The sequence below is a fragment of the Pyrus communis genome, chromosome 11, assembly GCF_963583255.1.
Source record: "Pyrus communis chromosome 11, drPyrComm1.1, whole genome shotgun sequence".
NCBI lineage: Eukaryota > Viridiplantae > Streptophyta > Magnoliopsida > Rosales > Rosaceae > Pyrus > Pyrus communis.
Window position 1 is genome coordinate 1,441,047 of NC_084813.1, and position 115,131 is coordinate 1,556,177.

Sequence of the window (115,131 nt, forward strand, 5' to 3'; positions counted from 1 at the left end):
GAGTTTGGGGGGTGTGGCGGAGAGAGCTGAGGAACAATTATTTGGGATTCTTCTGCAGTCGGGGAAGAAGAAGGGAGAGAGAAGGAGGGTGTTTGGGGGGTGCGGAGAGATCTGTGAACAAAAAAATGATTTCACTTTTTAAATTTTTTTTTTTTTTTTTTAAGTTTGATTCCTCCTATCTAGTATAATACCAAACACAGTATAAATAATACGGTCACTAGTCCGATACTGCACCAAACACCCGACTAATTTAGTCAATACTATCCGGTGGCTATTTATCATATCCGACAAAAATAGTCAGTACAGTCCGAGCTGCCAAACGAGGCCTTAGGGTTTCTCAAAGTGACAGGGACATAAGAATCATGTCACGTATCAATTATCAATCAAAAGCAGAAGTTTAGGACATGACGTAAAGATGGTCAAAACCTGCTCGAAGTGGCATCGTTGACTCATCAAGGCTGAGCATGTTGCTCGGCACATACTGATCTGAAAGGGCGTGCAATCCTAATGAGCAAATGTCACTTCGTCGCAGAATATCAAGTGATGATTTAAAAAGTTACCAGTACGCTAGTCAATGTAAGTGATGCATTAAATGCTAGAAAAGTAAGATTATATGAGTCCAAAGCTTTCTGGGTTCATGAAGGGCCTATAGGAAGGGGTAGGAACCTCTTATAATGGGTTCAGATGACTGAAGGGATATATAATTCTAGTCTTTAGCTGAGCGCTATTTGTAACTTTTGAAATCAGTATAATCTACACATTGAACTATGAATGTAACCAAGTTTGGAAGAGTGAATCACTTAAATTCTGAACCCATTTTATTTTGATTTCAATTCCAAGTACACCATAATTAATTATTCTGATTTATTAACCTGCGAATTGTGAGGTTCAAGACGGGCTAAAACACAAATCCTCTCATATATGACAATGGCACAGAATCATACGTTTGGATGACAAAGCTCATTGCAAAGTAGATATTTCATATTCTATATTCCAACAAAAAGAAATATTATTATTTTCACATGTCATAGTATCATACCATCAATAATTGATAAAGGCAAAGGACCACGTAAAGATTCAAAAGAGAAAATAATTTAAATCAACAAAATAGGGAAGAGGATGACCTCGGGACCTCCTTTCAACTTTTTCTCGGTTGTTCACACATTCTCAATCCCATCAACATCATAAATAATTGAACGAGTAAAATATCGTCTAGAGAAGAAATTATATGAAATGTGCTCATCGTACATTTGTTTTCAATAATGCCAAAACATAATGGGATACGTGAGATAGAATCTAATAGAAACAACGATACAATAAATAAACTATCTAATTTTAGCGGCCGAAGCGGACTCTTTCATACCGAATTCTTTATCAGAATGGACTAATCTTCAAATAGATTCGAACCTATAACCAATCAGTTAACAACTGATCTCTTTATCACTAATCGACTGAAGAATGACAAGATATTAGTTCTCATAGGGTATAATTCCCACTCCAAGTGTCAATTTTTTTATATAACGTTGTTGTTAGATCGGAGTGTTATGTTAAGGTGAACTTCTTTTGTACAAGTTGCTCTTGTTTATGTGAGTATTTATTTGAGTAGGTCCAGTCGTGTAAAGATGACTTTACTGTCTTTACTTTATTTGATATATTGGTTGTCGTCACATGATCCTAGGCCAAGTGACCCATAAACAAATCCAACAAATAAAAAGTAGACTACAATCTTTTATTCACTTTTATTAATTTACAAGTTTAAATTAACACTTAATAGTTTCTTATGAACTATTTTATGTTCAGATCAAAAGTCCTTCTAGAGTGTATTCACCATATGGTGCGATGAGTGATATGTTTATAACTTTATAATACAACATTTAAGGAAACGTAGAATTAAATTTAAGCCTTTGGTTGCATGAACGTATTTTCTTAATCATTTGACCATCAAGCTTAATAGAAAATAATTGATGGTCATTTTATCATAATTAATGTTCTAGAAGTCTTCGTCTAGTGCTGTCTACGTGCCGTTTATGCATTAAGCAGCTGACAACTGTTTCGATTAATTCTTAAGCATTTGAAAATTAAGAAATAACACCTAGACCTACTTAGGCATAGGCACATTCCTAGACCCGCCTAGGTCGCCTACCTTCACTTAGACATAAAATTAATAACTTTCATTGGCGTTTGTTTTTTCAAATAAATTGTAAAAGACTTGTTGAATCATTACATGAACACTCATTATATGCTTGTTTCTTATGTTTTCAATATGCTCTAATACATTATAATTTATATGTCATTTTATTTTGCAATTTACCTATCCTAACACAAAATTATGTAATTTTTTTTAAGTATAATTAGACATTTATTTATATGTTATATAATAAATTTAATTAAAATTAAAAATACAATGACACACCCCGATCGAAGTCGAGACGTGATGGTCATCACGTGAGAGTGACGTAGCCAAGTGCGCAACAGAAGTGTATACGATAATAAGAAAATGCGAATAAATAAAAACCAACTAAAATTTAGCTATACTAAAGATAATACTAAGTGTGTGGAAGTAACCCAGTCAAGCTACAAACGTTTCAGAGCAGAGGTATCACAAGTACTAATTATACAAACCAGGGAAAAGGTCCCTGCACTTATTTATGGGAATGTCAGAACTGCTAGGAAGTCCTCGTCAGCCACCAAAGATGATAAGCTACCTAGAACTTGGAGGGGCGCAAAATAGAAGGGTGAGTGGGCAACAACAAAACTTTCGAAAACACATTTATTCTTTTCTGAACATAATAACCCCTCACTGTAAAATCTGTATAGTTTCTAGAAAATAGTATTACATAGGTATAGAAACCAACGCACAAGACGAGTGAAATCCGAAGTATGCCATGTCATAATATCTCAGGAATATTAATTGTAAGCTAGGTGTGAAACCAATATAAAATAATATGCTAGTCGGAGTCACCTAATGTGACATGTACGACTGGATCTATAGCTCATCAATCTAGGCTAGCACATGAGTTAGAGTCACCTATGTGACCTGTAAGACAGGTTGGGTATAAATATGTACGCTTAAGTGTTACGATCACTTGAAGGCTGTGCTATAAATCGCAGGTCACCTATGAGTCGAAATCACGTATTGTGGTCTGTACGACAAGCTGGCACTAGACTTGGATCCAAGGTGAGCATGCGGTGCGGGAGGTGAACAATCATGTGAAGGATGACCCTAGCCCCGGGTGGAAACACTAATACCGGTGTGCATCCCTGATGAGCTATAAGTAAATATATGCATATCAATGCAATACAATTCATTCAATCACATCATACTCACCTGAAGCTCACATGAGTCTCCGCAGCATCACACAATATAATTCACAAGTATAACAGTGCAATATTCAAAATGCGACTCATTTACGACATGGCATTCAAAGTATAAATCATTTAAGAAAAACACTTTGGAAACCGTAACATATATATATGTGTATATATATATATATATATATATAGAAAGCAAATGTCCACTCATTGATAAGTAGCAAGATTGCATCCCCCTAGCCTCGCTTGTCCACGGTCGTCCTTAGGGTACGTCTCACCTATATGCGAAATAACTAATTTAACGTTAATTCGATAACACATGAACAAAACCTAGGATTCATTCCTCATACGTTGCTTAAATAGGGTGTTTGAGTATACCAACATGATCTACTCGACAACATGAACACCCTCATATTTTTGGAACAATTTTTGAACGTCATATGCGCCCTCACACACAGGCCAAAGCACGGCCACACACGTCGGCCATGTGCAGGCACATGCTTGACACACTGACGGAATCCCTAACAGCGTTAGGGAATATTTCGTTAAAAACTAATGGTGTTACCTGACACCGTCAGAATATTCCGTTAAAGTTAATTCTCATTCTTCTTTGGTGGACCTTGCCGGAGTCGCCGTCTGTGCTCGTCGATTTTTGGAAATTTTTTAAAACTTAATAATTACTTCAATCTCAACCAAAATCCATGAAATTTATATGAATTTGAAGGTCTTGAAGAGTATAACATGATCGTACCTATTAAGAGTCCAAAAACCAACGGAAAATGGTCGGAAAAACCCTTGGAAAAACTGGCCAAAACTGGAATCCTTTGAACTCGTGTATCCCGACATCTAACTACTCCAAAACTAGCCTAGGGTCCCTATAGAGTCGATTAGGAACCTCCTTGAGCCTTAAAATCTTGGAAAAAGGCCACAATCACACCGGAGCAAAAAGGCACCTCGCCGGAGGTTATGGTTCCTCAAGTTAAAACACGTTAACTCACCTAGCGGATGGTATCATGAGATTCTAGAGCTCGAAGGAGTGTGAAGGTGGAAATCTTGAGTTCGATCCGTGAAGTTTTGGTATAGTTTGAGTGTTGGTGTGCTCTCGGGTGTACGGACAAAGGAGAAGGATCAAGAAGATGTGAGATGGTAAGGGTATACGTACGTGTATATGTGTGTGGGATTGGCCAGAAGAAAATGATAATAAGCCCTGATTGGGCTGCCGTGAGAAAGAGGGAGATAGAGTTAGGTTTCAGTTGGCCCAAAGGAAAAAAAAAACAAACCCAAAGTCTGATTGGGGCCAATAAAGTAGGAATTAAGGTGATTGGTGGACAAGAATAGATATAATCCACCCTAAAATATATTTCTATCCATTCTCGTTCTTTAATTGCCGTAACTTTCCGTTAGAAAACCGATTCGACCCTAACTCGTGTCAACGCGCTAGTGACGTCGAGTACGATTTAATTACGACGACATAAATAATAATTTAAAACTACATATTCACATCCACGTCACTAAGTCAATGATGCATATTTGTCACTTTACACACTCGGGAAGAAAATATATAATAATTTGGGACGGGCCCCACCACAAATGAACTCTTTTTCTTGCTTTGCAATGCATATGTGTCACTTCCCGGCCCCCCGCCCCCACCACATCCCGAGCTCGACTCCATCGTAGCATGATATTGTCCTATTTGGGCCCCGACCACGCTCTCACGGTTTTGTTTATGGGAACTCACACGAGAACTTCCCGGTGGATCATCCATCTTAGGATTGCTCTCGCACGAACTTGCTTAACTTTGGAGTTCCTATGGAACCCGAAGCCAGTGAGCTCCCAAGGCCTCGTGTTAGGTAGAGATGGGAATATACAAATAAGGCTTACAAGATCCACTTCCCTGGGTGATGTGGGATGTTACAATCCACCCCCCTTAAGGGCCCAATGTCCTCATCGGCACACTTCCGCCCAGGGATTGGCTCTGATATCAAATTGTCACATCCCGGCCCGGGTCCCCACCACATCTTGAACTCAACTCCACCGTAGTACGATATTGTCCGCTTTGAGCCTCGACCACACCCTCATGATTTTGTTTATGGGAACTCACATGAGAACTTCCCAGTGGGTCACCCATCTTGGGATTGCTCTCGCGCGAACTCGCTTAACTTTAGAGTTTACGAAACCCGAAGCCAGTGAGCTCTCAAAAGGCCTCATGCTAGGTAAAGATGAGAATATACAAATAAGGCTTACATGATCCACTCCCCTGGACGATGTGGGATGTTACAAAATGTATATGTCATGTTCACATATATATCAATAATCACATGCTCAATAACATCTGCAACACTAATCAAACTGTTAGTAGCCAAAATTATATTATCAATAATATATATAGTATGAATAACACACAAAAATTTAATTGAAAACTATTACTTTACCATTTTACTCCATCTCTCTCTAGCTGATATTGATGCATAAATCCATTTGAGTTCCATAGAGCAATCTGTTGGGTGAGCTCTCATGCATTTTCTGGGATTTGTCCCTTATTTTACAACATTCTCAAGGGAAGTAAATGGATATTTTTGATAGTTTGGTGGGAGTCCTTCTTATGGCAATGATCTCCAAAATAGAAATGCATAAACAACACAAGATTTAAGTGGTTCGTCAAATCGATTACATCCACTGGGGTTTGCTTTCATTGTATTTCACTATATATGAGAAACTTACAAATACAATGAAAGATGGCTTAAAGCCTAAACAATATGTAGAAGAAAGATAAAGAGGTAATATGAAAGGGAAGATGAATTTATTTCTATAGCTAAGATATGACTCACTCCTTAACTCATGAGTGGTCTGTATTCGCTGGTCGGGGCGTGACACAGAATGACTCAATTGGTAAAAGTCAAGGACTAAATTTATCGGTTTTTTAAACTCAGGAACCAAAATGAGAAGTTTGGTGAATGTTAGGGACCATTTGCTATAAAAATCATTCTTTTGTGTAATCAACGTGTCACAATTTTATTGGATTTGTGGATCCCACATACAAACTAACCGAATAATTAACAGAATCAAAATGGAAGGACCAACTTGATGGGCGGTAGTGAATGTTAAGGAGGACATTAATTGATTTTGAAAATGAATGACCAAAATGATAAGTTTGATAAATTTCATATACCATTTGTGATAAAAACCCAAATATCATTATATTTTTCCAAAAAAAACAAACATTCGTTTTTGCCCAAAGAAGAAATCATTATTTTATTTATATATTTATCTCTGTGTTCAAATTTGGCATTTCATCGTCGGCGGGTAAGCTCTGCTCTGCAGCCAAGTATTAATAACACAAGCGTACAAACCAGTTTCTCTCTCCTCTCTCTCTCTCTCTCTCTCTCTCTCTTCCCCTTTATTCTATTCTTTCCCTACTCTATCTATTCTGTCTGTGACATTTCTCTTAATTCCTAGTACGATTAGGTATTGATTCTCATAAAATCTCTGTCTTCGACTCTCTCTTCCATTCCATGCCCTCTCTTTCTGTGACTTGTGGAGGAGGAATTCTCATTTGCTAGTCTTTCCAAGAACCACACCGACGACCTGGTTTCTCTCTCTCTCGCGTCCTCTCTCATCAGGGTCAGTGTTTCTCTAACTTTTCACTGCAATTTTGTTGCTCTTCTTCTTCTTTTTTTATTTTTTCAAATTTTTTTGAAAAAAAAAAATATTTATCCGAAAGATATCTGAGCGTGGATTTGATGGTTGACTTGTTCCTTGTTTCTGATCAAATGGGTTTTTAGTTTTGTTTAATTGCTTCAATAAAGATTCAAAATTTAGTATTTTTATTAATTAGCTTGGATTAAAGCGCAAGAATTTGTTTGAGGATTAAAGATTTTGATGTTGGTAATGAAGTGCTGCAAGGGATCAAGTGTTTGAATTTTGTACTGGGGTGCTGTAATTATTGTTGATTAATTAGAATATTAGGAATTTAATTTGCCCATTAAAGCACTTAGGTCTTTGGGTATTTACTATTTGACCAGAAAGAAAGAATAGGACCAGTCACTTTCACAAAGTGTACCTAACCTTCTGTTTGGCTGCTGAGAAAGAAGAAAAGGAAAGAAAATGATGAGAATGTTACCTTAATTACTCCAGAGTTTTGTTGGTTGATGCTACATTGACTTTATAAATCTTTGGTGGCCAGTAGTGAAAGTTCAAGTCCAATTGGTTTATTTGCTTTTGGGCTTTCGGGTGAGTGTAAAGCCACATCGAGGACTAGTATTTAGCTTGACGAAAATAGTGGATCTCAAACAATGTCTGATTTTAACTTCATTTTGTTAGATATTAAGTCGGTTAATTAGCACGTCGGCAGAGTTAAGGGAGTTTTAATTCAAAAACTTGGTAGCTTGGGAGGAAAAGCAATGCTCAATTTGGCAGTACATTGAAATAGATACTGTTTGTTTGGAAATCTTTGTTTGTCTAAATTCTTGTGATGCAACACATGCAAAATAATCATGTAAGTGTCATTTAGATGACAGTCGATTCATCTCGAATCGTTTGAAATTAAATAAGTCTGTTTTCCTGAAGTGTCGAAAGTGTTTACTGCTCGTTGACATTTTTGGTATCAAACCGAAAAAACTGTGGAAAGAGTGTCTGAAGTTTCCAAGTTAGTATGTTTTATTGAACTCAAATCAACTTTCAGTTGGTATTTACACTTTGTTTTCGCAAGGATTGCTCGGCTTATTTATCAGTTGTTGGTTCATAGACTTGTTTTAGTAGATTTAGTTTTCTTACTTGCCTTTATATTGGACCTTTAAATCCGACACTGCCACACACTAGATTAGTTTATATACATCTCCGATATGTAGCTACTCACGTTCCTTAGTTTCTTTTCTTCTTTGGAATGTAATTTGATGAGAACAGGGTGCTTTGCAGGAAAGAAAACTATAGTACACGATGCTAAAGAATATGATGGAAGAGAAGCAGTTAGATCTTAATCAGCCACTTCTGTCTGTGAGACGATTTTCACCTACAGCAGTCACCTTAGAAGCTGATGACAAAAGGAAGACTGATAAGTCAATACCCAAACTTCCTCCTCTTCCCTTTTACAAATCAGAACTGAAATCAGGTCCAGTGGGGCACCCAGGTACTGTTCCTTTTGTATGGGAGAAAGTCCCGGGAAGACCCAAGGATGAAAGAAATTCACAAACTCGGGGTCTTGAACTGCCTCCCAGTACGCCAAGGCTTCCGCCTGGAAGGGTTTTGAATGCTAAGAAGCAAGCATTGGATAAATGTTCTAAACGCACTACAACTGCTCAGTCCCCAACTGGAAATGTACATTCTGATTTTAACAATGTTTCAACCTTTGATACAAAAGAAGTTACCAAGTGTGACAGCCTTAAAGAGGGGATGGATGATAAGGATATTGCTGATTCAGAGGATGGTTATGAGACCTATTTAGATGCACCTGACACACTTTCGAGGAGTGAATCATTCTATTATAACTGTAGTATAAGTGGTTTGAGTGGACTGGACGGTCCAGATGCCAAACCATGTGGAACCTTCTCAACAGATCCACAGACTCGTGACTTCATGATGGGTCGGTTCTTGCCTGCAGCAAAAGCAATGGTTTCAGACACACCTCAATATGCTACCAGGAAGCAACCAGTTGCACGAGAGCAAGCAATTTCTCAAGAGCAACCAAGAGGGATGAAGAAGGTAGCGAGCGGGGTTAAGCAACATCCACTTAATCAATACAGGCCAAATGATTTGCCACATAATGTTCAAGATATAGCTGGGGACAAAAGTGAGAATGAAGGTGATTATATAAGGATCTGAAAATTTATTAGGTAAAGTTTGTGAGTCATTTCCTTGATTTAAAAAAAAAAATTTTTTTTTTGCCTTCTGAACCTTGTCCCAGGTATGAGAGGGCAACCACAATCACCCATTTCTTCAGTTAGTAGACTGCGAGCTAAATCTTCCTATGCCAGTGCTTACAGAGAAGCTAAAAACGAGGTACTTTGCCTTATTTACTTGCGTTTCCCCAGTTTTCCATGTGTTATTATCACGTCAAGAATCTTTATTGAACAATTTCTATATTTTCTCTAGCATTCTGGGGGTGATGGACATCAGGAAGCTGGGATGCCTGAAGATAGGAATGATTTGAAATGTGAATCCAACCAGATCAAAATAAGCGAATGTCAGAAATTAGATGGGTCACCTGTATATAGGCGTCAGCAGGGTAGTAACATATCACCCTATCGAAAGGAATGCTTTCATCATGAAGAAAAAGGTTTTCTTGGTCTTCCTGAAAAAGCGAAGAATTCCAGAGATACTATTAGCTCTGGAAAGTATCGAAAGGGCCACAACAATTTTAGGGAATTATTGGCTACTGAGAATGTTACTCAATGGGAAATGGGCCCAGGGAGTCCTGCATTTGAGAAGAATCTGTATATTGATTTTGTGCATACTGTAAAATCTCCGAAATCGAAGTCACATTCCTCAGATACAAAGGGCCATATTATTCAGTACAGAGGGAATGATATTGAAATTCCTGAGAAAAGTAATGAAGTGAAAGAAACCCCTTCGGCAGAGTTTTCATTCCAAGATATTGAGTGCTTGGGTGATGGAAATGAAAAGGCAATAGTGCCATTTCAAAGTTTGGAGTTTCCTGACTCCAGCTTTCTATCTTGGTCTGGCAGATCCAAGAAGGATGATCAAACAGACATGAGAAATGGTTTTTTATCGGGTCAGGATTCTAGCAAATTTGCAAGCTCAAAAGTGGCTGAACAAGAAAGGTGTAACTTGAAAAGCCAACATTTAGAGAAATCAGTTCATTGGGAAAATTTTAATGGGCTTACTCAGGATTGTATTACATCGACAAGGGCGAAACTGAATGATGAGAAAAAGAGTGATTTAAAAAGCCAACAGTCTAGAAAATCAGGAACAGAAGAAAGTTCCCGTAGCCATGTTCAGAAGTCTATTACATTGACCAGCTCAAAAGTGGCCAATGGAGGAAAGATTGATTTAGAAAGTCAACAACTTGTGAAATTTGGTAATCAAGAAAGTTCCAAGGGCCACAATTCACGACTGCCTCTTGGACCACCTTTACCGAAATCTCCATCAGAGTCTTGGCTAAAGCATACCTTACCTAGTATTTCCTCGAGGAGCTCATCTTCACAGTGTTCTTCTGGTTCACAGATTTATGCTAGCAGCCAGCCTTCGAAGACGTCCTCTCTTGGTCCCAAATGGGAGACAATTGTTAAAACTTCTAACAAGCACCATGGACATCTGCGGTTTTCAGAGGTAATTCCTTAACTCTTCACCTTAACTGCTTCAGTTTACCTGTTTGGGGATTGGATTTGTTAATGATACTCAATTTATATTTTGTCAGGAGCTTCTGACACCTATACCGGAAGCTTAGAAGTCGGATGTTTATCTGAAGCTCACCAGCTTACGTGAATATCCACTCTTTCTATGGGTGTAAAGGTGCTGAATATAGTTTTATTCCTTTCACTTTTCTAAAAGTTTCTCTCGAATGTGTTGCCCTTGTAAGCTTTATACTCGGAAGTTGGTACCTAATGAAAACTATATATCAATAAGCCCATCTCTTATCGTGTAATTTTCTTGTAAATCTCATCATATCATTTTTTGAACTTAACTTTCCTGTAGTAGGATTCTTGTGTAAAGGGAATCAAAAGATGTATTTGTTTCTTCATTTCCTTAATAAAAGAAAAGTGATGTACTTTGAGCCACTCGCTTTATCTTCCGTGCATATTAAGCTGATAAATCTTTTACCAATTCGATATTTTTGTTGAGTTGATGAGGTTTTAGAATTAACATATGGGTTTGGTTACATGAATTTGGAGGCTTAATATCTTCCGATCGATTATTGATCACATTTTTGTGTATATTATGGCTAGTTTGAGGGAGAAGTATTTGTATATGTTTTGCTTTAAAAGCCTAGGATTCTTTTGCAGTGTTCCTACGAAACTGTTGCAAAAGTGAACCATTTATCACATCAGTGGAGTTGCCGTTGCTATATGTGATGTCTCTGATATTCAACAGGGAATAGTGATGGTTTTGGGTCAGTCGGCCGTGCACGAATGGGCTGCTCATAAAGCACCAACGGCTGGAAGCCGTACACAGGCAACTGTACCAAGTCAACTCCTTACTGGAAAAAGATTGTGGCACATCTCATTAGTTATTGTTAAGTTGTGTGTGGCGTAACTGCTGTTAATATTAATTTGTGCTGCCAGGCGAATGGTACCATCTTTACCTCATATGGGTTTGTCATGCTTTTGCTGAATATTGACTTCCTGAACTGCTCAGAACTCCTTTGAACTCTCTTTGCTTGCAAATTAAAAGTTTGCAGGTTGCTATTATAGGGGAGGTCTTGTCAGCTGCCTTGCAGCCACCGGAACCACTAGCTGTACGTGTTGCTGCTCAATGAATTTTCTGTACTGTTTCATATTTATGTCCTATATATCTAATCTGCTATGTCCTATAAATCTGTAGTCATCAGTTGGATCTCAATAAGCAGCTCAGAACTTCACCCGTCCCAAATTTAAAAAAATTATATTTCTTTCAAACCTCCTTACATTACATGATTTCCATCGAGTTAAAGAAAAGTAGTTTTGTGACTGGCCTACTAGAGTTCTATTCTGACATGGTTATACGCATACTGGATGCTTTGTATGTAACTACATATAATACAGGAATTGTGCACTTTTTAAGAGAAAGTAAGGATTATACCGTTTTCTTATGTGATTCCACTGGTGTATCTGATTCGATCCTGATCCTTTTTGATGGTGCGTTGAACCATGGATTCCAGGTGATTATTCAATTGTATAACCCTGAGTTAGTACAAATGTATGGAATTGACTTACTGTGATCTTGTATTCTGTACTTTCCTCATTTTATTTTTCTCTCTTTTTTCCACCATTAGGTTGGGCATTTGAGAATGTTGGACAGTTGTATCGACTTCTTCCTGGATCCTAGTTTGGTGGACTGCTAAAGGAAGAAGTTAATGAGCTTATTCAAAAGAAGGTGAGCTATTAGGCATTAATTACTTATAAGGAGCCTATTCTGTTTGTTGTTTAATATTGTACTTTCTTGTTTTAGCCTTTAGTACTGGGGTCGAAATCCTGGTTTATTAGCAAGGAAAGGGGAGCTTATGACTTGGTTGCCTGTCTTGTATGAACGTTACGTTTGTTTCTTCCTAGCATCTCCAGATTCTTGTATTGGGGATTTTTACACCCTTGCAATGATGCACAGCTTGCAGATCCTAGTCTTGATATCGACAAGGAAGGGAAGTACCTTATGCTTGCTATTCAAGAGCTGGTATCCGGAGATCAATATGAAGGGAGATTTGTATTTGGTCGTGACGGAAACCAAAGGAGTCTGGTGATAACAGTAGATTCACTAAAGACGGGACCAATCCCATGAGTTTGCCTCAAACTCCGTTGATGAAAGCAGGACACTGCTCCAAAATACAAAACAAAGCACCTTGAGACGAACGAGTTGAGAGGACTGGTGGAGTGCAAGGGCATGTAATTTGTTGGGAAACCTAAGAAAAATAAGCAGCTTGCAGAAAGGGATGCTGCTATATAAGCACTGGCTTGGTTGACTCACATCAGACAACAATCGTGATGAAGAAGACAACTCCCCGCCTGATGGCACTGACAAGATGCTAAAACTCCTCGGGAAACGTAGAAGATCAAAATGGCAGTCTGGTTGAATGTGATTACTGATGTAGAAGATGAAGCTGCTTCCATCTGGTGGTTGAGGACGCTGTAAGCCATATCTCCCTAGGACACATGGGGCGCGTTGCATACATTCAGCTTGTTGGTACGTAGTTTTGGTAGAGTGGGCTAGTATATATACAAATCTTTTCCTTGTGTTTGCAGGGGTGTCATAGATGGTCGAAGCCGTCTGGATTGTATCTTGGCAGCCGGTGACACTAGTCACGAGTCTGCTAAGTTATGCAAAGGGGTGTGTGGATGGCACCATCCTAAAACTATTTACAACGATTGTTCTTGTAAACTTGTTAAATATCTCGGGTTGCATGATTTCTTGTAATTTGCAGCTAATTCTATTAAATCTATTATCAATGTCAATCCAATCATCTATGGCCAGACAAGGCCCGGCCGTAGATTGATTTTTCAGTTGTTGATTATATTTTGCAATTTTTCACGTCCAATTGTATTTCTTACTTTGTCAAACCATGGAGATTATGAAAATAGATGCATTCCCTACAAACCTCAACAACCAACAGAGATTATTTACATGGCCCCATTAAATTTCGGGTGGTTATATAAAAGTGATCAGATAAGCAATTTTGTACTATATACGTGCATCTTTAACTATCTAACGATCATTATGCTACCAAAAAGAGAGTATTACATTTGACCAGTCGTTAAATGGTGTTGCATGTGTTAAGTAAATGCATGGAGCGTCGTAGCCAAGTCTCATGTATGTATAAATCTCTACTACTAACCTTTTAATTCTTGTGCTCCTGAGCTTCAGCTTTGTCAACTATGTACTGTTCATGGTTTAATGGTTTACTGTTCTTCCTGGGCTGCTTAGAACTTTCTGATGGTCTGAAACTTGGGGGAATTAGCATTGAACTAGATTAATATGATTCAATAACAGCTTATGGATTAATCTCGTCCCATTTGTTTAAATATATAAACTGATTGGAGCCGCAATAGCAAATAAGATGAGAGAAAATTGGTTAAGATGGTTTGGACATGTTAACCAAAGACTTACAAATACTCCGGTTAGAAGATGCATATATGAAACATAGGTTGATGGCAAAAGAAGCAGAGGAAGATCTAAAAATACTTGGAAAGAGACTCTAAGAAAAGACATGGAGTCTCGCTCATTTATAAACTTACGTAAAACATTAGGACTCTGGGAAGGTCTGTTGATTTGTTTGCAGCCTCATCATCCAAATCAAGCCCAGTTCTGAATAATAAAACTTCAAAGAAGTATTCACGAAGTTTCTGCAAGTCAGAAATGTCAACCAAATACTTTGAACAGTATGATTTCAATTCAATACGGCACTAACATTATAGGTATAAACACACACACACACACAGATATATATATATATATATATATATATATATATATAGTGAAGCTGTATAATCTTGTTATTAGTTTGCAACACAGAAAAAATGGGTAGAACATACGTTGGCGTAGGTGGTGGCCATGCAGGCGAAGTAGGTATCGTGATGCAAGATCACAACTCGGGGGGCCTGCTTTTGCTCTGCATGATTCTTATGTCCCTCTCACTTATCTCAATGGTCATGTTTGCCTGTGGTGATCAGAAAGGATCAAACAAGAAAAGACGTGGAGGTGGCGCTGCATGTGGAGGTGGTGGTGGAGGTTGTGGTGGCGGCGCTGCATGCGGAGGTGGAGGTGGTGGCGCCGCATGTGGAGGTGGTGGCGCCGCATGTGGAGGTGGTGGCGCCGCATGTGGAGGTGGAGGAGGCGGAGTCTGTACTTAAAAAAAAAGAGGCGGCGGAGGTCGAATTTATGTTTTCATAAAAATGAAAAAGTAAGAATTTAAGCAAAACCTATTGTTCTTATAGTTGTTCTTGTTGATATTGATATTGATATTGATATTGATTTTGTACATGAATCTATGATGGTCAAATTTTGAGTATGTATTTTTTTTTAATGGATAAGATGTTTTATTCAATTTTCAAATTACTAAAATCATACAAATAGCAGTTTAAAATAAAAGTAATGCTATTTACATACTCTTTTTTATCTCTTGCACACTCCTGTTAATTTTTGTTCATTAATCTTCTTCAATTTATTTGATTGGATGTCTGAAAATTGAAAAATGTAAGTAAGAGGAAAAAAAGGTATATAAATAACACTACCCTAAAAAAAAAAAAAAGTAAATTATGATTAAATACTGAGTGGGACATAAGTTTTAAAGAAAATTATCAATTTGTGGGCCAAGAGAATTATAACGATATTACGTTTACATATTTGCCCCATTACACAATACTCAAGCCCAGCTAACTCATTCTCATGAAAAGATCACTAAAATTTCGCCAAAAAAAATTCTGACTACCAAAATATTCACCAGAATTTTTACCAACAATCTCCTTAAAAGAATCCATATGAAATCCAACACTAAAAATTAATAAACTTGTTGTAATTAATCTTAGCACATGTTTAATTGTGTAAAGTTTAAGCAGAGATTATATTAGATTCCTAAAGGATCTAGAAGTTCTATCCTTGTATTTGTATTACTTGAGGAATTATAAACAAAAATTGCTCGGTTTATTTTCTCTTTTTATCATCACTCTCTCTTTTCCTCTCTAAAATTTATGCCACAACACGCTCATTACGTTGGCTATGAATTTGGAGTGGTCCCTTCAAGATAAGAGGTTGGTCACATCAATCAAGTACTTCTAAATATAATTTCAATTTCGATAATTTTTAGTCTTGATCGCATGAAACATTCATCCTTATGCATCAACCCTAATTTATATTTTTCTAGTTACACACACACACACACACACACACACACACACACTGACAACTCGTTCCTAGTTCTACGATTTTATAAATTTTAAAAGAGTGAATTGACAAAAATGCCCCTAGAGGCGAGGGTGTCAACTTCCGTTGACCTGCGTATAGGGAAACCCACGAAACATTCTTTTAGCGTATCCTTGTAATGCTCATTACTTCAAACACGTATGATCAAGCAAAATTCAATTTGGAGCTAAAACAAAGATTTTACGAAACTCGGAAAGATGAGGCCTTTTGGTAATTTTAACATTGGAGGTATTTCTACATTTTGGACCACACTTGCGCTGACACGTGGCAAGTTCTCCCCCTCATCTCTCATTTCCACTCTCTCTCTTCTTTCCCTCTCTGTACGACAGCCAACAAAGCCCTCCGTTTTAAAGAAATCAACCCCATCTCATTGAAAGACCTACACAAATCTAGAATAAAGAATTCTAGAACATTCACTAAGGTTGGTTAGCTAGATTATCCAAGTTAGAGTAGTCCTTTGTAGAAATGACTAGAATGTTGTTTCTTAAGTTGGTAGAAGAGTCTAGAAGAATGGTAAGGTTTCTACCAACATGCAAGATTAGTGTAGATAATTCTAGCTTAGGAAGTTAGTGGAATTATCTAGATATCTCTAGCATGATGTTTCCATGCTTCTCCAAGGTTCCATCCATGCCTATAAAAGGAGAAGGCATCCATACCATTTGTATCAATTAAGAAGACTAAGTGAGAGTAAGAAGTAGGAGTAGTCTTGTGAGGAGTGTGAGTGGTCTAGAGTTTGTCTCTAGAAAGAGTGAGTGTCATAGCTTCAAAGAGTGTCCTTGAGAGTTTGTGTGTTGTAATATTTTGTGTGTGTAATACAAGTAATTTGTTTACTTGTGTTGTCTCTCCAACACTTGTGTACTCTAAATTTTTCATCAACACTCCGGCGATCCTTACCACACCAGACCCTCATGGCATGTCCCTCTCTGTCTGTGTTTTTTTTTTTTTTTTTTTTTTTTTTTTTTGCATCCCTCCCTCAAACTCTCTAAAAACTCTCTCTCTGTACTTTCCGTACATGGTAGCACCACATCACCACTACCTAACTACTCAGGCAAACCAGACCATCAAATCATCACTGCGCCTTGTCCTTCCTTATTTCTGTAAGCTCAGACTGTGAGCATCAAACCCAGACATGGAGTGTGCACTACACAATGGCCATTGCCATCATCTTCCCCGACGAGTTCCCGTCGATTTCGACAAAGGTAAGGTCCCAGAGCACTAGATTTAGCTTCTTTCATCAAGATTATGGATGTGTGACTTAGTTTAGGCATTTTGGTGAAGGGTTGACGTTGAAATAACTCGGAAGAAGAAAATTTCCCAGTTTTGGCAGAGGAACCCGTGACCATTTGGCCACATTCAGGCCATTTTTTCGACCAATACCGACGTTAACTTGGCTTCACCTTGGCATGGTTTTGTTCTCTACATTTCTAACTTCAAAAGGGATTTTGAATCATCAAGTTTGGTTAAGTATTGAACTAGAAATTAGCTATGAAAGTTGGGAAGAAATTTCCAGATTTCTGAAAAATTTGGCTGTGATCATCATGCTACTTTTAGGCCGTTTCCCCATTCAGCTTCGGCCACGATTGGACCCCGAACTAGTATAAACCTCTTCCCCACATTCCTAGCTTATAGTTGGCTTTTGAATCATCGAATTTGGTTGAGAATCGATCTCGAAATAAGCTCTGAAAGTCGAGGGAAAAATCTGGAAAATTGTGGTGATGGCGGGTGGGTTGCACGTGGCTGCCACCTTGTGGCGGCGCTGGGAGGAACCCGAGGTCCTTTCTTAGGTTCCTCGGCGTGCCGGACCGGAATCCGCCCTTCGTTTTTTTGAAATTCGATCATTTTGAAATAGTTTCTTTAATAATCGTACTTTGTATGAAAAATAAGTGTATATGTTAATATGTTATATATTTACGTTAAATGGTTTCGTTTCTAGGCGAAATGCATCACTAGGACTCTCGATACTATGAGACGAGTTCGACTCGACGATCTGATCTGTGAGTGGGTATTTGTTTATATATATATATATATATATATATATATATATATATATAAAGTTTTATAGTTTCCACAAATGCTTTTGAATTGATTCATGCCTATTATGCCATGTTTAAATAATGTTACAAGAAATGTTGTACTGTTGTGAAATGCTAAAATAATACTACGGGATGCGTGGGTAAGTTTATTATGTTGACTAGAATTATTGAATCGTTATGGCATGTTTATATTTATGTAGTCAGCTTATCACTGCTGCACCCGATGTTAGTGCTTGCCCAGGGCCAGGGCTAGTCTTTGACGTGTATGTTCACATTCACACCTCACACTCGCCTTAGATCCAAGTAGGTGCCAGTCATGTCGTACAGGATGCAATAGGCAACCCCCGACATCTTGTCGTACAAATTGTAATAGGCAACTCTGACTCGTATGTGACCACGAATATCGCCAATCTTCACGTGATTGTAGCACTAGAGCGTATATTATGATTACACCCTGTCTTATCGTACATGGTGCATTAGGCAACTCCAACTTGTGTGCTAGCATAAGTTGATGAGCATCAGTTCAATCGTACAGGTTGCATTAGGCGACTCCGACTTGTGTGCTATCATAGATCGATGAGCATCTGATATGATATGTTTGCTTATGCGAGATTATGTGATATTGGTTGTTATATGTTGATTTACGCAATATTGCAACGTATGGCAATTTGGTGATTTTGCAAGCTACGGTAAGTATTTTCTTACTACACGTAGTATGTATATTTTGGAAATTATACTTGTTTTACGGCGATGGGTTATAACATTTTCAAAAGGTTTTTATTAAAACTTTATTTTCAGGCTCACTCACCCTTGTTTTTCGCCCATTCAGGTTTTAGTAGCTGAGCCTTCGTATCGACGATGATTCTTGGCAAATCCCAATATAGGTGACTACCTATGATGATATAATCCTTATCCTACCTTACTGTACTTTACTTATGCTCTGTCATCACGTGTGAAATGGATTCATTCCTGTTCACCAGCGCACTCTTATATTTAGGCACTTATAAGTTTAAATTTATTCACATTTTTCACATCACTACACTTTATAGATTCGTCACCTTCCAGGTGTTAGCCATCACAGCTCGATTCGGAATCTAAGTGGACATTCCGGGTGAGGTTGTGTCATATATATATATATATATATATATATCATGTTTGATTGTATTGATCGATTATTGCTAGTGGTGAATTATGTGTGAGAAACAAGAAACAAAGACAAAAAAGGGAAATCGAATCTTAATCACGTATGCTCCCAGCACTAGGGACGAGAGAGGATCCTGGGGATCCTTTAATCACATCCGTTCATCATACATCGTGCGATCGGTTTTTGTCAGATATTGTTTATATTCAATTTTAAATAAAAAAATAGGAGACTTTGGATGCGGTCCCTAACTATGAATATTCTTTGACTGAAACCTTGTTGATTTTCAATTTTTGATCCAAGTCCCTGAAATTAATGTGATAATTTATTTATATGTACGTTACTATATTTTTTAAATTAAAAATTGAAATTTATAGTTGTTTATATTAATGAGATTTTAAATAAAAAACCATAATTTGTGGGATTAAAAATATTAAAATATAAATATACTATTGTGTGTGTGTCTATATATATATATACACATTGGTACATTCATCAAAATTAATAACAAAATTATTGTATCAAAATATGGGTACATTCTTCAAAATCACAAAAAAGAAAAAAAGAAAAAAAAAGATATTAGGCTTAATAAAATTAGTAAATTTCTTCGATAAACTTAACATGGATATATTCTCAAATCAAAGAAAAAAGAATGTACCCATATAAGTTTAAAAATGGATTCGAAAAAAAATTGAATAGATTATATATATATATATATATGTCACATCCCGGCCCGGGGCAGAACCACTTCCCAGGTCCGACTCCACCATAGCACGATATTGTCCGCTTTGGGCTTACCATTCCCTCATGGTTTTGTTTTTGGGAACTCACGAGCAACTTCCCAGTGGGTCACCCATCATGGGATTGCTCTAGCCCCCTTCTCGCTTAACTTCGGAGTTCCTACGGAACTCGAAGCCAGTGAGCTCCCAAAAAGCCTCGTGCTAAGTAGGGATGAGAATATACATTTAAGGATCACTCCCCTGGACGATGTGGGATGTCACAATCCACCCCCCTTAGGGGCCTGACGTCCTCGTCGGCACACACGCGGCCAGGGTTAGGCTCTGATACCAATTGTCACATCCCGGCCCGGGGCAGAACCACTTCCTGGGCCCGACTCTACCACAACACGATATTTTCCGCTTTGGGCTTACCATTCCCTCACGGTTTTGTTTTTGGGAACTCACGAGCAACTTCCCAGTGGGTCACCCATCATGGGATTGCTTTAGCCCCCTTCTCGCTTAACTTCGGAGTTCCTATGGAACCCGAAGCCAGTGAGCTCCCAAAAGGCCTCGTGCTAAGTAGGGATGAGAATATACATTTAAGGATCACTCCCCTGGGCGAAGTGGGATGTCACAATATAAGGGTACATTTTACATACAATAAATTGGTATATTTAAGAATGAGTACATTTTAAGATTAAAATTTTGAAAAAAAATTACATGAATGGTACATATAATTAGCATGGGTACATTTAGCAAAATTAAATATGGGTACAAATAAATAAAAAAATATGGGTACAAATACAAATAAAACTTTATAAAATATGGGCACAAAAAGAAATTAATATATGGGTACAAGTTAAAACCGAAAAGAAAATTGGTACAAATTAAAAAAGGGTTGCAAATTAAAAATGGGTACAAACTAAAACTAAAAATATATGATAAAAAATTTAACCATAAACATAAATATACTAATTGTAACATTTTTAACACTAAATGAATATATTTTGAAATAAAAAATATTTAATTGTTGAAATAATTAATGATGCTATTAATATCAAGGACCTTGATAAAAAAATGAAAATGAATAAGGTTTTAATCAAAAGAATAGCAAAAGGAAGGATGTGAACCTAATTTCTCCTAAAAAAATTTACAATGATTTTTGACCGCACGATATATGATGAACAAATGTGATTAGAGAATCCTCACAAAGAGGAACCGGCGAGAATCCTCCTAGACTAGGGACAACATACATTCTCATTTTTTACGTCTTCTTGTCCTCGATGACACATCTTTAAGAGGTGAGCCATAGTAGGCTACATTAAAAAAATTCAATAAAAATTAGATGTAAAGTTTTATTTTTTTACTAAAAATTACCTGCATTATAGCCCATGATAGCCCTTAATGTAGCTCTGCTAGTGCTCCCGCACCGCGTCGTGCCCAACACTAAGGATAACAGACATTCTCGTTTTTGACGTCTTGTCTTCTTAGATCACACATCCTAAAGAGGTGGGCCTCATTAGTTAAAGAGAGAATCTTGACTCTTAACCCAATTTTACATTTAACCCATTGAATTATAATTCACATTTACATCTTCGAAAAAAATAAAAAAGATGCAAAATATAAGTTTAAAATCTTAAATTTGCATCTATTCATTGAAGATGCACTAAGAAAAGGAAACCTTGGTATAGTAATACCATTGTCATTTGGTGTAAATCAAAATTACGTTAAGATAATTAAATCACCTTGGAGAAGAATCCTCGTTAAATTAATCTAAATTGCAGAAATTCGAAATTTAAATTTGTATGCATAAAAATGAGCACCTAACTTTAACCAACTTAATCAATTTCAAAATTGAGCCATGCATTATTGGTGCTGTTGCAAATTTAGTATTTTGGTGTAGATATATTGAGATGCATAGACAATTTAGAACCAAACAATGAAAAGTGCTGAGTAAAAAAGCACCAACTGTGTGATAGAAACTTTTTTAGTTGTGATTGAAACGTCACTCAGTAATGAGTACCTAAATATTATCCTATTTATAAAAATAAGCAATCAAGGAGTGTTGTGTCATTTTGCAGTTTAGTTCATTTAATACAAGTGATATTGGGAAAAAAAAAAAGAATCGAACTCGTGAATACACGTTCTATTTACTTAGTCGAATTAAATGGCTTGACATGCATTAAGCCAATGGTGATCACAATAAAGTGACTAAACGTTGTTTGTTTGACTAATTTTTAGTAAGGATGATCATCAAACAATAACCTAAATATTGAATGGTCTAAATCATGAGATAACATAGTGGAGTGAGGTCAAATGAGTAGTTAACGTTGTACTAAAAAACTAATTGGTTTCAAATGGTGAGCTGATTGTTGTCCATATATAAATATATAGTAGTTCTCACCAAATGGTAAATTAATACGACGCTAATTACTTGTTTGGAAACATTTCAAAATATTGCTCATAATTTGATTTGAAAGATCATCTTTGAAACAATTCATTCGCATAAAAAGCTTTTTAAAACAATACTACCACAAACAAATTAACAAAATATTGTAGTTAAATTAATTTTAGAATATTAGTAAACATCTGCGATCTCTGGTGGCATCGTCCAATTGTAGTGGTGTAGTCACTCCACGTGCAATTTCCACAAGATTTCTAGGGTGCTAATATTAAACTTCGTTGGGTGATCATTTGTTTTTTTGTTTTTTGTGTGTGTTTAAAGTGAAGAAAAAGACGATTAATATGGATCGTCGAATCTGAAAAGTCCAAGAGCCCATGTTTAAACAGAAAAAAAATTAAAACGTGGTTGATCCACTTAGGCGGGTAGGCAGGAGATAACGGCCCAATTCCTCGGCCCCGGGGGGGGGGGGGGTGGGGAATTGAATCACACAATTCTAATTCTAAGAGGGACTCAGGGTGGTGGAGTTGTTCTTATACATTTTCCATATCTCAATCAAACAAGTAACGAATGAAAAGCCTTCATAAAAATTATCATACAATCGAGAATGAAGTTTGCATTTTGTAAAGAAAATAAAATAAAATAAATTAATCAAACAGACCTTTAATTATTTTCTTTTTAACAAATTTATACACTTTTCATAAAGTAAAAATTCATTAGATCGTAATTCAAATATTTGAATCAAATCATGAACCGAGTGCATTGCCTAGTGGACCACTTTCACAAGCCATAGCCAAAAGCCAATTATGAGCATTGCCTAGTGGACCACTTTGACAAGAATTAGCCAAAAGCCAATTATGAACATAATTCCCCACATGCCTTGGCAACATACACACGTGATCCTCATGTGGTAATAAGCGACGAAGTCAGAGATTTGTATGGATGAGGCATCTTCAAACAATAAAGTCATAAATTTAAAAAAATTAAAGAATTTACTAAACAAAATACTTATATATTAATTCATCAGATTTTTCATACAACATATTAAAACATCTTTCAACGTTGCATGACAACTTCACTACCAGTATCATCAAGTATCTCTCTCTCTCTCAAAATAACACGTTATCATTCATTCATTAATCTTCCATCTGATTTCTCAATCGATTCTTTAGAAATTTCATGATTGAAAATGCTCTTTCAAAGTTGTCAGTAGCAACTAGAAGAGTTAATTGTAATATCACAAAAAAGTAAACTAGTGATATACCTTACTGATGTTGCAAACATATACATTTTTTACCAACAAAAAGAATTGAGTGGGGGGCATCCACCCCGTGGCCCCAAGGGGCTCCGTCCATGGTGGTAATGCAATGGTGGAGATAAAATCACTTATCTTAAAACAATTCTATTTATAGCAAAGCTGTAGCTAGCTATGAGCTGTACACAAATTCCTCTTCCTAAAGTTTGGATCACCAAATAAATAAATAAAATGGTTAGGAGCAGCAAGAACATTGTTTATGTGGCTGCTAGTTATGCAGATTTACTGCTTCCAAATGCTGGTCATATTTTCTGCATGATCTTAATGTCCTTCTTTATAATATCAGTTGTCATATTTTCTTGCGGTAAGTCGTCTAGCAAGAAGAAGAAGAATACTGATGCGTATTATAATTCTAGTGCTGCTGGAGATGGAACAGGCTGCGGAGGACATGGCCACCACGGTCATAGGGGCGGAGGAGATGGCCATGGGGGGCATGGAGGAGGCGACCATGGGGCTGACGGTGGAGGTTGTGGCTCTAGTGCTACATGAGTAATTACTGGTCATTAATGAAGACGCCTAGGGATATAGGGAGGGTGGTGTTGAGAGTTGTCCCACATCGGTGAGGGACAAAGTTTGCTATGTGCTTATATGATCTTGGGCTACTCCCCATATTGCCAATTGGTTTTTTGGTGGAACCTCAATTTCATCATGGTATCAGAGCGGGTTGTCCTCGTGTGAAGCCAAACAGCCACACGCGCTCCACGTCACCCAGTTGTTGTCCACGTGTAGGCTTGAAAATCCGCCACACGTGCGGGGGCGTGTTGAGAGTTGTCCCACATCGGTGAGGGACAAGGTTTGCTATGTGCTTATATGATCTTGGGCTACTCCCCATATTGTCAATTGGTTTTTTGGTGGAACCTCAATTTCATCAGGTGGGAGAGGAGAGCACAGTCGTGTACCTTATAATTTCCCTTTCTTTCTTTTTATCTATGGCTTTGCTGAATTTTTTCTCCTTTAGTATAAAAATATCGATGTATGACTAAAAAAATGTACAACATTTCTGTTAAGAGTGGGCATGGTTTGGTTCGGTATGGTGCGATTTTGAAGTCAAAAGCGAAATGAAACCAAACCATTTGGTTCCGTTCGGTGTGGTTTTAAACGGTTTCAGTTTGGTTTTTTAAAAAATAATTTACAATTGAAAATTTACACCTATTTATGCATAAAACAGTCTTCTTTTCTCATGATACATTAATTAATGAACCTGCAGCAAAACTACAGAATATTTGCACCAAACTGCAGTAAGTATATACGAAGAACAACATTTTTTTAAGATTATACGAAGCTGTTATAAGAAAAGAGAAGACCTTAAAAGTGGCAATGGCCTAACATTCATTTTTTAACAAGAATTCATGGCAGTTTGCCCTCTTCCCAACTTCAATGTGAGAGATTTCAAAGTTCTAAGAGGTTTTCATAGAGAAAAGTGAAGGTGATTGTTAACTCTCTCTCTCACTTTCTTAATAAACGAATCGGCAATGTATTGACACTAATATAATTAAGCATTTTGTACCAATACAAGTTGAGGTTCCCACTTCCTCTTATTGTATCAATACAAATCCTCTCTCTGTCTCTCCATAAAGCTGATGTATTGATAATAGTTAAGCATTTTGTTTCCTAGGGGTGGAAAGGGATGACATTTTAGTGTGGTTGAGTCCATACTAAATGTATGAACTCTAACAAACAACCAATTAAAACATGACATTTAATTTTAGGTGCGGTTTTAAAAAGCCAAAACCGAAACCAAACCGTTTCACTACATTGCAGTTCGGTTTCACAACCGCAACCGTTTCAAAACCGAACCGTTCAGTGCGGTCTGATTTGGTTTGTGTTTTGGTTTTGATTTTCGGTTCCAAGTGCCCAACCCTAATTTCTATAATTTGTTGTATGTAATTCAAAGGTATTAATAAAACAACAAGGTTTCAAGAAATTCAAGCATATTAGGGGGTATGATAATTAAATACGTATTAATTAATACAATGCGCTAATGACGTCGATTGATAGCTATCGTGTATTACTCTTCTCAATATTGGAGTTTATATCTTCTCTTTCACGTTCATAGAAAAGCAAAATAAAAAGATGATTCGCAATGTTTACACATCATTGCACCAAAAATAAAAGTAAGGCTTATTCTTTGCAATGCCAGTTGGAACTTCATATTAATCCCACTTTAACCCTGAAACAAAAATTTCACCTCTTTACACATGAAACTCAATATTCGCTCTACTTTACATCCTTGGAATTGTTCCTTTATAAATTAGAAATATATTACTTATAAAAGGGTAAGCAAAAATGTTTAACAAATAACTAAAAATTTGATGTTAGGCCTTCTTTGAGTTCTCACAAATAACTAAAAATTTGATGTGATTGCTGATGTAGTAAGCTGCTTCCGTCTGGTGGTTGAGGACGCTGTAAGCCATATCTCCTTAGGACACATGGGGCGCGTTGCATACATTAAGCATGTTGGTCTGTAGTTTTGATAGAGTGGGCTAGTGTATATACAAATCTTTTCCTTGTGTTTGCCGGAGGTGTCTGGAGTGTATCTTGGCAGCCGGGTGACACTAGTCACGAGTCTGTTAAGTTATGCAAATGGCTGTGTGGATAACACCATCCTAAAACTAATTACAATGATTGTTCTTGTAAACTTGGTAGATATCTCGAGTTACACGATTTCTTGTAATTTACAGCTAATTCTATTAAATTTATTATCAATTTCAATCCAATCATCTATGGCCAAACAAGGGCCAACCGTAGATTAATTTTTCAGTTGTTGATTATATTTTGCAATTTTTCAGTTGTTGATTACTTGTTTGGAAACATTTCAAAATATTGCTCATAATTTGATTTGAAAGATCATCATTGAAAGATCATCTTGAAACAATTCATTCGCATAAAAAGCTTTTTAAAACAATACTACCACAAACAAATTAACAAAATATTGTAGTTAAATTAATTTTAGAATATTAGTAAACATCTGCGATCTCTGGTGGCATCGTCCAATTGTAGTGGTGTAGTCACTCCACGTGCAATTTCCACAAGATTTCTAGGGTGCTAATATTAAACTTCGTTGGGTGATCATTTGTTTTTTTTGTGTGTTTAAAGTGAAGAAAAAGACGATTAATATGGATCGTCGAATCTGAAAAGTCTAAGAGCCCATGTTTAAACAGAAAAAAAATTAAAACGTGGTTGATCCACTTAGGCGGGTAGGCAGGAGATAACGGCCCAATTCCTCGGCCCCGGGGGGGGGGGGGGAATTGAATCACACAATTCTAAGAGGGACTCAGAGTGGTGGAGTTGTTCTTATACATTTTCCATATCTCAATCAAACAAGTAACCAATGAAAAGCCTTCATAAAAATTCTCATACAATCGAGAATGAAGTTTGCATTTTGTAAAGAAAATAAAATAAAATAAACTAATCAAACAGACCCTTAATTATTTTCTTTTTAACAAATTTATACACTTTTCATAAAGTAAAAATTCATTAGATCGTAATTCAAATATTTGAATCAAATCATGAACCGATTGCATTGCCTAGTGGACCACTTTCACAAGCCATAGCCAAAAGCCAATTATGAGCATTGCCTAGTGGACCACTTTGACAAGAATTAGCCAAAAGCCAATTATGAACATAATTCCCCACATGCCTTGGCAACATACACACGTGATCCTCGTGCGGTAATAAGCGACGAAATCAGAGATTTGTATGGATGAGGCATCTTCAAACAATAAAGTCATAAATTTAAAAAAATTAAAGAATTTACTAAACAAAATACTTATATATTAATTCATCAGATTTTTCATACAACATATTAAAACATCTTTCAACGTTGCATGACAACTTCACTACCAGTACCATCAAGTATCTCTCTCTCTCTCTCTCTCTCTCTCTCTCTCTCTCTCTCTCAAAATAACACGTTATCATTCATTCCTTAATCTCCCATCTGATTTCTCAATCGATTCTTTAGAAATTTCATGATCGAAAATGCTCTTTCAAAGTTGGCAGTAGCAACTAGAAGAGTTAATTGTAATGTCACAAAAAAGTAAACTAGTGATATACCTTACTGATGTTGCAAACATATACATTTTTTACCAACAAAAAGAATTGAGTGGGGGGCATCCACCCCGTGGCCCCAAGGGGCTCCGTCCATGGTGGTAATGCAATGGTGGAGATAAAATCACTTATCTTAAAAAAATTCTATTTATAGCAAAGCTGTAGCTAGCTATGAGCTGTATACAAATTCCTCTTCCTAAAGTTTGGATCACCAAATAAATAAATAAAATGGTTAGGAGCAGCAAGAACATTGTTTATGTGGCTGCTAGTTATGCAGATTTACTGCTTTCAAATGCTGGTGGTATTTTCCTTTTCTGCATGATCTTAATGTCCTTCTTTATAATATCATTTGTCATATTTTCTTGCGGTAAGTCGTCTAGCAAGAAGAAGAAGAATACTGATGCGTATTATAATTCTAGTGCTGCTGGAGATGGAACAGGCTGCGGAGGACATGGCCACCACGGTCATAGGGGCGGAGGAGATGGCCATGGGGGGCATGGAGGAGGCGACCATGGGGCTGACGGTGGAGGTTGTGGCGGGGGTGGAGGTTGTGGCTCTAGTGCTACATGAGTAATTACTGGTCATTAATGAAGACGCCAAGGGATATAGGGAGGGTGGGAGAGGAGAGCACAGTCGTGTACCTTATAATTTCCCTTTCTTTTTATCTATGGCTTTGCTGAATTTTTTCTCCTTTAGTATAAAAATATCGATGTATTACTAAAAAAATGTACAGCATTTCTGTTAAGAGTGGGCATGGTTTGGTTCGGTATGGTGCGATTTTGAAGTCAAAGGTATGGTGCGATTTTGAAGTCAAAAGCGAAATGAAACCAAACCATTTGGTTCGGTTTGGTGTGGTTTTAAACGGTTTCGGTTTGGTTTTTTAAAAAATAATTTACAATTGAAAATTTACACCTATTTATGCATAAAACAGTCTTATTTTCTCATGATACATTAATTAATTAACCTGCAGCAAAACTACAGAATACTTGCACCAAACTGCAGTAAGTATATACGAAGAACAACATTTTTTTAAGATTATACGAAGCTGTTATAAGAAAAGAGAAGACCTTAAAAGTGGCAATGGCCTAACATTCATTTTTTAACAAGAATTCATGGCAGTTTGCCCTCTTCCCAACTTCAATGTGAGAGATTTCAAAGTTCTAAGAGGTTTTCATAGAGAAAAGTGAAGGTGATTGTTAACTCTCTCTCTCACTTTCTTAATAAACGAATCAGCAATGTATTGACACTAATATAATTAAGCATTTTGTACCAATACAAGTTGAGGTTCCCACTTCCTCTTATTGTATCAATACAAACCCTCTCTGTCTCTCCATAAAGCTGATGTATTGATAATAGTTAAGCATTTTGTTTCCTAGGGGTGGAAAGGGATGACATTTTAGTGTGGTTGAGTCCATACTAAATGTATGAACTCTAACAAACAACCAATTAAAACATGACATCTAATTTTAGGTGCGGTTTTCAAAAGCCAAAACCGAAACCAAACCGTTTCACTACATTGCGGTTCGGTTTCACAACCGCAACCGTTTCAAAACCGAACCGTTCAGTGCGGTCTGATTTGGTTCGTGTTTTGGTTTCGATTTTCGGTTCCAAGTGCCCAACCCTAATTTCTATAATTTGTTGTTTGTAATTCAAAGGTATTAATAAAACAACAAGGTTTCAAGAAATTCAAGCATATTAGGGGGTATGATAATTAAATACGTATTAATTAATACAATGCGCTAATGACGTCGATTGATAGCTATCGTGTATTACTCTTCTTAATATTGGAGTTTATATCTCCTCTTTCACGTTCATAGAAAAGCAAAATAAAAAGATGATTCGCAATGTTTACACATCATTGCACCAAAAATAAAAGTAAGGCTTATTCTTTGCAATGCCAGTTGGAACTTCATATTAATCCCACTTTAACCCTGAAACAAAAATTTCACCTCTTTACACATGAAACTCAATATTCGCTCTACTTTACATCCTTGGAATTGTTCCTTTATAAATTAGAAATATATTACTTTTAAAAGGGTAAGCAAAAATGTTTAACAAATAACTAAAAATTTGATGTTAGGCCTTCTTTGAGTTCTCACAAATAACTAAAAATTTGATGTGATTGCTGATGTAGTAAGCTGCTTCCGTCTGGTGGTTGAGGACGCTGTAAGCCATATCTCCTTAGGACACATGGGGCGCGTTGCATACATTAAGCATGTTGGTCTGTAGTTTTGATAGAGTGGGCTAGTGTATATACAAATCTTTTCCTTGTGTTTGCCGGAGGTGTCTGGAGTGTATCTTGGCAGCCGGTGACACTAGTCACGAGTCTGTTAAGTTATGCAAATGGCTATGTGGATAGCACCATCCTAAAACTAATTACAATGATTGTTCTTGTAAACTTGGTAGATATCTCGAGTTACACGATTTCTTGTAATTTACAGCTAATTCTATTAAATTTATTATCAATTTCAATCCAATCATCTATGGCCAAACAAGGGCCGACTGTAGATTGATTTTTCAGTTGTTGATTATATTTTGCAATTTTTCACGTCTAATTGTACTTCTTACTTTGTCAAACCATGGCGATTATGAAAATAGATGCATTCCTACAAATCTCGACAACCAACGGAGATTATTTACATGGCCCCATTAGATTTGGGGTGGTTATATAAAAGTGATCAGATAAGCAATTTTGTACTATACACGTGCATCTTTAACTATTTAAGGTCAGATATGCTACCAAAAAGAGAGTATTACATTTGACTGGTAGTTAAATGGTGTTGCATGTGTTAAGTAAATGCATGTAGCATCGTAGCCAAGTCTCATGTATGTATAAATCTCTACTACTAACCTTTTAATTCTTGTGCTCCTGAGTTTCAGCTCTGGTCAACAATGTACTTTCATGGTTTAATGGTTTACTGTTCTGCCTGGGCTGCGTAGACCTTTCCGATAGTTTGAAACTTGGGGGATTAGCATTGAACTAGATTAATATGATTCAATCTTTATTCAAAACAGCTTATGGATTTATCTCATCCCATTTGTTTAAATATATAAACTGATTGGAGCCGCAATAGAAAATAAGATGAAAGAAAATTGGTTAAGGTGGTTTGGACATGTTAATCAAAGACCTACAAATACTCCGGTTAGAAGATGCGTTTATGAGATATATGTTGATGACAAAAGAAGTAGAGGAAGACCTAAGAATACTAGGAAAGAGACTCTAAGAAAAGACATGGAGTACTTGGAGCTAACTGAAGACTTGGCGCAAAACTGAGCTCAGTAATGTTCTAAGTTTGTACAACCAACCCCGCTTAATTAGTAGGATAAAGCTTTGTTGTTGTATAAATTGATCGGAGTCTCGCTCATTTATAAACTTACGTAAAACATTAGAATTCTGGGAAGGTCTGTTGATTTATTTGCAGCCTCATCATCCAAGTCAAGGCCAGTTCTGAATAATAAAACTTCAAAGAAGTATTCATGAAGTTTCTGCAGCCAGAATTGTCAACCAAATACTTTGAAGTATAAGATATACACACACAGATATATATAGTGAAGATATACGTAAGTGAACCACTTTCACAAGACGCAGCCAAAAGCCAATTATGAACATAATTCCCCACAAGCCTTGGCAACATACGCACGTGATCCTCGTGTAGTAACCAGGGATGAAGTCAAAGATCTGTATGGATGGGGGCATCTTCAAACAACAAAGTCACAAATTAAAAAATTAAAAAATTTATTAAACAAAATATTTATATATTAATTCGTCAGATTTTTCATACAACATATTAAAATATCTCTCGACATTGCATGACAACTTCACTACCAGTACCATCAAATCTCTCTCTATAAAAATAACATGTTATCATTCATCCATTGATCTCTTATCTGATTTCTCAATCGATTCTTCAAAAATTTCATGACCGAAAATGCTCTTTCAACTTTGGTAGTAGCAACCAGAAGAGTTAATGCTTATGTCACAAAAAAATAAACTAGTGATACACTTTGTTGACGTGACAAACATACATTTTTCCGCTGAAAAACAAATTTGAGTGGGGGTATCCGCTCCCATGGGCCCAAGGTGGCTCCATGTATGGTAATGCAATGGGGGAGATAAACTCACTTATCTTCAAAAGTTCTATTTATACCAAAGTTGTAGCTAGCTTAGCTAGGAGCTGTGCACAATTTCCTCTTCATAAAGTTTGGATCGCCAAATAAATAAATAAAATGGCTAGGAGCAGCAGGAACATTATTTCTGTATCTGCTGGTCATGTAGATTTACTGCTTCCAGATGCTTGTGGTCTTTTCCTTTTTTGCATGATCTTAATGTCCTTCTCTGTAGTATCAGTTGTCATATTTTCTTGCGGTAAGTCGTCTAGCAAGAAGAAGAAGAATAGACGTCATGGTGGAGGCGACCAAGGGGACGGAGGAGATGGCGATGGGGATGATGGTGGAGGCGACCATGGGGGTGGAGGCCACCATGGGGGGTACGGGGGGCATGGTGGAGGCCACCATGGCAGCCATGGTGGAGGCCAGCATGGGGGTGGAGGTGACCATGGGGGTGGAGGCCACCATGGGGGGCATGGTGGAGGCGACCATGGGGGCGGGGGCGGGGGTGGAGGTTGTGGCTCTAGTACTACATGGTAATTACTGGTCATCAATGAAGACGTCAAGGGATATAGGGAGGGATGGAGAGGGGAGTACAGTCGCGTGTGCCTTATAATTTCCCTTTATTTTTATATGTATAACACTTATGTAATTTGTTGTTTGTAATTCAAAGGTATTAATAAAACAAGGTTTCAAGAAATTCAAGCATATTAGGTGGTATGATAATTAAATATATATTAATTAGCACAGTGCGCTGATGGCGCCGAGCACTAGCTATCGTATATTTCTCTTCTCAATGTTAGAGTTTATATTTCCCCTTTCATGGTCATAGGAAAGAAAAATAAAAGAAAGTTCGCAATGTTTACACACCATTGTACCAAAAATAAAAACGGCTTGAAAACTTTGAGTTTTAACGATGAGGGCCAATGTTCTAAAACGCAGACTAGGCGGCCGCCTAGGCGTTGGACGGCGGGCCTCCTCCGCGATTATTATGAAATCGTTCAACAAATCGGAATGGCTATTAATCGGTATCTAGGCGGCCGCTGGGCGGGCTAGGCGGGCAACGAGGGCTAGGCGGCCTCAACGGTCTCTTGGTTTTGTAACAAAAAAAAAAAAAAAAGACTCTTTGTATTGACGACAAGAGAGTGATCTGTTGAGGAATGAGAGAAAGATCTGTAATTTTGTTGTTGAAAGAAGATAGAGAGCTGTCTGGAACTTGTTGAAACCATCGCTGTTGGGGATCACCACTACACTGACCTACATAATTTTGTTGATTTTTGGGTTGGGTTGGTTGGGATATGCGGTTTGATGAAGATGAAAGCTTGTTTGGTCAATGACAGGACGACACCGCAGGGAGAGGGTAGGGAGAAGTGAAGAGAAAGGATGGGACTTTGGAATTGACGGTATAAGGAAAAACAAGATGAGAGTAATTGGGTTGGGTGTCAGAATAAAAAATAATTCAATGAATAAAGAAAATTACTTTTTAATAAATAATGGATTGAGAATATATAATAGATTAAACAAAATATCTAGGAGTTGGTTGTCGAATTTTTTATCATCTTTAGGTTAGGGTTTTCTTTGTAAATAACTAAACATACAAGGTCTTTTTGGGTTTTATCTCTTTGGATGTATATACTTTGTGTATTTTTTTACTTTTATTTTTGAATTTTATCATTATTTTATTATCCTATCCATAGAAGTATAATTTTTTTTTTAGATGTAAATAGACATTTATTTACAAGATATATAATAAATTTACATAAATCCTCCTAGGCGCTAGGCTATTGTCCGCCGCCCGACTAGCGCCTTGAGTTTTTTAGAACCTTGATAAGGACAAAATAAAGGGTAAAGTGAATAACATAAGGATTGACTTTTTAGTGTAAAGATATGATTTTTCATGAAAATAAACAATACCGGGAGCTTTTCGTTAAAGTTCCCAAAATAAAAATAAGACTTATTCTTTGCAATGCCCTTTTGAACTCCACATCAATCTCATTTTTCTACTAACACTAAAATTTCGACACTTTACACCCTAAAGCTTAATATTCGCTTAACTCTGTACCCTTGGAACTATTTCTTCATAAACAATTTAAACAAAAATACTTTAATAACTTACAATTATGTTACTTTTGAAAAGGTAAACAAAAATGTTAATAAATAAGTAAAAAATTTGATATTAGGCCGCCCTTGAGTTCTCACTAGTGTAGCATTAATTTATAACCATGAATTACTTGTGTAATGGGCTTGGACACGCATACTAATCGGCTCTCCCTGCTTGAAGCCCAAAACTTATAGACCCTCTGGACCCCAGATTTGCATTTGAAGCCCACGGCAATTGAGGTCAGAATTCTGAGGAACTTAACGCTGCAGACTGCAGCTTCGTGAAAAAACACTTAGAAAGGTTGGGCAAGAACTACCTTTTAATGAAGAATACAACCGAGGCACATACAATCGTTCGTCAAACTGCCAACGGGAATGTGAATGTCCATGATTTCAATTTTTGACAACTTTCATCGACTACTTCTCCTACCTCAATGCGAAGTCAGTAAATCGGACTACAACAGCGTAGTTATTATGTACAAGTCAAATGCGCAACTTACATAACCCAAAATTATTGCCACTGTTGTTCCCCTCAATGTTTCCTATCTTGAAAAAAAGCAAATTTAGCTAGAAATGTATAAACAAGTAAACAAGAATTCTCAAGTTCTAATAACGGGGCCCCTGTATAGCCCTCTGCGAATCACAAAGTTTTCGGGAGGTTGAAACTCTTCTAACCAAGTCACTTGGGGCTCTATAACTCCATCGAGCTTAAGATCAGCTTCATTCCAAACAAACAAACAAACGAACGAACAAAAAAACATATCAATATCAGCAACATAGACGAAATTTACTTGCCGGTTATCAGTTATCCTTGACTTTGGGACCAGTTGGAATATTTGGAACTCTAATAATCAGAAAAGTAGACGAATTTCCTTACCAGGCAGATCTCTTCTGGAGGACTTCCGGTAATAACTGCAGTGTCGTCCTTCTTCAGAAGAGTAAGGCGGAGCTAGGATGTCAAAGATGGCGCAGGGAGTTATAGCTCTAAAGCTATGGATATTGCCTCCAGTTGTGGGGTAAAGAACTGTTGGTGGACAGGGCGCGGTCATGTCAGTGTCTTTGACCAGCTTTGCAGGTCTAGCTGCAAAAACCCAGATTTCCAAAATATGAATAGATCGTGAACTAAACAAAGTCGGTCATCCCTCAACATTTCTTAGGTGAGATCTCTCCTCTAAACTATTAAAACATAAAATTATAAAAAATTTAAAACACAGTACATCCAACACCAACCATCCAAGCTAACAACTCACATCTTCCCAGTTAACAATATGACGTATCCATTTCACTCACAATCACAACAGACACATTCCCAACTTTTGAAACACGGATGTTGAAATAGTTAAGAGAGACAAAGTAAATCAGCAAGCTCATTCCCATCTTTCCATAATTGCATTCCGAACAGTCAAAGCTAACTAAAGGAAATCCAAATAAAATATAATGATATATTACTGAATGCCAAAAAGAGCTCAAATAGAATCCTTAAACCTCACTCTAAAGTTCTTCCACAGAAAAAAACACGTTGGAAGAAGATTTTCATCCCCAGCATTGGCACCCAGGTGCCCATCAAGACAAGACCCTCAAGTTATCTGGTTTATCTGGGCCTACAATGCACACCCCTTCCCAAATGGATGAGGGCAATTAATATAACCACAGATCATGTTGGAGATTGCATGGCCCTGTTGCTGGAAAGCAGCATAGCAGCAGCAGTCAACCAATCCTTAGGATACCACCCCTTACCAAATCCTTAGCCTTGCTAAACTTGCAACCAACAGTATAACAAAAATCGCGAAACTTTGGACTCATTTCATCATAACGAAAAAATTGACCGCACATGTTCACCAACCACCCTTAATGCAAACTGTGACACGTCTCAAGTAGGTTACAGACAGCATACACCATGATAAGTTCATACTTATCCGCATGCTGAGACTAGGTCAATATCAAGCTGGGGGAATGCGTAATTTCCTCAACTTGCAAAATGCTTCATTTTGCGTCCCTCTTTTACTACCTAAAGGGTAATAAGAGTGAAATATTGAAGATCTAACCAGAAGAAAGACTCTTTGCCACTCCCGCACAATCAACCAGCAAAAAACAGTTAAGAGAATACCAAAAAATGTGAAAGCATAGAACAAGCTAGATACGAACACTCACAAACAGGATGCTGTTTAATTTTTGAAATCATGCAAATGAGGTATTAGGTAAAGGAAACAGTACATTAACCAACATTGTAAAGTAGACGAGAGACATTGAAAATCACACCTTCTGATGGATCGGCAGGGCCAGCAAAATCAACCCAGTCATATGAAATAACACGTAATGTACCATATAGAAGCTTGCTCAACACAGTCATTCCAGGATGATTATGAAGAGGTATGATAGAGGAAGGCGGCATGCAAAAAATTCCTATCTGCCAAAAGTAAAAGCAATTGCTCAATACCAGTAAATCAGTTTTGTAGTCTATTTTCTTCTGATACTTAGATTTCTAATTCTAAGTGAGCATTGATTGTGCGGACTTATGAGATTATATAATAGTTAAAACTCTAACGTTGGTTGAGGAGATTTATAAATATGGTCTTGCAGTTAATAATAGGTTTATTATTCCTATAAAAATAAAAATAAAAAGCTTATTTTTGTTAGGAAAATGTACAAATACTAAGTGCAACGTATTTGAAACAGCTAGACTTAACATAATATTACAAATTTGAAATCCATGCACATCTATTTCATCCCACATAAAAACAAACTTTTATGTATTGGTAATAATTATTCTCACGAAATTTATCTCTGAATAAACTAAAATTTCTAAATTTGAAATCTCACAATCAAAATGGAACCAAACAAGTTTTAATCAATAACTGATGATTTGTAGTCCTGTACTCACAGAAAAGCTATCACACTCATGTAAATGCAAGTATTTGATTGGTGGAAGTGATTGCTGAATCCCATTACGCTCAGGCATAGCACCTGACCAATTACGCACCACTTGTGCCTCCTGTTCAAGACCTACATCTGCAGGCTTAATTTTCTCTGAAATAAAAAACATAAGCAGGGTTAAATTTGAAAAACAGAACAAAAGAGGGGTTCACAATAAGATTTCACACTACTCTGTGGATAGAAAGACAAATGAGGTGCCTCAGAAATACTGTTGTATAACAAAACAAAGAGGGTGACCCCTTCATGAAAAGCTTGCCAAATAAGGTGCCTAAGAAATGGTAAAACTAGAATCATTAAGGCTCGTGCAAAAAGCTTTCCAGCTTGTGAAGAAGCTTGAGACAATATCAAAGATGAACGTAAGGATTAAACTAGTTACTTAGGTGTCTAAAGATATCCAATACTAGTTTAAATGCCTTAAGCTCTTATAATATTCATAAGCATCTATTTCTAGTAAAAGGTAACCCTTCATCACAAGGGAAACATGTTACTTATAAAGAGATTTGTAGTTCTAATGGCTCAAGATTTCCACATAGGCCTTTGGCACCAAATAAATTTTTTTAATGCCTCAGTGGGCTGGTTAAATGAGTTAAGGCAGCTGATGGCCAATAAGCCTGATCACCTTTTGGGTCGGGAAAGACCAACCCATGTTTTAGAGGGCCAAGGCTTGACTTATAATAATATGACTAATAAAATAGAAATATAGGGGGTAAGGTTGGTCTGTAGCACCCAGCCCAAGCCCAACTCACAGTCCAAGCCCAACTCACTGGCAAGCCTGAACCCAGCCCAACATCAGGGCGAACAGGTCCGATCAGGCCTTCAGACCAGGGCCTTTACAAGCCTGACCGCTAGTCCCACATCTATTAGAAAACAATAAAAGAAATAGAGTTATAATCCTTTTTACATTTGACATGGTGTACTTAGCATGTTAACGAGGCATGAAGCCAACTCAAGAAAAGCATACGAAACTCACACAGATGAGCTCAAGCCTCTAATAGAAATGTACAGTAATATGCATTTAAGTATTTAAGCCATTACCTATGCATGAGACAATTAGACAAAAGTCCTAAACAAAAGAGCCTTAAGCTGTTAATATTACCTAATTACAATTACATCTAACCACTCAAGAAGACAAATTGCTGATAGTGTCCCACTTTTAAAAGTCTCCTTGGCGGTTCTCTATGTTAAATTATGGATGTGCTATATCAGAGGCTTGGATTCCTTATACCAGATAACCATAAATGACCTATCCAACTTTCCTCTTTAAGATATATTCAACACAAGTTAAAACAATTTCAGACTCTAATCCACAAGAAAATCAATCAACTAAAAGCAACAAGAAACCAATAAAATACAAATCAAGTCATGGAGTCATCAAGGAATGGGTATGATGTCTGCGAACGGATGATCCAATCTACTAAACTCCCAGCAAGCATTAGCAGTAGCATCTGACATAGTATTATATGGAATCCAACCAACTTATAGATCAAATCTATTACGAATTTCACAGCAGCAGGGGTGTAAAATTGACAAGGGATTGTTAAAGCAAAATAAGTATCAATCTTATTATTATATATGTTCTAAAGTGCTTTCATCTTTTGCCCCGTTAGCTTCTGAGTGTGAACTTGGGAATACTTTAAACTTGAAATAACTTTAAATCTCAAATGTTTACATGTTCTCTATGTTTAGCCAATGATTCATGTGTTTTAACGTTCATTTCTGACTTGTAGTCTTTGGTTTCCTAAATAGCTAGATTAGCAAGTTAACTAAACTAATCGATAACTGCTTTCCAGTTTATGACTTCGTGGGGAGCACTTCAGTTGGCGGGTAGAACAGAAACTCCAAAACTGTCCTGGAAACCCTAGAATATTTGTTTCTTTAAGGTTTTCAAATCAATATTTCTTGCTGAAAATAAACAATTTGCTTTAAAACAGCACTGATCTCTGTCTCAAACATTCCAACTAGGCATTGCATATAATTAGCACAGCACAACACGAAGTAGCAGAAAAGGCAAGCACAATTTGAAAATCTTTGGATTATTATCGAAAAAAATTAAAGGATCATACCTAGCTTGACACGAACTCTTTCCAGGGCTTCTTCTGACAAAGGTCCAGTTGGCGTATATGAAGATTTGCATACATTATAGAGTCTCTGAATATAATACGGCATGATGCAAAGACGGTACCAACTTAACTGAACGGATTAGAGGCCCAAAATCAGTAAGCTGATAACGTCTTCGCAAAGAAACTTATCGATTGCAATGCCAATCCAAATCCCAATTTGGAAAAACCTTATTGCCTTTAGTTCAGCGTAGCAAAACTCTCATTTTGCAACCCAAGAAACAATAATGAAACTCCATGGCAGTAATTCGATTCCGTCTCAGCTAGTCCTATCTATGAACACCTACCCAACAACAAAAACAGTACATATGAAGCAAGTGTTAGTAAAGTTCATTGCTTTGATCAATTCTCAGAAACCCAACAAATGGGCAAAGTGCAAACATACAAAAATTCATACACGTAAAAGTAAGACCCACTTCTCAACTAATTCAAAAGTAAATTACATGAAATTATCCAATGAAATCAGGTAGCTGTACGTAACACTAGCAGATGGGGGAGAAATTATAATTTAGGACAATCTGAAAAAATAAATAAGAACCCACGTTGGATCCAACCCGGAAAAGCCATAACTGAGATCTAAAAGGGAGGAGAGAGAGAGATGCATTGAAGGTACGGTACCTGAAGTGGGACAGAGAAATTGTGAAAAGAGTGAAAGGTAGACGATGACAGAGAGAGAGTAGGGGGAGGGGGGAAGGATCGCTTCTGTAGCAGTCGCATTGACGAAGAAAAAGAGGAAGAAGTCGAAAAAGTTCTTCATCCACGTCATTTCATGACCTTTTACGGCCCTTTTGGGGGTTTCGCTTGTCTCTCGCTTCTCTACCACTTTAGCCTCCATTTTGCAAATATTCACAAAAGCACCCTCCTTAATTACAATTATAACCTTTAATACATAACTGAAAAAAATGTGAGAATCGAAAAATATGGGGTATTAAAGTAATTTCGAACAAACAACTTTTTACTTTCTTTTGTAAATCTCACACCCGTGTCATCCTATTGTTACACTGTAAACTCACACTCTATCACAATCATTTCATCCTATTATTACCCTGTAAACTCACATTCTCTCTTTTTCTCTCTCTCTCTCCATAAGAGCATTCCCACCGTAGCAAATTGCTCGGGGGACAGTCTCCAGAACAAAGGCCCGAGGGCCGGTGGATGGCCTCCAGCGTGAGGCAGGCCGGGGGATGGGGGAGGCCCGAGGGCCAGGCCCGTGAGGGATTGCCAGGCCTTGAGCCCGAGGTGAGGATGACGCCATGCTGACGCCAGGGTGGCGTCAGCGTATTATTTAATTTTTTTTGTGTCAGGCGCGTGCACCCCACCCGCGCGTGGGGGCGCGTCCCGACACAATAATCAGAAAAAAAAGGGTTTTGTCGGTTACCGTTGGGAAGCCACGTGGCTTCCCACGGTACGTTAGATCCTAACGGTCACTTAATGTGGACCGTTAGATCTCAACGGTAAAAAAAAAAAAAAGTGTCAGATTTAATATCCACCGTTCGATCTGAGATCAACGGTGGATATTAAAATGCTTTATAAATTAAAAAATAAATGAAAAAATAGTTTAAAAAATCTGAAAAGTTACCGTTGTGACACGTGGCACAATCTGGAGCGTTGGAATTCAAATTTTTTTATATCCAACGGCAGAGATTAATTAATTGAATAAAAATTTAAAAAAAATGTAAAAAATTCAAAAAAATTCAAAAAAATTCAAAAAAATATCTGAAAAATCTGAAAAAAATTATAAAAAAAATTGTTTTTACTTTTCTATAAATACCTTCTCATTATCATCTACCTTACACAACAATTTCATATTTTCTCAACTACTTTCAATCACATTCCTTTCTTTGTCTCAAAGTTTGAATCCATTTTTTTTCAACAAAATGACCACTGGTGCAGGTACGAATTGGTCGCTTATTGAAGATGTTGCGTTGTGTAGTAGCTGGGTTGAAGTTACTCATAGTTCGCTTACGGGTAATGAGATGCAGTTGCGAGAAATGTGGAGTCTTATTCATACCAGTTTTCTTGAGAAAATTGGTGGGAAAAGAACCAAAGAATCGATGTCCAGTCGTTGGAAATTACTTAGCCAATCGTTTAGTACGTGGAGAGACGCTTTGGCACAAGCTAGTAATAATATTCGAAGTGGGGAAAATTACTCGGATCAGGTAACAATTTATTATTTATTGTTACTTATTTGTTACATTATAATTATGTTGTTTGTATTATTTATTTATTTGTTTGTTTGTATTATTTATTTACTAAACTTGGAACTCTAGCCCCATGTTATGATTAAAATGACATATAAATATATATATATATATATATATATATATATTTGTTACTTATATATATATGTATATATTTGCTAGTTAGTTATTTTCATTATAATTATTTATTTGTTACTTATTTTCATTATTTACTAAACTTGAAGCCTTCTTACTTATTTTCATTATATTTGTTACTTATATATATATATATATATGTATATATTTGCTAGTTAGTTATTTTCATTATAATTATTTATTTGTTACTTGTTTTCATTATTTACTAAACTTGAAGCCTTCTTAGTTATTTTCATTATATTTGTTACTTATATATATATATATGTATATATTTGCTAGTTAGTTATTTTCATTATAATTATTTATTTGTTACTTATTTTCATTATTTACTAAACTTGAAGCCTTCTTAGTTATTTTCATTATATTTGTTACTTATATATATATATATATATGTATATATTTGCTAGTTACTTATTTTCATTAAAATTATTTATTTGTTACTTATATATATATGTATATATTTGCTAGTTACTTATTTTCATTAAAATTATTTATTTGTTACTTATATATATATGTATGTATTTGCTAGTTACTTATTTATTTGTTACTTATTTTTATTGTGTAGGAACTTCAAGCACAAGCTTGGTACGCTGCCAAAACCAAAAGCAAAAATAAATCATTCAACCGGTGGGAATGTTGGAATATTGTCAAAGATTGTCCTAAATTTAGAGTTGTGCCAGTCGGTCCAGAAGTGCACATGAACAGCACCCCTCTACACTCTACACCCGATCATGTTCATGAAGATGATGCAGAAGAAGTGCCCGAAACGCCCCTCCCTGAACGCGCGTCGGGTTCGACCCGTTTTCCAATTAGGCCTCAAGGTAAGAAGGCTTCAAAGAGAAAAGGTAGTGCTTCCAAGAACGATTATGCAAAGTTCATGGAAGAACTTACTCGCCAAGGTGAATTGACTTTGGCAAGGGACCTGGCGAAAGATGAGGCTGAAAAGGCTAGAGAGGCATCAAAACAAGCAGCTGTTGAGAGAGAATTTTATGCTAATGAGAGAGAAAGAGAGCTACTTAGGCAAGAAAGGGAACATGTTAGAGAAGAAAGACGGGCTCAACAAGATCGTGAGATTATGAACATGTCTTTAGAAGGGAAGTCTCCAAATTCTAAATTTTTTTGGAAATCAGAGAAAGCGGACGTTGTGCGAAGGAGGCGTGCAAGAGAAGCAATAGCAAGCCAAGGTGGTTCTAGCACCGCAAGAGAAGATCATCCTAGCACCACAAATTGGTTAAGTGATGATGAATAGAGTACTTTTTGTAATCGGAGCCCATAATTTTCCAATCACTTTGGGTTGTAATTTATTATTTATTGTTTGTATTATTTATGTTGTTTCCAATTTCTTGAATATTTATTCAAATTAATTTGGTAAGTTATTTATTAAAAGTCCATTGTTCAAATTAAAAGTCCTTGTATAAACATAAACATAACAAAATTACATAAACATAAACATAAACATAAACATACTAAGAATTACATATACTAAGAATTACATAAACATAAACATAAAAAAATTACTTAAACATACCAAATAATAAAACACACCAAATAAAATAACATAAACATACCAAATTAAAAAAAAAACACACTAAATGAACTTAATTATCTTCAGCTTGTTTCAATGCCCACTGGTGCTCTATCAAGTCAATTTGTCGGGCATTGTGCATGTCTGGCATTTGAAATGCAGTATATCGTTGAATGAGCCTTTCATTGTAACGTCCATCCCTTTGTAATGGCTCATGTTGCACGGGTTCATCGGTGGCGTCATGAGCACAATATATACGTGTTCTTGAATTGTTCATCGGGTCTGGCTCATATTCATCAACGGCTTCATAATCGTACTCATCTTCCACAATCATGTTATGAAGAATGATGCACGTCATCATGATGGATTGAAGCGACTCTACATCAAACAATCTGGCAGCACCCCTGACGATCGCCCAGCGAGCTTGGAGGATACCGAAACAACGCTCCACATCCTTCCTGCACCCCTCTTGACAGCTTGCAAAGTGTTTTTCCTTTGCACTCCGTGGACGTGGCACTGTTTTGACAAAGGTTGACCAGCGCGGGTAGATGCCGTCAGCTAGGTAGTATGGCCCGTCGTACATACGTCCGTTGACCTCATACGTAACTTTTGGTGCATTTCCTTGCAGGACATCGTTGAACACTGGGGATTGGGCAAGGACGTTGATGTCATTTTGAGCTCCCGGGACCCCGAAAAAGGCGTGCCAAATCCATGTATCAAAAGATGCCACCGCCTCCAGAATGATACTTTTTGCTCCTTTTCTGTCCCCGTAAGCGCCTTGCCATGCACTTGGACAGTTTTTCCACGTCCAGTGCATACAATCAATGCTTCCAATCATCCCCGGAAAGCCACGCGTCTCCGCCTTCTTCAACAGCCGCTCCAAGTCCATGTGTGTAGGTTTGCGGAGGTACTCAGCGGTGTAGATAGATTCGATTGCTCCGCAAAACCTCATCAGGGACTCAAGAATGGTTGATTGCCCCATCCTCGTTATCTCATCCACTTGGTCTGCAGATGCTCCATATGCAAGCATCCGCAAGGCAGCAGTAATTTTTTGCTCAGGCAGTAGACCCATAGCACCAAAAGCATCTTTTTTTTGCACAAAATAAGAATCATGGTTGCAAACAGCAATCATGATTTTGTTGAACAAATGTCGTTCCATTCTAAAACGACGTCTAAAGTACGTATCAGGGAATGCACTATTAGGAACAAAATAATCATCCAAGAGTTCCATACCTCGTCGTTACCTGCTTCTATCAAGGTTTCTGGAACGGCTGGGCCTGCAGATCTGAGCCGCAGCTTGGATGACTCGACGGGAATGTGAGGCTCTGCCCCTTCTTACTTCGTCATTTCTCATTTGACGCTCCTCATCCTCTTCCCTCTCATTTCTTACCCTCTGGTGATTGAAGATTGCTTCAGATTCGTTAAACAATTCTTCCTCTTCCTGATTGTATTCCCACATCATCCTTGAGGAAGAAGAAGACGACATTGAAAGAAAGAAACAGAAACTATGAATAATGATACAAATTTTTGTGAATAAGGAAGCAGAAACTATGAATAACGATAGAGATCTTGAGAATTTTGGTGTGAGATTTGTGAGGATGGATGGTGGATTATATAGAGGATTCAGAAATGATTAGGTTCTGCATAATGCCACGTGGCATGCCGTCATTCGTTACAAATCTGATGGAAATCTATCCTCAAAGATTGTGAACGGATTATGACACGTGGCATGTCGTCATTCGTTAAAAATCTGATGGAAATCTATCCTCAAAGATTGTGAACCGATTATGACACGTGGCGCGACGTGATTGGTTAATAATCTTATCAGAAATCCATCACCAATAATTGTATTATTTTGTATTATTTAATAATACTTCGGATAATGACACGTGGCGCACCGAGAACGATTAAAAATCTTATCCGATATTACAATTAAAATTATTTTGTATTATTTTATAATAAAAAAAAATACTAATATTTTATTGCCTATTGCCAGGGCTATTGAAGTGTAACGGTGGAGATGCAAATTCTATTGCCAGGGCTACTTACTGTTCATTAAGGGCAGTTACTGTTCATTAGGTGGATTGAATAGTGTATTGCCAGGGGGAGGGCTCCAACGCTGGAGTTGCTCTAAGACCATCTCCCATGGTTATGTGAAATTAAATTTTCATGGGTTGGTTAGTTTGAATCGTTCTGCGACTGCTTTTGTTCTAAAAAATGAAGAGGGGCAACCTGTTGGTGCTGGGGCATTGAACCTTGATGGCGCCACCATTTCGGTTGTAGAGGTCGTTGCTTTAAAGAAAGGGCTTTTGTTTCCTAGGCGCAAAGGTGTGAAGAAGCTGATAGTGGAAGGGGATTCAAAGCTTGTCATCTAGGTGGTGCAAGATGTTTGGATGCCACTTTGGCATCTTAAACCTATCATAGAGGACATCAAATGGTTGGCTTCTGAATTTCAGCATATCAGTTGGAAGCATATTTATAGGAAGGCTAATTTCCTGGGGAACGCATTAGCTCATGTGGGCTTCACTGTTGCCAACCCACATTTTTGGGATTTTTGTCTTCCAATTTCAGCTATGGAGGCTTTTAATTTTGATTGTATGTGAAATGGTTGTATTAGACGTTTTAAGCTTTAATAAATTTGTTCTTCATAAAAAATTAAAAAATTAAAAAATAAAATAAAATAAAACTTTTCACGTCAAATACATATGGCTTAAATTTTTAGTCCGAGACTATTAAAAATGATTTTGGCTTTTTTTTTTTCAGTAACTTTTTTGAAGATAAATTTATGTAGATTATCCTAATTTATTTTTACGAACATTTTAATCTAAATATTTAAATTTCGATAAGTAATTAAAAATCATACAAATACATAGGTATTATAAAGTTTTAAGTTAATTTTGATTTAAATAATTTCTTAATTATTTTAGACATTAGATTTAATTTTGGGTCGTCAAATCTTTTTTGATTTTTTTACCATTATATTTGATCTCATTTGATCACAGCCGTTAGATTAGATGTAAACAATTGAAAAAAAGTTTAAAATATGACAATTTGGTGGGTCCAAATAATTTAAGCCAGCCTTTAATCCTGGAGGGAATCTACGCCATATATATATATATATATATATATATATATATATATATATATATATTTTTTTTTTCTTCCCATAGCTTATTTTAGCCTAATGGTTAGAGATGGTTTCATGGGGTTTTAAAGCTTATATTTTAAGCTTTATCTCATGGGTTGGATGTGACAACCCGTTCCAAATTTTACGTTTTTATTTTATTTTAAAAGCGTGAATTTACGAAATTGCCCTAGAGGCAAGGACTTTGACTTCCGTTGACCATCGACTTGAGAGATGTGGGACTTATTCTTTTAGCATATCCTCGTAGTACTAATTGGTACGAATGTATAGGCGAAAGCCGTTTGCGAGTCCGGATTATAACGGTATAGTTATGGACGTTTAAAATTGGTTATTTAAATATTTGAATTCTCACCTTGTGGGATTAGTAGACCAATTAAATTAAAGGGACAATGAACCAATTAGAAGAGAGAAGTGAAGCTTGCAGCCAATAAGAAAGAAAGAAGAAAAAAAAAGAAAAAAAAAAAATGGGAAAGCTTCCCGTGCACCCATACCCGACATATGTGACCACCCATTTTCCAAGGCCGATTCCGGCCAACTCCGGTGGAGTTTTTCGATGCCATCACCACCATCTTGAAGCTCTCATTCCCCTCTACAAAACCCACCCAAGAACCACCTTGATTAACCATGGTATGGGGCGGTTTGAGGTCACGAAAGTTGACGAAAATCAATGGTGCTCCGGCCACCCTTTTCGATTTTCCGGCAAATCGGCAAAGCGATGGCCAATGCCACCACTTGGGCTTTGTAGCCCATCATCCCAGGAGCAAAACCCAACCAACCTTGACCCCGTTGGACCACCGTAGACGACGAATCGACGTCGGGAAGTTTTAGGCACCAGTCGGCTTTGTGGGCAAAATTGACCATCTTCCGTCCACTTTTGGACTTCGTGGCAGGTATTAAAATTGCTCCACTCACTCAGATCTTCATTTCTGTGAAGTTTGAGAATTTTTGGAAATAGTTGGATTTTCCGGCGAGTCGGGGCAGCGCGTGGCCAGTGGGCCGCCAATGCTATTTTTAGGCTATGTCAAATGTCTTGAATTCAATTTTGTCATTTGAATGACGTAGGTTGATAGTTGGAATCTAAATTCGTTACGATACGTTATTTGATAAAAATGTGAATTGATGATCCGACCGTTGGATCGTCACCAAAATTGGATATATTATAATACGTAATATTTAAAGATCATAGGAATTTATGGATTGGGAATCCAACTTACGGATCTTCCTGAATTGGATTTGTAAGTTAGTAAAATAAATGCTTACGACCACTTGTTTTAGGCAATTGACGGAGATCTGACCGTTGGATCGTAATGAAATTTTAATATGTTATTCTAGAAACATATTGTGGATCGTTGGGAGTTGCGGATTGGAAACATGATATGCGGATCTTCCGGGTCAAGTTATACAGGGTTGTAAACCCTACCGTCGATCTTTGATCGACAGTTGACTTGTGGTCAATGGGTCCCAAACTATTTTAGAATGTCGTTGAGGTTGTGTTTTATGTGAATTACGTATTCTTCGGATAAGAGTTCTGAGATGTGATTTGATAATTGGTCACAGGGACCAATCATTCAGGACGTCTCAATGTGTGCGCTAGAGAATCTTAGCGTGGGTTCCAAGTAAGTGGATCTTTTCCTTTTTATCGTACATATTGTTGAGAGTTCTATCGACACTTTTAAATTCATTAGGTATATTACTTTCATATATAATTATTGTGAATGCTTGAAGTACTATATGAACTACGAATGACTTGATCCCTGTTTAGGGTACGTAGGCAGTATAACGAGACGTTAGATGCAGCCATAAAATATTTGAGACAAAAGCCTTGCTTGGGAAATTGAGTAATGCGAAGGAAATTGGTAAAGGCAAGTTTTAGTTTTATGAATTAGTTAGCTAAATTATTGTTAATTGGGTCGTCATGGATAATTATCCCTGAAAATAAGTAGTTCGAAAGTAGGGCGTTATTGATTGTACACTTCACACCGTATTGTTTATAATTGAGAATTTTACGACATGGTTGAGTATTAGATTGCATCATGGTATATCAATATGTATATTACTTGCATATAATTATTGGGAATGCTTTCAAGTGCAAAGGTGAACTCAGGACACCCAGGTAAGTTCAGGTCAGTTTATGGTACTAGTTGAATCGATTTCGTTATAGCACGACTACAGTTATGTGTTAGGCAACTTCGATACTGTCATACTGGTTGCCATGAGTTTCACATGTTATATTGAGATGCATTGAGAGCTCATAAACCTGCACCCCAGTGTTAGTGCTCCCGCCCGTGGCCAGGGCACAGTCCTTCACGTGATGTTCACCTCCCGCACCTTACGCTCACCTTGGATTCAAGGTAGGTGCACAGTCCTGTCGTACAGACCACTTTAGGTGGTTCCGACTCGTAGGTGACCCGCGATTATTCGCCCAGTCTTCACGTGATCGTAGCACTTGAGCGTATTTATTTACACCCAGTCCTGTCGTACAGACCACTTTAGGTGGTTCCGACTCGTGTACAGGTATACTTATTGAGCTATTGGCTAGCTAGGATTGATGAGATATGGATAAGTCGTACAGGTCACTATAGGTGACTCCGACTTATATGCTAGCCATGATTGATGAGATATGGATAAGTCGTACAAGTCACTATAGGTGACTCCGACTTATATGCTAGCCATGATTGATGAGATATGGATAAGTTGTACATGTCATTTTAGATGACTCTGACTGATATATCACTTTGTATTGATTTAGTTCATTTGGCCTACTTATTAATGTATGGTGGAGTTGATGACAAACCGTGGTTTTGGTCATTTCTGAGTATGGTTTGGATATATGTATATATGTTGTACTGTCTTATGGAAAATGATACGGCTTTTACATTTAGGGGCATTACTTTTAGAGAGGTAATAACTTTGGGAAGCTTGGTTTTATTGCTTACTCACACCTTCTGTTTGGTGCCCTCCAGGTTTTAGCTGTTGAGTTTGTATCGACAAGAATCTGTGGCGAATTTTAGTATTGATGGATATTTCTGAGGGTATGATTCTTACCCACACTACTGTACCTTACCTATGCTCTGACATTGCGTGTGAAATGGGTTCGCTCCCACTCGTAGCGCACTCTGGTACTTAGACACTTTTAGATTCAAATTTATTTACTTTTTATACACTATCACATTTTATGGCTTCGTCACCTTCTAGGTGTCGGCCAGCACAGCTTGATTCAGGGTGCAAGTGGACTTTCTGGGTCGGGGTGTGTCATTGGACATGGTCTAACTGTCAAACAATTTTTTTTTTTTTTTTTTCTAATGCCGGTATAATTCCTACCAAAAAAAAATGTATATATTTTAGAAAAATTTATATTTCTCACATATGGAGTGTGTGACCTTTGCTAGTAACATTTAAAGAAAACAAAATGGTGTACTCAATTAGAATTTTAAAGGATCTTAAAAGAGTTTGCAAAAGATTTTAAATGAATACAAACAAATCTATTTATTTAATATTTTAAAAGGTAAAGTTCTATAGAAATTGAGTGTATTCATTTTGTATTTTAAAGTAGTTCATAAAACACTGTATTTATTCAATTAGAAGTTGATTTTAAATTATTTCAAAAGATGAAGAATTTTAATGGATTTGGAGGGATTTTAATTTAATAGTTTTTTCTTTAATGTTTAGGAAATTAGGTCTCCTTTAAAGATTTTTAATGATTTCACCAAAAATTTACACAGCATGTAGGAAACTCCATAGATTTATAACTTTTTCAAAATTCTTTAAACTCCTAGTTCTATACACCATCGTAATATAGAATTTGTCATTTATAATAGTTGAACCTAAATGTTCCTAGAATAAAAATATCAATAGACGATAGTACTATGTGGCAAAATAGAGAATTGCTTTTCATTATTGATACTAGATGGAGCCCATGCACTGTGTGTGTAGTATAAAAAAGGGTTAATCTCAGTTTACCACCTTGAAGTTTCGTGGTTTTCAACATTTGGTACATAAAGTTTTTTTCATCCCAGAGTCATACCTCAAGTCTTAATTTTAAGACAGTTTCATACATTCGTTAAGTTATCCGTTAGAACTTTTGTTAACTTATGACATGTCGTCCACGTGGACAATAACTGAGTGCCACGTGTCAATATAGGGCCATTTCAATATTAAAAAATTAAAATTAAAAAAAAAAACCCACCCATCTTCTAACTCCCTCCGACCATCTCCATTCATTCTTCCTTATGCAACCTGCACCCCTTCCCTCTCTTCTCTCTTTTGCACCCGCAACACCCTCCATTATCTCCTCTGTAACCTGCACCACCCTTATCTTCCTCATCCTTATCCTGGACCCCAACCCAAACCCAGACCGAAACCTTAACCCTCATTTTCTTTATCCTGCACCCCAGCAACAACACCACCATCAGCCGCCATTCGGTACTTTATCCCTTAGTCCATGGCCCAACAACACCCACCACACTCTCACTCACTCCGAGCTCTATACGTTACCGATTCCTCAACTGCTTTTCTTGACAAACTTATCGGATTACTTGACTTCGCGGTCGTCCCGATCTACTTACCGGCTGGTTAACCCAATTCATCTAGCTCCAAGATATTACTCGTATTGGCATCTCTAGTTCCGTGTTCCTCGGGTTTCAGATATGTCGTCTTCAATTCGTCAAAGGACCGGCCGTTGCACACGGAGACTTCAATGAAAATATCTTTCTTTTCTGACAATACCTCATCTAGTTTGATCTCTTCCTCTCTGGTCTTCTCTTTTTGAGCAGGTACTTTGGTATCTCAGACTGTTCTCGCACTTGTTTTGACCTCTCAACCTTCGATTGCAGAGATATACACAATTAATATTAATCACGTAGAAAAAATTATTAATTCTGATGGGGTGCAAGATAAGGATGATGATGGTGGGGGTTTAGGTCTAGGTTAGGTTGCAAGAGAATGATGAGGAAGATGAGGGTAGAGGTTAGGAGAGGAATAGCGGAGATGGTGGTGGTTATAGAGATAAAATAGGGAGAGAAAATGAGGAGTCAAAAAGAGAAGATGAGAGAAGGGAGGGTGGTGTGGGTTACAGATGAGAGAATGAAGGGTGTTGCAGGTGTAAAAGAGAGAAGGGAGGGAAGAGGTGCGGGTTGCAGAGGGAAGAAGGAAATGAAAGGGTTGGGGGGAGGTAGAAGACGGGTGGGTTTTTTATTTTTTATTTTTTTGTTTGTGTTTTTGTATTTTTTTAGGGTAAATCTTTATTTACTACCCTTATGTTTCGTGGTTTTCAACATTTAGTACATAAAGTTTATTTCGTCCCAGAGTCAAACCTAAAGTGTTAATTTTGGAACAGTCTCATACATCTGTTAGTCAAATTGTTAAGTCTGCCGTTAACTGATGACGTGGTGCCTATGTGGACAATGACTGGGCGCCATGAGAAGGGGTTCAAAACAAAAATCCAAAAAAAAAAAAAAACCCCCGGTCTTCTACCTCCCCTAGCCCCCCCCGGCACCCTTTCTCTTCCACCTCCCTCCCTTCTTTCTTCTGCAACCCGCACCCCTTCCCTCCCTTCTATCTTTTACAACCTGCACTACCTTCCCTTATCTCTTCGTTCTTCCCTTATCCCTCCATGCTATCCTCTACACCAACCCACCAAACCCTTATCTCCTCTGCACCACCCTCCTTTCTCTCCACCAAATCAAAACCCTAATTTAAAACCAAAAAAAAAAAATCCTCAACATTTGCAACTGCCAAGCAAACAAAAAATGCACAATTTGAAGCAAGATTCATAATTGACACCAAATTTTACCCTAAGTCACAAAAAATTACATTTAAAAATTAAAGAGACTAAGAATCAAACGAAAGAATACCTGCGACGAGCTTTAACGGCGAAATTGACCAGCAGAGCACGGAGGTGCGAGAACTCGACGGTTCGTAGAGAGAGAAGAGAGAGATTGCGTGTGGGTGGAAGATGAGAAACCCTAAAAGGCTATAGAGAAAGCTAAAGGATGAAGTGGTTAATAATTTCGAAGGTATTTTACATGAAAATTATAATCTAGATGTGTGCGTAGGAGAGGTCGCCATGGGGATGAAGAAGACGATGATGGCGTGGATAGAGGTGCGCTGTCTGATTTCGTGAGGAGGAAGATGAGAAGGGTCAAAATGACGAAAAGGGGCATCGAAGCAGGAAAGAGGAAAAATAGGGCATATGCTTGTGGCAACGCAGAGGTAGAAAAAAGAAAGCAACAACAGAGAACAGATAAGGGTTTGGTGGGTTGGTGCAGAGGAGAGAATGGAGGGATAAGGGATGAATGAGGAGAGAATGGAGGGTGGTGCAGGTTGTAGAAGAGAGAAAGGAAGGAAGGGGTATGGGTTGCAGAAGAGAGAAGGGAGGGAGAAGGTGCGGGGGGATAAGGGAGAGAGAGGGTGTTGGGGGGGGGGGGGGGTTAGGGGAGGCAGAAAACAGGTTTTTTTTTTTTTTTTTTTTTTTTTGGAACCCCTTCTAAAAAAAAAAAAAAAAAAAAAACCATGTGTACCCCTTTATGACACATGGCACCCAGCCAGTGTCCACATATACGTCACGTCATCAGTTAACGGCAGACTTAACAGTTTGACTAACGGATGTATGAGACTGTCCCAAAATTAACACTTTAGGTATGATTGTGGGACGAAAAAAACTTGATGTACTAAATGTTGAAAACCACGAAACATGAGGGTAGTAAACAGAGATTTACCCGATTTTTTAATATTGAAGTGGGTCCATATTGACACGTGGCGCTCAGTTATTATCCACGTGGGTACCACGTCATCAGTTAATAGAAGTTCTAATGGAAAACTTAACGGATATATGAAACTGTCTCAAAATTAAGACTTGAGGTATGTACCAAATGTTGAAAACCACGAAATTTCAAGGTAGTAAACTAAGATTAACCCTATAAATTAAAAAAAAAAAGTATAAAAAGAAAGAGAGAAGTTAGAGAAAAATGTGAGAGAGAAGGCAAAAGAGAAAAAAACGTTGGGATTTTTATTTTTTAAAATTAGGGACATGCTTTGTTTACATGTAAGTGAAGAAATAAAAGAAATAGTAAAATTATCTTAATTCTTATATTTTTCTTTAATATTTTAATAAATTAGAAAAATTATTATTTCACTATTTTTTAGGTGAGAATATATGGTCAAATTTTTTCTTACGAAATGCTATGAAAACCGATATCGGCAATTTTGACCCCAAAGGCAAAGGAGCCAGGGCAGAAAGGCCCAACGATAAATACAAGCCGGGCGTGCAGTCTTGGCCATTTTAGACCGCCTCAGAATAGCAACCAAAACCAAACATCCTCCCTAGAAAGCCCAGAAATCTCCGACACCCCGCATACCCCTCCCACAGCCGATCGCCATGTCAGGAGGACCCATCACGCAGGACTGGGAGCCCGTCGTCATCAGGAAGAAGGCACCCAACGCCGCCGCCAAGAAGGATGAGAAAGCCGTCAACGCCGCTCGCCGCTCCGGAGCTGAGATCGAAACCCTCAAGAAAGGTTTTGTGTCGTCCTTCCTTCTTCCTCGCTTTCGCCTTCTCTTTCTCTTTTATTCTTTGGCCTTTAATATTTTTTGTTATTGATTAAGCGGAAAACAAAATGGAACCCACGAAATGATTTCAAAAATCTCATAGGGGTTAAAATTGGAGAAAATCAAATTTTAGAATTTGAAAGTAGAATGCTAAATGCTTTACTCGTAATTTTTGGGTTGGATTTTTGCACTCGTTAAAGTTGTAATTTGCTGTTTTTGATTGGAAAAGCATAGAAAACAAGGTAGCAAATTTTTGCCATTTGGGTAGCTGCTGATTCGTTGTTCTGGCTCGATTGTCTGGTTTGATTTGTATTACCTTGTAGCTAATGGGGTCTTTCCCATTTGTTTGTGCGAATGATTCGCGCCATGTGCTTTGGTTTACGTAATCATTTTCGGGCTCGATAATCTTAATGTTCTTCCATTTGTAATGGCATTTTCGTTGTCGATTTGTTCAGTGTTGTGGACTTTTAGTTTCTTTCCAGCTTGGTGTGCCATAATATTGGGTATAAAAGTTAATTTATTGTGTGCGTTTGCATGCTGCATATTATAACCTTCGAAGTTGCAACTCTAAATAGTTGCGTTGTTAATCTTTGCAGCAACTGCTGGGACCAATAAAGCTGCCTCCAGCAGCACTACTTTGAACACGAGGAAGCTTGATGATGAAACAGAGAACCTTGCTCGTGAGTTTCTCTCTTTCTTGTACTATGTATATACAAAATTCTTGTTTTACGTTTTTAGGATTGATATATCTTTCTTGAATGAGCTAAATAATCTCTTCTTGACATCGTTATAATTGTTTCTTAGTTTGCAACTGTTGTGAAACTGTTTGGGTTGGCTTAAGGAAGTAAATAGGCTTGCTCGTGAGTTTCTCTCTTTCTTGTACTATGTATATACAAAATTCTTGTTTTACGTTTTTAGGATTGATATATCTTTCTTGAATGAGCTAAATAATCTCTTCTTGACATCGTTATAATTGTTTCTTAGTTTGCAACTGTTGTGAAACTGTTTGGGTTGGCTTAAGGAAGTAAATAGGTCCTTTTACTTATTAGCCACTTGTTTGCTTCTGAGAGGTGAACCTTGGTGCAATTGTATGGTTTGTTCCGTTGCAAACTGAGGTCACGGGTTTGAAATGGGAAACAACCTCTTTACAAGTGGGTTTGAGGCTGTGTACCGTTTGTACTCCGAAGATCCTGGAATTGTGGGTGCACTAGGCTGCGCCATCTGGCCTAGTTTTTCTTTTGCCAAGTTGGTTGCATGGTTCAGTTCTTCTTACATATAATGTGTTTATGTACTGCTCCTTGAATCCTCTCTATTTCAATGTGAACTCGAAGTCTCGACTTTGGAGTTGAACGCCCCAGGGACCTTCTTCTTTATCTCGTCTTTCTTCCCAATAATATTGCTATCTTGACATGAGCATTGCATTGAGGAATGGGGATGGGAGAAGAGTTCATGGCATGGCATGGTGCCAGGATGCTTTTCAGTGGTTCATTGGACCTAATGGGCTATAGACTAATGTAGAGACTAAACCAATAAAGTTAAAGTCCCTTGCTTCACAGAACCTTTTTGCTTATTGTTGTATATGTTGCTGTGGTATTTATTTATTTTTGTTTCTCTCATATGCACTAGTGGTATTCCAAGATTCTCTTCGTTGTATGTTTGCTTTCTCTGAAGTTTCCGTTACTCTTGCCCTCACCATAGCATGTGTGGTTTAGACATACGGTATGAGTTGTTTTGGTGGCAATAGAAAAGTTTGTAGACCTTTACATGTCTCTATTTTAATTATAAATGTGTAATTATAGTTATATTACATACATGTGTGCTTGCCCTTGCATACTTTCCCCTCCACAATTCCAGCAAGCACTTGGGCTTCTCAATCTGGTTTAATATATATTCTTTGAATCTATTTTCCAGCTGGAATATATTGAAGCAATCCAGAAAAGTTATTTATTTGTTGTTTGCCTCGATGTTTTTTGCTTGTCTACTTTGGTTTCATGCTTTAATGTCATCTGATTTTGAAATAGATGAACGTGTGCCAAGTGAGCTGAAGAAAGCTATCATGCAAGCTCGAACTGATAAGAAGCTTACCCAGGCTCAACTTGCTCAAGTATATCTCTCTCTCCCAATCTCTCTCTCTCTCTCTCTCTCTCTCTCTCTCTCTCTCTCTCTCACACACACACACACACACACACACACACACATGTGTGCACAATTACTGATGACAATCTCGGGGTTATTTGCAGATCATCAATGAGAAGCCTCAAGTGATCCAAGAGTATGAATCTGGGAAGGCGATTCCAAATCAGCAGGTGATTACCAAGTTGGAGAGAGCTCTTGGAGCGAAGCTGCGTGGAAAGAAGTAAGGAAGCCTGGAAAGAAAAAGAAGCTGAGCTGCGATATGAATTTAAGTTTGAACAGATCTGTCGTGCTGCGATCTGTAGTTAAAGTTTGAATTAATGCTCTGCACCACATTATTTAGTTATCTTTCAAAGGTCGTGTGTTTGATGTAGAAAGTACCGTTGTATTTTCTAATAATATTTCTTCAAATGACGAGTTTGCAAACAGTTGCAGCTATAAGTATCTACATGCTCATACCAAATGTCAACTAAATGCTTGTAGGGGGAAAGGAAGTCATGCCTTGTTATTTCAGTAGCTCTGTTTCGAAATTTTCAATGGTTAAATGGAATATCTTTGTTGGTGATGTCTTGCCCAAAATCTGATTCAGCCCCGGACAGTTTCGCTGTGTTGGTTCGAGCCAAATCGCTTGCCTAGCTCATCGAGGTCGAGTTCGCCATTGTCCCTTCCAACCAAGCGATCACGATACACAGTAGCCTCTCCTCGCCAAAACTCTACACAATGTGGAAGGCACGTGGTCAAGACTCTGATACACAATGTTTTTATTTTATTTTCCTTCTAAAAAGAGCGATAACTGGTCGCAAGTTACCGTTATCCATCTCTTTCGGGGTAAGGGAGGCTACAAAGAATTTCACACTGCCCATCAAGCAGACTCACCAGCTCGAACCATTTAATCTGGAACCTCTCTCAAATTTTTTTTTTTGTTGGGAGACGCATCTCTTTATTTTTATTTTTATTTTTATTTTTTTTTAACAAATGATATTATCTACGCTAGGGATGTGAGTTTAGTCTCACAATGGGCTAACAATAATGTGGTAAATTCGTCTTTAACGAGAATCGAACTTAAAATCTATCATTTATAAGTGAAAAAGAATATTATTAAACTGTAATACGCAGCTCTTAATCCAATAGATATTTACACCAATGGTTTTTATGAACCCTTATCTGTAGTGGAATTTTTTCAGCTCTTAAATCCAAAAGATATTTACACCAATGGTTTTTAGTTTTTATGGACCCTTATCTGTAGTGGAATTTTTTCGTGAAGACAAAGAAAAGAGATATTAATGAATATTTTGGCTGCGATTACAAAATGCTAAAAACCGACATCGAAAATTTTGACCCACAGCCACAGGGCAAAGGCGCCCAGAGATAAATACAACCCCAACCGAGGCGTGCAGCCTAAAAGCCATTTTATACGCCTCCAGAGCAACCAGACCAACAACATCCCAAGAAAACCCAGAAATCTTCAACACCCCCTCCCTCAGCCGATCGCCATGTCAGGAGGACCCATCTCTCAGGACTGGGAGCCCGTCGTCATCAGGAAGAAGGCGCCCAATGCCGCCGCCAAGAAAGATGAGAAAGCCGTCAACGCCGCTCGCCGCTCCGGAGCTGAGATCGAAACCCTCAAGAAAGGTTTTGTGTTGTCCTTCCTTCTTCCTCGCTTTCCCCCTCTCTGTCTCTTTTATTCTTTGGTCTTGATTTTTTCTTTGTTGTTGATTAAGCGAAAATTGAATGGAACCCTCGAAATGATTTCAATATCTATCAACAGAAATGATTTCAAAATCTCATAGGGTTTAAAATTAGAGAAAATCAAATTTTAAAAATTGAAACTTGAATGCGTTACCTTTAATTTTTGGGTTGGATTTTTGCACTCGTTGAAGTTGTAATTTGCTGTTTTTTGATGTATGCTGATTCACTGTTCCGGCTCGATTGTCTTGTTTGATTTATATTACCTTGTAGCTAATGGGGTTTTTCTCGTTTGTGCTAATGATTCGCACCGTGTGGATTGGTTGTTGTAACCATTTCTGGGCTCGGTAATCTTAATGTTCTTCCTTTTGGAATGGCGCCATTTTCGTTGTCGATGTTTATAGTTTTAGGCTTGTAGTTTCTTTCCAGCTTGGTGTGCCATAGGATTGGTTATGAAAGTTACTTTATTGTGTGGGTTGCGTATTGCATTTTATAATTTCGAAGTTGCAATTCTAATAGCTACTTTGTTAATCTTTGCAGCTACTGCTGGGACAAATAAAGCTGCCTCCAGCAGCACTACTTTGAACACGAGGAAGCTTGACGAGGAAACGGAGAACCTTGCTCGTGAGTTTCTATCTTTCTTGTACCATGCCTATACGAAATTCTTGTTTTTCATTTAGAATTGATTTATCTTTCTTGAATGAGCTTGATAATCTCTTCTTGACATTGTTATAATTGTTTCTTAGTTTGCAACTGTTCTGAAACTGTTTGCGTTGGCTTAAGGAAGTACATAGATTTTTTTACACATTAGTCAGTTTTTTGCTTCTAAGAGGGTGAACCTTGGCGCAATTGTATGGTTTGTTCCATTGCAAATTGAGGTCATGGGTTTGAAATGGGAAACAACCTCTTTACAAGTGTGTTGAGGCTGTATACCGTTTGTACTCCAAAGATCCTGCAATTGTGGGAGCACTAGGATGCACCATCTGGCCTGTTGTTTCTTTTGCCAAGTTAGTTGCATGGTTCATTCCTTCATATGTATAATGTGTTTATGTACTGCTCCTTGAATCCTCTTTATTTCGATGTGAAATCGGACTTTGGAGTTGAAGCCCCCAGGGTCCCTCTTCTCTATCCTTTTTTTCCCCAATAATATTGCTATCTTTTCAGTAGCGTGGCATGGCATGGTGCCAGGATGCTTTTCAGTGGTTCATTGGAGCTAACGGGCTATAGCCAAACTTAGAGTCTAAAACAATAAAGTCCTTTGCTTCACAGATCCCTTTTGCTTATTGCTGTATATGTTGCTATGATATTTTTCGACATCGGTTGTCCTTTCTAGTAGCCAACATTTAGTTCATGTGTTTATTGTTGTATGTCTTGCTGAGATTTTTTTTTTCTTTTTCTCATATGCACTAGTGGTTTTCCAAGATTCTCTTTGTTGTATGTTTGCTTTCTCTGAAGTTATCCTTACTCATGCCCTCGCTCACCTTAACATGTGTGGGTTGGACATATGCTGTGTAGTATTATTCACGTACATGTGTGCTTGTCCTTGCATACTCTTCCCTCCACAATTCCAGCCAGCACTTGGGCTCCTCAATCTGATTTAATATATATTCTTTGAATCTATGTTCCGGTTCTTTTCCAGCTGAAATATATTGAAGCAATCCTGCAAAATTATTTATTTGTTGTTTGCCTGGATATTTTTGCTCTTGTCTATTATTTGGTCTCGTGCTTTAATGTCATCTGATTTTGAAATAGATGAACGGGTGCCAAGTGACCTGAAAAAAGCTATCATGCAAGCTCGAACTGATAAGAAGCTTACCCAGGCTCAACTTGCTCAGGTCTCTCTCTCTCTCTCTCTCTCTCTCTCTCTCTCTCTCTCTCACACACACACACACACACACACACACACACGTACACAATGTACTGATGACGATCTCGGGGTTATTTGCAGATCATCAATGAGAAGCCTCAAGTGATCCAAGAGTACGAATCTGGGAAGGCGATCCCAAATCAACAGGTGATTACCAAGTTGGAGAGAGCTCTTGGAGCGAAGCTGCGTGGAAAAAAGTAAGGAAGCCTGGAAAGAAAAGGAAGCCGAGCGTGCGATATGAATTTAAGTTTGAACTGATCTGTTGCACTGCAATCTGTAGTTGAAGTTTGGGCTAATGCGCAGCACCTCATTTTGTAATCTTTCAAAGGTCGTGTGTCTGGTGTAGAAAGTACCTTTGTGTTTTCTAAGAATAATTCCTCGAATGATGAGTTTGCGAACAATTTCAGCTAAGTTTCTACGTGTTCATACCATCACCATTGCCTTTGGTGTTGCTGTCCCTCAACCGCATAACTTTAGCCGTTATATCAAATTTCAAGAGTTCGGATTTTATGCTTAGTTGGCTTAGGTGGAAGGGATCCGGAGAGGATCCCTTTCCTATTTAGAACTCGTTTGATAGAGAGGATTACTATATTAAAGGCATTTTGAAGGTAGATGATAATATCTCTATTTTGTTCAAGTTGAAGATTACTCGTAAAGAAAAATTCTTTTTAATTCTCTATTTTTTGGGCATTAGTAAGGATATATTTTCTTTGAGTAACTTTTAATCTGGACAAAATATAAAAAATTTCATTCATTTCTTCTTTCAAAATGCTTTCAAAGTCGTGAATGGTCGTATCCAAGTTCCTAATCAACTAGACCTTAATATCTTAATCAATCAATTCGTATATATAAAGACTGATAACCACCAGAAGCAAGCAGTCACAATTAATAATAAGCATTAGCTTAACCTCTCTCTTCTATGGATTAATTAAATCTATTAAATTCAAACTCAAATTGCATACGACACTGATAAACGTACTTTTTTTTTTTTAAATATCTCGCATCATTTTCTTGTTTTATTTATTCAATCTGATAACTGAATTTTAAAAAAATATATGAAAAACTTAAAATAGTGTAAAAATTAGCTCGCTGTATGAAACACCATGAAAATGACTAACATTAAACAAAATAGAGCTGCACATGGCAAACATTAAACAAACGAGACCACAAACAACTTAAACAAGACAAACAACATTACAGTACTGGATATGGAACCATTGACTTGACCCTACGAAGGCGGAACCCACCACTTCTTTGTCCCGCCGCCATCAACCACCACAACCACTACCTGTCAAAACTCAGAGGCCGGTAGATCCTCATCAGACGGTGGAGACAACACCCACTCTCCACTGCTCTTATCAAGCACCATGCCTCTGTTCTTCTCCACCCACCACACCGCGGGCACATTACACTCCTCCTTGAGAAAATCACAAGACTTGTTCACCAAAGCCACGCTCCTCTTCACCCTCAACTCAAACTCCGCGTCCTCCCCGTTCCACCCCGCCACCACATGCAGAATCCCCTCCAAGTTATGCCAGTCGCTCGGATTCTTCGACTCCTTCAAGAACGGCGACTTCCTCGTATCAATCAAAAGCACCGTCCCGACCTTCCGGTACCCCATTACACGGACAGGATAGTGCGGAATTACATCGATGGTGTTCTTAATATGCACTATCTTCAGATTCGGGTGCCACTCAATCCGTCTTTTCAGTGCACTGTTTCCGATTTGTGGACAACCAAATACAAAAACCGCAATTGGGAGATCGGAAACCCCGTTTTCGGCCAAATCGAAAGCGCTCAAAACCGCTAAACTCGCGCCGAGACTGTGTCCTGTCATGGTTATGCTCAGCTTCTCGTCCTTGTACTTGTTCCTCAGCTCGTTGATTTTTGTCACAAGTTGGACTCTGGCGCTTGTTTTCGTAAACGGGGACTTCGGGTCGTTGGAAATGTACATTGTAAGCCAACCCCTCATGACTTTCGGCACTTTTTCGTCATCTTCATCGTCATCCTTGTCATCGTGATTTTGATGACCATTCGCTAGGCTGGCATGAGAAGAACCTAAAATAATCTCCGCGGACTCTAGCTCAGCTCCCATCACATTAATCCACTCGTAGTTTCTAATCGTGCCGCGCCATGCGACGTATATTTCTCGTCGACCGATGGCTTTGCTGACTTCATCGGTGGTGACGGCGATGTAGCCGATCCAGTTAGACTCCCGATCCCATGACTCGCGGGACTTGGATTTGAGAAGCAAGGCTTCGGGGACGCTGACTTGGGCTGTGGCGTAGAGGAAGCAAGAGACTTGGTAGTTGGCGGCGTCTTGGAGCATGACCTTGTCGAAGAAGGAGTGTTTGCCATAGCGGCTGGATCCGCAGTACTTGGAGTTTTGGTCGTTGTTGAAGGCGTCGTAGGTGGCCTGGCAGAAGTTGCCGCAGCGGAGGATGAGGGTTCGGAGATTGAGGTCTAGAGGGTCCAAGAGGCCATCCCAGTTGTTTGAGCCTAGAAGCTCTGACCATGCAGCAGCTGCTGGATGATCAGCTGTTTGGTTGGTGGCCATGGACGTCGGAGGGGGAGGATGGCTTGTTGTTTTTGAATGTTTAGCATTATTGTTGCCCATCTTTTATGTGTGGAAAGCTGGCCGATCGAGTGGTATTATATCATATACCAGCAACTGTACGTATCTAGACAATACTACTTAGAAATTATTATTTTTACTGAGTCTAAGGTACCAACTGGTAATTAATAACTAAAGTAAGTACAAGTTGTAATATAAGTCAAAAGTCACCTCCCTCAGGAGGGCTCAATTCACCTTCGTCGACCCTTCCTACTTGTCAAGCCCATTGGGAAGAAGGTTTTGATGAACCAACTGTTGGATTGGGATAACCTTCCCGTGGCTTTTGCAAGTGGGAAGAAGACCCTTGTTAGTCAAGATAATGACTTTAACGTCACAATTAAATATGGTTGAGTGCTGCATGCCAATTCTTGAACATCCTTAAGTGAGGTGTTTTTCACCATTATATGTATCACTATTAAATGAGTTGTAATTTCAAAATCTGTGTAATGGACAGACACAAATTTTAAAATTTAAACTTATTCAACAGTGAAAAATGGGGCTCTGAGCATTACACCACTTAAGGATGGTGAGCAAAGATACAATTTACTGGTTTTGATATCTCTTATCCATTATATATTACCAGAGAGAGAAAAGAGAGAACAAAAGCAGAAAGCTAGCAGAGCATCCATGGCTGAAGGTAGTTCGAATTGGGGCGTGAGGGACTTGCGGGAGGGAAGCTTGCAGAGCTTCCATGGCTGAAGGTAGTTCGAACTGGGTGTGAGGGACTTGCGGGAGGGAAGCTCATAAAGAGTTAAGCAATAGCAATCGATATTAGCACATCCTGGAATTATAAAGCAATTTCATTATGATATAATTATTATTTTTTCTGGGCTAAGGTGATCGGCAAGAACGAAAAAATGGAGCAAAGAGCTCATAACTAACTACATCATTTGCTTCCACGATTGATGATTCTGTTCTTGAAGTGAATTTAACTTACAAAGTTTTTTTTGGCCTTTTACGAAAGTGTTGACCGGAAAAAAGTTTATATGGCTTTCTCGAGGGACTTGCGGGAGGGAAGCTTGCAGAGCTTCCATGGCTGAAGGTGTGAAGTGAAGAAATTGGGTTTTGAAAGATGTCAAAATGGGTAATAAAATAATAGTTTCATAAAATTTTAAAAAAATAATAATAATGTAATAAAATAATATTTAATTTGACATACCGGATGGAGAGCAAAATTTTGAAAGATGTCAAAATGCCACATAGGCCGTCAAATTTAAATTTTACGTTTAAAATTTGACTTCTCATTTGGAGATGCTCTAAGGGGTTATACTACTCCATATATTGCCAATTAGTTTTATGGTAGAACTTCAACTTTTTTTCATGGTATCAGAGTAGGTTGTCCCACGTTGTCCAACGCTACATGCTCCATGTCACCCGAGTTGTGTTGTTGACGTATGCTTGAAACTTCGTCCTATGTGAGAAGGTGTGTTGAGAATGAATTGATGAGAGGATGGACCTTATATGAGTTATGTTGTCCACGTTTCTACCATGCTGTTTGACCGTGACGATAAAATAAAGGCCCAGAGTGCAGCTTTTCCGAATTGACGTTTCTGGACGTTTTGAGTATTTTGAAGATCAAGATGACATATTTTGAGGAAGATTCCTTTTGAGGATTTGTTAGGAACGTCTCAAGCTTTAAAAAGAGATCTTTTGGGACCAAATCAGAGTTGATTTGGTTGGTCAAAAGATGGATTTTCTTTGTAGTCCGAATTTCAGTTTAAATAGGAAACCTTTTATTTTGTAGTTATTTTATTCTATTATGTTTCGTAGTTTTTAGAAATCCTTTTCTAGGTAGATTTTTTTGTTGTAGTATAAATAAAGCTATTTAGCCATTAGGGGAAGAGAAAAGAAGAACGCATTACTTTAGAAAGTGATTACTTTGGAGAATTCTGCTTAGAGAGCTTTTGACGATTCAAATTTATTTTCAAGTTGTTTTCTATCTATGTTCTTAATGATATTTTGTTTTATGATTGTCAGTAACTAATTTTGTTTGTTAAGACGAGGCCACGCCCTTTAGCAAGAATATATAGTTTCTTTTCAATTTACTTATGATATTATGCATCCAGGTTTTGAATTATTAATCACTGTATTTGAAACTATCTACTTGTCTTGATGATTGGCCATCATTAGGATATTTAGAAAAGTAATTTGATGCAATTTTGACGGGGGCTGTCCCTAAAACTAACGAAGGCTTATTGTGGTTAATATGTGTAACTTCTTATGATGGACGACACGTTGTAAGGGTTATATGGTTTTTCAAAAGGTTTTCACAAAACTTAATGAGTCTTGCATGTTCACATTCGATCTGGATGCCACAGACGGGTTGCATGTTAGATATATGTTCTATGTTGGAGGTTCCAAGTAGGACATGTTTTAGGAAAACCTAACCTTCAAAATATGCATTGAATGGGTAACTAATTGGAAGAATTATGTATGATTGTTAAGGTGATGGCGGAACTCTAGTGTTCAAAACTATTTTCTTTTGTTTTCCTTACTTTCTCAATTTATTTAATTGTTTTAAATTAAATTCGTTTTTAATCCCTAATTTTACAGGTGGTAAAAATCCTATCAGCGCAATTGTATGGTTTGCTCCATTGAACTCTGAGGTCACGGGTTTGAAATGGGAAACAACCTCTTTACAACTGGGTTTGAGGCTGTATACCGTTTATATTCCGAAGACCCTGCAGTTGCAGGAAGGAACACTAGGGTGCGGCATCTTGCCTATTGTTTCTTTTGCCAAGTTGGTTGCATGGTTCGTTTCTTCATACACATAAGGTGTGTATGTACTGCTCCTTGAATCCTCTTTATTTCAATTTGAAATCGAACTTCGGAGTTGAGCCCCCCAGGGTCCATCGTCTTTCTCTCCTCTTTCTTCCCCAATAATATTGCTATCTTGACATGAGCGTTGCATCGAGGAATGCGGATGGGAGGAGGAGAGTTCATGGTATGACTTGGTGGCAGGATGCTTTTCAGTTGTTCATTGGACCTAACGGGCTATAGACAAACACAGAAGCTAAAACAATAAAGTCCTTTGCTTCACAGATCATTTTTAGTTATTGTTGTATATGTAGCTATGATATTTTTTGGCATCGGTTGTCCTCTCTAGTAGCCAACACTTCGTAGGATAAGACTTTATTGTTGTCCTCTCATATGCACTAGTGGTATATTAAGATTCTCTTCGTTGTATGTTTGCTTTCTCTGAAGTTTTACTTACTCTTGACCTCGCTCAACATAACATGTGTGGTTTAGACGTATGATATGAGTTGTTTTGGTGGCAATAGAAAAGTTTGTAGTCCTTTACATCTCTCTATTTCCCCTCCACAATTAGAGCCAGCATGGGCTCCTCAATCTGGTTTAATATATATTCTCTGAATCTATGTTCTGGTTCTTTTCCAGCTGAAGTATATTGAAGAAATCCAGCAAAGTTATTTATTTGTTGTTTGCCTGGATGGTTTTGCTCTTGTCTACTATTTGGTTTCGTGCTTTAGTGTCATCTGATTTTGAAATAGATGAATGTGTGCCAATTGAGCTGAAGAAAGCTATCATGCAAGCTCGAACTGGTAAGAAGCGTACCCAGGCTCAACTTGCTCAAGTATGTATCTATCTCTTGTTGGAATTTTGACAAGGAAGAGAAGAAGAAAAATATAAACTTCGAAACTCAGAAGTCGGCTCCATTGGGGTCCAGATTTGTTTTCATTCATTTCATGATTGTTGGTATTTCTTGGAACTCATGGGCCGGTTCTATGTTTAGAGTCCAGGCTTGTTTCTAACTCCACACTTTCTGGTGACAAGCTCTTGACTTGCACACTGTGGTGACAAGCTATGCTTGCACACACACTTTTGCGCTCTCTCTCATGTATAGAGAAAGCCCTTGGTTGAATATATTTTCGACTACCAAGTTTCTTCTACACGGCTCCTACTTTACATGGAGGATGAGGAGATTAACTCTCCTCCCAACTAAGGCATCTACCCGTGGCTTCTTGCACTAACCATTTGTCTTGGTGTTTTATATTACTATTAGTACAATAACTTCAATATTAATATTTCAATATCTCTGTCTCTCTCACACACGCACGTGTACACAATTACTGATGATGATCACGGGGTTATTTGCAGATCATCAATGAGAAGCCTCAAGAGATCCAGGAGTATGAATCTGGGAAGGCGATTCCAAATCAGCAGGTGATTACCAAGTTGGAGAGAGCACTTGGAGCGAAGCTGCAGCATCAAAAGAAGTAAGGAAGCCTGGAAAGAAAATGAAGCTGAGCGTGTGATATGAGTTTTAAGTTCGAACTGATCTGTTGCACTGCAATCTGTAGTTAAAGTTTGAACTAATGCGCTGCACCTCATTATGCAGTGTTACTTTCAAAGTCGTGTGTTTGGTGTAGGAAGTACCTTTTATGTTTTCTAAGAATATTTCCTGAAATGACGAGTTTGCAAACAATTTCACCTATCTACATGTTCATACTGTTATCATAGCGGGGTGTTGCTGTCCCTAATCCGCCTCATTGCATTTGGTACTGGCTCGGCAATGTACTGTCCAAATGTGCTGAACTCATGGCGCGTTTAGTAACCAATAATCGGAATGAGAATAAGGAATTCGGTTCCGATTACGAATTATACACGTGTTTACTAAAATTGGGAGGAATCAAAAGTGTGTGGGGCCCACACAAAAAATGGAATCCAATTCCTAAAATTGGAGGATTTGGATTCCTAACATATACAAGGTATTTGGATTCTGGATTGCCCAAGCAATTGGAATGATAATTTTTTTCCCTTTATGCCCTCACTTACTTTCATTATTTCCATGATTATCCTTTTAATCCTAGACTTATATTTCTGAAAATGCTCCTATCAATTTCCTCATTAAGCATAATTCTATGCTCATTCATATTATGCACAACTCCATACATATGCCGAAGAGAAAAAACTACAACTTGAGTGAGAAAATTTAGATATTAAAGTCAATACTTAAATTTATAAAAAAAAAATAAACAAAATCATTTTAGTATGTCTATGAAATAAAAAAGCAATTTAATTTTTTCTTACTATTATATACTATATCAAATTTTATTAAAAAAGTACATAAAATATTTGATTTGAGACAAGGACATTTTAGTAATCATACTGGTTTATATTCTGATTCTGCTGAATTAGTAAATAGCTTTATGGAATTGTATTTCGATTCTGGACAGTTTTAGTAAACAACTTCAATAGGAATCTGATTCTGATTCCACCTCAATCTAATTCCTCCTCAATTCAATTCCTCTCAATTTGATTATGGATTAGTAATCAATGCTTATTGGGGCAATGGAATGTAGAATTATCAGAGAGAGGGGCCAAATATCCATTTCCAATAACATCGATACTGTCCTCAACTTGGTAATTACCACCTGCACAATCCATCATGTGTGAAATTTTATGGTGTGTGGTTTTATCACAGAAGGCTTCGGTGTTAGTTAGAGTGGAGTTAGGATATTTAAACTAACTATTAATTATCTTTTAGTACGACTGATGTAGGGTTCAACACGCCCCCTCATGTGGGACCCAATTAGCGGGTCACACGTGGAAGATCCATACATCGACAACCATGTAGAGCTAAAGGGACTCACCCTACACGCGAGACCAAGGGATCCACCATCATCGTGCGAGGCCATGGGGGCCCACCCATCACGTGGCTATACAGTACAGGCCCGCTCTGTGACTTTGATATCATGTAGAATTATTAGAAAGACAGCCAAAGACTTACTTTCAACAGCACCAATACTGTCCCCAACTTGGTAATTACCACATGCACAATCCATCAGGTGTGGGGTTTTATCATAAAAGATCTCGATATTAATTAGAGTGGAACTAAGATATTTAAACTCTTATCTTTTAATCCGGCCGATGTGAGATTCAATATGGAACTCATGCCATGTTATTTCAGTAGCTAAATGCAGTATCATTGTTGGTGATGTCCCAAAATTTGATAAAAGCGATCTAGCCTAGCTCATCGAGATCCACATATTTGCCATTGTAAACCTTCCCAACCAAGCGATCACGATACACCACAGCCTCTTGCCAAAACTCACGTTTGATAATGTTGCAGTACTACATAATTTACGCTTAGGACTTGTTTGATAGCGATGATTAGTTTGGATATGATTCTTCAAGTTGAAGGTTCCTCATAAAGAAAATATCCATTTTTAATCTTACTATTTTTGTAGGAACTACTAAAGATTTTTTTTTTCACAAGTAATCTTCAACTTGGACAAAATATAAAAAATTTCATTCATTTTTTCCTTCAAAATACCTTAAATGTCATAAATATTCCTATCTAGGTTAGTCCTTCCTATCAAACGAAGTCGTAATGTCTTAATCAATCAATTCGTATATATAAATAAAGACTGATCACCCCCCAAAAGCAAGCAGTCAATTAATAATAATAAGCATTGGTTTGATCTCTCTCTCATGTATGGATTAGTTAAATCCATTAATTTAATCTCAAACTTCATAACACACACTTTTTTTATTCTCTCACGTACTCTATTAAATCTTGTCATTTTTTCGTTTAATTTATCAAATCACCAATCTAAAAATTTATGAAACACCCGTGAAAATGACGCACTTTCAACAAAAGAGACCTACTCAAAGTTGCAGACAACTTAAAACAGGACAAACAACATTATTGTACTGCATATGAGCCATTGACTTGACCCTATGAAGGCGGAACACACCGCTTCCGCTTTGTCCCACCGCTACCAACCGCCGCCACCATTACCTGTCAAAACTCAGGTACCGGTAGATCCTCATCTGACGGCGAAGGCAACACCCACTCCCCGCCTCTCTCATCAAGCACCATCCCTCTGTTCTTCTCCACCCACCACACCGCCGGCACATGACACTCCTCCTTGAGAAAATCACTAGACTTGTTCACCAATGCCACGCTCCTCTTCACCCTCAGCTCAAAATCCCCTTCCTCCCCGTTCCACCCGGCCACCACATGCAGCATCCCTTCCAAGTTATGCCAGTCGAACGGATTCTTCGACTCCTTCAAGAATGGCGACTTGCTCGTATCAATCAAAAGCTCGGTCCCGACCTTCCGGTACCCCATTACATGAACCGGATAGTGCGGAATAACATCGATGTGGTTCTTAATTTGCAGTATCTTCAGATTCGGGTGCCTCTCAATCCGTCTTTTCAGTGCCTTGTTTCCGATATGTGGACAACCAAATACAAAAACCGCAATTGGGATATCGGATACCCCATTTTCGGCCAAATCGAAAGCGCTCAAAACCGATAAACTCCCACCGAGACGGTGTCCTGTCATGGTTATGCTCAGCTTCTCGTCCTTGTACTTGTTCCTCAGCTCGTTGATTTTTGTCACAAGTTGAACTCTGGCGCTTGTTTTTGTAAACGGGGATTTTGGGTCGTTGGAAATGTACATTGTAAGCCAACCCCTCATGGCTTTCGGCACTTTTTCGTCATCTTCATCGTCATCCTTGTCATCGTGATTTTGATGGCCATTGGCATGAGAAGAACCTAAGATATTCTCCGCGGACTCCAGCTCAGCTCCCATGCCATTAATCCACTCGTAGTTTCTAATCGTGCCGCGCCATGCGACGTAGATTTCACGCCGACCGATGGCTTTGCTGACTTCATCGGTAGTGACAGCGATGTAGCCGATCCAGTTAGACTCGCGATCCCACGACTCACGAGACTGGGAGTGGAGAAGCAAGGTCTCGGGGACGCTGACTTGGGCAGTGGCGTAGAGGAAGCAAGAGACTTGGTAGTTGGCGGCGTCTTGGAGCATGACCTTGTCGAAGAAGGAGTGTTTGCCATAGCGGCAGGATCCGCAGTACTTGGAGTTTTGGTCGTTGTTGAAGGCGTCGTAGGTGGCCTGGCAGAAGTTGCCGCAGCGGAGGATGAGGGTTCGGAGATTGAGGTCTAGAGGGTCCAAGAGGCCATCCCAGTTGTTTGAGCCTAGAAGCTCTGACCATGCAGCTGCTGGATGATCAGCTGTTTGGTTGGTGGCCATGGACGTGGGAGGGAGAGGATGGCTTGTTATTTTTGTATGTTTAGCATTATTGTTTCCCATCTTTTGTGTGGGAATCTAGCCGAGTAGATATATCATATATATAGGGAATCTATGGAAGCAGTAAATGTACGTGGTCGATGTAGTTATTTAAGGCTGCTTTTGCTGACCATCCCGCTGAACTGAACCTTCTCCTTCTCTTCCTAGAACTTACCGCTTAATTATCCAACACACCCCTACCTTCGGAAACCTTCACTGCACTTTCGTACAGTATATGCCCATCCCTCCTTACCTAATCCCTTCTCTTTTTCTATGTCATTAAGCTTTATAAAAGTAGAGTAAATTACACAAAAATACCTTAATTATGAGTCGTATCATAATTTTATATCTCATGTTTTAAAAGTTACAATGTTATACCTCATCTTCTGAATTTGTTGCAATGTCAAACTTCCATTGATTTTTCTGTTAAATGTTGACGTGGCTTGAGGAGGAACCCACTCCCTAGCCCAACTGAATTAAAAAATTAATTAAATATTTAAAAAATAATTTTAAATAATTTTATGAAAAAATGTGGACCCACCCTACCAACACATCACCCTCACAGGCCTCACACTTCTTGTCTCCCCTAATCTTTCCTCCTTTCCCTTCCGTCTACCCGACTTGTTTCCTGAGCGAGATTCCTAGGTGACTTTACGGCGAACTTCGATGACAAGCATCGTATCCACCACCACCGTTCCATTGTTCTCGGTGACACGAACTAGACCCACCCTGATTTCACGCAGTTTGCTGCTGTTCATTGTTGATCGAATTGTGGAATTTATGAGATTTTGACGCTGGGAAGGCGTTCGAACATTCATCCTCACCCTCATTCCCCCTTCCGTTTGTCCCTCATCCCTTCACCAAAAAGGCGTTCAAACAAATTTGAAGGCAAAAGAACTTGGAATTTGAATCAGAAGAGAGGAAAGAACTGAGTTTCAGTCACCACCTCTATAGGCACCATCGATGAGAAAATCACCATTGCTAGCCGACCCTGCTAGATCTTGAAATCGTGCTATCCGTCGAACTATTGATATACTCCGACAACGTCATGAAGAGAGTAATTTTGAATCTAAGATGAACTCTAATTTGATTGAGTTGTAAATTTATGTTTATATTCTTTGATTCGTTATTTGAAGATTTTCTAGATTTTAATGGTTTCCATTTGGTGGATCAAGTGGAGTTTGTTGTTAAATGTTAGTTTGTTTTGTTTTACTGAATTTTTTGGGTGCTGGGTTAGGGAAGATTATAACTATTGATTTGGGTTTAAGTTTGTAGGTCACGTTCATGTAAGGTATATATTGAGAATGTGAAGTATGAGGGTATTATACGGAATAATGTTGAGTGTAATAAGATAAGTTTTAATTAAAAAAGCAAATGTAAAGTATATTAAGTATATGAAATTTATTCAATAATATATGGAGGGTTAATATAATAAGTGTTTTTCTTACTTGCGTCCAAGGTACCAATTGTAATTAAAATAAGTAAAAGCTGTATTAATTACAATTGGTCGGTTGCTGCGTAACCATTTAGGACTAGTTTGGTATTATTGAATTTTAAAAAAAATGATTTTGCCATGCAGTGAAAATAAACATATATAAGATAAATTAGTTGAGTGTTTAGTTTTTTTTTTTTTTTTTAATTTTTTTTATAAAAGTACTTTCAACAAAAAAAAAAAACTCAGCTTCTGAATGTTTGGTAATCTTTTATAAACATGTGACTATATTTTGAAGTGAAGTACAATATTCATTGAATAGAGAGATGAACGTACAAAAATAGAGGATAGGGTGTTAACAATGAGCCTCGATAAAAACCTTGTCGGGGATTGCAACTTAATTGAAGGGAAAAAGAGTACCCTACACCAACAATTTAACTATTAACATTATCCTCCAATAAAAGGCCTAAAATAACATCAAGAGGTTCCTCGAACCTTGAAACTGGATGATCAAGAGTTAAACTGAATCTTGCTAGGCCGTGAGCCACCTTATTTGTCTCGCAGCGGCCAAATGAAACTTTCCATTACGCGATATCCCACTGTTTTGGATTGCAGAAATCACCATGAGTGCATCGCCTTCCACCTCCACCTGCTATGTCGACCATTGATGTGTAAACTGTTGTGCTAGGATAGCACCAAACCACGCGGAACCAAATCAAGCTAACCCACAGAAAATATATCAAATGAAATGCAAGAACAATATAGAAAATAACACAAAGATTTTAACGAGGTTCCTCCATAGTCAGTGTAACTGGAGTACGTCCTCGGAGCAGTAGGAGCTCACCCAATAATCCACTATCAACCAAATGGAAGTTTACAAAGTGTTGGCAATCTCACAACCCAATTAACCCAATACACCCAAAAGCTCTCACACACCAAAGAAACAAATAGAGAAAGAAATATAATGAATAATTTCTTCTCTATACATATAGCTCAAAGCTATTACAACAACAACTACTTTGGTAGATGATTACTAACCAAAAAGAGGAGCTCTTTTCAAATGGGGAATGCGGCACCCCTTTGTTCTCTGCTGCTCTGCTGCTCTCTACAAATCAGAGAATGCTTTCTCTTTTCTTCTCTCAGCAAACCGAGCTCTTCTTTATTCTCTACAAACCGAATTGAACTCTTATTATTAAAAACAATTTTTTTTTTTTTTTAGCTTTCTGCCAAAACCGAAACTCACGGGTTGTGCTAGGGAACCAAAACATTATTTTCCCTTATTTTCCTCCCCAAAACAAGGAAAGGTGTTTCCACCTTCTTTTGTTTAATCTAAAGTATGGCCACTTGGCCACTTATTCAACAATCTCCACCTTGGCCAAGTTCCGAAAAACGCCATGATAAGTCAAACAACACAATTAACACACAACATCACTCCCAATCACTAGCAAGAGAACAACTCATGCCGAGCCAAATGCTCCAAAACTCCTACTGCTCAACGCCTTCTTTATATAGGCAAAATGTGAGCCAAGTTCAAGCAATGAACAAACTTGGCTACACCAACAACCTTAGTCAACATATCAGCGGGGTTGTCTTTAGTTGGAATCTTTTGGAGAATGATTTCCTCTTCACCAACAACTTCACGAACAAAGTGATAACGCACATCTATGTGCTTGGTCCTCGCATGATGAACCTGATACTTAGCCAAATAAATGGCACTCTGACTATCACAATGTACCTCCACCTGCTTCTGATCAACCCCCAAATCTCTAATCAGTCCATGTATCCAAATGGCCTCCTTTATAGCTTCAGCAACTACCATATATTCAGCCTCTGTAGTAGACAAGACAACAGACGACTGCAAAATGGACCTCCAACAAACTGGCCCTTTAGCTATAGTAAACACATAGCCTGTAGTAGACTTCCTTCCATCTAGATCACCTGCATAATTTGAATCAACATAACCAACAGCAAAATGACCAATACCAGAGTCATCCCTCTCAAAGCATAAACCAACATCTCGAGTACCATGGAGATACCTCAATATCCACTTAGCTGCATTCCAATGCTCTTTACCAGGATTATGCATATATCGACTCACCATGCCAACTGCATGAGCAATATCCGGTCTAGAGCATACCATTGCATACATCAAACTACCAACCAAATTTGCATATGGTATATTTTTCATTTGCAGCTTCTCCTTATCAGCTTTAGGTCATTGTAGAGAACTCAATTTAAAATGAGAAGCCAAAGGGGTACTAACCGGTTTAGTTGAATCATGAACTCCAAACTTCCGAATCAACTTCTCAAGGTATTGTCTTTGATTCAAACAAACCAAACCCTTCTCTCTGTCTCTAGTGATCTCCATGCCAAGGATCTTCTTTGCTTCACCAAGATCCTTCATCTCGAACTCATTCTTCATTTGATTCTTCAATTTATCAATCTCTTCGACATTATTTGAGGCAATCAACATATCATCAACATATATCAACAAATAAATGAAAGACCCATCTTGCAACTTCTTGAAGTACACACAATGATCATATTGACTTCTAGAATAATTTTGGCCTCTCATAAATTTATCAAACCTCAAATACCATTGTCTTGGAGATTGCTTCAAGCCATAAAGTGATTTCTTCAACTTGCAAAACAAATTCTCTTTCCCTTTCACTTTATACCCATCCGGTTGACACATATAAATCTCTTCATTCAAATCACCATGTAGGAAAGCCGTCTTCACATCAAGTTGCACAAGTTCAAGATCATATTGTGCAACAAGAGCTAACATAATGCGAATTGAGGAGTGCTTCACAACTGGAGAAAAAATTTCATTGTAGTCAATGCCCTCCTTTTGTGCATACCCTTTAGCAACTAATCTTGCTTTGAATCTGACATTGCTTTTCTCAGCAACATCTTCCTTCTTGGCATACACCCATTTGCAACCAATAACTTTCTTACCCTTAGGCAATTTAGCTAACTCCCAAGTCTTGTTCTTCAAGAGAGAATTCATCTCATCACCCATGGCATTGCACCACTTCTCATTTTCCTCACTCTCAATGGCTTCCTCAAAATTGGATGGAATCTCATCAGTGATAATAGGAAGAGCAAAAGCAACATAGTCACTATACCGAGCTGGCTTGGTAATATTTCTCTTTCCTCTGTTCTTAGCAATAGACTCTTGAGGTGAAACTTGCTCTTCAACTTGAATAGAATCTTCAAGTTCAACTTCTTCAACATCCTCATGGTCTCCCACTTCTTCACTTGTAGTGGCTTCGATATCAGCGGAAATAGGATTTGAAGTACTAGAGGCAACTTTCTCAAGCTCCACCTGTTGGACATCTTTCACATTCTTTTCAGAGTCTCTGAACATATTTTCTTCATCAAATGTCACATCTCTGCTGATTACAAGTTTCTTCATCTCCGGGCACCATAACCTATAACCTTTGACACCACTACTAAAACCAAGAAAGATAGCCTTTTTGGCTCTAGGATCAAGTTTATTTTCAGTTACATGAAAATAAGCAGGTAAACCAAAAATACGAATATAATCATAATCATTAGAAGGTTTTCCAGTCCATACCTCCATTGGCGTCTTACCCTGAACAGCAGCTGAGGGTAATCGGTTGATGATGTGACATGCATAAGTAACTGCCTCTGCCCAAAACGACTTGCTCAAACCCGACTGAGACAACATGCATCTAACCTTCTCAAGCAAGGTTCGATTCAATCTTTCTGCAACTCCATTTTGTTGTGGAGTTCCCCGGACACTAAAATGTCTCACAATCCCTTCCTCTTTGCAAACTTTAAAGAAAGGGTCGGATGTGTATTCACCACCATTATCTGATCTCAAAATCTTAATCTTTCTCCCAGTCTGGTTCTCAACCATTTTCTTCCAACCCAAGAAAATGCTCAACACCTCACTCTTGTGCTTCATAGTGTAGACCCAAGACCTTCTTGAATAATCATCAACAAAGGTCACGAACCAATGTCTACCACTCAAAGAGGGAGTCTTTGTAGGACCCCAAACATCCGAATGCACATAATCAAGAATGCCCTTCGTCTGATGTACAGCAGTACCAAACTTCACTCTAGTTTGCTTCCCCAAGACACAATGCTCACAGAAGTCAAGCTTACAAGTCGTGGCACCTTTTAGAAGACCTTGTTTCACAAGCCCTTGTAGAGCTTTCTCACCGGCATGGCCTAATCTCATATGCCACAGTCTAGTAGTATCAGAATCGGATGTGCCCATATTTTCTGAGACTACAGATGCTTCACCTGTCACAGTGCTTCCTTGTAATAAATACAAATGGCCACATCGAGGAGCTTTCATCACAACAAGTGCACCATAAGTCACCTTCAATGTCTGCCCATCTGAATGAAACCTGAAGCCCTTGGCTTCCAAAGTTCCCAAAGAAATAAGATTTTTCTTCAAATTCGGTACATACCGAACACCTGTCAACTCTTTAACCATGTCATCATGCAACTTCAAACGAACTGTACCAATCCCTTTTGTTGTGCAAGGATTGTCATCTCCCATGAACACAACACCGCCATCAAACTCTTTCAAGCTTGAAAACCAATCCTTGTGAGGAGTCATATGATGAGTACAACCCGTATCCAACACCCACTTAGTAGCATAATCAAATGATGAGGTAGTGGTTAAAGCAAAATCAGGAAAATCTGTTTCAACTTCAGCAACATTAGCTTCAGAACTTTCTTTTCCTTTGGCCTTCAACTTAGGACAATCTTTCTTCCAATGGCCCTTATTACGACAAAATGCACATTCATCCATTTCCAAAGGTTTTCTACCTTTAGAGTTTCCTCTAGGTCGAGACTGTGATTTTTTCCTACTAGAAGATGATCTTCTCTCCGATGATCTACCTCTAACAAATAAAGCTTCCGAGGTACTATCATGATTTTTATCTCTATGCCTCATTTCATAATTCATCAAGGCATTTGACACATCTTCAAATTTCACAGTTTCTTTACCATGCATAATAGTGGTAACAAAATGCTCATAAGAGTCCGGCAAGGAATTCAACAATATCAAGGCCTTATCTTCATCCTTAATATCCTCATCTAAATTTAACAAGTCGGCAATCAACTTATTAAAAGCATCAAGGTGTCTAATCATTTTTGTACCTTCTTTGTATTGGAAGCGGTAGAGCTTTTTTTTCAAGTGTAGCCGGTTCTCTGCACTCTTCGTCATATACTTGTCTTCCAATTTTTGCCACAACACACTTGCCAATGTCTCCCGCATCACAAAATACTTCTGAGTTTTTGCAAGGCACAACCGAATTGAAGAGCAAGCCCACAAATTTAATTTCTCCCATTCCGGTTTCGACATAGCTTCCGGCTTCTCTCCCAAAGCGGCAAGTAGATCTTGTTGAGCCAACACATCTTTGACCTCACATTGCCACATCCCAAAGTTGTTTGTGCCATCAAACTTTTCAACTTCGAACTTTGCATTTTGCACCGTAGTTCTTGCAAATCCGGAGCTGCTTCCAAAAGGATTCTCATCTTGCCCGTCTGACATTTTTGGCAATTAGACAGTACCCAAGAGCAACCAGTGCTCTGATACCAATTGTTGTGCTAGGATAGCACCAAACCACGCGGAACCAAATCAAGCTAACCCACAGAAAATATATCAAATGAAATGCAAGAACAATATAGAAAATAACACAAAGATTTTAACGAGGTTCCTCCATAGTCAGTGTAACTGGAGTACGTCCTCGGAGCAGTAGGAGCTCACCCAATAATCCACTATCAACCAAATGGAAGTTTACAAAGTGTTGGCAATCTCACAACCCAATTAACCCAATACACCCAAAAACTCTCACACACCAAAGAAACAAATAGAGGAAGAAATATAATGAATAATTTCTTCTCTATACATATAGCTCAAAGCTATTACAACAACAACTACTTTGGTAGATGATTACTAACCAAAAAGAGGAGCTCTTTTCAAATGGGAAATGCGGCACCCCTTTGTTCTCTGCTGCTCTGCTGCTCTCTGCTCTCTACAAATCAGAGAATGCTTTCTCTTTTCTTCTCTCAGCAAACCGAGCTCTTCTTTATTCTCTACAAACCGAATTGAACTCTTATTATTAAAAACAACTTTTTTTTTTTTTTAGCTTTCTGCCAAAACCGAAACTCACGGGTTGTGCTAGGGAACCAAAACATTATTTTCCCTTATTTTCCTCCCCAAAACAAGGAAAGGTGTTTCCACCTTCTTTTGTTTAATCTAAAGTATGGCCACTTGGCCACTTATTCAACATAAACACAACTATTGGACGTGCATCAGCAACTTCTGCATGTAATGGAGAATAAATTCCACCCAACCGGACCACTGTAGCTGCTAAAAACACCCCATTTGCGTTCCTAACCACCACCCCGATGCCTCCACATGATTGAACCTCACCTCATCCCATGCTGCATCAAAATTACATTTAATACCACCAAAATTTGGTTTCTACCATTTCTGAACTCGTTCCGTGCTTCCTGAGGGTTTCCCCTTTTTCAATTTTTTGTATTCCAGCAACCAAGTGTGAGTTTTGAGTTGAATCTCCAAAGGAGATACCTCTGGACTCGTCCACAAAAAATCATTGCGCGCCTTCCATATACTTCACAATAATACGAGCAACAACTCAAAACTCTCATTGGATAACAATTGAGCCATATGTTCCATCTAACCACCTAGTCCATCCTCACATTGGTGAGATATGTGAAGCCCCAAAGGATTCGTAAACCAGATAGCAGCAAATCTAGAGCGGTGAAGCAAGGCATATTCGATTGTCTTTGTCTCCTTATCACAGAACACGGAGACATCCTCTATATGGACTCGTCATCATTTCAAATTTACCTTGGATGACAGTGCATCCATACAACCACGCCAAACACAAATCTTAACTTTCCCTGGAACTGTAACTCGCCACAAAGCTTTCCAAAGGAATTTTGTCACTGCAGTCATCGAAGATCCCATCGGTTCGTCACCATCAATCCCATTACACGATCGTGCAACAAAATAGGCGGTTTTGGTTGTAAACAAGCCTTTAGGTTCCATTGTCCAAATTAACATATTAGGTGGATAAAACAAACTCAATGGAATACTCAGAATCAGACTTGCCTCTTCCTCCATAAACCAGCTTCGGATTAAATTTGTATTCCATTCAAGACCATTGAGGTCCACCTTAACGATCTAACTGTAAAAGTGGGATGCACCCCCATCAGTCTAGGACTAAGAACTTTATATAAGTTCTCCCTAAGGCAACTAACTATCACCCCATATTTTAATATGCAAACCATCTTTGACCCTCCACCTAGCGCCTTTCTGAATGATTATTCTGGATGCTGCCACACTTCTCCAGCAGTACAACGCGTTAGGTTTTACTAGAGCTTGTAGAAAATCAGTAGTAGGGAAATAACAAGCCTTAAAAACCTTGGCAAAAACAAGAGACTGTGGCTGTTGTATTATTCTCCACCCTTGCTTTGCAAGCAATGCAAGGTTAAAAGCAAATAAATCCTTGATGCCAAGTCCACCCTCACATTTTGTTTTGCACATCTTTAGCCACTTAACCCAATGAATTCTACGTTTACCTGCTTTTCTCCCCCACCAAAATTGCACCACCATTTGGTTTAACTCATCACAAAATGACTTGGGTGATAACAATGTATGTGTTGTATACAAAAGGAATTGCCTAGGAGACAGTCTTGATCACAATTTCTTTACCAGCGACACTACTCAACAAAGAACCATGCCAACTATTCAATTTCTTTCATAAACGGTCCTTTATGTATGCAAACATAACTTTCTTAGACCTTCCAACAAACACCGGCAAACCGAGATAATGTTCATGATACTCCACTCTTTCCATACTAATACAGTTGGCATCCGTGTCTGTTAAATTTCTACTAAAAGCCACACTACTTTTTGACAGATTGACTGCTTGCCCATATGCCATTTCATAAGTTTTCAACAATTCCTTCACCTGTAAGCATTCCTATATAGAACTCCTGGTAAAGATAAAATTATCATCCGCAAAAAGAAGATGATGAATACTTGGTGCCCCATTACATACTTGGATTCCTTGAATTCAGCCCTGAGCTTCCCACGAATCAAACAACGCGGAAAGGGCTTCTACACATAGAACAAAGATATAATGTTGGATGTAATGTTTGATGTGATATAATGTTAAAATGAGAAGTAACATGTGACTATATCAAATGACTAAAAAAGATATAATATTGGATGTGATATAATAATTTTTTATTTATCACAATGGCGCCATCACAATCCCAACCTTACCTAACCACCCAAATGCTTATCCGTCCGAAATCTGAATAAGTGTGGTCCAGGATGGTTGATCGGACACGCGAAAACGGTAAAGGAAAGCCCACCCTCTTCTTCTTCTTCTTGTGAATCTAGGAGTAGGTCTTGGTGAAGGAGTCAGTGACGCGAGTTGCCGACGAGGCCATTATTGGCGTGTGACAAAGCACCAAAGCTTAAGAAAATTGGATGCCCCGAAGCGATTCGGGTTGCGGACTAATTGCGTTACGGGAAAAGTGAGTATGAGGGTGGGGCCTGGGATGTTGCATTTTGTGGCATTGTATGAGGGGAAGAATTGGTTGCTTGGGGTGCATGCACGACGGGGTGGGGTGGAGCTCGTTACTTGGTGGAGGGGTGGAGGGGAAGAAGATGATTTGTTTCATTTTTTTTAAGTTTTTAATTGTATAAAATAAATAAAAATTTTTATATTATTTAAATATTTTAAGGGCCATATTTAATTATTGTGGAACCTAATTATGTGCTACGTTAGCACATAACAAAAATTTTAACAAAATTATGACGAAAGGACCGCATTGATTTGCAACATCAATTTTCAGGGACTACATTGATTGATTTTCAATTTCAAGGACCATCTTGATGGCATGGATCAATTTCAGAGATAATTTGTAATAAAAACCCTTCTTTATATTAGAGAGGAAGACAAAGAGGCCGAGGCAGGATTGAGAGAGAGAGAGAGAGAGAGAGAGAGAGGAAGAGTGAAGAGGGAGAGAAAGGAAGAGTGATAGGGATAGGAAGATAGAAGGAAGCAAGGGAAGAAGGAGAGGGGGCGGAGTAAAACAATGTGAGGAAAAAGAAGAGAGAGCGAGGGATAGGGAGTGGAAGATGAAAAAGAACAGAGAAAATGAGGAAGAGGGTTCAGAAATAATAAAAAAATAAAAAATAAAAGGAAGAGAGGAGATTTTTGTTAAAAAAAAAAATCGTGTTTTTAATTAATTATATAAATGTTTTTTTTTTTTAACAAATAATATTATCTACATTAAGGGAGAGATGATGAGTTAAGCCTCACAATGGGTTAGTAAAAATGTGGTTCAAATTCGCATTTGGCAAAAATGGAACTAACACCTCCCACTTACAATTATCTACATTAAAGGAGAGATGATGAGTTAAGCCTCACAATGGGCTAGTAAAAATATGGTTCAAATTTGCCTTTGGCAAAAATGGAACTAACACCTCCCATTTACAAGTGAAGAGGAATATCACTCGACCATAATACTAAATAGAAATGATTTAAATGTTTAAAAAAAATAAAAATTTTGCATCGAATCACTCAGACAATTCATTTATGGGGTGAAGATGTACTAGGGCATTACTATTTACTAAGTAAATAATTGCCTCTGGCCCAATTGACAAGACAATTATTGGGTGTGGGATGGAATTGCTCTCTTTTTGGGTTTGTATGTGAGCAAGAATTTGAGATTTGTTCTTGGCTCGTCTATGTATGAGAGTGATCTAGGTGTATTTGAGATTCAAGTTGTGATAGCTTAAACACTTTTGTAATCTTCTTTGATAATAATGAAATTTCCTTACCGTCTTCAAACTAAAGAAGGTTCTAAGAAAGTCGAATCAGTATAAATCCTTATATTATTTTAATATAATGTGTATTGATCTCATATCCGCCACTTTCACACAAGTGGAATCAAGAGCATGTATTCGGACGCTTCCGCACAACACCAACTCCACCCCTCCTACGTATATCATTATTATTTCCTTTTCTTTTCGGACGCTTCCGAGTTCCGACAACACCAACTCCACCCCTCCTATGCATATCATTATTATTATTATTTTCTTTTCATATGAGGTGGTTTTGCAGGGCAATGCAACGCTGACGTTTGAGGGTTACGTATCTTAAACCCTTATTTTGTTTTCTACCTTGATGAAAATGACTATATCGACGACCAAAGATATAATTAAATAAAAAGGTTTATATCATTCCTCGTATCTTTATTCTTAAAATACAATACTGACTCTACTTGGTCTCTTGTGGATGCGTGGGTGCAATTTGCCCCTCGTGCAGCATATAATGTTGCTCATCGAACTTCTACATGCATCTTGTTGATCGGTGGTTTATGTAGATTGTTTATTCGATGATAGTAGAATCGTATGATTGCAACTGAAAGCACCTGAGTTAAGACATGAATGATACTAGAATTCTCTTACTTTGTAATAATGTGCATGTGCTAAGACACGAATGAAATTTTATTTAAAATAAGATTTTCTTTCCTCCTAATTCTGTTCCTTCCCTCCCTTCTTCTCACACTTTCTTTTTTTGTTTTTCTTTCTCTCTTTATAATAATATAAATAAAATGTTGAGGTCACTCAATGATAATGTTCAAAAGAAAAAAAAGGAGAAAAAGACAAAAAAAAATTAAAAAGAAAGAGAATCCTAATCTGTTTTTTCTTTTCCTCTGTTCAAACAATCATGTATAACTTTTTCAATAATTGGAGTGCCATTGGAGTCGAGAAAAACGAATCCTGCCACAGCAAGATCATCTTTTTAGCTTTTAGTTTTCAAAAAACGAAAACATAAATATAAATATAAAACTGAAAATATTATCAAAAGAATTTTCAACCTTTGAATTATTTTTAAATAAAAATAGTAGTCAATTAATATTATAATTTAGTAATATTCCTTTTTAATTGTAAGCGATAGTTCTTAGGTCGATTCTTGTCAAAGGCGAATTTGAACCACATTGTTGCTAGTCTATTATAAAGCTAAGTTTATCATTCTCTTTTAGCGTAGATAATATTGTTTGTTAAATATAAAAAATAAAAAAGCCATTGCTGGGTGAGGGAGGGCAGTTGAAGCAGACCCATCCGGGAAAGGTGGCTGAGATGGTGATAGGTAGGCGCAAAGAGGAGTGAAAGGTTGAAGGAAGGCAGCAATAAATTGGCAGCTAGGCTTAATATAATTTAATAAAATTCTAAGGATATTTTTGTCCGGTTATTAATTTCATTAATGGGCCAAACAATTGGCTTTCAAATCTAGGTTAGAGTAGATAATCAAAACCAGATTTTTTGGACCAACAAATTTTGAGAGTTTTATCAAATATTTTATGGGCAGTTTGATAATCATTTTATTTTTTGTTTTTTGTTTTTAATAAACCACATTTAATAAACCACATAAACTTAAAAAATAAAAAAGACAATTAATAAACCACATAAACTTAAAAAATAAAAAAAACAATTAATAAACTACATAAACTTAATACAATCGAAAACTCATAGACTACATAAACTTAATAATGATATTCACCATCTTGACTTGGTGATGGACTTGGGTGATAGTCTTGAGATGAATCATCATCTTGAAATATACTCCTTGTGGCATTCCTTCGTAAAATTTCCTTTTGCTTACCACGTAAGTATCTCTTCCTCTCTGGAGTGTATTTGTCGAGGTCCTCCATTATCAAATTAGTTTCGTACCTTTCTTGCTCCCTATCCCCTTGTTCCTTCATGGCCAAAAGCATTTGGGCCGATTCTTCTTGCCGACGGCACTAGATTTCCTTCATTATTGCCATTTCGCTAGCAAATTGTGCACGTGTCGGATCTTGGGACTTCCCTTTTCTCTTTGCTTCCTTTTGCTTATCTCTACCTGGGGGCCTTGCAAAAGAAGAAGTTGGGGTCATTTGTTCGACACCTTCATTGTCGGCAAAATTCACACCTTCATTGACATCATTTGGGGGTGGGGCTTCATTATGAAATAATCTTCCACATTGTTGGTTCGCATCGGTTCCCCACCTCGGACAATCCTTGAGGATGTTCCAAGCATGATGCAACTTAAAAGCTTGATTTTTTGGTGTAGTTCTTGTCTTGTAAATTGCCATTGCTTTGTCACCCTATGCAACAAATACATAAAAACAATTAGTTGCAAAATACTATTATGTACATGACAACTAAAATATCAACAAATAAACTCACAATTTCTGAGGCGCCCCTTCCACTAGGCATGTCAACCATGGCTCTCTCCAAGCTTCCTTTCCACAAAGTGCACGCTTTGTTGATAATCTTCCACCGATCATAAACACCACCAACTTCCCTTCGACCGGCGTTGGAGTTTTCATGGAACTTATCAACGATTTTACCCCATAAAACCTTTCTATTTTGATTGGTGCCGACGACACCATCTTCACTAATCGAAATCCATGCCAAACATAAAGCAATATCTTCGTCAAAGGTCCAATTACGACCTCTAACATGCTCTTTTGCCATCTTGAAAATTCTAGAAATGAGAATAAATGGTATAAAGAAAAATTAGAAGAATTGTAGGAGAAAAGTGAGTTTTGTGTGGATGTTTGAACAAATACATAGGTATTTATAGAGTTTTTGGTTGAATTTTAAGTTAAATAATTTTTTAAAATTATTCTAGCCGTTGGATTTAAATTTGGACCGTTAGATCTTTTTTTTACCGTTATATTTAATTATATTTGATCTAAGCCGTTGTATTCAATAAATACATAAATATAAAACTAAAAAAAAAAAATTTGAACCTGGACCGTTGGATTAACCAACGGCCCAGTTAATTGCACCATTAGATATAAAAAGTAGCCGCTAGGCTACCTTTCGAACTGACAAATTGAATGAACAGCCCACGTGGGGCTGTCGGCTGGAGCAGAAGTGATGGCGCGTGCAGCGCGTGGGCAAGTGACAGAAGGGAAAGTGGGCTTCACAGCCCGTGTTTCACTCACAACAGGTAGGGCCCATAATGACTTTTGGCCTAAAAACGGGCTGGTATTTGGCCTTCTTTTAAGTTTTGGGTTTTAGGTTTTATTTAACACATGGGTTGGAGTGGGTTTTGGGGGGGGGGGGGGAAAAGGGGAATTTTAGGTTATAAGCCATTGTTGGAGATGGTCTAAATATTGGATGGAGTCCACTCCGATTTTTGAGCTAAATTTTGGGGGGAATTTGGCCTTGGTTTAGCATTTAGCATTTAGCCCAAATTTTACCCTTGGGTTGGAGTGGGTTTGGGGGGAAATTTTGGGGGGTAATTTGACTTTTAGCCCACCATTGGAGTTGGTCTTAGAGAGCTCAAAACATAATCTAGAATCTAAAGCTAAAAGCTCTATCAAATGTCATATAACCATAGTGAGGAGTATTGTAGGATGACACATGTACAACAAATTCACAATTTAAAACAACATAAAATGGCAAATAGGTGGAAAATAAGGAAATTTAGTAATGTAAGATACTTATTTTTAGCATCCCAGAATTTAAGTTGATACACAACACACCTATTATATAAAATTAACAAAATTTCAAGATATAATTAGAAATTAGACTTTAAACAAATTTCACAAAAAAAAAATATATTGAAAAAAAAAAAAAAAAACCACCCAACCGCCTAGAGCCACCCCAATTTTTCCAGCCGTTTTGCCCAAAATCGCTTCGGTTCCAAGGTGCCTAGCGCCTAGGCGGCCACCTAGGACCTTTTTTAAAACACTGGTAAAATCTTATGAGATTTCAAAACACTTATATTAAAATTACATTTGTACATATATCTAGAAAGTAACAATAATATTGTCTGTTCCTAAAAAAAAAAAAAATCGAATTTTGAGAAAAAAAAAATCGTAACTAATTTATCATTCACTAAATATATCGTTATATAAAAATAAATAGATTAAAAAAGCAGAGTTCAATTGACCATTTTTTAATTTTTGGGCGGTACTACCTAGTCCAAACTGAAAGCGGATCACATATTTCTGAGGAAAACGCTGCGTTGCCTTAAACCTCGTAAACCCCTTTCTCATGGCCGCCCTGAAGCTCCTCCTCTCATCCGCTCGCCGTCACTGCCTCTTCCAACCTCACTCCCTTCTCCACCCGTCTCCATTTCTAAGCTATCACAGATCCCTAAGCTCCGAATCGGACCCAAACCCGAATCAGAACCCTCCGCAACCTCCTAGACGCCAACCAGTGCCGGTCGAACCCGTTTCATACACTCTCAAACCCAAGGAGCAATCCCTACCTGAACCAGATGCAACTCCCCAAGCAGCACAAACATCACCGCCACCGCCACAAAGCTCCGGTGACTCGCCCAACCCATCGAGTCAGGACACTCGCGCCACCTGGACCCGTGAAGAGGCGCGTTTCATCAGGGACGTGCCATCTATATCTCCGGTATCGTACCCGGTGAAAGTTGCTCCGTTACCGGAAGATCGGGTCGCGGAGGAGAGCGGAGGTGGCGAAGGTGGAGCTGGAAAGGATGTGGATGGCGTGAAGGAGTTGGAGAGAGAGAAGAGGAGGATCGAGGCCGATGGTCGGATGAGAAGGAGGCTTTTTAGGGTTCCTGAGGAGGAGGTGGCAGTTCCTTTTCCGGCGTTGATTAAGGTTGAGAAGAAGGAGAGCAAGTCCATTCTCGATGTCATGGACGCAATTCGCCAAGTCAAGGTCAGTGTAACGTTTATACACTTGTTTGGTTGCTGAGAAAATGTGGGAAAGTTACAGGAATGGAAATTTTCCTTTTCTTGTTAGATAATTTTGGATGAGATACCAAATGGCTTCTACTTAATAGAACTAATATACTGGTTATTTTCCTTGGTTGCAATTTGCTTTCGATTTTGTTTCTGGAGAGTGGAGTTATTAATTAACAAAATGAAGTGTTCCTTTCTTAATTTGTTTTACGAACTTTGATTGCGATCGAGTATTAAGACTAAAGTTAGGCAGGAACATCTCGAGATCATGACTGTTTCTCCCGTGCATATTGCGCTAACCGATGTTCTTGCTCTCTCAATACGGTTGGATTACATGAGTAGGGGGATATTGTTCTCTTTAAACTTTTATGTTGTTAATGTTTACTTAGAAGTGTTCTGCTTTATTTCGATGTACTTCTCATTTCTAATATCTTCTTCTCGTGTTCTAGTTGTTTTACAGGCTAATGCCAAGTGCAATTTTGATGAAACTGTTGAAGCTCATGTACAATTGGGTATCGATGCAAAGCGAAATGTAATATGTCAACTCATCTGAGTAAAATCTTCTCTTATCTCAAGCATATGTTTTTGTGTGTCAAAATAGATATTGACTTTTTCTTTAGCTATGTGAATATATAAGATCAAGTCCTGAGTTTAGATTTGCAATTCATTTCACGATCCAACAGTGTCTAAATTTAAATGATTGCCCACATGTGGTTACAGCTAGTCGTGTGCTTTTTGAATAAGGTGAACTCACATGTATGTGAGTGCGTGTGAGATGGCTATTTGCAGAATTGTTGAAACACTTCAAATTTGAAGGAATGACGTAAAACAAACATTAGCAAATGTTCATAAGGGTTGGACCCAAGATGGTTCAGTGGCTTTCAAGATTTCAATCAACTCCATGTTTTAGACTCCAGATGTTATAGTTATTTGAAAAAAGTTATTATGTGACTAAGCTGTAACCATTATTCATAAGTTCCTTGTATTTGTTGTTTGAATGATCAATGCAGATCTTCTATACACCCAAATATGGTTAGCCTTGACTGAGAAATATTGGCTCATTTTCTGACTACTTTTTGAGCATATTGTTGTACTCATTTTAGTGTATCGATTGCATATTTTTAGTAAGGGTTGTATGGATTGCTTCTTGAAAGAGTGATAAAGAATATATTGTTTGTGCTTTTTACTTTATGCTTCATATTTCTTATTGCACCATTATATTTAAAGTTCCAAACACCTGTTTGAAAGATTCAATTTACATGGACTACCTGATTGAAGTGCAGGCAGTTCGTGGTAACATGACTTTGCCGCATGGTAGTGGGAAGGTAGTTATCTTTACTTTGCTAAGTCATGTCTCATCAATTCAAAATCTAGTTGGTTACTGTATGACACTGTCATTCTTCAGGTTGTCAGGGTTGCTTTCTTTGCTGAAGGCTCAGATGCAGAAGAAGCTAGAGCTGCAGGAGCAGATATTGTTGGCGGTGTTGAACTGGTGGAGGAAATTGCAAGTAATGAGCTAACCCTTGTTGCTACTAAATAATATGCTGAAAAGAGAAACTCCTGTCCACTAGATATACTATGCAATGATATTGCCATTTCAATTATTTGAGTTTTGGTTTTGCAATATTTTTTTGTATTGTAAATGTGTCATGTTTATGTGGGTTTATGTGCATCTTACATTGCTTGAGTTCAAAGAAGTAATCAAACAATTTATGATCTGACCTTGTATCATGCAGGCAGTCATAAGCTCAATGTTGACAAGTGTTTTGCAACAAATGAAATGATTATGCGTCTGGCAAAGGTTTTTGAGTTGTAATTTTTTACTTGCAGGATTATCATCTTTATTGTTTCATTAATTGAAAGTGAATGTTTAATATTTTAACAGATTGCAAGAATTCTTAGAGAGCGTGGTTTGATGCCTGACCGTAAAGTGAGTTATATTGTTGTAAAATTTTATTTAGTTTGCAGATTTGTGGGCAAATCCCTAATATTTGGTATACTATGTATCGTATAGCTAGGTACTGTCACCAATGACATTACTGGAGCACTACAGAAAGTAAGACAAGGTCATATTGAGTATAGAATGGACAGAACATCAATTGTACATGTGGGACTTGGAAAGGTACCGTAATCTTATTACAAACACAATCTTCTATTTTTCAGATGTTTGTTTGCTGGAGACATGGATTTCACTTTTATTCCTTCTTTTCAGGTGAGCTTTACTGAGGATTATCTGCGTGAGAACATCGGAGCATTTATGAGTTCTCTTTTGCTGGCAAAGCCTACGGGTTTAAAAAAGTGTAAGTGGCACAAATCTAATTATAGGATGTTCTGCAAAATCTGTTGGAAGAAATGAGCTCATTTTCTTTAGGTGTATCTAATATTTTCCATGCTGCCCACCATTAAGAAGAAAATTGAAGAGTTCTTTAAGATACTGCAAAGAACAGTTGCAGAAGGAGGTCCGACTGTTCACCAGATTATGCACTTTTAATCAATTGATGAGAATTTTTGTTTGCATGCTTTTCGCTAAGTATCGGATTGGACTTCTTCTTTTGCTTAAAAGTTATACATCTTTTTTCACGTTCATTAAACCATTTACAATTTTCATTTTCACAGCTTCCAAGTATGCGGGTTATATTAACTCCTTCCATATATGTAGCACGGTGAGCTCTTAACCCTTGTTTTTGTATTTAGTTATTTGTACTTTAACATCTGATGCACGGATGCTGCATACTTTAGTTAAATGCAGCCTTGTATAATCGAACCTAATCCAGTCCGTTATCATGTGCAGATGGGTCCAGGATTTCCAGTTTCAATACAGTCGTTATCCAAAGCTGCAGATCACTACAACAAAGTGCACCTTAAGGCTTAAGTGACGCGCTCTGTTAACATTTCCGACCTAGATCAAAGGTTCACTTTATTTTCTCTGTTAATTTTTTACTGTTTTTAGGCAGTGAGGGCTCTCGGAGCGGATGTTGATTGACTAAAATTGAATGGTAGATTGACGGGGCTCCGTGAGTTCATATCTTGTCTTGCTTATATCTGCTGGTCGTCTGGTGCTTTTGCAAAATGGCATTTAGCTCAACTGCTTCATCATCATCAGGATCTTCATGTTTCTCTGCAGTATTTCTGTTTTCCGATTTGGCTGAGGATGTTCAACATACTCTTCTATGTGTAAATGCAATAATGTTCCTTGACTATATGGAAAACGTAGAGGTGAGACGGGTCTTTATCGGTCACTACGAACTTTCTTTTTGACAAGAAATATTTTTTGCTCACTGCCCCTAAGTGGATGTGATGCCCATCACTCTGTTGAGTATTGTTAGATGAGTTTAAATTGTCAGAGTTGTGTAGTAGGGTTGAATCAAAATCATTTAACGGTAATCAGTAAGGTGGTGAGCATCACCACCACTTAAAGTTGGTGAGCGAAATGCGCTCATTACAAGGCCGAATAATTTTGGTATTAAATGTGTTCATTTAGACAAGTCTGAATGGTTGGGTAGATAATTTAGTTGTTTATTATTAGCTAAAGATCATATCTAGAAAAGTTTATTTGATTTTGGACCGTTAGCTTGGGACAAACTAATTAGCGTTTAATTTCTTTATTATGAACTATCAATTTATTTGATTCATATGAAAGCTTAAATAGTCTGGACTCTGTATATTGTAAGAGGTTTTTCACAACAAAATAAAAAAGAACTTTATAAGTTTCAAATTTTGACAGTTGTCCAGTGAATGTCGACATTTCGTCATGTAAGGACGAATGATAATTAACTGTTGATAAATTTTTACTTAAAATTATCGTTCTATAGTTCGACACATATCAATTAATCAGAATAAAAACTCATACCAACTAAATGAAGACACGAAGTAGCGTTGTTTTGATGAGATCATTTTAATTAAAAAACAGTATAGTGAACATGGAATGTGGACAGCTGCCAAGAGTGCATGGCGAGAAACATTTCATCAAGTACTTGATGGGCAACATGGATTGCACCCCAACCTTCCACATGGTCACCGGAAGAGCGACCCAACCATTTTTCTAGCCTTCACGAGGTCGCATGACCTCTGGTTCCTGATTACCTTGTCCTCCAGGAGAATACGACCAAAAAAGCAAAAGTTTTATTTTAATAATTTTGCCATTTCACTTTCGCATTTCCTTCTCCTTAGTTCGTACATTAATGAATGCAAGGGCTGAATGCCCAATCTTCCTGTTATGCTCGTATAGTTTGTCTTCACGTGGAGGCTCTCTTAAAAGTAGGAATCTTTCTGTCATCTTTTGAATAGATACACATCTACATTCAGTCTCGAAATAGGCCTTACTCAATGCTTGAATGCGCAAAGCCGAAACTCAAGGCAGGGCAGATAACCTTCTAACTGAGGCCAATAGATATCCTATTTTTCAGATTTCTAGCTAGCTCTCAATCATGCCTTCCCAGAAAAAAAGATGCATGATGTGTTGTTTTGGTCCGGAAGAAGAGGTTTGGATCATTAGAACTGGCATCTGTCCGTTGGATCAATTGCTGTGTGAGGGTGTTCGTAGATCAGAGCTGGCATCGCTTGGAAAGTCATGTTTTTTGCACATATTTTATAATGTTGACATGAGAATTAACATTAAACTGTGAGATAGCAGAGAATGTTGAAAAATATTAGTATTTTATGGTTATTTGATTATGAGAGGTTTAACAAAACACTTCTGGTACTGTTCACTTTTAACGAAAAACCACATTTGTACATTTCCCTGGTACTATTCACTATACCTTTAAAAAGAGCTTTTCATTAAAAAGGAAATTTTTTTTGAATTTTTCGTTAGTTTCCTTTTGATTATTTGGGTTTACTCGTTGTTTAATATATGGGCCTAGCCCATACAAATTGGATTTTCTAGATTTTGCTCTCTATAAATATAGCTTATAGTTTATTATGAATGATAAGTTAATCTTGATGTAACCTTTAGAGATTTTGTAGCCGTTAGGCATTCTTGTTTATTTAATAATAATATTATTATCACGTAGTCTTGCTCTGATATTCAATTAGAATTCATAAAGAATTTTATTTTGAAAAAAATCACACTTTAAAACAAATCTCTTTAGCATTTTTCTTTAACTTATAGGCAATCAAGCTGAAGGACGGAAGGGACACATTATTCCAGACAAATAACGTACTCTCGTAAAAGTAAAATGGCCAAAATACCTTAGATATTTTGTCTTCAGCTGAGGTTTTTACTTTATCATATGATCTGATGGGTGGGAAGACTGGACAGTCAAAGCAATTATTCATTATTCATGAAAGGTTTAATAAAACACTTTTATTGTTCATTTTTAACAAAAAATTATATATTATATCTTTTTTTGATATTATTTATTATAATTTTAAAAATAATTTTTCATTAAAAGAGAAATTTTTTTAAATTTTTCGTTAGTTTTCCTATTATTTATGATCAAATAAGAGCCCTATGCTTTTTGCAAGTATTAAACTAATAAAAACGACCAAGGCTTTGGCCCCTTAAGGGCTCCACCTCAATTCACTAAGCGGCCGATTCTTAGAATTTGTGTTTATAATTAAAATTGTTCATGTTATCAATCTCTTTGTAAAGATTATTTTTGAAATTTTTTTAATTAAAATTAAGATTATTTAGTTAATTAATTCAAACTAATAAATAGACGGTTTTTACTACTTTTATTGCAGACACACATAAATTTTATAAACAACCATTGAATATCGTCTTTTATGTTTTATTATTTTTGCTTGTCAGGTGCTTGCAAGATTTTAACAATGTGGGCTTGACATGTCTACAGAAAAAGAAAATTTGTGGTTAAAAGTTTGGTAAATCATTGTTTTGCTTTAAATCTCGAAAATCATTATTTTGATAATCTTCTTTTTGTTCAAATGGTTTTTTCCGTACTCGATTTGAGATGTCCAGTCGTACACTTTTCAATTATCATTGTTTAATTTTGTTTGGGCTCTAAGCCCCGTTTTCAACCGAAAAATAATAATTGATGTTCAAATGGCGATAACTAATAAGAAAATGTCAAGGTGAAAACAAAGCCAAACATAAACAAATCAAATTAATTGGAATTTGGTCCTCTTTGGTCCAATACTACACATTCCAGTGTCAAATAATTTGTTTTTGAACTGTTTAAACAGGTTTTTTCCCTTCTTATAGTTTATAACGGTACGTTCGGAAATCGTTTTAAATATTTTTATTTAAAATTAAACATGACCAGTACTTGACGAGAACTGACCGTATGATGTATAATGAACATAAACGATTTGAGGATCCTCAGAATCCTCACAAAGAGGACTATGAGAGACCCTCATTCCTTTAAGGACCTGTCTTCTTTGCCCTCCCACTTCCCTTACACTTTCATCCCTATCTATTTGTGCGTTCATGGTTAAACCACTTCAACATTTTATATTACTATTTTTTTTTTTGTCTTATTATCTCTATAAAAAAATTAATATAAAATACTGATATAACTTAACAGTAATCGCATAAAATAAAAGAGAATGAGAGTATATAGAAAATAGAAGGACAATGAAGCCGGGTCCTTACTTTAAATCTTATAGACGGTATATGTTAAAAAAAAAAATCTTATAAACTATTAAATAAATAAAAATAAATAAGAATAAAAAAAAGAAAGTGCATTAATTACAATGGTGCAATTCCAAACTATTATAATAATTGCACTGTTTTCCGCGCCACAACTCAAGAAAAATACAAAGACGAGAGAGAGAGAGAGAGAGAGAGAGAGAGAGACTTCAAAGCTTCAATGCGAGATTCTTCCATCTCCACTGACTTGTATTGGGGATAGGGTTAGGGTTAGGTTTGCCCGGTTTGAAATTTATCTGCAGACAGATGGAGTCGGAGGAAGAGTACAGAAGGAAGGAGCGCATGGCATTGTTGGTGATTGTGGTGCTTGCTTCACTGTCCGTCGCTTCATTACTCGTCGCCTTCAGCTACTACTGCTACGTCCGCAACAAGGTCGCCAAGCGCCTCCAGAACCACAAGGGTGAGAACACTACTCTCTGTTTGTTTGCTCAGAAAATGCATGAAAGTGAAAGAAAAAAACCAGAAATTTCTTCGTTTTAAACATTTTTTTAGTGCTGATTTCTGGGTAGGAGTTGAATTTTTTGTTTATAAGAGTTTTTGAGGTCACCCAGTTAATTACATTTGAAATTTTGTTAAGGAAACACTCGTTAATTTGATAATTTCTGTTGGGTTTGGTGTGGAAACTTAAATTTAAGGACATAAGGGCAAAAAGTTTGAGTCTTTGTTCTATAATTGTGTTGGATTAAAATTGGGATTTGTCAATTGGGGATAGACTGTTTTTTGATCTGTGGTTTAATTCTGTTTGTTTGAAGGGTCTGACCCTGAGAACAAAGGTGGTTTTTCAAATTTGCAAGTTGCTTCCAATAAAGGACTTCAGGTCTTCACATTCAAGCAACTACATTCCGCAACTGGTGGTTTCAGCAAGTCAAATGTCGTTGGCAAAGGCAGCTTTGGGTTAGTGTACCGAGGTGTTCTCCATGATGGGAGGAAAGTTGCGGTTAAGTTTATGGACGAAGCAGGAAAGCAGGGAGCAGAGGAATTCAAAATGGAGGTTTGAATCTTAGTCTACATCATGTTTACTTTGGCTCTGTTAGGTTCTGCGAGTGGGAGAAAATGGTTGAAGTTCACAGTTCTGTCTTTGTCCCTTGTAAGATGAACAAATAGCTCACCTGAAGCAAAGGATTTTGGTAGAATTTGGTTCAAATGATAGCTCATATTCTCATACCCAAGCCACTGAATGATGCAATTAGTTTTTATTTCCTCACTTATCCGTCAGCAATAGCTGAAAAATTAAATTAGCTTTGCAGGTCGTTTGTAATTGATCATTGATTGGTTGATAATTAAACGCAGGTGGAATTGTTAAGTAGGCTGTGCTCTCCATATTTGCTGGCACTACTTGGGTATTGCTCAGATAACAGTAGTCATAAGTTGCTGGTGTATGAATTCATGGCAAACGGTGGTTTGCAGGAACATTTGTATCCTGTCAATGGTGAGCATAACGTGTCTGGTAGCTCTTTTTTTTTTTTTTTTCCTTTCCAAATCCTTCTTGTTTCCTTCTTGTATCTGATGTCGTATGTTTGTTTGGGCATAGAAAGATATAATGAACACCCACTTTACTTTGCAATTTATATCGTATGGTCATATTTCATCTTTATTATGTGAGTTAAGTCTAAGCTTGGTCTTTCCTACTCGCATTATTTCCTCTACATTCCCCTCCCTCTCTCTTTCTAATCATTACGTTTCTGTTCCTGTCTGTGTGTGCTTGTGTTTATGTTTGAGAAAACTTGCTGAACTTACATTTCTTTGTTTGCGTATTACAGTTACGCAGAGTTTTTGTGTGGTTTTAATTGTCCTGGTCACAAACAGTTGCTTTCTGAATGTCTGTTGGATTAACCACTTGGGTTCATTTCTGCAGGTTCTAACGCTCTCTCCTTTAAGTTAGACTGGGAAACCCGGTTGAGAATAGCTCTTGAAGCTGCGAAGGGTTTGGAGTATCTCCATGAACATGTCAGTCCTCCTGTGATTCACAGAGATTTTAAGAGCAGCAACATTCTCTTGGATAAAAACTTTCATGCCAAAGTTTCTGATTTCGGATTGGCCAAGCTGCTTGGATCTGATAAAGCTGGTGATTACGTTTCCACCAGAGTATTGGGTACACAGGGATATATTGCCCCCGAGTAAGCACTTTGAAACTTTTAGCTGCAATGTGCATATTGGTTGATTTGTACCGTAAGAACTACCCTTTGTTGAATTCCCATCATATTTTGAAATATTTTCCATGGAATAGCAGCTTTTATTAATTCGGTTGCAATCCAGGTATGCATTAACAGGGCATTTGACAACTAAATCAGATGTTTACAGCTATGGGGTTGTGCTTTTGGAGTTGCTTACAGGCAGAGTTCCAGTTGATATGAAGAGACCTTCTGGCGAGGGTGTTCTTGTTTCTTGGGTGGGTTTCCTAGGTCTATTTTCAGTTCTTGCAATGGAATTACTCTTTACCCATTTCATTCTTTGATTCATCCCATCTTTTACCTGGCATTGTTTCCTTCACAGTATTTTCCCGTACTTAAGATTTCTTTTTTGTTTCTTTTAAACATTCTATACTGTAGGCTTTGCCCCAGCTGACAGATAGGGAGCAGGTTGTAGAAATCATGGATCCTGCATTGGAGGGTCAGTACTCAATGAAGGAGGTCATTCAGGTGGCAGCAATTGCTGCAATGTGCGTGCAACCAGAAGCCGATTACAGGCCGCTGATGGCAGATGTTGTGCAATCACTGGTACCACTTGTGAAGATTCACAGGTCAACTTCGAAGGTAGGCAGCTCTTCTAGTTTTCATGCTACAACGTCACCTACGGTGCAGATTAGTAAAGCAAGTCTATGAAAGTAATTGAAGACACGCATAAATCATCCCCTGAAGGTGGTTCCTAAGGTAGCTAAGATTAGATTTTGTGTAATCTCATTATCAGTCCTGTAAGTTTTTTTGTAGTCTCTGCTAATTTGATCGAGGAAGAACGTAGATTGAAGTAAATAGAATGTCATCCGAATTATGAACCTAGCTAGCAGACATGGTCGACTTAAGAAGGCTCCTTATGTAGTGGATGATTAAAAATCTCTCTCTCTCTCTCTCTCTCTCTCTCTCATGATTTCTGTGTTTCCATTTTCTTTCTTTGGAGTTCTTGGTCTAATATGATGATGACACGCAGTTTATGAGGTTTTGACTTTACTGAACTGTGCCGGAAAGATGGCTGGGAAGCCATTTTTCTTATGCAGTATGGAGGAAGAAACTAGAGGCAGGTCTCCCTTACGACCTGCACTCCACCCTTATTAACGTATCCTCCAACTTTCGATTAACCTCATTAAATTGTTTTTTTTATGCTAAATAACGACACTAAACGCCCAAAAAGTGAAACTAAACAGCAAAACATCACGAGGTCTAGAAATCTCTCAACAGCGTTTGACACCAAGAGATGACGGCAAGAGGCAGCCACTGTGTTGTAGCCAAAGGCTATTGGAGCCATATTTTTGGTCATAGGAGTCCTATTTAAGTATTTTGGCTTCGAATAACTCCAAACATTCCAATCACATGTGTCGGTGCCTCATGTCAAATAGGCCTCTAAGAAAGTGATTTTGTGCATGTCTTCCCTCTTGTAACGCGATTTGTAGAGAAAAGCATTTTTGTCGTTATCTTGCTTCAATAAAGGCCATCTTCTTGATTGATGATGAGATTTCATTGGGAGTGTCAAATTTGTTTTTCTTCTAATACATACGATATTATCTATATTAAGACCATCTTCAATCTTTAAAGATAAAGTTTAAAAATTTAAGGTATAATTTAAAAATTATTTTTCTCTTCTAACCATTATGACTTAAAATTTTAGCTTGAGATTATTAAATGATGATTTTAGATTAATTTTTTTTTTCGGTAACTTTTTTTAAAAATAAAATTTATGTAGATAATCTTAATTTATTTTTATGAACATTTTAATCTAAAAATATTTAAATTCCGATAAGTAATTAAAAATTATACAAATATGTAGATATTTATAAAGTTTTAAGTGAAATTTGATTTAAATAATTTTCTTAAATTATTTTAGACATTAGATTTAAGATGTTTTTTGATATGGGTCCAAAGTAACGAAAAAATTGGACCTATTTCAAAAATCAAAAGTCACTAAAAATTGGAACTATTTCAAAAAATATCCTATAAAATTGGACCTATTTCAGATTTTTCCTAGATTTTAATATTGGGCCATCGTATCTTTTTTTTAACCATTTGATCTCATTTGATTTCAGCCATTAGATATAAGTAGAAAACTAAAAAATGTGTGAAATATGATAGTTTTGTGGGTTCAGAATAAGTTAAGTCAAGCTTTTATTCTTGGGAGAATCTAGTCCAAAGATATATTTTTCCCCCAAAGCTTATTTTAGCCAAATGGTTGGAGATGGTTTGAGGGGGGTTTTAAAGCTTATATTTTAAGTTTTATCCCATGAATTAGAGATGGTCTAAGAGTTGGGGGAGCGGGCAAAATCTCATAGTGGGCTAGCCATAATAATTTGATTTGAATTCATCTTTGTTGAGAATCAAACTTAAGATCTCTCACTTATAAGTGAAGAGGAATACCATTAGACCGTAGTACTAAGTGGCTGGGCGTGCCAAATTATGTACGCTATTTTTTGGAAAAGCCCAGGCAAACATTTCAGTCTCTTTTGGATTTAGGATGCGTGGGCGTACTATCACCGAATTGAGAGATTTTTCAATGTACCTAGAACATTGGGTGATATATCATGTGTCATTATACAGGTGATGAGACACTTAAAAAACAAAATTTTCCTCCACTTATATAATGACACGTGGTGGTATTCATATTCCGGGCACACACACAAAATAAAAAAAATAATAAAAAAAAAAAAATCTCTACCAGATCGTGTCTTGGTCTACATGAAAAGATGTGAGTGGATGAGTTAATTACACATTGATCCCTTCATGTGGCCGAACAAACAACCTCCTCTAGGACTGGTTATTTTTCAAGCATTGGGATAAAACCTTGAAGGACATCCAAGAAACGGTAAAAGATTGAAGTATCCTTGTGGAGGATACTAGTATAAATTGAATTGAAATGAAACTGAAGAACAATATATAAATTTCATGCGAACAAAATGATAGCGTTAAACGAAATGAAATTTGAATTAAAATTAGTGCTTAATTCCTCTTTCATTTAACTGTTGTTCAAACTATTGCATTAACATCATGTTCATTTCGTCATATTTTGCCTTGAATGCACTTATATGCAATTAAGCACATTGTCACAGTTACGATCAAGTTGATCAATCACATAATTAAATGGCCGAATTGGAGCGTTCTCTTTAACTAGGCCTCCCAACTATTCATCACCAACAATCATTGGGCCTAACTTGGTGCGGCCTAACTCATCGTGACGCAACTTGGTGACATTTAACTCATCACAACCTAACTTAATCGTAGCAATGCCTAACATAAAATTAAGGTGTCAAAGTTGGGCTTAAATGCATACCAAAGACCTTTGTTATCCTCTTTCCTCAAACCTTAAGCCTTCATATTTTTTTTTTTTTTTAAACAAATGGTATTATCTACATTAAGGAGAGGAGGTGTTTGGGTTAATATTAGAATATTGGGCTTTAATAAAGAAAGACCCAAGGATGCCAACTAAAAGGGAGACTTGCCGAAGCCTAGCATCAAGCCCAGAGCAAGTTAAAGCCTTCTCAGCCAAAATACTAGCCACATGTTTATGGGCAAAGTGACAAGTGATGGAGACTAACCTACTATCTGCCAAAGAACACTTTCCAGTGGCATCACAAGTAAAAAGTTGATGACTCACTACCCTCTAAGTGCTTTTGGGCAAGTGCAAAAGTTACAGCATTCGAACCAAATGGTCTATAAAAGGAAGAAGAGACAATGGGGACAAGCACACTCAACCAATTAAACAAACAAACTTACAAACTCTACTCTCAAGCCAGATTTGCATCCAAAATCTGAAATCAACCCAGACTCAGTCATTTTTAGTGATAGTTCCTTGAAAAAACTATCTCTTGTCCAGTATAAAAGCTCTGTTACCTCCCTTAGTGTTGTAGTATCGATTCCCTCGTGTAAACTTGTTTACCATCCATCCCTTTTTAGCATACAAACCTTGTAAATTCAAAGAAAAGTGACTGCAAGAAGTTCAACCTTGCCAGACAATGTGAAATCTTGCCTGAAACTCTTTGTTTGCTTTCTAAATTAGTAGATCTATTGCTTAATACATTATCCAGCATGTATTTAAGTTATTTCCACCTTTTTTTTCCCCCCTATTTTAAGAGTCCCATTTGCATTTGGATTTGGTTAACTTGATGCGTTTTCATTAAATGTTATCTGGAACCAAACAAGTAACTTAAAGGGTTCTGGACTCCCTTCATTTGAACATATAAGACTATAAACTAAAAAGTCCTTATTTACAATGCAAGAAAAAGAACTTAATATGGACTTAACCCATCCATGACAATCCTTTGATAACAAGAAGTTAAAGTAACTTGGGGCGCAAGTGATCGACTTAAAACACACTTGTTCTACATCTGCCATACTGAGATAATAGTGGCACACCTAGCACTTAGTTAGTTTTGATTGCGAGCCTCAAGACCTATACCTAAGGCTCCACAAAGGCACCTTTAAAAACTAACCTTGTTATCTTCTTGTAGCACATTAACAAGCAAGCGCCCGACTACACATCCAAAGTGCCAATCCCTTGAGGAGTTGTGTTGAGGTCTGAGGAGCCTTCTCCAGAGAAATCTTTGCCCGAACATAGTTTTTGCACGCCCGGTGGGATCTCATTAGTCTTGTATGCCAAGAAGGAAAAGGAAGGAGAGAACCTTCAGGTGGAACACAGAATACGGGCCACCTTAACGTCTACCAAGATCAAGCATGATAGATCATCCAGAAGATTTCCCTTCCTTAAGAGGACCAGCTATTATGGGAAGCCCGACTTCATTTGAGAAGTCAGGAGGGAATGTGACCAATGAAGACTTGCAAGACACTACGGTGCAAGTGTTGAAAAGTATGGAGAAGATCTCTCTGGAGACCAGAGGATAAGTGAGCAGACTTTACTCCCTAACAAGAAGTTTGCAAACAAGACTAGATCTGAGTACTCTACTCTAAAAGACAGTTATACTTAAGAAATGATGATAAAGGCAAGTCCTGAGAAGGAACCAACTATTCCCCTATTTCCCTTAGTCGAGGAGGAGAAGGAAAAAGGAAAGGAGAAAGTAGGGCCTAGGGCCAGCCAACCAATACTAGAAGAAATCCTAGAGACAGTGTTGCCCGACCCACTATTATCCTCACCAGATGGTAGGGGTAGGCTGAGTAAGAAAGGAAGAAGTATGAGATGCCCCAATTAATCGGAGAATCTAGCGGGAAATGTGTGAGCTCATAACTGTGGACAAACCTTCCCCTTATAGGCTACCACCATTGGCTAATAAGGGAGAAGAATGGGCTAGATGAAGGAAGCCTGAACCAAAAAAGGAAACTTTCTTGGGCAATGATCGTAGCCCGATGTGGGAACCTCTTCATACCCTACCTAATAATAAGCTAACTAGCAACTCAGAGATAAGTTAGCTGAGTCGAGAAGGATGATAGTCTAGAATGCTCAACCTCAGGCTCGCCTGTTGTTCAGGATCACCTACCAGAAGTCATACCTAGAGTATATTGATGAGCAAAATCCTTTTCCCCTCAACTTCAAGCTGCCTGCTTTTCCCACTTTTAGTGGAGAAGATGGCAGTGTGTCCTCTAAAGATCACATTTTCAAGTTCTCCAACCATTGTGTGGCGTTTGAAGACAATCCTAACTACAAGTTACGATTGTTTGGGAACTCGTTGGTTGGTGTAGCATCTCAATGGTATTCCTTGTTGCCCCCCAATTCTATTGCTAACTGGGGGCAAATGGAGATGACTTTTCATAAACAGTTTTATAGGGTGGAGCCCGAGACGACTATCAATGATCTAGTGGAGGTGAAGCAATATGAACATGAATGTACAGAAGGTTTCATGATGAGGTTTAGAAAGACAAGGATGAGGTTCCAATTCCTTATCAATTATGTCCAACTTATATCCATTACTTAGAAGGCATTAACGTTGCCTTTGAGGAAAAAGTTTTATGATGTACAATTTAGTGAATTGCATGAGTTGGTGATTGCTACCACAAAGTATGAGAAGCTGTTGATTGAAGAATAACAAGTGAAACACTCATCCAATGTGCCTCATTTCTACAAAAATAAAGCTGCAATTCACCAAGAAGAGTTTGAAGAAGCAGAGCCAGAAGAAAATGATGGTCATGGAGGAGAGGGAATTGAGATATGTGCAGCAAAGATGAACACCCTTTTTTAAACCTTTACAGTGAAAGGTTTAGTCCAGCTAGTCAAAGATCAGAAGGTGGTGATGAATAATGGTGGGTTTGTCCTTATGAAGCCCTCTAAATACCAGAGTTATTCTTTTGATTTAACCAAGGCCTCAGAAATCTATGAGGAGTTAGTGCGGGCAAAAGTAATACCCGACAACACCAAGAAAATGCCTAAGCCAGAAGAATTAAGAGGAAAGAAGTATTGCAAGCTGCATTATACCTTCAACCATTCCATAACTAATTGTGTCCAGTTCAAGGATTGGGTACAAGACTTTATAGTTGCGGGGAAGTTGCTCTTGGAGAAACCCCAGGCTAATATGACGATTAACACGGATCCCTTCCCATAATCCTCAATAAACATGATTAACTTGACTTGCCTTGTAAACAATGACCTTTTAGTTCATAGTCTTGTATGTTCAAATGAAGGGAGTCAAAAGCCCTTTAAGTTACTTGTTTGGTTCCAGATAACATTTAATGAAAACATATCCATCAAGCTAACCAGATCTAAATGCAAATGAGACTCTTAAAATAGAAGAAAAAAAAAAGGTGGAAATAACTTGAATACATGCTGGATAATGTATTAATCAATAGATCTACTAATTTAGAAAGCAAACAAACAGCTTCAGGCAAGATTTCACCTTGTCTGGCAAGGTTAAACTTCTTGCAGTCACTTTTCTTTGAATTTACAAGGTTTGTATGCTAAAAAGGGATGGATGAGGGAATAGATACTAAAACACTAAGGGAGGTAGCAAAGCTTTTATATTAGACAAGAGATAGTTTTTTTAGGGAACTATCACTAAAGATGACTGAATCTGGGTTGATTTCATCTTTTGAATGCAAATTTGGGTTGAGAGCAGAGTTTGTAAGTTTGTTTGTTTAATTGGTTGAGTGTCCTTGTCCTCGTTGTCTCTTCTTCCTTTTATAGACAATTTGGCCCGAATGTTGTAGCTTTTGCTTGCTTGAAAGCACTTGGAAGGTAGTGGGTCATCAACTTTTTACTTGTGATGGCACTAAAAAGTGCTCTTTGGCAGATAGTAGGTTAGTCTCCATCACTTGTCACTTCGCCCATAGAAACGTGGCTTGTATTTTGGCTGAGAAAGCTTTAACTTACTCTGGGCTCGATGTTGGGCTTCGGGCAAGTCTCCCTTTTAGTTGGCATCCTTGGGTCTTCCTATATTAAAGCCTAATATTCCAATATTAACCCAAACAGTGCCCCCTTTAATCATTGTTGAGTCTGCAAATCGAGGTGTTAATGATGATTAAACAACCATCACACGTTTTTACTTGGGACTTGCACCAATTAAAATGGCCGTTGTTTAACAAAACATTTGCACTAACCCACGATTTCCAACATTAACTAACCGTTTACTATATAATCTTCACTTAAACCCTTCGGCCAAATACCTTAGCAATCTTAAACCTTCGAATCTCTAGAACTTCCCAGATTTCCAACTTTCCCATCACTCTTTAGTTCTCTACCCTTTCTTGTTTTCTGCCTTCGAATTTCTTCTGTCTTTTCTAAAATCATCCAATGGCACCCAAAGTTGTTTGAACTCAATCTTCATGCGAGACTGGTGAAGGGATTGCTACTATGTGTTGTTTGCTCAATGACCTTTATCGTCATTGGGCTAGCCTTCAGACCTTACTTTTGAGCTCAACGACCTTAGTCGGGTGGCCGCTTTCATCAACTCCTAAGCACTGGAGAATCGTAACACTGGGATTGTAGAAACTAGTTTCTACAACATTGGTTGTAGGAAGAAATGGCCGTGACTCGGCCTCCACCATTTCCCAAAATCCTAGTCTCATAGTCGTTTCCTCGTGGTAAACAGTTACTTGTTGATGCAAAGTGGATGGTATAGAGTGACTATGGTGAAGCCAATCTCTGCCAAGCAAAGCTTCATAAGTAGAACTACTATTCACCACAAAGAAAGCTAACATGATTTGCTTGGAACCCAAGTCAACCTCCAAAGGTAATATTCCATGAGTTCTGGTAATGGCTCCAGAAAATGTAGATAATGTCAAGTCAATAGGAGTAAGATCTTCTTCATTTCTTGCTAACTTCTTCATCTGTTTTAAAAGTATTACATTGACCACAGCTCTTCCATCAATCAAGACCCTCTTGAAGGGTACTCCCTCCAAATGAGCAGTTACATATATAGGCTTGAGATGGTTAGCTAGGGCCAAACTCTGGCGGCTGAAGACCATTTTATCTTAATACACCCTCTCGGGCTCTTTCTTTGCGAGCTCGGGTAAGCTTATTCTGGCCGATTCTCCTATTCCTGCTTCCTCAACACTAACACATGCCATCATAGGTTATGTTGCCAAGTAATCACCTTCCATCGTGAAAGGTTGATCATGCTTAGCGCAAAACATGGCAGACATAACATATGTCATGTTTACGTGGAAGTTGCTAGGTTCAGGTAAATCCTCATTCTTGCCCCTAATGTGGTCCATGTATTCATTTAGCAGACATGTGCTTCTTTTGGCAACATTAGCTCAGGCAACTTTTCTTCCTGAGTTATACCAAAGTTATGCACCTGCTCTGGGACTTCACAAGAGTATCAACCAACAATGGTGAGGGAATTTTCCTTTCAGGCGAGATAGTTCCAAAACATATTGGTTCTGGACTACATCTTGGGGTTAGCATCATTATCATATCCTCTTGAGCTCTCCTCAAGATTCTGTATTTTCCTTGATGAGGGCTTTGTAGCACATGATCTCCTTCTCATTCAGTCTTGTTATTAGCCTTTTATACTTCATTTTTACTTCTCCAGTGAAGTTAATTTCTTACCCCATTAGGTACTTTCTCAAACTTCTCATTTTCAGAGGTTTCTGATGTAGTGGGAACTTTCAGTGAGTTCATACAAGTCGGCCAAAATCCTTCTTAGTGATTGGGGATACTAGGTTCCTTGTTTTTCCTTTCATCCTGACATTACCACCTTCATAACTTAGCTAGGGAGGCTTAACCTCCACCCATCTTGGTATTTTGGTTTCTTTATCTTCCACCTCTTCTGAGGCTTCGTGGTTTCTGAATACCTCGGACAAGTTTTTCAGCTCAGAATCTCCTCTTAACCTTTGGAAAACATTTCTGGAGGTCTCATTCTCAGATGCCCGCATGATGCTTCCGCAGGCTTCTTGCTCTTCTTTCTCTCTTCTTCTGATTAATTCTTGATTAATAATAGCTCCTGATACTGGCACTTCTAGCTTACATTCACATTGGCACTTGCTACACAATACCAACCCTTTAACTATGGCTGCTTTAGGTTTCTCGGGCAACTTGATAGTTTATTATGTTGGTCTGTCAACTTGCCTTCTTTCTGCATTCACTTCCCAAGTGGCTTTTCCCTTCCCTTTCTCAGCCTAAGTCAGGTTAATCATGTTTATTGAGGCTTCTGGGAAGGGATCCGTGTTAATCGTCATATTAGCCTAGGGTTTCTCCAAGAGCAACTTCCCATTGACTATGAGGTCTTGTACACAATCCCTAAACTGGTCATAATTAGTTATGGAATGGTTGAAAGTATAATGCAGCTTGCAATACTTCTTTCCTCTTAATTCTTTTGGCTTAGGCATTTTCTTGGTGTTGTCAAGCATAATTACTTTTGCCCGCACTAACTCCTCATAGATTTCTGAGGCCTTGGTTAAATCAAAAGAATAACTTTGGTATTTAGAGGGCTTCATAGGGACAAACCCACCATCATTCATCACCACATTCTGATCTTTGACTAGCTAGACTAAACCCTTCACTGTAAAGGTTTAAAAAGAGTGTTCATCTTTGCTGCATATATCTCAATTCCCTCTCCTCCATGACCATCATTTTCTTCTGGCTCTGCTCCTTCAAACTTTTCTTGGTGAATTGTAGCTTTATTTTTGTAGAAATGAGGCATATTGGATGAGTGTTTCACTTGTTGTTCTTCAATCAACAACTTCTCATACTTTGTGGTAGCAATCACCAACTCTTGCAATTCACTAAATTGTATATCATAAAACTTTTTCCTCAAAGGCAGCCTTAATACCTTCTAAGTAATGGATATAAGCTGGGCATAATTGATAAGGAATTTGCACCTCATCCTTGTCTTTCTAAACCTCATCATGAAATCTTCTGTAAACTCATGTTCATATTGCTTCCCCTCCACTAGATCATTGATAGTCATCTCGAGCTCCACCCTATAAAACTGTTCATGAAAAGCCATCTCCATTTGCCCCAAGTTAGCAATAGAATTGGGGGGCAACAAGGAATACCACTAAGATGCTACGCCAACCAACGAGTTCCCAAACAATCTTAACTTGTAGTTAGGATTGTCTTCAAACGCCACACAATGGTTAGAGAACTTGAAAATGTGATCTCTAGAGGACACACTGCCATCTTCTCCACTAAAAGTGGGAGACGCAGACATCTTGAAGTTGAGGGGAAAAAGATTTTGCTCATCAATATACTCTGGGTATGGCTTTTGGTAGGTGATCCTAAACAGTAGGTGAGCCTGAGGTTGAGCATTCTAGACTATCATCATTCTCAACTCAGCTAACTTATCTCTGAGTTGCTGGTTAGCTGTATTATTAAGTGGGGTATGAGGAGGTTCCCACATCAGGCTACGATCATTGCCTGAGAAAGTTTCCTTTTTTGGTTCAGGCTTCATCCATCTAGCCCCTCATCCCTTATTAGCCAATGGTGGTAACATATAGGGGGAAAGTTTGTCCATAGTTGTGAGCTCACACATTTCCCATTAGATTCTCTGATTAATTGGGGCATCTCATACTTCTTCCTTTCTTACTCAGCCTGCCCCTACCATCTGGTGAGGATAATTGTGGGTCGAGCAACACTGTTTCCAGGATTTCTTCTAGTATTGACTGGTTGGCCCTAGGTCCTACTTTCTTCTTTCTTTTTTCATTTTCTTCCTCGAGAATGGGAAATAGGGGAATAGCTAGTTCCTTCTCAGGACTTGCCTCTATCATAATTTCTTAAGCATAATTGTCTTTTAGAGTAGAGTACTCCAGATCTAGTCTTCTCTGCACACTTCTGTTAGGGAGTGGAGTCTGCTCACTTCTCTTCTGGTCTCCAAAGAGATCTTCTCCATACTTTTCAGCACTTGCACCATGGTGTCTTGCAAGTCTTCATTGGTCACATTCCATCCCGACTTCTCAGATGAAGTCGGGATTCCCATAATAGCTGGTCCTCTTAGGAATGGAAATCTTCTGGATGATCTATCATGCTTGATCTTGGTAGATGTAAGGGTGGCCCATATTCTATGTTCCACCTGAAGGTTCTCTCCTTCCTCTTCCTTCTTGGCATATAAAACTAATGAGATCCCACCGAGCGTGCCAAAACTATGTTCGGGCAAAGATTTCTTTGGAGAAAGCTCCTCAGACCTCAGTACAGCTCCCTAAGGGATTGGCACTTTGGATGTGTAGTCGGGCTCTTGCTTGTTGATGTGCTATAAGAAGATAACAAAGTTAGTTTTGAAAGGTGCCTTTGTGGAGCCTTAGGTATAGGTCTTGAAGCTCCCAATCAAAACTAAGTGCTAGGCGTGCCACTATTATCTCAGTATTGCAGATGTAGAACAAATGTGTTTTAAGTCGATCACTTGTGCCCCAAGTTATTCAAACTTCTTGTTATCAAAGAATTGTCGTGGATGGGTTAAGTCCATATTAATTTTTTTCTTGCCTTGTAAACGAGGACTTTTTAGTTTATAGTCTTATATATTCAAATGAAGGGAGTCTAGAGCTCTTTAAATTACTTGTTTGGTTCTAGATAACATTTAATGAAAATGTATCCATCAAGCTAACCAAATCCAAATGCAAATGAGACTCTTAAAATAGAAGGAAAAAATAAAAAAGGGTGGAAATAACTTAAATACATGCTGGATAATGTATTAAGCAATAGATCTACTAATTTAGAAAGCAAACAAAGAGTTTTGGGCAAGATTTCACCTTGTCTGGCAAGGTTTAACTTCTTGCAGTCACTTTTCTTTGAATTTACAAGGTTTGTATGCTAAAAAGGGATGGATGATAAACAAGTTTACACGAGGGAATCGATACTACAACACTAAAGAAGGTAACAGAGCTCTTATACTGGACAAGAAATAGTTTTTTCAAGGAACTATCACTAAAAAGGACTGAGTCTGGGTTGATTTCAGATTTTGGATGCAAATCTGGCTTGAGAGCAGAGTTTGTAAGTTTGTTTGTTTAATTGGTTGAGTGTGCTTGTCCCTATTGTCTCTTCTTCCTTTTATAGACCATTTGGCCCGAATGCTGTAACTTTTGCACTTGCTTGAAATGACACGCCCCGACCCCGATATTCCCCGAATACCAAGGTAAGCACGTGCTGGCCAACACCCGAGGGTGATGAAAGCCATTTATTGAGTGCAAATGCTGAAAACAAGGGGTAAATAAGGTTTATAAATATAAAAGAATAATTAATATGCAAATAAGGACCGTGTTCAGAGCACACCTCTAATCTAGAACACTAAAGAAAATAATATAAAATTGAATGAAACAAAGGAGTGGGTCCTACACCGAGAGGACTCGAAGATGCCGATGCGGAAGTGCCTGGACGTCGGGATTGTATGCCTCGATTCTAAGTCCTGAAGGGGACTCAAAACAAACATGAGTGGACCAAGTTGATATATATATATATATATAATAAAACAGTTATCAACGTACTAATCCCTAGGTTTTATGAAAAAAAACAAATATAATGAGAAACATATGTTTTCCGAAATCTAGCATGTCGTGCAATGTCTCAAATCATAATTCGCATAAATAATAAACACTAGTGAATGTCCGATATAACACTTTAGGCCCCATGCCGACTCCCCGTCTCTGAGCAGACAGTCAGAGGAAAATACACTTCAGGCCCTTTGCCGGCTCCCCGTCTCTGAACAGACAGTCAGAGGAAAACACACTCCAGGCCCTATGCCAACACCAAACCGTCGCTCGGGACGGACCGGATCTATCCCTACGTCCCGTAGCGGAAAGGGCCACTAGGTAAGTACAAAACCAGTGAACATACCTATATTGAAAATCAACTTCATAGTATAAAATCATCCATCATTTATACTATAAAGAAGTGTTCTAAACATGTTCTAAATATCATATCGTCATCCATCAGATATTCTATAAGAACATTGGTTATAGGAAAAATAGTAATAATTCAAACTAGCCTCAGTAAGCATGTTATCTCAAAACGTTTCATAAAACATAATCGTAAAGTCATGCTTTTCTGTGTATGCAATTCTACCATTAAAACATGCATTTTTAGAAGGGGTCCACTCACAGTACTTCGCCGTCGAAAAGCCACGTCATCTAGCGAAGAAGGAAACGCCGCAGATAATCATTCCTAAGCACATAAAGGGTACACTTAGTCAAACTCTACTCAAACGATTGAATTTGGAAAAACGGACATCGGAAACGGGTTCAGAACGTCGAAATTAGCCTAGGAGAGGTCCCGCACGAAACCCAAAAAGTCAACGGTCAAAGTCAACGTTGACCGGTCAAAGTCAACGTTGACCGAGTCAACGGTCAGACCGGGTCCGGGTCAACAGGTCAAACGGGTCAGGGCCACGGGTCAACGGGTCAGGTTCACGGGTCACGGGTCACGGCTTTAGAGTTTGGGTTAGGGTAAATGGGTTTAGGTTTTAGGTGGGTTGGGTTTGGGCTTGAACCTCACGGCCCAATGGCCAAATTAAAAGGGTAATGGGTTTGGGCTTGTAACCAGGGTTTTGGGCTTGGCAGGAAAGGCCCAAAGGCCTTGGGTTTGGTGGTCGCCGAATTCCAAGGAGGGGGAAGGCCCAATTTCGACCGGAGAATTCCCAAGCTCCGTTGGAGCTCAAAACTCAACCAAAACATGTCATTCAATATACCAAATTGAAGCCCCGAAGGTAAGAAATCGAAATATACCCTTGGTTCCCGTCATAGTGGCCGGAGTTGGCCGGAAAACAGCCTGGAAGCCACGGGTGTCCGCCGGAAACTGGGTAAGATTCAAATGAGTGTAACTTCTTCAATACTCAATGAAATTGGGTAAAACAAAAAGGAAAGTTGTAGTACTCAGCGAGACGAAGAGATTGATACCTTGCACGCCAGCTAACTCGCCGTGTTTTGGCCGGAAATTGCCTCGAAAGGGGCGGTGCTCGCCGGAAAACTGGGAAATGTCTCCGAGGTGGTTTCTTCATGGTTTGACGTCCAAAACACAACCATGGGGTTAGAAAAGAGTTATAGGTGTGGGCATGGGTATGTGTGTGTGTGTTCTTGTCGGAGAAAATAGCACCGAGAGGGGGGATGAAGGAATCACAGAGGAGAAACAAGAGAGAAGAGAGACTTTTTCAGAAAAAAAAGAAAAGGGAAAGGGAACCGGGGGACAAAACAGGGGGGTGGGCCCCTTTTGCTCACCAATTAAGACTCAAAAACAATTTTAAAAAGAAGGGTATCCCTTAACTTAGTGAAAATATAAAAATACTCATTTTCTTACGTAAATCCCGGGACGGGTTGTTACATGAAAGCACTTGGAGGGTAGTAAGTCATCAACCTTTTACTTATGATGCCACTGGAAAGTGTTCTTTGGCAGATAGTAGGTTAGTCTCCATCACTTGTCACTTCGCCCATAAAAACGTGGCTTGTATTTTGGCTGAGAAGGCTTTAACTTGCTCTGGGCTCAATGCTAGGCTTCGGTAAGTCTCCCTTTTAGTTGGCATCCTTGGGTCTTCCTTTATTAAAACCCAATATTCTAATATTAACCCAAACACCTCATCTCCTTAGTGTAAATAATACAATTTGTTTAAAAAAAATAAAAATGAAGGCTTAAGGTTTGAGGAAAGAGGATAACAAAGGTCTTTGGTATGCATTTAAGCCCAACTTCGACACCTTAATTTTATGTTAGGCATTGCTACGATTAAGTTAGGTTGTGATGAGTTAAATGTCACCAAGTTGCTTCACGATGAGTTAGGCCGCACCAAGTTAGGCCCGATGATCGTTGGTTATGAATAGTTGGGAGGCCAAGTTGCCATTTAATTATGTGATTGATCAACTTGATCGTAAATGTGACATTGTGCTTAAATGCATATAAGTGCATTCAAGGCAAAATATGAAAAAATGAACGTGATGTTAATACAATAGTTTGAGCAACAGTTAAATGAAAGAGGAATTAAGCGCTAATTTTAAGGAAAAACTTGATATAAATCCAATTTTTTTAGCCAATAGTAGGAATAGTCTAATTTATTAAAATAAGTTCAATTCTTTAAATTTAATTATTTAATTATCAATAATTATCTATTCAATGATAAGATTTATTATAAAAATCAAATTTCTTCATAATTATCTCTTAGATTATTTCTTTTTTTTTTATATTTTTTTTTTTTTTTAATTTCTTGTTCTCCCTCCTGCTTTAAACCTCATTTATAGATTTTATTTTTAATTTTTATAATCATCCGATGTCACAGGTTAATTATTTTTATGTATCTATATGACTTTTTTTTTTTTATAATCAACGTGTCACAAATTCATGTGTCTTGCTTGTAGGTATATTATGTTTTTTTCTACCTTTTAGTTAGGGAAGGTGTTGCGTGGAAGGAGGAGGAGCATAAGCTGTTGTGTTGCGTGGAAGGAGGAGGAGCATAAGCTGTTCTTAGTGGATTAACTTCATACTTATTCATTTGATCATATGAAAACATGGGAACCTCACAAGTCATAACTTGACCATATATAAATGGTGCAATCTGGTAAATAAGTCAGTCTTTTCATTTTCTTTGTAGAAGGATAAAGATTTGAATGGAAGCAAAGGCACAGATAAAGATTGGAATGTGGAGAAGGATAAGGATAAGAAGAGTCAGTTCACTTTTCTCCCATGACGCTTCACTCTTTCCTCCCATGTCACTCTCTCCTCATCATTTTCAGAATGTAAAACCGTTTGTGCGACTCTAGAAATCAAGAGGAGGAAGAAGACATGATTTCCTCCCATGCTGTACAAAGACATGATTTTTCTACGTACTCTATGTATTCCTCTGTTTGTTAAGTAAACATGCAAACATCACAACCAAAAAACATTTTTAATCTTCAATTAATATCACAATCCCCATTTTCCCCAAAGCACTTATGGCTTAGATAATTATTTTTGTCCTCTATTCAACATATGTTCTTACATGATTATTATAATTTTGTGTATTTTGGATTGTGAATGTTCATATTATAAATCTCAATTATAAGAAGGCTGACTTCATTTTTACATTTGTAATCGGTTTCATTTTCTCCCCGGTGATGTGGTAGAAATTAGCACACAAATTAAACCCTATAATTTAGACAATTGTAGTATAGGCCGGGGATTAGGAGGGATGCTAATCAACACAAATTAAACTTAAAAGCTGAAAACTAAGCTAGACTAACACAAAATAAGAACTGAGGGGGATTTTTGACGAATTTTAAGAAACAAAAGTAAATAGCAGCAACTAAATTGAGTTGAAGAAAGGTTGATGAGATAATAGTGTTACCGTACAATCATCCCATCATTCCAAAGTGATAATGGTGTTATCGCATGCCATATTGTCATATTGCCACATTTGTTGAATAATTTAGGAGCATATATTCCATCCAATTTGCACATATGTGAGTAATCTCTCATACATTTTTTACTATTTTTTCTTTAAAACAACAACGAAGATAAAATGGAAAAACATATACTATTTATAAATAAAAAAAATATGAAAATATGACATGTAATTTGATTTCTAAATACATATTGACAACCCTTAATGTCCTTAAATCAAAATGTTTCAGATTCATAAGTTTTCAATCAAAGTTAGAGGCTAGGTAGGGATGAACTCCTAATATATGAAGCAAAGCAAAATATGGACAACATGTACATATGTGAACATAGCGGCTACATGTGAAATCAAGACCATGCTTGCCACCCATTTGCTTGCACTTGATGCTTTAGATTTTCATGGTTAATCTGCAAGCAATGATAATAAAATAAGAAGTCTAACTATAATGCACAATCCCAACTATAAAGACTGTAAGCAACTTAACCTAAATACCTTTAAGTTTGACAATTTTCTCATGGCAATACTTTTACTCCAGTTACTTGTAGAATACTAAAAGATAAATATATTTGTCAAGTTTGAGGTAACAAATTGTAACCATATTTACAAAATTAAATAATAAGAAATATTACCTTAATCTTGTACTTCAACCTTTGTACTTTGAGACGGGTGTGATGCTTGTAAAACTGACAAAAAATGCAATTATATTTATATTTGAAAATTGAATGCAATTTGAATTTATAGTATATTTTTGTATGAAAATAAGAGAAGACTTACCGTATTTAGAAAAGTTGTTTGGCCACTGTTAATTTTTTTTCTGCACCCATAAATTGTTTTATTTTATTTTATAATTTGAGATAATTAATTTGTAGAATGATATAGAGAATGCCAGTAAAAATAAATAGGTAAGAAATGGTGTTGTACCTAATTTGTTGGACTTTGTTCCAAATACGTATGATATGAGGAGTTGTTGAAGGTTTTAATTCTTCCACAGCCTTTTTCATGCGCCACCTATATATTGAAGGTATATATAATGTTAGATTTCTTGTAACAAATTTGTATATAATTTAGGATACATACTGCTCATGCTTCTTCTTTTTCCACTCTTTGAGAATCAGTTGGCTTAGGTCAGTAGTTTTTACTCCGACAGATATCTCCTAACCAGGTGTAAAAATAGAGACACGTCTGTTTGAGATATTATCACTAGGTTCCTTCTTCATTTTTTGTGGGTATTCTTGTAAATATCCTAAGAATGAAAACAAATAATTTTTAAAATTACCATAGCACACGTATAGCACATTAAGATAATCAAAAGTGAAACTCATAATCTGACCGAAATTTTAAAAAACACACAATGAAGATTTCAAAGGAAGAAGTTAAAGGAACCCATATGAAGCTAAACCTGGATATACATACACATATTTCTTTCGACACAGAGGTATACAAAAACCAACCTACCTATAAACTCCTATGTATCAATAAACTGTACCCGACACCAATGGGCCACCAGTCTCAGGACAATGAAGCTGAAGCCGCCAATCTCCGGTGGGATGAAAACTCAGGATGAAAAGTAGGTTCCTAAAGCTGTAAACATCTTTAAAATGAAACGGTGGGAGAATTTGACTAATCTTGCCTTTTTTGCAGATTTTCTTTCCTTATTCTTCCATAAAGATTCCAAATCTTATAAATTCACCACCCAAAACGAAGTACTAATCGTAGTAGTACATTACACAAAATTCCATTGAATTAACCAAATCAAAAAATAAAATCCAAGATTATAAGTTCATAACCAACAACCAATCATCACGAACAAACCCCGTCAAGCCCAAGCTCAAATACAAACGCCACTAACATAATCACCCACAATTCATTACAGTAAACACAAAACCCGCCAAGAAATTACCTTCAGAAAACTTTTAATCCGAAACCAAGAAATTAACTACCAAGGAATTGCTGTAAAACCACTTACAGAAAACTTTAATCCGATAAATCATCTGAAACCAGGGCTCGGCTCAAAATATAAAAAACTTCAAAATTAACCAAAAATTATTTATTAGACTATCCGAAAACACAATTCAGACCAAACAGGAAAGAAGAAGAAAACAAAACAGTCGGAACCTAACGGCGTCAAAGATGGAAACCAGATAGTCATTTAACAGAAACTTCAGGTCCCTCAAGAACCTAAAAAGATGAGGAGAGAGTGACATGGGAGATGTAAATAAAGCACAAAATAAAAGAACCTAAAAAGAACAAATTGAAATTGTTTTGCTGGAGCCCGGAGGAGAAGATGAAATTGGCGAAAAATCAACAAGAACTGGTCATTCGATAAAGTAGGTGATACTATTTTTTTTTCTTTCAGTTAATTGAGTTTAATTCCTCCTCCATAGTTCTCAATTATTAAACTTTTGTATTTTGTTCTCTATCACAGTGCTCCTTATTCCTTAATATTGATCTTCTCATGCATTTTCACAGAATTATTAAATTGAAGTTCTTCTACAAATCAGTCTCTGGAATTAGCAGTTGCCAATTGGTTTTATTAATCGTCTTCACTCTCAGGCCATTAATTTTACTTTCCATATTTCACCTACCTTTCACATATCTGATATGGAATTAAATTATCTCAATTTGTTCATTTATTTTGGATTAATTATTTTTACTTGACTAATTGTTGCATTGGTTGGCTTTTAATATGGGAAGGTGTTGCGTGGAAGGAGGAGGAGCATAAGCTGTTCTTAGTGGATTAACTTCATACTTATTCATTTGATCATATGAAAACATGGGAACCTCACAAGTCATAACTTGACCATATATAAATGGTGCAATCTGGTAAATAAGTCAGTCTTTTCATTTTCTTTGTAGAAGGATAAAGATTTGAATGGAAGCAAAGGCACAGATAAAGATTGGAATGTGGAGAAGGATAAGGATAAGAAGAGTCAGTTCACTTTTCTCCCATGACGCTTCACTCTTTCCTCCCATGTCACTCTCTCCCAAACACCTCATCTCCTTAGTGTAAATAATACAATTTGTTTAAAAAAAATAAAAATGAAGGCTTAAGGTTTGAGGAAAGAGGATAACAAAGGTCTTTGGTATGCATTTAAGCCCAACTTCGACACCTTAATTTTATGTTAGGCATTGCTACGATTAAGTTAGGTTGTGATGAGTTAAATGTCACCAAGTTGCTTCACGATGAGTTAGGCCGCACCAAGTTAGGCCCGATGATCGTTGGTTATGAATAGTTGGGAGGCCAAGTTGCCATTTAATTATGTGATTGATCAACTTGATCGTAAATGTGACATTGTGCTTAAATGCATATAAGTGCATTCAAGGCAAAATATGAAAAAATGAACGTGATGTTAATACAATAGTTTGAGCAACATTTAAATGAAGGAGGAATTAAGCGCTAATTTTAAGGAAAAACTTGATATAAATCCAATTTTTTTAGCCAATAGTAGGAATAGTCTAATTTATTAAAATAAGTTCAATTCTTTAAATTTAATTATTTAATTATCAATAATTATCTATTCAATGATAAGATTTATTATAAAAATCAAATTTCTTCATAATTATCTCTTAGATTATTTCTTTTTTTTTATTTATTTATTTATTTTTTTAATTTCTTGTTCTCCCTCTTGCTTTAAACCTCATTTATAGATTTTATTTTTAATTTTTATAATCATCCGATGTCACAGGTTAATTATTTTTATGTATCTATACAACAACAACAACAACCACCCTGGACTCAACAACTAACTCTTCAAAATAGATTTTATCGATGGGGC

At 37.6% G+C, this 115,131-nt stretch overlaps 11 protein-coding genes across 17 annotated transcripts; 8 read left to right on the forward strand and 3 right to left on the reverse strand.

Annotated features, from left to right (window-relative positions):
- Positions 1-6,681: 6,681 nt before the first annotated feature.
- Positions 6,682-13,457, forward strand: LOC137709426 (uncharacterized). Of its 2 annotated transcripts, XR_011064860.1 has the most exons (8): positions 6,682-6,933; positions 8,227-9,109; positions 9,212-9,306; positions 9,400-10,596; positions 10,685-10,779; positions 11,359-12,124; positions 12,239-12,339; positions 12,568-13,457. XR_011064860.1 is itself a non-coding variant. In XM_068448516.1 (5 exons), the coding sequence occupies exons 2-5, from the start codon at positions 8,248-8,250 to the stop codon at positions 10,712-10,714; spliced, it is 2,184 nt and encodes a 727-aa protein (XP_068304617.1). In that variant the 5' UTR covers positions 6,682-6,933; positions 8,227-8,247; the 3' UTR covers positions 10,715-11,003. The 2 variants fall into 2 exon arrangements, 1 of the variants encoding a protein (XP_068304617.1); XM_068448516.1 differs by lacking the exons at positions 11,359-12,124; positions 12,239-12,339; positions 12,568-13,457 and having other exon boundaries at positions 10,685-11,003.
- Positions 13,458-14,471: 1,014 nt separating this feature from the next.
- LOC137707696 (glycine-rich cell wall structural protein 1.8-like) lies at positions 14,472-23,971 on the forward strand. Its single transcript, XM_068446600.1, has 2 exons — positions 14,472-14,796; positions 23,769-23,971. Exons 1-2 carry the CDS (start codon positions 14,472-14,474, stop codon positions 23,969-23,971), a joined length of 528 nt encoding a protein of 175 aa, XP_068302701.1.
- A 7,785-nt stretch (positions 23,972-31,756) lies between these two features.
- On the forward strand, positions 31,757-32,176 carry LOC137707698 (cold and drought-regulated protein CORA-like). The gene has a single exon (XM_068446604.1). It carries the CDS (start codon positions 31,757-31,759, stop codon positions 32,174-32,176), a length of 420 nt encoding a protein of 139 aa, XP_068302705.1.
- A 1,951-nt stretch (positions 32,177-34,127) lies between these two features.
- LOC137708128 (plant cysteine oxidase 4-like) lies at positions 34,128-39,536 on the reverse strand. 4 transcript variants are annotated; one of them, XM_068447121.1, is made up of 6 exons: positions 39,406-39,536; positions 38,734-39,070; positions 36,618-36,763; positions 35,996-36,143; positions 34,614-34,817; positions 34,128-34,454 (listed from the first exon to the last, which is right to left on the reverse strand). In XM_068447121.1, exons 2-6 carry the CDS (start codon positions 38,834-38,836, stop codon positions 34,336-34,338), a joined length of 720 nt encoding a protein of 239 aa, XP_068303222.1. In that variant the 5' UTR covers positions 38,837-39,070; positions 39,406-39,536; the 3' UTR covers positions 34,128-34,335. The 4 variants fall into 4 exon arrangements, with proteins under 4 accessions (XP_068303222.1, XP_068303226.1, XP_068303224.1 ...); XM_068447125.1 differs by having other exon boundaries at positions 38,734-39,060; positions 39,406-39,429; XM_068447123.1 differs by lacking the exon at positions 39,406-39,536 and adding an exon at positions 39,231-39,368.
- A 1,192-nt stretch (positions 39,537-40,728) lies between these two features.
- LOC137749341 (uncharacterized) lies at positions 40,729-42,495 on the forward strand. The gene is made up of 2 exons (XM_068489437.1): positions 40,729-40,946; positions 41,689-42,495. The coding sequence occupies exons 1-2, from the start codon at positions 40,764-40,766 to the stop codon at positions 42,370-42,372; spliced, it is 867 nt and encodes a 288-aa protein (XP_068345538.1). The 5' UTR covers positions 40,729-40,763; the 3' UTR covers positions 42,373-42,495.
- Positions 42,496-52,994: 10,499 nt separating this feature from the next.
- Positions 52,995-55,899, forward strand: LOC137707495 (multiprotein-bridging factor 1a). 2 transcript variants are annotated; one of them, XM_068446371.1, is made up of 4 exons: positions 52,995-53,307; positions 53,914-54,018; positions 55,360-55,442; positions 55,579-55,899. In XM_068446371.1, exons 1-4 carry the CDS (start codon positions 53,169-53,171, stop codon positions 55,696-55,698), a joined length of 447 nt encoding a protein of 148 aa, XP_068302472.1. In that variant the 5' UTR covers positions 52,995-53,168; the 3' UTR covers positions 55,699-55,899. The 2 variants fall into 2 exon arrangements, with proteins under 2 accessions (XP_068302472.1, XP_068302473.1); XM_068446372.1 differs by having other exon boundaries at positions 53,001-53,307; positions 53,935-54,018.
- Positions 55,900-56,821: 922 nt separating this feature from the next.
- On the forward strand, positions 56,822-59,450 carry LOC137707874 (multiprotein-bridging factor 1a-like). The gene is made up of 4 exons (XM_068446807.1): positions 56,822-57,103; positions 57,698-57,781; positions 58,910-58,992; positions 59,106-59,450. The coding sequence occupies exons 1-4, from the start codon at positions 56,965-56,967 to the stop codon at positions 59,223-59,225; spliced, it is 426 nt and encodes a 141-aa protein (XP_068302908.1). The 5' UTR covers positions 56,822-56,964; the 3' UTR covers positions 59,226-59,450.
- A 668-nt stretch (positions 59,451-60,118) lies between these two features.
- Positions 60,119-61,687, reverse strand: LOC137708598 (phospholipase A1-IIdelta-like). The gene has a single exon (XM_068447712.1). The coding sequence runs from the start codon at positions 61,639-61,641 to the stop codon at positions 60,316-60,318; it is 1,326 nt and encodes a 441-aa protein (XP_068303813.1). The 5' UTR covers positions 61,642-61,687; the 3' UTR covers positions 60,119-60,315.
- Positions 61,688-67,931: 6,244 nt separating this feature from the next.
- LOC137708755 (phospholipase A1-IIdelta-like) lies at positions 67,932-69,744 on the reverse strand. The gene has a single exon (XM_068447907.1). The coding sequence runs from the start codon at positions 69,716-69,718 to the stop codon at positions 68,405-68,407; it is 1,314 nt and encodes a 437-aa protein (XP_068304008.1). The 5' UTR covers positions 69,719-69,744; the 3' UTR covers positions 67,932-68,404.
- Positions 69,745-85,126: 15,382 nt separating this feature from the next.
- LOC137708226 (uncharacterized) lies at positions 85,127-89,116 on the forward strand. 2 transcript variants are annotated; one of them, XM_068447257.1, is made up of 11 exons: positions 85,127-85,854; positions 86,338-86,409; positions 87,161-87,202; positions 87,283-87,385; positions 87,614-87,678; positions 87,763-87,807; positions 87,892-87,999; positions 88,090-88,177; positions 88,494-88,540; positions 88,669-88,787; positions 88,878-89,116. In XM_068447257.1, the coding sequence occupies exons 1-10, from the start codon at positions 85,216-85,218 to the stop codon at positions 88,747-88,749; spliced, it is 1,290 nt and encodes a 429-aa protein (XP_068303358.1). In that variant the 5' UTR covers positions 85,127-85,215; the 3' UTR covers positions 88,750-88,787; positions 88,878-89,116. The 2 variants fall into 2 exon arrangements, with proteins under 2 accessions (XP_068303358.1, XP_068303359.1); XM_068447258.1 differs by having other exon boundaries at positions 89,002-89,116.
- A 3,499-nt stretch (positions 89,117-92,615) lies between these two features.
- LOC137708212 (probable serine/threonine-protein kinase PBL7) lies at positions 92,616-95,475 on the forward strand. Its single transcript, XM_068447235.1, has 6 exons — positions 92,616-92,887; positions 93,240-93,478; positions 93,778-93,916; positions 94,343-94,604; positions 94,744-94,876; positions 95,037-95,475. Exons 1-6 carry the CDS (start codon positions 92,734-92,736, stop codon positions 95,307-95,309), a joined length of 1,200 nt encoding a protein of 399 aa, XP_068303336.1. The 5' UTR covers positions 92,616-92,733; the 3' UTR covers positions 95,310-95,475.
- Positions 95,476-115,131: the final 19,656 nt, after the last annotated feature.

What these genes read in the sequence shown, in the direction of transcription:
- LOC137708226 (XM_068447257.1), top strand. Translation starts at nt 85,216, where the DNA reads ATGGCCGCCCTGAAGCTCCTCCTCTCATCCGCTCGCCGTCACTGCCTC. An exon ending in ACTGGTGGAGGAAATTGCAA is followed by an intron (nt 87,386 to 87,613) that starts GTAATGAGCTAA and finishes TGTATCATGCAG; the next exon opens with GCAGTCATAAGCTCAATGTT. An exon ending in TACATGTGGGACTTGGAAAG is followed by an intron (nt 88,000 to 88,089) that starts GTACCGTAATCT and finishes CCTTCTTTTCAG; the next exon opens with GTGAGCTTTACTGAGGATTA.
- LOC137749341 (XM_068489437.1), top strand. Translation starts at nt 40,764, where the DNA reads ATGCAGTTGCGAGAAATGTGGAGTCTTATTCATACCAGTTTTCTTGAG. An exon ending in GGGAAAATTACTCGGATCAG is followed by an intron (nt 40,947 to 41,688) that starts GTAACAATTTAT and finishes TTTATTGTGTAG; the next exon opens with GAACTTCAAGCACAAGCTTG.
- LOC137708598 (XM_068447712.1), bottom strand. Translation starts at nt 61,641, where the DNA reads ATGGGCAACAATAATGCTAAACATTCAAAAACAACAAGCCATCCTCCC.
- LOC137707696 (XM_068446600.1), top strand. Translation starts at nt 14,472, where the DNA reads ATGGGTAGAACATACGTTGGCGTAGGTGGTGGCCATGCAGGCGAAGTA. An exon ending in AGGTGGAGGAGGCGGAGTCT is followed by an intron (nt 14,797 to 23,768) that starts GTACTTAAAAAA and finishes TTATAATATCAG; the next exon opens with TTGTCATATTTTCTTGCGGT.
- LOC137708128 (XM_068447121.1), bottom strand. Translation starts at nt 38,836, where the DNA reads ATGCCGTATTATATTCAGAGACTCTATAATGTATGCAAATCTTCATAT. An exon ending in CCCTGCCGATCCATCAGAAG is followed by an intron (nt 34,818 to 35,995) that starts GTGTGATTTTCA and finishes GGGTTTTTGCAG; the next exon opens with CTAGACCTGCAAAGCTGGTC. An exon ending in CTCCAGAAGAGATCTGCCTG is followed by an intron (nt 34,455 to 34,613) that starts GTAAGGAAATTC and finishes TTTGGAATGAAG; the next exon opens with CTGATCTTAAGCTCGATGGA.
- LOC137708212 (XM_068447235.1), top strand. Translation starts at nt 92,734, where the DNA reads ATGGAGTCGGAGGAAGAGTACAGAAGGAAGGAGCGCATGGCATTGTTG. An exon ending in CAGGGATATATTGCCCCCGA is followed by an intron (nt 94,605 to 94,743) that starts GTAAGCACTTTG and finishes GTTGCAATCCAG; the next exon opens with GTATGCATTAACAGGGCATT. An exon ending in AGGGTGTTCTTGTTTCTTGG is followed by an intron (nt 94,877 to 95,036) that starts GTGGGTTTCCTA and finishes TCTATACTGTAG; the next exon opens with GCTTTGCCCCAGCTGACAGA.
- LOC137708755 (XM_068447907.1), bottom strand. Translation starts at nt 69,718, where the DNA reads ATGGGAAACAATAATGCTAAACATACAAAAATAACAAGCCATCCTCTC.
- LOC137707698 (XM_068446604.1), top strand. Translation starts at nt 31,757, where the DNA reads ATGGCTAGGAGCAGCAGGAACATTATTTCTGTATCTGCTGGTCATGTA.
- LOC137709426 (XM_068448516.1), top strand. Translation starts at nt 8,248, where the DNA reads ATGCTAAAGAATATGATGGAAGAGAAGCAGTTAGATCTTAATCAGCCA. An exon ending in GGACAAAAGTGAGAATGAAG is followed by an intron (nt 9,110 to 9,211) that starts GTGATTATATAA and finishes ACCTTGTCCCAG; the next exon opens with GTATGAGAGGGCAACCACAA. An exon ending in ACAGAGAAGCTAAAAACGAG is followed by an intron (nt 9,307 to 9,399) that starts GTACTTTGCCTT and finishes TATTTTCTCTAG; the next exon opens with CATTCTGGGGGTGATGGACA.
- LOC137707874 (XM_068446807.1), top strand. Translation starts at nt 56,965, where the DNA reads ATGTCAGGAGGACCCATCTCTCAGGACTGGGAGCCCGTCGTCATCAGG. An exon ending in GATCGAAACCCTCAAGAAAG is followed by an intron (nt 57,104 to 57,697) that starts GTTTTGTGTTGT and finishes TAATCTTTGCAG; the next exon opens with CTACTGCTGGGACAAATAAA. An exon ending in CCCAGGCTCAACTTGCTCAG is followed by an intron (nt 58,993 to 59,105) that starts GTCTCTCTCTCT and finishes GGTTATTTGCAG; the next exon opens with ATCATCAATGAGAAGCCTCA.
- LOC137707495 (XM_068446371.1), top strand. Translation starts at nt 53,169, where the DNA reads ATGTCAGGAGGACCCATCACGCAGGACTGGGAGCCCGTCGTCATCAGG. An exon ending in TGAAACAGAGAACCTTGCTC is followed by an intron (nt 54,019 to 55,359) that starts GTGAGTTTCTCT and finishes ATTTTGAAATAG; the next exon opens with ATGAACGTGTGCCAAGTGAG. An exon ending in CCCAGGCTCAACTTGCTCAA is followed by an intron (nt 55,443 to 55,578) that starts GTATATCTCTCT and finishes GGTTATTTGCAG; the next exon opens with ATCATCAATGAGAAGCCTCA.